We start from the raw sequence: 125,755 nt of genomic DNA, 5'->3' as shown, positions 1-125,755 counted from the left end.
GGAAATTTCACAGTAACTTCATTGCAATGTTAATGTAAGCCTTACTTGTGGCTAATAAATAAATAAACTTTACTGTAGTGCCACATGTATGCACATTATAGGATTGTGTTTGATAAGTAGATGAGTGGTTTGTGTATACTTCCCAATTTGTGGTATATTTATTGTGCTGACCAAGGACAAAGCGTGGGAGGGAGTTTGAAGGGATTACGGATATTATTGTATGGTTGTTTTGTTTGCTTACTACCCCTTCTGTATCGTCCCAGGGGCTTCTTTTCTGATCAGAAAAACAGAGCATCACCTGAGCAGCATCTCAACCCAGGAGATCACACCTGCTCCCAGTTCTGCTCCTGCAGTCAAGTGTGAAACGAGTCGAGTGCTGTATCTCTGCTACAGATCAAATTATATCTTGTCTTGTCTTTCATTTTTGGATGGCACGGTGGCATAGTGACTAGCACTGCGGCTTCACAGCTCCAGGGACCCGGGTTCGATTCAAGCCTTGGGTGTCTGTCTGTGTGGAGTTTGCACATTCTCCCTGCGTCTGCGTGGATTTCCTCGGGGTGCTCCAGTTTCCTCCCACACTCCAAAGATGTGCGGGTTAGGCTGACTGGCCATGCTAAATTGTCCCTTAGTATCCCAAGATGTATAGGTTAGGGGGATTAGCGGGGTGAATACGAAGGGTTATAGGAATAGGGCCTGGGTGGGATTGTTGTCAGAGAGTTGGTGCAAACTCGATGGACCGAATGGCCTCCTTCTGCAATGTAGGGATCTTATGTTCATATTTTCTTCTAATTTTCCCTCCAAGTTTACTTCAGGCAGTGGGGAGTTGGAATGTACCTTCATTTTGCCCAGTAATATTCTACTACACAACCCAAGTGACTATTAAAGGTGACTGAAGTGTGGGAGAGAGCTTACCAGACATCCATGCACCTGTACTCTCCACCAGCCTTTGCTGGATACCAGGAATGCTGACTGATTTTTAAACCTCCCTAACCAAGGGGTAGCATGACCCACGGAGCACTGAGTTCAATTAATTCACCACAGTCTGGGGATTGAACCAGTCACCATCCTGGGCTATCTGTCAGTGCCACACACTGGAAATGTATTTCCAGTTGAGCCAATGGGGCTGAATGCATTAATGAGTTTCATATCAGTTCAATATAGCCATAATTGATCAATGCAATATTCTATCTCCAACATACATCTGAGTCCTAGCATTTGGGAAAAAAATGTTCAGAATAATATTTGACGGTTGCTAAATGATAAAGGTTTTGTTGCAAGATTTTGCGACAGGACCAGCAATAGCGATGTTCCTACACCAGTGAGGTGTCTGATTCCGCTCCTGTGAATGGTGTATTCTCCTCTACCTGATAGCAATGCTTGGAAGGCCATAATATTGAGGATCCGGTGGCTTAGTGCGGAGAGTTGGTGGCGTTGTTGTATTGTCCCGAGACTAGTAATCTCCCCAAGGCAATGCTCTGGGGACATGGGTTCAAATCACACCACGGCAGGTGATGAAATTTGATTCAATAAAAATCGGGAATTAAAAATGATCTGCTTCACTGGTGTCCTTTAGTGAAGGAAATCTGCTGTCCTCTTGTTCACATGCCTTCTGGAATAGCCGAGCAACCCACTCGGTGAGGGCAATTAGGGATGGACAATAAATGCTGGCCCAGCCAGCAATGCCCACATCCAATGAATTAAAATAAAAATGATGGGGACAGTTAGCAGCGTGAGCACATGAGGCAACTTGTGGGCAATGATTTATATGTGTAATGAGCACGTCATCAAAACATTTAAGCAATAGTGCGCAGTACTCCACAATAACACAAAGGAATCATTAAGGCATTATCCAACTGCATTTTATTTATTTTTCATTTGCTCATGGGATGTGGGTGTCACTGGCAAGGCCAGCATTTATCGCCCATTCACAATTGTCTTTGAGAGGTGGTGTTGTTGAGCCAGTTTCTTAAACTGCTGCAGTCTGTTTGTTATAGGTACTCCCACAGTGCTGTTAGGAAGAAGCTCCAGGATTGTGACGCAGTGCTGAAGAGAAATGGCGATATCTTTCTGAGTTAGGATGGTAGATAATTTGGAGGAGTGCTTTCATGTGCCTGCTACCCTTGTTCAGTAGAGGTTGCGGATTTGGGACGTATTGTTGAAGAAGTCTTGGGGAGTTGCCACAGTGTACCTTGTGGATCAAAGGTGCCCAGACTTTAGTGATTTGAAATCTACTTTTTGGACATTCATCCTAAGACAATATACCAACTCAGTCTTCCCTCAGGGCCATTCACAATATAGGCCTTACACTGCCTGTCTAAGGATAGAAAGAAGAACATTGGACTAGGATCACTCTTCTACACCAATATGAAAAGGTTTCCTCCTGAAAGGGCATGAGTAAAGCACAAGAGTATTTACAACAGTCTGGTAGTTTTGTGGCCACTGTTTCTAGAATTCTAACCGAGGTTAATTCATTGAATTTAAACTCTCCAACTGCATGATGGGATTTAAACTCTTATCCTCCAAACCATTAATCCAGGCCTCTGGATTAAAAATCTTGTGATATTACATTGCTTCTGTACCCTTAACAGTCAAGGTTTAATGTTGGATAATATTGGCACTTATTCTATGGGTCCAGGATGTCTTCTATTTTTAACATGAATGCAAATATGTGAGAACAACTTTGTGCTGTAGATCCTTACCCATTAGGAATTGGGTTGAGACCCAAGGATCAAATCTTACAATAATGCAGTAACGGCTACTTGTATTGCTCAAAACATTTGCAGTCAACTAGGGTAGGTGGAGTCACATTTCATCAGCCTGGGCTAAATCTGAGCTCAGATCTGCAAGGCGAATGTCTAACCCACTGCTGACCCAGTTAACAGCTGGGAGTATTCTAAATCTGCACTAACTGCATTCTGTGTTCAACATACGGGAAGCAACTTATGCAGGATTTTTACAGCCGCCTTTACCAAATTCGCACAACAGTAAGTATAGAATTTAGTTTCAATTATATTGTCATATAAAGTTTATTCTTACTTTCTCCACAGAGAAAACGTGTGCAGAAAACGCCCATTGCATGTGTGCTGACTCCATGCATGCACAATGCACAGAAAGTGCACACCATTTATTCACCAAATGTGTGGTGTGCAGAAAGTGTGCGATCTACTGGAAACTATTTCCTGATTGACTGGTCGATCGCAATCAACGTTTTGTGTGCCTCTGTTGTAAATGGTACACATTGCTCTCATTGTGTACCAGCAGCAGGGAGAATAAATGATGGTGGTGAATGGGGTACAGATCAAGCAGGCTGCTTTGTCCTGGGTGGCGTCGAGCTTCTTAAGTGTTGTTGGAGCTGCACCCATTCAGGCAAGTGGAAAGTATTCCATTGCACTCCTGCTTTGGCTGGGGTGTATTATCGACCCCGATAATCACCTTTTGGTTTGACGTTTTAAGTTTCCTTTCGACTTTGTTTTTGGTTCGGGCTGTTCCCCCCTTCCTTTTGGGGAGCCGCCCCTTTTACTTTGTCCCTAAGTTAATTTGAGTTCGTTTACTTGATTGGTGCCGAAAGAGCTACCTGATGAGTCTTAATTGGTGGTTAAATCAGGGAGCCTCATGCTCCCTATTTAAAGCAGGTGTGTCAGACTCCCAGCCTGCATTCAGCAGGGAGCAACTGGAGAGCTGGCTGTGTACAGGTGTATGGTGTAAATAAAGTAACTTGGTGACGGGACTTTCGCCTCCGTGGAGTTATTACATTTGTGACGGAGCTAAATAGGGCAGAAGGTTTAATGCCATAATCTGTGTTGAGTTACCTCACCTCAGCCGGGCCATCAGCTGGGATGCTACGATTGGCCTCAGTGCCCCTCAGCTTCAGAGGGGGAAAAGGCTCAATTCTCCATGTCAGCTTTGATTCAATGATTGCACACTCACCTCTGTTAGAGCGTCGAGCACCACATCCCCAGCACATCATTATATTCCAGCAAAGTTCCTGCATTCAGCTGCAGTTTCCTGAGCCACTGCTGGAAATTAATATCATTCAAAATGTGGCAGAGTTCCAGCAATGGCTAATCTCTGCCGACCTTTCATCCCATTAACGTCCCAAGTGTTTACATTTATAGAGGACAAAGCAAGTAAAGTATTGGGCCCATGTGGCTGTTTTGCTCAGATGGGGATGTGCCTCTTTTTAAATTAGAAGATTTGTTCAAAGCTCAGATCACCCAGGATTAATGTAATGGGGGAACCGCAAGTTTAAAAGAGTATGTAAACTCTATAGAATATAGAGGCAGGCCAACTCCAGGCTGGTGTAGTTTTGTCTCTTTGGCCTAGAAATTCCTGTGCTATTTTTTGGGGGACTCACTGTGTGTCCATGTCAGTTCTGATTGAGGTTGTCAGCACCCAAACTTGATGCACCAATTTCGGCTGCAGCATGTGGCCTGTCTGCTTTCTACTTTGCATAGTTTAAGTTTAATTATTAGTGTCACAAGTAGGCTTACATTAACACAGCAATGAAGTTACTGTGAAAATCCCTTAGTCGCCACACTCCGGCGCCTGTTCAGGTACACAGAGGGAGAATTTAGCATGGCCAATTCACCTAACCAGCACATCTTTCAGACTGTGGGAGGAAATCGGAGCACCCGGAGAAAACCCATGCAGACATGGGGAGAACGTGCAGACTCCGCACAGACAGTGACCCGAGCTGGGAATTGAACCCTGGTCTCCGACGCTGTGAGGCAGCAGTACTAATCAATGTGACACCGGGCGCTCAGCATGGGGAAAGCTGCATCATGCCGATCCAGGTGGTGCCACCCTGCTGCTCTTCTTAAAGGCAGGATGTCCCTCTTAAAGAGAAGCCTCGCTGAATAATAGTGAAAAATAAATGGCGGGGAAAGTGAACACCAGTTCACAGAGTGCGCGGATTCCAGGGTGAAGTATGTGGCACTGGGAGCATTATTGCGAGAGCTGGGCAGGAGGCGAGATGGCATAGTTTCACAGGAGGTCAAGAGGCCTCAAACAGTGTACCATCCTCAATGGAAAAGAAGCAGGCGGATGCCAATGCCTAGTGTCTGGACCCAAGGACCTGGCATCTGTGTAACAAGCAGTGCAATGACCTCAGTGGGTTGTGGAGGTCTGTGAATGCATCTTCATTAGACATCTCCCAACTCCAGCATCAACAAGGTCTCACACTGCTCAATCCACCTTATACTCATTCCCTATACTACCCCTCAACTTCATACACCTACACATGTCCACAAGCTGCCACCTCACCCCCACCTTCTCGCTGTCTCCACATATTTATTTAACTAAGGCAGGCACATAATCCAAACGCCATGCTGTACAATCTCTGACATTCTGTCTTCTCTTCTACAGGACAAAGTTGCACACTATTGGTAGAATCAGAATGGAGTCAGCGGGAGATAAGGACTAGGGCATTTCCTGAACTCTGTGGCGGAAATGGTTGCCTACATCCTGGCGTTGACAACAGTAGAGCTGCTTGATTCAATGTGTTGGCACTTCTGAAGATGTTGGTAATTTTCTGCTTCTGCCCCTTTTCATCACCCAGATCCTGCTACTTAGCAAAATGTGCAAACCGCATATGGTGTAGTCATTGACATCTTGTTTTCCCCCCCCAACTCCTTCCTCATCAAACCCTCTGTGGGCGATTCTCCCATCCCGCTGTGCTAATTTTTTAGTGCAGCAGGCCGGGAGAATCGTGCGTCGGCCGATTTGCGGGATTCCCGTGAGCGTTTGCGCTGTGCTTGCGTCTTCCAGGCCCAGATACCCAGCAGCGTCTGCACAGTGCCAGAAATGGGCTGAGAGGCGGGGCTAGCATTTAAATAGTATTTCACATACTATTTAAATGCTATTCGCAGGCCCGGGACTGAAAACTCCAGGCCCGCTAGCATCTCCACCCCGCCAGGAGTATTTCACTCCAGCGGGGTTCGGACTAGCTCCCCACTTTCAGGGAACTAGCGGGACAACCACGCTGGAGTGAAGGGGGGGCAATTGGGGTCCCCAGGGGGTCAGGCAGTGGGGAAGGTGTTGCCCCCTGGCCACGGGCATCCTGGCAGTGCAAGCCTGTGCCCCCCGGCACTGCCTAAGGGGCAAAGTGCCCTTGCCTGAAGGCACCTTGGCACTGCCCATCAGGCATGGGGCTGTGCCAAGGGGTGGGGCCTCCTGGGGATGGGGCTAGGGGTTGTGGCCTGCTAGGGGTGGGACCTAGGGGGCAATCGGAGGGGATGGGGGTCCTGCTGCCACACTGCCATTGCAATTGCTGGGAAGGGAGGCCAGCGATTGGGACAGCCTGTGGGGGGGATGGTCGGCCAGGGGGATCTGCCTCCCGTAGGGGGTCTGCGGGGAGGTGGGGGTCTGCTTGGGGGTATGATCACTGCTGGGAAGCTGGAGATCGGGCGGTCCAGGACAGGGAGAATTTGGGGCTGGCCCGTGAATGGATGGGGGGCCGCAATCAGGCCATGGGGGGGTCCTTGGCTGGCCAGCAAACTGCAGGCTGACAGTTCGGGGCCACTGTGCATGTGCAGAGGCCCACTGATTTCAGCCCCTGCAGTGTGAATGGGCCCCGCCCCCTGAAATTTAATGATATTCATTGTGAATATCTGCATTGGCCGAGTGCGGGAGATCCTTGTGTGAACTCCCAATGAAAAAAAATTAGCGTGATTTACTCCAGTTTTCCTGCGAATTCGGCACTTAGAACTTTTTTGGGAGAATTCCACCCTCCACTTCTGATTTTCAGATACCCAACAACTGTCACCTACACAGGCACAGCAACCCAAGGAGGAAGAGAGAGCAATGGCCACAGCGCTGATGAAGAGTCAAGTCCAGTTGACCTGGCATTCAGATAGCTGAGCCTAATTTAGAGGCCAGTACAAATTTGAGATCAGTATGTAGTGAATTACCAGGCATGAGTGGGCTGCAAACAGGCCGTGAGTAAAGGATGGTTTGTTTGTTAGCTTACTGGTTAGCTGTTGCTGCAATTGTATTGGGTGTTGGTGAGACCACATCTGGAGTATTGTGTCCAGTTTTGGTCTCCTTATCTGAGGAAGGACGTGGTGGCATTGAAGACAGTTCAGAGGAGATTCACCGGATTGATTCCGTGGGTGAAAGGGTTGATGTATGAGGAGAGATTAAAAAGTTTGGACTTGTACTCGCTGGAGTTTAGAAGGATGAGAGGGGATCTGATCGAGGTATATAAAATTTTAAAAGGGATTGATAAAGTAAATGTAGACCAAATGTTTCTTCTTATGGGGCAATCTGGAACAGAGATCAGAGGTATAGGTTGAGAGGCGGTAAATTTAAAACTGAGATGAGGAAGGATTACTCCCTCAGTGGGTGGAGAATTTGTGGAACTCGTTGCCCGGTGGAGTCTGAATCGTTGAATGGTTTCAAGAAGGAGATAGATATATTTCTGATAATAAAATGGGTTAAAGGGAACGGGTGGGGAGGTGGATTTGAGACCAGGGAGCGATCAGCCATGATCTGATTGGATGGCGAAGCAAGCTTGAAGGGCTGAATTTGCCGACTTCTGTTCCTATGTCCCTGAGATTTGGGTGCTTGCGCCTTCAAGGAAAGCAAGACCCACCTTCTGCTTCTAATGTTTCCACAGTGATGTATGAATATGTTGCCTGGGGTTCAATGAACCAAATTTGATATACTAGTGTCATATCAGCAATTGGGTTGGATGACATTAGAATAGAGTTGATTTATAGCATCATATAGTTTGAAGTTTTGGTGTGTTATTTATTTGAAAGTTGCTCATTCCCTCCTTGTGCTGAGACACCACTTTGTGATTGTTTCCTCACAGACTCACAGTTTGTCCATTTCTAACTCTGCCCTCTCCGGCCTTGTTCAGGTCCTTTTCCCCTGCTCCACCCCATTCCAATCTCAGCCTTAACCTTTTTTTACACATTCCAATCTGGACCTCACCCTTCTTACAATCACAGGAGACCTGCCTCTCAAACCAACACTTCCTTGAGTGTAAAATCACTGCCGTTAAAATCCAGTGATGTATCTGACCACATCTTAGACCTCAGAATAGTTGATTTATAGCTTACACATACGGGATACCCCCGCGTGGGATCTTGTATGAACTGAACATCACACAGGAAGCAGCTGCAGCCAAGTGGCAAATAGCAATACTGAAATTGATCTGTGCCCTTTGTGTGTCTCTTGATTCGGTTCCTAGATATTGTTACTATTGTCTCAATGCACTGAGGCTAATCTCAACCCAGACCATAGTGAGTCCTCAGTGTATCAGTCAGTGTAGTTTCCTTTCAGCTCTGGGTTAGGAGAAATCATCTGAAAGTGGTTTGAACTTTGGATCTCTGATGTAAGATACACAGATTCACAGACAATGCCAATTTACAAATGTTCACCAGGCAAAAAAAACAAGAAGACAACATCTTGATTTAAGAAACAACTTTATTTTCAAGGAAGATTGCATATGATAACAAAATGAACAGTCCAAGCCATATATAATGTTATTGCAATGGACAAAGCACTCTGACTAAATCATTTCTATTTTGAACATAAACACATCTACTCACATGAAATGAGGCAAAAGCAATACTTGCAGGATATTTAACATCACTGAGAACTTAGAAAATCTTTATTAAACATTTTTCCATTCATTATATACAATAAATTTGGACCCATTTCTGTGCCCCACAACAAGAAGTATCCCATTTCTCATATTAACCATCTGTGGCATCAGCCTGAGTGAGAATTAGAACTGGAATCATGTTTATGCTGTGAGCACACATACATTAGGTTAACACTGACACTCACACAACCTGTTTCATGGAGGATTCCCACAGACAACAGACTTGAGTGAGTTTGGGCCAAAGCTGAATTCATATCCCAAAGGAAAAGGTTTTGCATCCTGCGTGCAGGCAGTAACCTGCTTGATAGACAGACACTAACATGTACACAAACATCCCCATGTTATAAATCAAACAAGCCAAGAGTGACAGTCACAGTATCAATTAAAGGCTCATAGATTGAAACATTGTGAAAAGTATTCCAGGCTTTATGGTAGTTTTGGTGTAAAATCTATCACTAATACCATATTGGTGCTGAAGCAGTTAACCACCTCGCAGACGTAGCAGGAGGAAGATGGTGCCCTGAGCCTGGATATTGTAGTCGGCGAGTGTGCGGCCATCCTCCAGCTGTTTCCCCTCGTACATCAGACGCTGCTGGCTGGCCGCCACACCCTCCTGTTGCTGTACGCGTGCTTTAAAATCCTGAACAGACTCCGAGGGAAGGACGTTATATGTAGATGTTTTCCCCTTGTCATTCTTCAGGAATATCTGCATGCGCTCCTCATTGGTGACAATCAGCATGACACCATTGCTGGGAGAGACACTGTAGTCAGACAGCCGCTTGTCATCTCTCAAAACCACCGTGTTTCCGTTTTGAACCATCAGGCGCTGACGGAAATGGGGCACCTTGGTTTTTTCATAGATCATCTTCTTGAGAGCCAAGATTTGGATGGAAGGGTCGACCTCAAGTTCAATAATGTCACCGGTTATAAACTTCACCTGGAGTCTCATCTTGTCAAATTTCTGTTGAGAAATGGACTAAATGTCAGTTTCAGTGACAGTGGAGATTTTGCGTATTGTGATCAGTCACATAATACTATTTTGAACATGCAATGTATTGCCCAGACAGTTACAGAATCTAGGGAAAGAATATATTGTGCAATTCGCACTGACTGTATTCCCAACTCAATCTGACTTCCTTTCAATGTTTTATTCCCAACTGGAGCAATACATCAAAGCCATGGACCGCTGAACATACTGAGCAGCAGGTGGCGATGTGGTACCAGGGCCATGAGGCCACACTTGGTCAAATACCACCTTGCTGTCAAGAGCAGTAACTCTCACCTCTCGATTTAATTCTTTTGTCCATGTTGGACCAAGTTGTACCGATGTGTGGAATTCAGTGGTGATCCGAGCAGAACCCAAACTGAGATGTTAAACATTTCAGGGGTGAAGAAATAACAATGATCCCACTCCTCACAAAACCCTTTCCCAGCCTTCCCACATTCTTAAAGCTGCGCCATTTCGATGTTTTGCCCGTTTCCACTTTGAATGAGGAAGAAACTGAATTAGAAATATTTGTGTAACTTGTATTCTGAATCAATGTTAACATATTGGGGCTATCGGGTACACAGCTGCAATACTCGCCTCATGCCACAAGAGTGACTCGAATAACTGTCTAACCTGATAAATTAAATAAACCCAACAGCAGAGGTCTCTAAACCTGGAGAATAAAAGTATTGTTATTTGTGAAGAATTCCTTCACAACTTAATTTGTTTTAAATGCCGCACTGAGATGAAAATGACTGCCCAAAATCTAAATCTCCCCGGGGAGACAGAAATTTTGATCTCACTCACATCTCTCTCGCTGTTTCAATTTGCAATGATATTCTCATGCACTGTCCCCACATTGAAATCAGATTGTATCTTTAATCATGAGTGAGATTCAATGTAACCCATTCTGAACCCGCCTCAGAAATTCACCCCAAACCTCTTACTATTTTAATTAAAAACAAGCCATGATCTTTGTAATTTTAGTGAATCAATGTTTAATGCACTGATTTCAAATATTGGAAAACCTCCCTTGGATAAAGTGACATCCGATTTCACATTTTTGTCTCCAACAGGATTTTAAATGTTTTGCTTTATTTTTTTCCCACCCGGTTTTTATAATAATTTATCATAAATCGCGACTGAGATTCAGAACAAACCAATTTACACACCAGAAATAGAATAATAAAATCCACCAAAAGCAGAATGAACTCACAGTATTTGCACAGGTGCAGGAAAGTTAAACTGCAGAATATTTTCTGATGCTCTGTTTCTGCGCAGTTAGTCTTCTCTGTTTATCTTCACACCGACTCTCAGATCTGGAGAATGTGTGAATAAAACTCTTTGCTTCTGCTGCTCTGGATGTTGCTCCGTCGCTTCTGTGTGAAACTATTCTGTCTGCGAGTGTCTCTGGCTCCCTTCCTCCCCCTTTTATTCTCAGAGCCTGTTTCCGAACGTCACAGCCTTGCTGCTCCCTGATTGCCCAACATTCTCCGGCTCTGTTATAAAAATATATATCTAAACTCGAGTTTCAATTTCCCAAAAATCCCCTCAGTGTCTGACAAATGATCGCACAGTAAGAGGTTTAGCAACACCAGGTTAAAGTCCAACAGGTTTATTTGGTAGCCGAAGCCACACAAGCTTTCAGAGCCCCAAGCCCCTTCTTCGCCTGAAGGTGGCTTTTGCTACCAAATAAACCTGTTGGACTTTAACCTGGTGTTGTTAAACTTCTTACTGTGTTTACCCCAGTCCAACGCCGGCATCTCCACATAATGATCGCACCCCCAGCCGGGGAGCTGTGTTGTTGCTGACAGCAAACAGCCTCTGATCAGTTTCACTTTCCATTTCCTGCAGACCATCTCCAGCCGAGCAATGATTGGGGCGGTGCGGATTGATGCCATCGCCCCCCCCCCCCCGCCCCCCCGCAAATCCCGGGGCCCTCAGAGCACTTATTACTCTGAGAAATTTCATCTCACCCCAATGTTTTCTTTTTAAAACAATCCTTGTTTAAAAAGAATTGTTTAAAATTGTTTAAAATTCCTTTTCTTGGGATCCACGACCGACCTGATTTCCCCAGTCCACCTGCATATTGAAGTCCCCCATGATTATTGTAATATTGCCTTTTTTAATATGCCTTTTCTATCTCCTGATTTATTTTCTGCCCCTCATCCTAACTACTGCTAGGGGGCCTGTACATAACTCCCATCAGGGTATTTTTACCTTTAGATTCCTCAACTCTACCCACAGAGATTCTATGCCTTCTGATCCGATATCACTTCTTGCTATTGGTTTAACTTCATACCTTACTAACAATGCAACTCTGCCCCCGTTGCCCATCTGCCTGTCCTTCCGATAGGAGTCATGATGTGGAGATGCCGGCATTGGACTGGGGTAAACATAGTAAGGAGTCTAACAACACCAGGTTAAAGTCCAACAGGTTTATTTGGTAGCAATTTGGAGCAGCAGTGGAGGGGTGGGTGGGGGGGGGTGGGGGTGGGTGGGGGGGGGTGGGGGTGGGTGGGGGGGGGTGGGGGTGGGTGGGGGGGGGTGGGGGTGGGTGGGGTGGGGGTGGGTGGGGGGGGGTGGGGGTGGGTGGGGGGGGGGTGGTGGGGGGTGGGGGTGGGGATATGGGGGGGTGGGTGGTGAGGAGAGGGTGGGTGCACCCACTCTTGGTGGCTGTCAAATTCACGGCTGCTCTTTTATGCGACTGGCTCCTTCCAGACCCCCAGCGGAGATGTCTGTGGCATTTACCAGTCAGTTGTGCACACCTGTTTCAAGCACCTACGTCACCCTCAAGGCCCCCCTACCGAATCCACAAAGACTCATCAACAGAAAGGGGTTCCACTCCCTGAATGTTCAACTAGTGTGTGACCATAATATGAACATGATGCATGTCTGCGTAAGACACCCAGGCAGCGTGCATGACAGCTTCATTGCCAGGAGCTCTGACCTCCCTGAGGCATTTGAGGAGGAGCCCAGGCTGCGGGGGTGGCTCGTGGGTGATATGGGTTACCCACTTCGGACCTGGCTGATGAAGCCTGTGTGGAGGCCTGTGACTGAGGTGGAGACCTGCTATAATGAGGCCCATGTAGCCACCCGCGCGATAGTGGAGAGGTACATTGGGCTCCTCAAAATGCAATTCTTGTGCCTGGACCGCTCTGGCAGGGCCCAACAATACAGCCCTGTGACCTCATCCTGCATTGTGGTCGTGTGCTGTGCCTTGCACAACCTGGCTCTGCAGAGAGGTGACCTATTGGAGGAGGACGAAGAGGACATGGAGGCTGACCAGCCGGGCGTCGCTGGGGAGGATGACCAGCAGGAGGAAGAGGAGGAAGAGCACGCCTTGGAACACCACCCAGGCGCTGGAGGGCTGGCAGCTCAAATGAGGCATGCGAGGGCAGCTAGGGAGGGGCCTCCTCAACTGACATCAACTTGAAGCATCCCTCAGTGATCTTCAATGGAAGAGGATTCCGATTCGAGACAAATCTGAGACAAGTTAGTCACAGGTAATGGTGAAAAAACATTTAATAATTGCAATAACAGTCTGTAAATAAAATGTTCTAACATAAAAACTTGTGAACAGTAAACGTTAAAGTGCTTAAATATCTTTCTAACTAGTGCAGCCTTTCACCTGTGCTATCTCAGTGCAACAACAACTTCCTAACCTTACGTGGCCTATCGCTACGTCTCAGTGACTCTCCAAAATGTACATTGGAGGTGGAGGGGGCCAACTGCCTTCCTCGCCTCGTTGTCTGTGATGCGCGTGGCGGGTGTTCTCTGGAGGCCCTGGACCTTGAGGGCCCTGGCTGGCTTCCAGGTGTCTGGGATCTTTCCATGACACCATCTTCATCCCGCTGGCCCTGAGATGCCCCGGTGTCAGGAAGGGGGGAGTCAGAAGGTGTAGCCACAGCCACAGTCTCCTGACTGGAAGGCCCCAGCATGGGCTTGAGCCCTTCCTCCTCCCTTGGGGTTCCTGTGGGCCTCTGGATCACTCCATGGGATGGCGGTACGTCTGCAGTGAGCTCCAAAAGCTCTGGCGTCACCGAGCACTGCCAGTCATGGAGGATCACCTGCGTTCTCCCCATGGTGGTCGAGCCCTCTGCGATGGCCACCTGAGTCGGGGGCACCTGTCAATGGCCACAGCAAGTGCCCTTTGTAGACTGGGCCACGCTTTGCACAACCTTCTTAAGGGCTGACCCTCTCAATGGGCCACGTTCTCAAGGGCTGCTGCTGTAGCCCGCTGTGTCTCAGCGCTGTCCCACTGGGTCTCCTGCAAACTCTTGAGTCTCTCAGCCATGGGCCGCAGAATCTCGAGATGCCTGTTCAGTCCCTCAACTGTGGCCTGCTGTGACTCAGCCATCGCTTGGAGCCTGCTTCTCATGTTGAGGATCCCGTGCCCCAGGCTTTCCATTGCAGACGCTACCCTTGCAGGGAACCTTGCAAGACAGGCAATAACTGGTCCGTCTGAAAGCTTTGGGACTCCTCCCAGTTGGTCCAACGTGGCCGTCAGCCCCTCCTGCATTCCCTGGCTCTGTTGCTGCATCTCCAGCAGCTGAGGGAGAAGTGATCTCAGAGGCCCAGCCTGTAGCCTGGAGCCAGCTGAGTCCTCGCCTCCGGCAGGCCCCCGTGTGCCAGAGGCCTCGGACGTTTCCTCCTCCACCCGATGTACATCAGCAGATGTGCCGTGCTCACCAGAGAGTGACCCAGAAGCCCCACAACTAACTGGACCCACCGACGTGTCAGTATCTGGGATTGTGAGTTGTGAGGTGGAAGCTGACGCCAAAACGGTGCCACTCGGAGGTCCCTTCACCCATATCGTCCGTGGACGCATCCGAGCTGTCCTGAACAGGATGGGCAGGAGCTGCAGCAGGGGCCTGTAGTCCAGAAGACCCTGGGGCACCCGGTTCTGTCCCTGCAACACAGGACACAAGGTTAAGTGCAAGGGAGGGAGAGGAATCCGGATGCAAAACACGTGAATCATATTTCTCCTCTGAACACAGAACCAGGCACAAAGAAATCTGTAAAGACGCCCCTTAATGGTCACTATTGAATCGGACTCCGTGGCCTCCCCCAGCAGCGAGTTCCAGGCACCCACTACCCTCCCTGTGCAAATAAACATGCCTCATGGATCTCTTTTAAACCTTGCCCTTCCCACCCAAAGCGCATGCCCCCGAGAAGTTGCCTCAAAGTGAGTGGAGGAATGACAGGTGCTGACATCTTGATGGCAGCCCGACCGTGCTGTTGCTGACAGCCCGCATCCCCCCTTCCCTTGAGAGCTCCAGTGCCCACTCTTCAGAGGGGGTGAGGATCCAGAGGTTGGCTCACCACCCCCTGTTTTTGCCTTCTCATGGGTGTTATGGTTGGTCTTCTTCTGTGGAGACAGAAGGAGCCATGAAAGAAATAATGGCGTGACTCTTGCAGAGTATCAGATTGTGGCCCTTCGAGGGCAAGCACAGTGGGGCTCTTGGGTGGGGGGAAAGGCAGGAGGGGCTTGGGGGTCAGGAGCTGGAAGCATGCAGGGTGCTGGGGATGGGAGGATCTGGGGGCGATCTGGGGGAAGATGTAAGATGGGGTTCCACACTCACCCTTGCTGCCCGGATGAGGTCACTACTTCCAGGTTCAGGGGGCCAGTGCCCTGGCACTGACCGAGGCGGTGACTGCCTCCCAGGCTGCATTTCCATCAGAGCCCCTGGGTCTGCGTCTTCCTGGGGGGAAGAGGGTATCCTGCCTTCCCTCTGCTGCATCCAGTACCCTGCCCAGATTGCCCTCAGAAAAAGAGGGGGGGGGGGTGCAGGTGGGGAGTTTCTGGTCATGCGCACATTGTCCTGTATTGCCTGCCTGTCCATTCTTGAGTTTTTATGGAGCTGCCCCTCGTTAGGGCAGATCAGCTGCAGGCTGTTTGGCAGAGCATTCCAGCAAGTTCCATACAGTTTTCTTGTTAGCATTGAGGGGAAGGCAAGTGAGAACTTGCAGGTGTGCTGATGAGGGGGTGGATCAGTGCCTCACTGATTGGGGACAGGGGAGAGAGATGGAGGTGTCACACAGCCATCGGAGTCCGGAGGAGATGGGGGCCTTGTGCGGGAAGGTCCCGAGTTTAGGTGAGGGGGATCACTCGGCCTGATATTTGGAGGGTGGAGTTGGGAGGGTGGATCCCCCGGCCTGAGATGAGTGAGGGGGAAGGGGTTCCTTTGCCATTCTGCCTGTGATCAGTGGAGGGGAAGGGGGGTCATAGAGTCATAGAGGTTTTCAGCATGGAAACAGGCCCTTCGGCCCAACTTGTCCATGCCGCCCTTTTTTTCAAACCCCTAAGCTAATCCCAATTGTCCGCATTTGGCCCATATCCCTCTGTACCCATCGTACCCATGTAACTATCTAAATGCTTTTTAAAAGGCAAAATTGTACCCGCCTCTACTACTACCTCTGGCAGCTTGTTCCAGACACTCACCATCCTCTGTGTGAACAAATTGTCCCTCTGGACACTTTTGTATCTCTCCCCTCTCACCTTAAACCTATGCCCTCTAGTTTTAGACTCCCCAACCTTTGGGAAAAGATATTGACTATCTAGCTGATCTGTGCCCCTCATTAGAATAAAGAACAAAGAACAAAGAACAATACAGCACAGGAACAGGCCCTTCGGCCCTCCAAGCCTGTGCCGCTCCCTGGTCCAAACTAGACCATTCTTTTGTATCCCTCCATTCCCACTCCGTTCATGTGGCTATCTAGATAAGTCTTAAACGTTCCCAGTGTGTCCTCCTCCACCACCTTGCCTGGCAGCGCATTCCAGGCCCCCACCACCCTCTGTGTGAAATATGTCCTTCTGATATCTGTGTTAAACCTCCCCCCCTTCACCTTGAACCTATGACCCCTCATGAACGTCACCACCGACCTGGGGAAAAGCTTCCCACCGTTCACCCTAGCTATGCCTTTCATAATTTTATACACCTCTATTAAGTCTCCCCTCATCCTCCGTCTTTCCAGGGAGAACAACCCTAGTTTACCCAATCTCTCCTCATAACTAAGCCCCTCCATACCAGGCAACATCCTGGTAAACCTCCTCTGTACTCTCTCCAAAGCCTCCACGTCCTTCTGGTAGTGTGGTGACCAGAACTGGACGCAGTATTCCAAATGTGGCCGAACCAACGTTCTATACATCTGCAACATCAGACCCCAACTTTTATACTCTATGCCCCGTCCTATAAAGGCAAGCATGCCATATGCTTTCTTCACCACCTTCTCCACCTGTGACGTCACCTTCAAGGATCTGTGGACTTGCACACCCAGGTCCCTCTGCGTATCTACACCCTTTATGGTTCTGACATTTATCGTATAGCTCCTCCCTACATTATTTCTACCAAAATGCATCACTTCACATTTATCAGGATTGAACTCCATCTGCCATTTCTTTGCCCAAATTTCCAGCCTATCTATATCCTTCTGTAGCCTCTGACAATGCTCCTCACTATCTGCAAGTCCTGCCAATTTTGTGTCATCTGCAAACTTACTGATCATCCCAGTTACACCTTCTTCCAGATCGTTTATATAAATCACAAACAGCAGAGGTCCCAATACAGAGCCCTGCGGAACACCACTAGTCACAGGCCTCCAGCCAGAAAAAGACCCTTCCACTATCACCCTCTGTCTTCTGTGACCAAGCCAGTTCTCTACCCATCTAGCCACCTCCCCCTTTATCCCATGAGATCCAATTATTTTATAGACCTCTATAAGATCACCCCTCAGCCTCCTGTGCTCCAGAGAAAAAAGTCCCAGTGTATCCGGCCTCTCCTTATAACGCAATCCATCAAGTCCCGATAGCATCCTAGTAAATCTTTTCTGCACTCTTTCTCGTTTAATAATATCCTTTCTATAATAGTGACCAGAATTGCACACAGTATTCCAAGTGTGGCCTTACCAATGTCTTGTACAACTTCAACAAGACATTCCAACTCCTGTATTCAATGTTCTGACCGATGAAACTAGGCATGCCGAATGTCTTCTTCACCACTCTGTCCACCTGTGACCCAACGTTCAAGGAGCTATGAACATGTACCCCTCGATCTCTTTGTTCTGTAATCCCCAATGCCCTACCATTAACTGAGCAGGTCCTGACCTGGTTCAACCTACCAAAATGCATCACCTCACATTTGTCTAAATTAAACTCCATCTGCCATTCGTCAGCGCACTGGCCCAATTGATCAAGATCTCGTTGCAATTGGAGATAACTTTCTTCACTATCCACTATACCACCAATCTTAGTGTCATCTGCAAACTTACTAACCATGCCTCCTATATTCTCATCCAAATCATTAATATAAAAGACAAATAACAGTGGACCCAGCACTGATCCCTGAGGCATACCACTGGTCACAGGCCTCCAGTTTGGAAAACAATTCTCTACAACCACCCTCAGGCTTCTGTCAAGAAGCCAATTTTGTATCCATTTAGATACCTCACCCCGGATCCCATGAGATTTAACCTTATGCTACAACCTACCATGCGGTGCCTTGTCAAAGGCCTTGCTAAAGTCCATGTAGACAACATCAACTGCACTGTCCTCATCTACCTGAGGGCTGCGCTGCCACTCTGCCTGAGACCAGTGAGGGGGAAGGGGGGGTCTGCTGCCACTCTGTTTGAGATCAGTGAGGGAGAAGGGGTGTCTGCTAGCACACTGCCTGAGATCAGTGGGGGGAAGGGAGAGGGGCCCTTGATTAGTCTGGGTGGTGGGGAGTGGGGGCATAAGACAGTCAGTAATGTTGTGGGGGGGTGGGGCAATATCTGTGGGGGCCAGTGGGAGGCATTATCCAGCCCAGGAGAGCATCATGCGCAGTTCGAGTCCCAAAGGCTGGGGAGTCTAAAACTAGAGGGCATAGGTTTAAGGTGAGGGGGGAGAGATACTCACACAGCCGATCGGAGCTGCAGGGTGTCGGGTGCGTTAAGCCCCATCCACAGGTTTGTGTAGTATGATTTGGACTCGCTGATATTTTTTCAGGCAGTGTGTGTATGGGGGCGCCTGAGAACAGGTCTAAAAGTCGGATCTGAAACACTCCCAGTTTCTAGTCCACCCAGAATTTAGAATCAAAATGGTAAAATAGGGCCGTTCCTGTGTGTGGTTGCCTGCAATTGCAATGCTGCCCACAAACTCCCACATGCTGTTGTTGTGACAAAGCACTTACACTGCCCTCTCTGCCTAACCCTGTTTTACTCACTTAATTCATTTAAGTTTCTTTCCTCTATTCAATTTAGCTTGTGTTTTTTGGTTTTTAATATAAGTGCACGATATAGTTTGAAGTTTTGGTGTGTTATTTATTTGAAAGTTGCTCATTCCCTCCTTGTGCTGAGACGCCACTTTGTGATTGTTTCCTCACAGACTCACAGTTTGTCCATTTCTAACTCTGCCCTCTCCGGCCTTGTTCAGGTCCTTTTCCCCTGCTCCACCCCATTCCAATCTCAGCCTTAACCTTTTTTTACGCATTCCACTCGAGACCTCAATCACAGGAGACCTGCCTCTCAAACCAACACTTCCTTGAGTGTAAAATCACTGCCGTTAAAATCCAGTGATGTATCTGACCACACCTTAGACCTCAGAATAGAGTTGATTTATAGCTTACACGTACGGGATACCCCTGCGTGGGATCTTGTACGAACTGAACATCACACAGGAAGCAGCTGCAGCCAAGTGGCAAATAGCAATACCGAAATTAATCTGTGCCCTTTGTGTGTCTCTTAATTTGGTTCCTAGATATTGTTACTATTGTCTCAATGCACTGAGGCTAATCTCAATCCAGACCATAGTGAGTCCTCAGTGTATCAGTCAGTGTAGTTTCCTTTCAACTCTGGGTTAGGAGAAATCATCTGAAAATGGTTTGAACTTTGGATCTCTGATGTAAGATACACAGGTTCACAGACAGTGCCAATTCACAAATGTTCACCAGGCAACAAAAAACAACTCAACTGCAATTTAATTTAAGAAACAGCTTTATTTTCAAGTAAGATTGCATATGATGACAAAATGAACAGTCCAAGCCATATATAATGTTATTGCAATGGACAAAGCACTCTGACGAAATCATTTCTATTTTGAACACAAACACATCTACTCACATGAAGTGAGACTAAAGGAATACTCGCAGGATATTTAACATCACTGTGAACTGAGAAAAGTTTTATTCAGCATTTTATCCATCCATTATATACAATAAATTTCAGTGCCCCACAAGAAATGTCCCATTTCTCATATTAACTATCTTGTGGCATCAGCCTGAGTGAGAATTAGAACTGGAATTATGTTTATGCTGTGAGCACACATACATTAGGTTAACACTGACACTCACACAACCTGTTTCATGGAGGATTCCCACAGCCAGCAGACTTGAGTTTGGACCTAAACTGAATTCATATCCCAAAGGAAAAGGTTTTGTGGTCTCATTTATAAAATAAAAATACTTTTCTGTTTTAAGGACGCCCTCCCCTGCTTTGTCTAACACATCTCCTGTAGACAATGAGTGCAGGCAGTGACCTGCTTGGTAGACAGGCACGGACATATACACAAACATCCCCATGTTATAAATCAAACAAGCCAAGAGTGATAGTCACAGTTTCAATTAATTACTGTCTGAGACCCAGAACCTCACAGATTGAAACATTGTGAAAAGTACAATAGGCTTTATGGTAGTTCTTGTGTAAAATCTATCACCAATTCCATATTGGTGCTGAAGCAGTTAACCACCTCGCAGACGTAGCATAAGGAAGATGGTGCTTTCAGACTGAATATTGTAGTCAGCGAGTGTGCGGCCATCCTCCAGCTGTTTCCCCTCGTACATCAGTCGCTGCTGATCGGTTGGGACACGCTCCTGCCGCTGTACGCGTGCTTTAAAATCCTGAACAGACTCCGTGGGAAGAACATCATATGTAGATGTTTTCCCCTTCTCATTCTTCAGGAATATCTGCATGCGCTCCTCATTGGTGACAATCAGCATGACAGCATTGCTGGGGGAGACACTGTAGTCAGACAGCCGCTTGTCATCTCTCAAAACCACCGTGTTTCCGTTTTGAACCATCAGGCGCTGACGGAAATGGGGCACCTTGGTTTTTTCATAGATCATCTTCTTGAGAGCCGAGATTTGGATGGAAGGGTCGACCTCAAGTTCAATAATCTCACCGGTCAAAAACTTCACCTGGAGTCTCATCTTGTCAAATGTCTGTTGAGAAATGGACTAAATGTCAGTGTCTGTCTAGCGCGCAAGAAACAATACTTTTCACTGGATACTAATACATGTGACAATAATAAATCAAATCAAAGATGTTGCGTATTGTGATCAGTCACATAATACTATTTTGAACATGCAATGTATTGTCCAGACAGTTACAGAATCTAGGGAAAGAATATATTGTGCAATTCACACTGACTGTATTCCCAACTCAATCTGACTTCCTTTCAATGTTTTATTCCCAACTGGAGCAATACATCAAAGCCATGGACCGCTGAACATACTGAGCAGCCGGTGGCGATGTGGTACCAGGGCCATGAGGCCACACTTGGTCAAATACTACCTTGCTGTCAAGAGCAGTAACTCTCACCTCTCGATTTAATTCTTTTGTCCATGTTGGACCAAGTTGTACCGAGGTGTGGAATTCAGTGGTGATCCGAGCAGAACCCAAACTGAGATGTTAAACATTTCAGGGGTGAAGAAATAACAATGATCCCACTCCTCACAAAACCCTTTCCCAGCCTTCCCACATTCTTAAAGCTGCGCCATTTCGATGTTTTGCCCGTTTCCACTTTGAATGAGGAAGAAACTGAATTAGAAATATTTGTGTAACTTGTATTCTGAATCAATGTTAACATATTGGGGCTATCGGGTACACAGCTGCAATACTCGCCTCATGCCACAAGAGTGACTCGAATAACTGTCTAACCTGATAAATTAAATAAACGCAACAGCAGAGGTCTCTAAACCTGGAACAATAAAAGTATTGTTATTTGTGAAGAATTCCTTCACAACTTAATTTGTTTTAAAGGCCGCACTGAGATGAAAATGACTGCCCAAAATCTAAATCTACCCGGGGAGACAGAAATTTTGATCTCACTCACATCTCTCTCGCTGTTTCAATTTGCAATGATATTCTCATGCACTGTCCCCACATTGAAATCAGATTGTATCTTTAATCATGAGTGAGATTCAATGTAACCCATTCTGAACCCCTCAGAAATTCACCCCAAACCTCTTACTATTTTAATTAAAAACAAGCCATGACCTTTGTAATTTTAGTGAATCAATGTTGAATGCATTGATTTCAAATGTTCGAAAACCTCCCTTGGAATAAATAACATCCGATTTCACATTTTTGTCTCCAACATGTTTGAGATTTTAAATGTTTTGCTTTATTTTTTTCCCACCCGGTTTTTATAATAATTTATCATAAATCGCGACTGAGATTCAGAACAAACCAATTTACACACCAGAAATAGAATAATAAAATCCACCAAAAGCAGAATGAACTCACAGTATTTGCACTGGTGCAGGAAAGTTAAACTGCAGAATATTTTCTGATGCTCTGTTCCTGCGCAGTTAGTCTTCTCTGTTTATCTTCACACCGACTCTCAGATCTGGAGAATATGTGAATAAAACTCTTTGCTTCTGCTGCTCTGGATGTTGCTCCGTCGCTTCTGTGTGAAACTATTCTCTCTGCGAGTGTCTCTGGCTCCCTTCCTTCCCCTTTTATTCTCAGAGCCTGTTTCCGAACGTCACAGCCTTGCTGCTCCCTGATTGCCCGACATTCTCCGGCTCTGTTATAAAAATATATATCTGAACTCGAGTTTCGATTTCCCAAAAATCCCCTCAGTGTCTGACAAATGATCGCACAGTAAGAAGTTTAGCAACACCAGGTTAAAGTCCAACAGGTTTATTTGGTAGCCGAAGCCACACAAGCTTTCAGAGCCCCAAGCCCCTTCTTCGACTGAAGGTGGCTTTTGCTACCAAATAAACCTGTTGGACTTTAACCTGGTGTTGTTAAACTTCTTACTGTATTTACCCCAGTCCAACGCAGGCATCTCCACATAATGATCGCACCCTCAGCCGGGGAGCTGTGTTGTTGCTGACAGCAAACAGCCTCTGATCAGTTTCACTTTCCATTTCCTGCAGACCATCTCCAGCCGAGCAATGATTGGGGCGGTGCGGCTTGATGCGATACTGCGCACCCCAACCAACCCCCCCCCCCCCCCCCCTCCCAAATGCCGGGGCCCTCAGAGCACTTATTACTCTGAGAAATTTCATCTCACCCCAATGTTTTCTTTTTAAAACAATCCTTGTTTAAAAAGAATTGTTTAAAATTGTTTAAGATTCCTTTTCTTGGGATCCACTACCGACCTGATTTCCCCAGTCCACCTGCATATTGAAGTCCCCCATGATTATTGTAATATTGCCTTTTTTTATATGCCTTTTCTATCTCCTGATTTATTTTCTGCCCCTCATCCTAACTACTGCTAGGGGGCCTGTACATAACTCCCATCAGGGTATTTTTACCTTTAGATTCCTCAACTCTACCCACAGAGATTCTATGCCTTCTGATCCGATATCACTTCTTGCTATTGGTTTAACTTCATTCCTTACTAACAATGCAACTCTGCCCCCGTTGCCCATCTGCCTGTCCTTCCGATAGGAGTCATGATGTGGAGATGCCGGCATTGGACTGGGGTAAACATAGTAAGGAGTCTAACAACACCAGGTTAAAGTCCAACAGGTTTATTTGGTAGCAATTTGGAGCAGCAGTGGAGGGGTGGGGGTGGTGGGGGGAGGGGGTGGGGGTGGGGATATGGGGGGGTGGGTGGTGGGGAGAGGGTGGGTGCACCCACTCTTGGTGGCTGTCAAATTCACGGCTGCTCTTTTATGCGACTGGCTCCTTCCAGACCCCCAGTGGAGATGTCTGTGGCATTTACCAGTCAGTTGTGCACACCTGTTTCAAGCACCTACGTCACCCTCAAGGCCCCCCTACCGAATCCACAAAGACTCATCAACAGAAAGGGGTTCCACTCCCTGAATGTTCAACTAGTGTGTGACCATAATATGAACATGATGTACGTCTGCCTAAGACACCCAGGCAGCGTGCATGACAGCTTCATTGTCAGGAGCTCTGACCTCCCTGAGGCATTTGAGGGGGAGCCCAGGCTGCGGGGGTGGCTCCTGGGTAATATGGGTTACCCACTTCGGACCTGGCTGATGAAGCCTGTGCGGAGGCCTGTGACTGAGGCTGAGACCTGCTATAATGAGGCCCATGTAGCCACCCGCGCGATAGTGGAGAGGTACATTGGGCTCCTCAAAATGCGATTCCGGTGCCTGGACCGCTCTGGCAGGGCCCAACAATACAGCCCTGTGATCTCATCCCGCATTGTGGTCGTGTGCTGTGCCTTGCACAACCTGGCTCTGCAGAGAGGTGACCTATTGGAGGAGGAGGAGGACATGGAGGCTGACCAGCCGGGCGTCGCTGGGGAGGATGACCAGCAGGAGGAGGAGGAAGAGGAGGAAGAGCACGCCTTGGAACACCACCCAGGCGCTGGAGGGCTGGCAGCTCAAATGAGGCATGCGAGGGCAGCTAGGGAGGTCCTGAACACCAGACGGTTCAGTCGCTTGGGGCTTGTGTCTGTGGGTTCCATCCCCCCCACCCCAAAATTCCTTCTATCTCCTGCAACATCGTCACAACAGAGTGGTGGGCCTGGGTACGCTGTGTTAGCGAGTTTCTTTGGCCGGCAGGAGGGTGATGATGACTCGTTAAGCACCATTGTGATGATGCCCTGGTGCAAACTAGTCTGACTTCAATCTGAGCTCCGCATGCGCGCTGGCATCTGGGCCCACATCTGTGTAGTGGGTAAGGGATCTGAAACCCACTTACAGGGCCCTGGGTGGGTGGGGTCGGGGACGGGAGGGGATCGCCCGTGGGTTCTGAGGAACCAATGACTTCCTTTTCTCAGTGACACAACATTGAGGAGCCTCCTCAGCTGACATCAACTTGAAGCATCCCTCAGCGATCTTCAATGGAAGAGGATTCCGATTCGAGACAAATCTGAGACAAGTTAGTCACAGGTAATGGTGAAAAAACATTTGATAATTGCAAGAACGGTCTTTAAATAATATGTTCTAACATAAAAACTTATGAACAGAAAGCGTTAAAGTGCTTAAATATCTTTCTAACTAGTGCAGCCCTTCACCTGTGCTATCTCAGTGCAACAACAACTTCCTAACCTTACGTGGCCTATCGCTACGTCTCAGTGACTCTCCAAAATGTACATTGGAGGTGGAGGGGGCCAACTGCCTTCCTCGCCTCGTTGTCTGTGATGCACGTGGCGGGTGTCCTCTGGAGACCCTGGACCTTGAGGGCCCTGGCTGGCTTCCAGGTGTCTGGGATCTTTCCATGACACCATCTTCATCCCGCTGGCCCTGAGATGCCCCGGTGTCAGGAAGGGGGGAGTCAGAAGGTGTAGCCACAGCCACAGTCTCCTGACTGGAAGGCCCCAGCATGGGCTTGAGCCCTTCCTCCTCCCTTGGGGTTCCTGTGGGCCTCTGGATCACTCCATGGGATGGCGGTACATCTGCAGTGAGCTCCAAAAGCTCTGGCGTCACCGAGCACTGCCAGTCATGGAGGATCACCTGCGTCCTACCCATGGTGGTCGAGCCCTCTGCGATGGCCATCTGAGTCGGGGGCACCTGTCAATGGCCACAGCAAGTGCCCTTTGTAGACTGGGCCACGCTTTGCACAACCTTCTTCAGGGCTGACCCTCTCAATGGGCCACGTTCTCAAGGGCTGCTGCTGTAGCCCGCTGTGTCTCAGCGCTGTCCCACTGGGTCTCCTGCAAACTCTTGAGTCTCTCAGCCATGGGCCGCAGAATCTCGAGATGCCTGTTCAGTCCCTCAACTGTGGCCTGCTGTGACTCAGCCATCGCTTGGAGCCTGCTTCTCATGTTGAGGATCCCGTGCCCCAGGCTTTCCATTGCAGACGCTACCCTTGCAGGGAACCTTGCAAGACAGGCAATAACTGGTCCGTCTGAAAGCTTTGGGACTCCTCCCAGTTGGTCCAACGTGGCCGTCAGCCCCTCCTGCATTCCCTGGCTCTGTTGCTGCATCTCCAGCAGCTGAGGGAGAAGTGATCTCAGAGGCCCAGCCTGTAGCCTGGAGCCAGCTGAGTCCTCGCCTCCGGCAGGCCCCCGTGTGCCAGAGGCCTCGGACGTTTCCTCCTCCACCCGATGTACATCAGCAGATGTGCCGTGCTCACCAGAGAGTGACCCAGAAGCCCCACAACTAACTGGACCCACCGACGTGTCAGTATCTGGGATTGTGAGTTGTGAGGTGGAAGCTGACGCCAAAACGGTGCCACTCGGAGGTCCCTTCACCCATATCGTCCGTGGACGCATCCGAGCTGTCCTGAACAGGATGGGCAGGAGCTGCAGCAGGGGCCTGTAGTCCAGAAGACCCTGGGGCACCCGGTTCTGTCCCTGCAACACAGGACACAAGGTTAAGTGCAAGGGAGGGAGAGGAATCCGGATGCAAAACACGTGAATCATATTTCTCCACTGAACACAGAACCAGGCACAAAGAAATCTGTAAAGACGCCCCTTAATGGTCACTATTGAATCGGACTCCGTGGCCTCCCCCAGCAGCGAGTTCCAGGCACCCACTACCCTCCCTGTGCAAATAAACATGCCTCATGGATCTCTTTTAAACCTTGCCCTTCGCACCCAAAGCGCATGCCCCCGAGAAGTTGCCTCAAAGTGAGTGGAGGAATGACAGGTGCTGACATCTTGATGGCAGCCCGACCGTGCTGTTGCTGACAGCCCGCATCCCCCCTTCCCTTGAGAGCTCCAGTGCCCACTCTTCAGAGGGGGTGAGGATCCAGAGGTTGGCTCACCACCCCCTGTTTTTGCCTTCTCATGGGTGTTATGGTTGGTCTTCTTCTGTGGAGACAGAAGGAGCCATGAAAGAAATAATGGCGTGACTCTTGCAGAGTATCAGATTGTGGCCCTTCGAGGGCAAGCACAGTGGGGCTCTTGGGTGGGGGGAAAGGCAGGAGGGGCTTGGGGGTCAGGAGCTGGAAGCATGCAGGGTGCTGGGGATGGGAGGATCTGGGGGCGATCTGGGGGAAGATGTAAGATGGGGTTCCACACTCACCCTTGCTGCCCGGATGAGGTCACTACTTCCAGGTTCAGGGGGCCAGTGCCCTGGCACTGACCGAGGCGGTGACTGCCTCCCAGGCTGCATTTCCATCAGAGCCCCTGGGTCTGCGTCTTCCTGGGGGGAAGAGGGTGTCCTGCCTTCCCTCTGCTGCATCCAGTACCCTGCCCAGATTGCCCTCAGAAAAAGAGGGGGGGGGGGTGCAGGTGGGGGGTTTCTGGTCATGCGCACATTGTCCTGTATTGCCTGCCTGTCCATTCTTGAGTTTTTATGGAGCTGCCCCTTGTTAGGGCAGATCAGCTGCAGGCTGTTTGGCAGAACATTCCAGCAAGTTCCATACAGTTTTCTTGTTAGCATTGAGGGGAAGGCAAGTGAGAACTTGCAGGTGTGCTGATGAGGGGGTGGATCAGTGCCTCACTGATTGGGGACAGGGGAGAGAGATGGAGGTGTCACACAGCCATCGGAGTCCGGAGGAGATGGGGGCCTTGTGCGGGAAGGTCCCGAGTTTAGGTGAGGGGGATCACTCGGCCTGATATTTGGAGGGTGGAGTTGGGAGGGTGGATCCCCCGGCCTGAGATGAGTGAGGGGGAAGGGGTTCCTTTGCCATTCTGCCTGTGATCAGTGGAGGGGAAGGGGGGTCATAGAGTCATAGAGGTTTTCAGCATGGAAACAGGCCCTTCGGCCCAACTTGTCCATGCCGCCCTTTTTTTCAAACCCCTAAGCTAATCCCAATTGTCCGCATTTGGCCCATATCCCTCTGTACCCATCGTACCCATGTAACTATCTAAATGCTTTTTAAAAGGCAAAATTGTACCCGCCTCTACTACTACCTCTGGCAGCTTGTTCCAGACACTCACCATCCTCTGTGTGAACAAATTGTCCCTCTGGACACTTTTGTATCTCTCCCCTCTCACCTTAAACCTATGCCCTCTAGTTTTAGACTCCCCAACCTTTGGGAAAAGATATTGACTATCTAGCTGATCTGTGCCCCTCATTAGAATAAAGAACAAAGAACAAAGAACAATACAGCACAGGAACAGGCCCTTCGGCCCTCCAAGCCTGTGCCGCTCCCTGGTCCAAACTAGACCATTCTTTTGTATCCCTCCATTCCCACTCCGTTCATGTGGCTATCTAGATAAGTCTTAAACGTTCCCAGTGTGTCCTCCTCCACCACCTTGCCTGGCAGCGCATTCCAGGCCCCCACCACCCTCTGTGTGAAATATGTCCTTCTGATATCTGTGTTAAACCTCCCCCCCTTCACCTTGAACCTATGACCCCTCATGAACGTCACCACCGACCTGGGGAAAAGCTTCCCACCGTTCACCCTAGCTATGCCTTTCATAATTTTATACACCTCTATTAAGTCTCCCCTCATCCTCCGTCTTTCCAGGGAGAACAACCCTAGTTTACCCAATCTCTCCTCATAACTAAGCCCCTCCATACCAGGCAACATCCTGGTAAACCTCCTCTGTACTCTCTCCAAAGCCTCCACGTCCTTCTGGTAGTGTGGTGACCAGAACTGGACGCAGTATTCCAAATGTGGCCGAACCAACGTTCTATACATCTGCAACATCAGACCCCAACTTTTATACTCTATGCCCCGTCCTATAAAGGCAAGCATGCCATATGCTTTCTTCACCACCTTCTCCACCTGTGACGTCACCTTCAAGGATCTGTGGACTTGCACACCCAGGTCCCTCTGCGTATCTACACCCTTTATGGTTCTGACATTTATCGTATAGCTCCTCCCTACATTATTTCTACCAAAATGCATCACTTCACATTTATCAGGATTGAACTCCATCTGCCATTTCTTTGCCCAAATTTCCAGCCTATCTATATCCTTCTGTAGCCTCTGACAATGCTCCTCACTATCTGCAAGTCCTGCCAATTTTGTGTCATCTGCAAACTTACTGATCATCCCAGTTACACCTTCTTCCAGATCGTTTATATAAATCACAAACAGCAGAGGTCCCAATACAGAGCCCTGCGGAACACCACTAGTCACAGGCCTCCAGCCAGAAAAAGACCCTTCCACTATCACCCTCTGTCTTCTGTGACCAAGCCAGTTCTCTACCCATCTAGCCACCTCCCCCTTTATCCCATGAGATCCAATTATTTTATAGACCTCTATAAGATCACCCCTCAGCCTCCTGTGCTCCAGAGAAAAAAGTCCCAGTGTATCCGGCCTCTCCTTATAACGCAATCCATCAAGTCCCGATAGCATCCTAGTAAATCTTTTCTGCACTCTTTCTCGTTTAATAATATCCTTTCTATAATAGTGACCAGAATTGCACACAGTATTCCAAGTGTGGCCTTACCAATGTCTTGTACAACTTCAACAAGACATTCCAACTCCTGTATTCAATGTTCTGACCGATGAAACTAGGCATGCCGAATGTCTTCTTCACCACTCTGTCCACCTGTGACCCAACTTTCAAGGAGCTATGAACATGTACCCCTCGATCTCTTTGTTCTGTAATCCCCAATGCCCTACCATTAACTGAGCAGGTCCTGACCTGGTTCAACCTACCAAAATGCATCACCTCACATTTGTCTAAATTAAACTCCATCTGCCATTCGTCAGCCCACTGGCCCAATTGATCAAGATCTCGTTGCAATTGGAGATAACTTTCTTCACTATCCACTATACCACCAATCTTAGTGTCATCTGCAAACTTACTAACCATGCCTCCTATATTCTCATCCAAATCATTAATATAAAAGACAAATAACAGTGGACCCAGCACTGATCCCTGAGGCATACCACTGGTCACAGGCCTCCAGTTTGGAAAACAATTCTCTACAACCACCCTCAGGCTTCTGTCAAGAAGCCAATTTTGTATCCATTTAGATACCTCACCCCGGATCCCATGAGATTTAACCTTATGCTACAACCTACCATGCGGTGCCTTGTCAAAGGCCTTGCTAAAGTCCATGTAGACAACATCAACTGCACTGTCCTCATCTACCTGAGGGCTGCGCTGCCACTCTGCCTGAGACCAGTGAGGGGGAAGGGGGGGTCTGCTGCCACTCTGTTTGAGATCAGTGAGGGAGAAGGGGTGTCTGCTAGCACACTGCCTGAGATCAGTGGGGGGAAGGGAGAGGGGCCCTTGATTAGTCTGGGTGGTGGGGAGTGGGGGCATAAGACAGTCAGTAATGTTGTGGGGGGGTGGGGCAATATCTGTGGGGGCCAGTGGGAGGCATTATCCAGCCCAGGAGAGCATCATGCGCAGTTCGAGTCCCAAAGGCTGGGGAGTCTAAAACTAGAGGGCATAGGTTTAAGGTGAGGGGGGAGAGATACTCACACAGCCGATCGGAGCTGCAGGGTGTCGGGTGCGTTAAGCCCCATCCACAGGTTTGTGTAGTATGATTTGGACTCGCTGATATTTTTTCAGGCAGTGTGTGTATGGGGGCGCCTGAGAACAGGTCTAAAAGTCGGATCTGAAACACTCCCAGTTTCTAGTCCACCCAGAATTTAGAATCAAAATGGTAAAATAGGGCCGTTCCTGTGTGTGGTTGCCTGCAATTGCAATGCTGCCCACAAACTCCCACATGCTGTTGTTGTGACAAAGCACTTACACTGCCCTCTCTGCCTAACCCTGTTTTACTCACTTAATTCATTTAAGTTTCTTTCCTCTATTCAATTTAGCTTGTGTTTTTTGGTTTTTAATATAAGTGCACGATATAGTTTGAAGTTTTGGTGTGTTATTTATTTGAAAGTTGCTCATTCCCTCCTTGTGCTGAGACGCCACTTTGTGATTGTTTCCTCACAGACTCACAGTTTGTCCATTTCTAACTCTGCCCTCTCCGGCCTTGTTCAGGTCCTTTTCCCCTGCTCCACCCCATTCCAATCTCAGCCTTAACCTTTTTTTACGCATTCCACTCGAGACCTCAATCACAGGAGACCTGCCTCTCAAACCAACACTTCCTTGAGTGTAAAATCACTGCCGTTAAAATCCAGTGATGTATCTGACCACACCTTAGACCTCAGAATAGAGTTGATTTATAGCTTACACGTACGGGATACCCCTGCGTGGGATCTTGTACGAACTGAACATCACACAGGAAGCAGCTGCAGCCAAGTGGCAAATAGCAATACCGAAATTAATCTGTGCCCTTTGTGTGTCTCTTAATTTGGTTCCTAGATATTGTTACTATTGTCTCAATGCACTGAGGCTAATCTCAATCCAGACCATAGTGAGTCCTCAGTGTATCAGTCAGTGTAGTTTCCTTTCAACTCTGGGTTAGGAGAAATCATCTGAAAATGGTTTGAACTTTGGATCTCTGATGTAAGATACACAGGTTCACAGACAGTGCCAATTCACAAATGTTCACCAGGCAAAAAAAAACAACTCAACTGCAATTTAATTTAAGAAACAGCTTTATTTTCAAGTAAGATTGCATATGATGACAAAATGAACAGTCCAAGCCATATATAATGTTATTGCAATGGACAAAGCACTCTGACGAAATCATTTCTATTTTGAACACAAACACATCTGGTCACATGAAGTGAGACTAAAGGAATACTCGCAGGATATTTAACATCACTGTGAACTGAGAAAAGTTTTATTCAGCATTTTATCCATCCATTATATACAATAAATTTCAGTGCCCCACAAGAAATGTCCCATTTCTCATATTAACTATCTTGTGGCATCAGCCTGAGTGAGAATTAGAACTGGAATTATGTTTATGCTGTGAGCACACATACATTAGGTTAACACTGACACTCACACAACCTGTTTCATGGAGGATTCCCACAGCCAGCAGACTTGAGTTTGGACCTAAACTGAATTCATATCCCAAAGGAAAAGGTTTTGTGGTCTCATTTATAAAATAAAAATACTTTTCTGTTTTAAGGACGCCCTCCCCTGCTTTGTCTAACACACCTCCTGTAGACAATGAGTGCAGGCAGTGACCTGCTTGGTAGACAGGCACGGACATATACACAAACATCCCCATGTTATAAATCAAACAAGCCAAGAGTGATAGTCACAGTTTCAATTAATTACTGTCTGAGACCCAGAACCTCACAGATTGAAACATTGTGAAAAGTACAATAGGCTTTATGGTAGTTCTTGTGTAAAATCTATCACCAATTCCATATTGGTGCTGAAGCAGTTAACCACCTCGCAGACGTAGCATAAGAAAGATGGTGCTTTCAGACTGAATATTGTAGTCAGCGAGTGTGCGGCCATCCTCCAGCTGTTTCCCCTCGTACATCAGACGCTGCTGATCGGTTGGGACACGCTCCTGTCGCTGTACGCGTGCTTTAAAATCCTGAACAGACTCCGTGGGAAGAACATCATATGTAGATGTTTTCCCCTTCTCATTCTTCAGGAATATCTGCATGCGCTCCTCATTGGTGACAATCAGCATGACAGCATTGCTGGGAGAGACACTGTAGTCAGACAGCCGCTTGTCATCTCTCAAAACCACTGTGTTTCCGTTTTGAACCATCAGGCGCTGACGGAAATGGGGCACCTTGGTTTTTTCATAGATCATCTTCTTGAGAGCCGAGATTTGGATGGAAGGGTCGACCTCAAGTTCAATAATCTCACCGGTCAAAAACTTCACCTGGAGTCTCATCTTGTCAAATTTCTGTTGAGAAATGGACTAAATGTCAGTGTCTGTCTAGCGCGCAAGAAACAATACTTTTCACTGGATACTAATACATGTGACAATAATAAATCAAATCAAAGATGTTGCGTATTGTGATCAGTCACATAATACTATTTTGAACATGCAATGTATTGTCCAGACAGTTACAGAATCTAGGGAAAGAATATATTGTGCAATTCACACTGACTGTATTCCCAACTCAATCTGACTTCCTTTCAATGTTTTATTCCCAACTGGAGCAATACATCAAAGCCATGGACCGCTGAACATACTGAGCAGCCGGTGGCGATGTGGTACCAGGGCCATGAGGCCACACTTGGTCAAATACTACCTTGCTGTCAAGAGCAGTAACTCTCACCTCTCGATTTAATTCTTTTGTCCATGTTGGACCAAGTTGTACCGAGGTGTGGAATTCAGTGGTGATCCGAGCAGAACCCAAACTGAGATGTTAAACATTTCAGGGGTGAAGAAATAACAATGATCCCACTCCTCACAAAACCCTTTCCCAGCCTTCCCACATTCTTAAAGCTGCGCCATTTCGATGTTTTGCCCGTTTCCACTTTGAATGAGGAAGAAACTGAATTAGAAATATTTGTGTAACTTGTATTCTGAATCAATGTTAACATATTGGGGCTATCGGGTACACAGCTGCAATACTCGCCTCATGCCACAAGAGTGACTCGAATAACTGTCTAACCTGATAAATTAAATAAACCCAACAGCAGAGGTCTCTAAACCTGGAATAATAAAAGTATTGTTATTTGTGAAGAATTCCTTCACAACTTAATTTGTTTTAAAGGCCGCACTGAGATGAAAATGACCGCCCAAAATCTAAATCTACCCGGGGAGACAGAAATTTTGATCTCACTCACATCTCTCTCGCTGTTTCAATTTGCAATGATATTCTCATGCACTGTCCCCACATTGAAATCAGATTGTATCTTTAATCATGAGTGAGATTCAATGTAACCCATTCTGAACCCCTCAGAAATTCACCCCAAACCTCTTACTATTTTAATTAAAAACAAGCCATGACCTTTGTAATTTGAGTGAATCAATGTTTAATGCATTGATTTCAAATGTTGAAAAACCCCCTTGGAATAAATAACATCCGATTTCACATTTTTGTCTCCAACATGTTTGAGATTTTAAATGTTTTGCTTTATTTTTTTCCCACCCGGTTTTTATAATAATTTATCATAAATCGCGACTGAGATTCAGAACAAACCAATTCACACACCAGAAATAGAATAATAAAATCCACCAAAAGCAGAATGAACTCACAGTATTTGCACAGGTGCAGGAAAGTTAAACTGCAGAATATTTTCTGATGCTCTGTTCCTGCGCAGTTAGTCTTCTCTGTTTATCTTCACACCGACTCTCAGATCTGGAGAATATGTGAATAAAACTCTTTGCTTCTGCTGCTCTGGATGTTGCTCCGTCCCTTCCGTGTGAAACTATTCTCTCTGCGAGTGTCTCTGGCTCCCTTCCTCCCCCTTTTATTCTCAGAGCCTGTTTCCGAACGTCACAGCCTTGCTGCTCCCTGATTGCCCGACATTCTCCGGCTCTGTTATAAAAATATATATCTGAACTCGAGTTTCAATTTCCGAAAAATCCCCTCAGTGTCTGACAAATGGTCACACCCTCAGCCGGGGAGCTGTGTTGTTGCTGACAGCAAACAGCCTCTGATCAGTTTCACTTTCCATTTCCTGCAGACCATCTCCAGCCGAGCAATGATTGGGGCGGTGCGGCTTGATGCCATGGCCCCTCCCGGCCCCGCCCACCGGGCCCTCAGAGCACTTATTACTCTGAGAAATCTCATCTCACCCCAATGTTTTCTTTTTATTGAATCATCATAGAAACCCTACAGTGCAGAAAGAGGCCATTTGGCCCATCGAGTCTGCACCGACCACAATCCCACCCAGGCCCTATCCCCATATCCCCACATATTTACCTGCTAATCCCTCTAACCTACGCATCTCAGGACACTAAGGGGCAATTTTAGCATGGCCAATCAACCTAACCCGCACATCTTTGGACTGTGGGAGGAAACCGGAGCACCCGGAGGAAACCCACACAGACACGAGGAGAATGTGCAAACTCCACACTAACAGTGACCCAAGGCGGGAATCGAACCCAGGTCCCTGGAGCCGTGAAGCAGCAGTGCTAACCACTGTGCTGCCGTGCCGCCCGTTTTTAAAACAATCCTTGTTTAAAAAAGACTTGCAACCAGACTGAATACACAGCTTTTATATATAGATAAAATCTGAATTGGAATTTGAATTTGGTGTTTGAAACCAGTAAGGAATGGATTTGGGTTTCCCCGGTCCATTCTGAGCATTGGCTTTGTAACTTTGAGAATGGAGTAACATATTTAAGGCATGATGCTACATAGATTGTAAACATGAAACTTACTGGGATGCAAATCAGCAAACATTTACCATGTAATGTTTCAGAGTCACTCAGCCATCCTGACTCAGGCCCTATGGTGAAAGGCATTGTTTTGATTTGATACTTGTTTTGATGTGTCAGCCTAATTATTAATTTAGTTGCCACAGTCACAGATGGCCATAGGCTGCACTCCACTTTGACGGGGAGAGTTAATGGATGCTGATTTAACCTGAGGATTACCACACCTCAGGCGAGGGGGGAGGTTGAGAAGGTGGAGCTTCATAAAGAACCTCAGCCGGTGTGGGAATTGAACCTGTCGCTCACACATCACAAACCAGCTATCCAACCAACTGAGTTTAACCGACCCCCGACAGGGCAGGGGTTACAGTGTTGTGGCTGGTAGCATCATGGCATCTCCACATTGCCAACACTGATGTGAATTCTATGATTTTCGTTTTTGTACCGATTCAGGGGAGGGTGGGAAAGCAGTTTTTGGCCACACAATTCCCTGTGTCCTGATCAGTGTGAATTTCCTGATTCCATGTTTGGAGTTGTTTCTTTATATACATTCGTGAGACATGCTCACCTGAAGAAGGGGCTTAGAGCTTCGAAAGCTTGTGTGGCTTTTGCTACCAAATAAACCTGTTGGACTTTAACCTGGTGTTGTTAAACTTCTTACTGTGTTTACCCCAGTCCAACGCCGGCATCTCCACATCGTCGCTGGCTGGCCAGCATTTATTGCCCAACCCTAGTTGCCCCTGAGAAGGTGGTGGTGAGCTGCCTCTTGAATCGCTGCAGTCCATGTGCTGTGGGTTTACCCACAATGCTGTTAGGGAGGGAATTCCAGGATTTTTACTCAGCAACTGAAGGAAGAGCAATATATTTCCAAGTCACGATGGTGAGTGGCTTGGAGAGCAACTTGCAGGTGGTAATGATCCCATCAATCTGCTGCCCTTGTCCTTCCAAGTGGAAGTGGTCGTGGGTTTGGAAGGTGCTGTCTAAGGATCTTTGGTGCCACACTGCTGCTACTGAGCATCGATGGTGAAGGGAGTGGGTGTTTGTAGATATGGTGCCAATCAAGTGGGCTGCTTTGTCCTAGATGGTGTCAAGCTTGTTGACTGTTGTTGAATCTGCACTATCCAGGCAAGTGGGGAATATTCCATTACATTCCTGTCCCTGATCATTCTCGAGATCTGTGCCAACTTCCTTGCAATTAGTGTGGTTGTTTGCGATTGCAATGCTGTCCACAAACTCCCACATAAGACATAGGAGCAGAATTAGGCCACTCGGCCCATCGAGTCTGCTCCGCCATTCAAGCATGGCTGATATTTTTCACATCCCCATTCTTCTACCTTTCCCAATAACCCCTGATCCCCTTATTGATCAAGAACCTACCGATCTCTGTCTTAAAGACACTCAATGACCTGGCCTCCACAGCCTTCTGTGGCAAAGAGTTCCACAGATTCACCACTCTCTGGCTGAAGAAATTCCTCCTCCATCTCTGTTTTAAAGGATCGTTCCTTTAGCCTGAGGTTGTGCCCTCTGGTTTTAGTTTTTCCTACTAGTGGAAACATCCTCTCCATGTCCACTCTATCCAGGCCTCACAATATCCTGTAAGTTTCAATAAGATCCCCCCTCATCCTTCTAACCTCCAACGAGTACAGACCAGAGTCCTCAACTGTTCCTCATACGACAAGCTCTTCATTCCAGGGATTATTCTTGTGAACCTCCCTTGGACCCATTCCAAGGCCAGCACATCCTTCCTTAGATATGGGGCCCAAAACTCCAATACTCACAATACTCCAAATGGGGTCTGACCAGAGCCTTATACAGCCTCAGAAGTACACCCCTGCTCTTGTATTCTAGCCCTCTTGACATGAATGCTAACATTGCATTTGCCTTCCTAACTGCTGACTGAACCTGCACGTTAACCTTAAGAGAATCTTGAACAAGGACTCCCAAGTCCCTTTGTGTTTCTGATTTCCTAATCATTTCCCCATTTAGAAAATAGTCTATGCCTCCATTCCTCCTTCCAAAGTGCATAACCTCACACTTTTCCACATTGTATTCCATCTGCCACTTCTTTGCCCACTCTCCCAACCTGTCCAAGTCCTTCTGCAGTCCCCCTGCTTCCTCGATACTACCTGTCCCTCTACATATCTTTGTATCATCTGCAAACGTAGCAACAGTGCCTTCAGTTCCTTCCTCCAAATCGTTAATGTATATTGTGAAAAGTTGTGATCCCAGCACTGACCCCCTGAGGCACACCACTATTCACTGGCTGCCATCCTGAAAAAGATCCCTTTATCCCCAATCTCTGTCTTCTGCCAGTCAGCCAATCCTCTATCCATGTCAGGCTCTTACCCTTAACACCATGGGCACTTAACTTATTTAACAGTCTCCTATGCGGCACCTCATCAAAGGCCTTCTGGAAATCTAAATAAATCACGTCCACTAATTCTCCTTTATCTAACTTCCTTGTTACCTCCTCAAAGAACTCTAACAGATTTGTCAGACATGACCTCCCCTTGACAAAGCCGTGCTGACTCAGTCCTCCTTTATCATGCACTTCCAAGTACCCTGTGATCTCATCTTTAATAATGGACTCTAAAATCTAGCCATTGACCGAAGTCAGGCTAACTGACCTATAATTTCCCGCTTACTGCCTCCCTCCCTTCTTAAACAGCGGTGTTACATTAGGTACTTGCCAGTCCTCTGGTATCCTCCCTGCCTCCAGTGATTCCTGAAGGATCACCACCAATGCCTACTCAATTTCCTCAGCTATCTCTTTTAGAACCCTGGGGTGTAGTCCATCCAGTCCAGGTGGTTTATCCACCTTCAGATCTATCAGTTTCCCCAGAACCTTCTCCTTAGTGATGGCCACTACACTCACCTGTGCCCCCTGACTCTCCTGGAGCTCTGGTATCCCATTGGTGTCTTCCACCGTGAAGACTGATGCAAAGTAACTATTCAGTTCCTCTGCCATTGCTTTGTTTCCTATTATTACTTCTCCAGCCTCATTTTCCAGTGGTCCAATGGCTATTTTTGCCTCTCTCTTACCTTTTATATATTGAAAAAAAACTCTTCCAACTTCTTTTATATTACTCGCTAGCTTACACTCATATTTCATGTTCTCCCCCCTTATTGCTTTTTTAGTTGACCTCTGCTCGCTTTTAGAGGCTTCCCAATCCTCTGAGTTCCCACTAATCCTTGCCACTCTATATGCTTTTTCTTTTGCTTTTATGCTGTCCTTCACTTCCCTCGTCAGCCATGGATGTCTCATCCTCCCCTTAGCATGTTTCCTCCTCCTTGGGATGAACTTCTGTTGTGCCTCCTGAATAACTCTCAAAAACCCGTGTCTGCATGGGTTTCCTCCGGGTGCTCCGGTTTCCTCCCACAGTCCAAAGATGTGCGGGTTAGGTTGATTGGCCAGGTTAAAAATTGTCCCTTAGTGTCCTGGGATGCGTAGATTAGAGGGATTAGCGGGTAAAATATGTAGGGATATGGGGGTAGGGCCTGGGTGGGATTGTGGTCGTTGCAGACTCGATGGGCCGAATGGCCTCTTTCTGTACTGTAGGGTTTCTGTGATTCTATGATAACACCTGCCATTGCTGTTCCACTGTCTTCCCTGCTAGGCTCCCTTTCCAATCAACTCTGGCCAGCTCCTCCCTCATGTCTTTGTAGATATCTTTATTTAATTGTAATACCGTTACATCTGATTCCAGCTTCTCCCTCCAGGGTAAATTCTGTCATATTGTGGTCACTACTTCCTAAGTGTTCCTTCACCTTAAGTTCCCTAATCAAGTCTGCCTCATTACACATCACCAAATCAAGAATAGCCTGTTCCCTAGTAGGCTCTGTCACAAGCTGCTCCAAAAAAACATCTTAGACATTCCACAAATTCCTTTTCTTGGGATCCACTACCTACCTGATTTTCCCAGTCCACCTGCATATTGAAGTCCCCCATGATTATTGTAATATTGCCTTTTTTAATATGCCTTTTCTATCTCCTGATTTATTTTCTGCCCCTCATCCTGACTACTGCTAGGGGACCTGTACATAACTCCCATCAGGGTATTTTTACCTTTAGATTCCTCAACTCTACCCACAGAGATTCTATGCCTTCTGATCCGATATCACTTCTTGCTATTGGTTCAACTTCATTCCTTACTAACAATGCAACCCCGCCCCCTTTGCCCATCTGCCTGTCCTTCCGATAGGACAATATCCTTGGATATTTAGATCCCAGCCCTGATCCCCTTGCAACCATGTCTCTGTGATGCCCACAACATCGTACCGGACTATTTCAATGTGCGCAACAAGCTTATTTACCTTGTTCCGTATCCTGCGCACATTTAGGTACAACACCCTCAATCCTGCATTGACCACCTCCCTTCTCATACTTGTCACCTTTTTTGCTCTGCCTGAGGTTAAATTCCTGCCACCTTCTATACTTTCTGTTCTAATACGTGGTGTGGAAACTTTACTAACCTCTCCTAAGCCCTCACTTCCATTAGCCTGCACTTCCACCCTCTCCTTTAACTTTGATTTTCTAGTTCTCCATTCCACTGAACCTTCCCCTCCACTATTTAGTTTAAAGGCCAATCTAAGCCCTAGTTATACGATTCGCCAGGACTCTGGTCCCAGCACGATTCAGATGAAGACTGTCCCATTGGAACAGGTCCCCTCTTCCCCAATACTGGTGCCAATGTCCCATGAATTCAAACCCATTTCTCCCACACTAATCACTGGCAGACCACTGGCACTGCCAGCAGCCCACAGGAATGACCATGGCCTGTTCACCATGTTGGGCAGGACTGTAACAGGACGAACAGGCCCTCTTCTTCCCTTGACGGGGTCCAGGAGAGGAATGTCTAGCACAGCCATTTGAACTGACGTGCAGATCCACAGGACTCTCACTGCTCTCTAGCCCTGACTGAATCAGCAGATCCGCTCCCCCCACGTTTCTCACAATTGAGTTTCTCCTCGCCCACCCCTTCCCCACGGCATCCCCTCCCCACCCCCCATGGTGCCCCCTCCCAGCACAATACCCACCACCAACAAGCAAGTGAGATCTGAGCTGAAGTTTCATTTCCTGTAAGTTCCCCGCAGAGTCTGGGAAATAACCTCACACAGTAAGAAGTCTCACAACACCAGGTTAAAGTCCAATAGGTTTATTTGGTAGCACAAGCCACTAACTTTCGGAGCGCTGCTCCTTCATCAGGTAAGTGACCAACCAGCATGTCTTTCGGACTGTGGGAGGAAATTGGAGCATCCGGAGGAAAGCCACGCAGACACCGGGAAAACGTGCAGATTCCGTACAGACAGTGACCCAAGCTGGGAATTGAACCCGGGACCCTGGAGCTGGGAAGCAGCAGTGCTAACCATTGTGCCACTGTGCCACCCATTGTTAATCCTGTCTTTGTAATGCTAAATTCTGTCCCTGTTTAACCTTCCGGCAGAGCTGTCTCCCAACTTGAACTCCTCCTGTAGCATCCCCTTGGAAGTGGCTCTTCCGGATCCCATACGATTGGGTGCAAGGGTCTGATACTGGCTGCTTTCCATTTCAGCAAATGTTAACCTTTAAACATGTTCCTCTTTATATAGTTTAATTTGATTAAGATGAAACCAGTTAACCCACTCATAAGTTAGACACCAAGTCTGCCAACACGGGTGCACTGGCAGGAATGTTCTTATTTAAGACCTGATGATGATCTACCGTCAACCTCCATGACCCATCTGGTTCATGGTCTTAATACTCTTTGCTCTGCTATGGCATCGACTGTATGTCATGGATGTGTCTTGAATTAAACTCTCCAGGACAAATGATAGGACAGAGTGATGGAAAGGGTTAGGAATCTAACTTCAGACACAGCAGATAAAGGGGTGACAATGAGAAGGGAGGCAGTTAATGTAAGACTGAGGGTGAAGTATTTGAATGCACACAGTATACAAAATAAGGTAAATGTTCTTGTCGGGCAGATTGAAATTGACGGGTACGATGTTGTGGGTGTCACAGCAACGTGGCTGCAAGGGGATCAGGGCTGGGAGCTAAACATCCAAGGATACACATCCTACCGAAAAGACAGGCAGGTGGGCAGAGTGGGCGGGGTTGCCTCGTTCGTAAGAAATCACATTAAATCGATAGCAAGAAACAATGTAAAGTCAGAGGATGTAGAATCTGTGTGGGCAGAGTTGAAGAATCATTAGGTAAAAAGACCGCGATGAAGGAGGAGTTGGCCAGAGTTGATTAGCAGAGTAGCCGAGCAGGACAGACAGTGGGAGAGACCGACTCCACTGGGTCGGTGAAGTTGTTCAACCGTTAACTTGCTATCTGTCCCTTCTGCAGATTTTACTGGGGGAATAACCAAAATGTATTTCCCTCTTCTGTTCCCCTCCACAATTAGAAATCATAGAAATCATAGAAACCCTACAGTACAGAAAGAGGCCATTCGGCCCATCGAATCTGCACCGACCCACAATCCCACCCAGGCCCTACCCCCTTATCCCTACATATTTTACCCACTAATCCCTCTAATCTACACATCCCAGGACTCTAAGGGGCAATTTTAGCATAGCCAATCAACCTAACCCGCACATCTTTGGACTGTGGGAGGAAACCGGAGCACCCAGAGGAAACCCACACAGACACAAGGAGAATGTGCAAACTTCACACAGACAGTGACCCAAGCCGGGAATCGAACCCATGAGTGATTGTAAATATTTACTGCAACATCGTGGGCCTTCATCCACCCAATGCCAATATTCCCACTCTGTGTCTGACTTTGATTAATAAACATGGTCATTTGTACATGGTGGTCCCAACTCAATCTCCAGAGAAACCAACACTGTTCCTATTGAACCATCCCCAGCAAATCCCTTTTGGAAATAATTGGAGCCTCAGAATAAATGACTGTGCGAGATGCTCCAACATTCAGTGAATCAATTCTACCCCGGCCCTCTACCTTTACATACATGCAAAATCGTCGATAAGAATCATACTTGAGTGGAAACAAGCACTCGGGCGGGGAGTGGTCCTGTCATTGATGAATGGGAGGCCCTGGAGTTGGGAAGGGAAGTAAGGCCTCTCCACTCACTGTCTCAAACAGCCCCTTCCTTCTCCCTAATGCAGCCTCATCCATGGTCATCGTTGGGTTCATGGCTGGCATGCCAAAAAACTGTCAGGGCGTGAGAGTCCCTTGTGGAGTCTCATTTAGGTTTAGAGTAATATTCTGTACGTAAGATTATTCTGTGCAGATTTCACTAACCATGTTTTGAGTAAAAGTGGAACTTTATAAAGATTGCCAGAACTGTCAGGTTTGTAACTATCAGGAAAGATTGAACAGGCTTGGGCTGTTTTCCTGGGGAAGGATTTGATAGGGTGGGCAAAGGTGTTTCCGCTTGTCGGGAGACCAAACCTAGGGGTCATCGATATAAGATAATCACAACTGAACCCAACAGGAAATTCTTGCCCTAAGGAGTAGTGAGAAAGTGGAACTTGCGACCACAGAGTGGTTGAGGTAATTAGAGTAGATAGGTTTAAGACCTATCACACCAGCCACGGGACGGCATGGTAGCACAGTGGTTAGCATTGCTGCTTCACAGCTCCAGGGTCCTGGGTTCGATTCCCGGCTCGGGTCACTGTCTGTGTGGAGGTTGCACATTCTCCTCGTGTCTGTGTGGGTTTTCTCCGGGTGCTCCGGTTTCCTCCCACAGTCCAAAGATGTGCGGGTTAGGTTGATTGGCCAGGTTAAAAATTGCCCCTTAGAGTCCTGAGATGCGTAGGTTAGAGGGATTAGCAGGTAAATATGTGGGGGTAGGGCCTGGGTGGGATTGTGGTCGGTGCAGACTCGATGGGCTGAATGGCCTCCTTCTGCACTGTAGGGTTTCTATGATTTCTATGTAACAGGAATGAGTGATGATGCCAAGGAATGTGTTAAAACAACAATTTTATTGAATAAAGAAATTGTAATAATCATAGTGAAGTAACCATTATTATTGATAATCTAAAAAGATGCAAAGGGAACGATAACTTTATTGAAAAGAGAAGGCATTTTATATTTATTCTTATATATATATATATATAAGAAAAGGAGACAGTTTTTTTTAAAGCACAAACAATAACCCCAAATTGTCCATTCTACAACAGGGCCTCAAGTTGGTAAATCCCCCCTTGATACATACATTCACAAAATCCTGAATAGCTTTTCATGGGGGTGGGTTCTTCGGCCAGTCACGTCAATGTCTCTTCCTCTGTATCTTCACTGGTTGAATAATCCACTCCAGCTGCAAATAAAAATCAAAAGTGCAATAGAAATAAAATTACAAACATTAGTGACAGCAGGCTGTGGGCCCACACATTCACCTCCGCTTCAATGGCCTCATGTCCAATGGAGCCATGGTCAGATTTCTCATCCACCAGGAAGATTCTGTCCTCACCCACAGGGGCAGCAGGAAGTACATTGCTGTTAGATAAGGACAATTGCTGAGCTTCCTCCAGCACTGCAATTGGGGCTTCCATGCTGACCCGACTCACAGTCACACCCGCCTGCTCCAGTAGATCTGAACCACCACCGAATCTACGGGCTGTGACTGCCCCCTGGGTAAACTGACCAGGTAACTCCCTCCCTCCCTGATACGTCACAATGTCAGAGTCTCAGACTACAGCTCAATAACTCCACAGTTCAACTTCCTTGAGATTCAGACACTTAAGGCCTGATTTTACCATCAAGTTGCGCCCGTTTTCGGGGGTGAAAATTTGGTAAAGTCAGGCGTGAGGCGAGTAGCGCGATCCGCACCCACCTCCACGCCGGTTCCCCCTTTACCAAGGCCCAAAAATGCACACGATTGGGACCATGCCTGAAACAGGCGCGACGGCCATTTAAATGCATTTAAATTGACTTAATGGGCAGACGTCACCAGCACTTCCCCCTTTACCGCTGCGTTCGACAATCCGGAAGCGGTGTGAAACAGACATGCTCCGTAAAAGTCTGATTCAGGCGCTCCATCAGTGAGGGTTAGTGAGGAGGTAAGTGTGTAGCGTCCGACAGCTCTCTGCTGCTCATGTGTGTCCTTTCGTTGCGGACATTTTCTTTCTCGGGCTGGTGGCGACTCTGCGAGTGTGGGGGGAGGGGGTGGGGGACTGTGGCTCAGCAAAGTCCAGCTTGCAACAGGAGAAGGAGGGAGCAGAGACCCTGGCAGTTCCATGGGCACGAGTGTCATTTGAACGGATGTCGGAAGCCATGTGTCACCGATATCCCTGACTCTGAATGGAGACAGTGCAACATCTGTGCAGCCTGTTGCAGGACCTGGCACCTTGTGGCAGGGAGTGTGGGGTGGGGGGGGGGGGGGGGGGGGCGTGGTGGGGGGGGGGGGGGAGCGTGGTGGTGGGGCGGGGGGGGGGGCACCTATTCTCAGTGGCTGTCAAATTGACGGCTGCTCTGAACCTTTATGCGACTGGCTCCTTCCAGACCCTCAGCGGAGATGTCTGTGGCATTTCCCAGTCAGTTGTGCACACCTTTGTCAAGCAGGTCACAGAAGCCCTGTGTGCCCGGACAGGGCAGCATATCAAATGTAACCTGGACCAGACCCATCAGGAAGCCCGGGGGCAAGGTTCGCCGCCATTGTGGAGATGCCTAACGTACGGGGGGCCAATGACTGCACACACGTCACCCTAAGGCCCAACTACAAAATCCACGAAGATTCATCAACGGAAAGGGGTTTCACTCCCTAAATGATCAGCTAGTGTGTGACCATAATATCAACATGATGCACGTCTGCGTAAGACACCCAGGCAGTGTGCATGACAGCTTCATTGTCAGGAGCTTTGACATCCCGGAGGCATTTGAGGAGGACCCCAGGCTGCGGGGGTAGTTCCTGGGTGATTTGGGTTACCCGCTTCAGACACGGCTGATGACGCCTGTGTGGAGGCCTGTGACTGAGGCTGAGACCTGCTATAATGAGGCCCATGTAGCTACCCGCGCGATAGTGGAGAGGTACATTGGGCTCCTCAAAATGAGTTTCTGGTGCCTGGACCGCTCTGGCAGGGCCCAACAATACAGCCCTGTGATCTCATCCCGCATTGTGGTCGTGTGCTGTGCCTTGCACAACCTGACTCTGCAGAGAGGTGACCTATTGGAGGAGGAGGAGGAGGATGTGGAGGCTAACCAGCCGGGCATCGCTTGGGAGGATGACCAGCAGGAGGAGGAAGAAGAGGAGGAGGAAGAAGAAGAGGAAGAGCACACCTGGGAACACCACCCAGGCGCTGGAGGGCTGGCAGTTCAAATGAGGCATGCGAGGGCAGCTGGGGAGGCCCCTGATCACCAGGCGGTTCAGTTGCTAGGGGCTTGTGTCATTTGGTTCCATCCCCCCCACCCCAAAATTCCTTCTATCTTCTACAACATCGTCACACCAGAGTGGTGGGCATGGGTACACTGTGTTCGTTAGTTTCTTTGGCAGGCAAGAGGGTGATGACGACCTGCGAAGCACCATTATGATGATGCCCTGGTGCAAACTAGTCTGACTTCAATCTGAGCTCCGCATGCACTCTGGCACCTGGGCCCATGAATGTATAGAGGGCAAGGGATCTGAAACCCTCATACAGGGCCCTGGGGAGGGTGGGGGTTCAGGAGCGAATCGCTCGTGGGTTCTGGGGAACCAATAGCTTCATTTTTTCAGTGACACAGCATTGAGGGACCTCCCCAACCAACATCAACATGAAGCATCACTCCGGCAATCATCAATGGAAGAGGATTCTGGGATGTTTCCATGACACCCTCTTCATCCCGCTGCCACTGAGATGCCCCAGTGTCAGGAAGGGGGGGGAGTCAGAAAATGTAGCCACAGCCACAGTCTCCTGGCTGGAAAGCCCTGGCATGGGCTCAAGCCCTTCCTCCTCCCTTGGGGTTCCTGTGGGCCCCTGGGTTACTACATGGGATGGCGTGAGCTCCAGAAGCTCCGGCGTTACCTGGCACTGTCAGTCCTGGAGGACCACTTGCTCCTCAAAGGGGGTGAGGACCCAGAGCTCTGGCTCACCAACCCCTGTCTTCACCCTCTCACGGGTGTTATGGTCGGTCTTCTCCTGTGGAGACAGAAGGAGCCATGAAAGAAATGATGGTGTGACTAGTGCAGAGTGTCATGTGGTGGCTCTTAGAGGGCAAGTGCAGTGGGGCTCTTGGAGGGGGGGGGGGGGATAGGAAGAAGGTGCTTGGGGGTCAGGAGCTGGGGATGGGAGGATCTAGGGGAGATTTGGGGGAAGATGCAAATTGGGTTCAACACTCACCCTTGCTGCCCAGATGAGGTCATTGACCTTTTTCTGGCACTGCTTCCCATGTTCGGAGGACCAGGGCCCTGGCACTGACCGAGGCAGCGACTGCCTCCCAGGCTGCATTCCCATCAGAACCCCTGGGTCTGTGTCCTCCTGGGGGGAAGAGGGTGTCCCGCCTCACCTCTGCTGCATCCAGTAGTCTGCCCAAATTACCCTCAGGAAAATGGGGCGCTGGTCGTGCATACATTGTCCTGCACTGCCTGCCTGCCCTTTCTTGAGTTTTTATGGAGCTGCCCCTTGTGAGGGCAGATCAGCTGCAGGCAGTTTGGCAGAGCATTCCAGCAAGTTACTTGCAGTTTGCTTGTTAGCATTGAGTGGAAGGCAAGTGAGCACTTGCAGATGTGCTGATGAGGGGGTGGATCAGTGCCTCAATGATTGGGGACAGGGGAGAGAGAGGGAGGTGTCACACAGCCATCGGAGTTTGGAGGAGATGGGGACCTCGTACGGGAGGGTCAGGGGTGGGGGTGAGGGGGATCGCTCTGCCTGATATTTGTAGGGTGGAGGGAGGAGGGTGGATCTGTTTGCCTGAGATGAGTGAGGGGGAAGGGGGGTCCGCTGCTACTCTGCCTGAGATCAGTGGAGGGGGAGGGGGGGTCCGCTGCCACACTGTCCGAGATCGGTGGGGGGAAGGTGGTGGGGCCCATGATCAGTCTGGGTGGTGGGGAGTGGGGGCATAAGGCAGTCAGTAATGTTGTGGGGGGTGGGACAATGTCTGCTGGCACCAGGGGGAGGCATTATCCAGCCCAGGAGGGATGTGGCAGGGGAGGTTATTCTATCATTTTTTTTCTGCGCATGCGCAGTTGGAGGCGCCGATCGGAGCTGCAGGGTGTCGGGTGCGTTAAGCCCCATCCACAGGTTTGTGTAGTATGATTTGGACTCGCTGATATTTTTTCAGGCAGTGTGTGTATGGGGGCGCCTGAGAACGGGTCTAAAAGTCGGATCTGAAACACTCCCAGTTTCAAGTCCACCCAGTATTTAGAATCAAAATGGTAAAATACGGCCGTTCCTGTGTGTGGTTGTCTGCAATTGCAATGCTGCCCACAAACTCCCACATGCTGTTGTTGTGACAAAGCACTTACACTGCCGTCTCTGCCTAACCCTGTTTTACTCACTTAATTCATTTAAGTTTCTTTCCTCTATTCAATTTAGCTTGTATTTTTTAGTTTTTAATATAAGTGCACGATATAGTTGGAAGTTTTGGTGTGTTATTTATTTGAAAGTTGCTCATTCCCTCCTTGTGCTGAGACACCACTTTGTGATTGTTTCCTCACAGACTCACAGTTTGTCCATTTCTAACTCTGCCCTCTCCGGCCTTGTTCAGGTCCTTTTCCCCTGCTCCACCCCATTCCAATCTCAGCCTTAACCTTTTTTTTTACGCATTCCACTCTGGACCTCACCCTTCTTACAATCACAGGAGACTTGCCTCTCAAATCAACACTTCCTTGAGTGTAAAATCACTGCTGTTAAAATCCAGTGATGTATCTGACGACACCTTAGACCTCAGAATAGAGTTGAGTTATAGCTTACACGTACGGGGTAACCCCGCGTGGGATCTTGTACGAACAAGACATCACACAGGAAGCAGCTGCAGCCAAGAGGCAAATAGCAATACCGAAATTAATCTGTGCCCTTTGTGTGTCTCTTAATTCGGTTCCTAGATATTGTTACTATTGTCTCAATGCACTGAGGCTAACCTCAATCCAGACCATAATGAGTCCTCAGTGTATCAGTCAGTGTAGTTTCCTTTCAACTCTTGGTTCGGAGAAATCATCTGAAAATGGTTTGAACTTTGGATCTCTGATGTAAGATACACAGATTCACAGACAGTGCCAATTCACAAATGTTCACCAGGCAAAAAACAACTCAACTGCAATTTAATTTAAGAAACAGCTTTATTTTCAAGTAAGATTGCACATGATAACAAAATGAACAGTCCAAGCCATATATAATGTTATTGCAATGGACAAAGCACTCTGACTAAATCATTTCTATTTTGAACACAAACACATCTACTCACATGAAGTGAGACTAAAGGAATACTCGCAGGATATTTAACATCACTGTGAACTGAGAAAAGTTTTATTCAGCATTTTATCCATCCATTATATACAGTAGGTTTCCATGCCCCACAACAAGAAGTGTCCCATTTCTCATATTAACCATCTTGTGGCACCAGCCTGAGTGAGAATTAGAACTGGAATCATGTTTATGCTGTGAGCACACATACATTAGGTTAACACTGACGCTCACACAACCTGTTTCACAGACGATTCCCACAAGCAGCAGACTTGAGTGAGTTTGGGCCTAAACTGAATTCATATCCCAAAGGAAAAGGTTTTGTCGCCTTTGGCCTCATTTATAAATTAAAAATATTTTTCTGTTTTAAAAATACCCTTCCCTGCTTTCATAGAATAGAAATCATAGAAACCCTACAGTACAGAAAGAGGCCATTCGGCCCATCGAGTCTGCACCGACCACAATCCCACCCCGGCCCTACCCCCATATCCCTACACATTTACCCACTAATCCCTCTAACCTACGCATCTCAGGACATTAAGGGCAATTTTTAACATGGCCAATCAACCTAACCCGCACATCTTTGGACTGTGGGAGGAAACCAGAGCACCTGGAGGAAAGCCACACAGACACAAGGAGAATGTGCAAACTCCACACAGTGACCCAAGCTGGGAATCAAACCCAGGTCCCTGGAGCTGTGAAGCAGCAGTGCTAACCGCTGTGCTACCATGCCACCCATGCTTTAACTAACACATCTCCTGGAGACGATGAGTGCAGGCGGTGATCTGCTTGGTAGACAGGCACGAACATATACACAAACATCCCCATGTTATAAATCAAACAAGCCAAGAGTGACAGTCACAGCTCCAATTAAAATTACTGTCTGAGACCCAGAACCTCACAGATTGAAACATTGTGAAAAGTACAATAGGCTTTATGGTAGTTCTTGTGTAACATCTATCACCAATTCCATATTGGTGCTGAAGCAGTTAACCACCTCGCAGACGTAGCACAAGGAAGATGGTGCTTTCAGACTGAATATTGTAGTCAGCGAGTGTGTAGCCATCCTCCAGCTGTTTCCCCTCGTATATCAGACGCTGCTGATTGGTTGGGACACGCTCCTGTCGCTGTACGCATGCTTTAAAATCCTGAACAGACTCCGAGAGAAGAACGTTATATGTAGATGTTTTCCCCTTCTCATTCTTCAGGAATATCTGCATGCGCTCCTCATTGGTGACAATCAGCATGACAGCATTGCTGGGAGAGACACTGTAGTCAGACAGCCGCTTGTCATCTCTCAAAACCACCGTGTTTCCGTTTTGAACCATCAGGCGCTGACGGAAATGGGGCACCTTGGTTTTTTCATAGATCATCTTCTTGAGAGCCGAGATTTGGATGGAAGGGTCGACCTCAAGTTCAATAATCTCACCGGTCAAAAACTTCACCTGGAGTCTCATCTTGTCAAATTTCTGTTGAGAAATGGACTAAATGTCAGTGTCTGTCTAGCGCGCAAGAAATAATACTTTTCACTGGATACTAATACATGTGACAATAATAAATCAAATCAAAGATGTTGCGTATTGTGATCAGTCACATAATACTATTTTGAACATGCAATGTATTGTCCAGACAGTTACAGAATCTAGGGAAAGAATATATTGTGCAATTCACACTGACTGTATTCCCAACTCAATCTGACTTCCTTTCAATGTTTTATTCCCAAGTGGAGCAATACATCAAAGCCATGGACCGCTGAACATACTGAGCAGCCGGTGGCGATGTGGTACCAGGGCCATGAGGCCACACTTGGTCAAATACTACCTTGCTGTCAAGAGCAGTAACTCTCACCTCTTGATTTAATTCTTAAGTCCATGTTTGGACCAAGTTGCACCGAGATGTGGAATTCAGTGGTGATCCTAGCAGAACCCAAACTGAGATGTGTCAACATTTCAGGGGTGAATACTTTGCGGGAACTGGAAGAACTGATAGTGATCCCACTCTTCACAAAACCCTTTCCCAGCCTTCCCACATTCTTAAATCTTGCTTTATGTCACAAGAGTGACTTAAATAAACCGTCTGGCATGAGCTGTGAATGAAGGCGTTTAATTCTCAGAAGTGCTCATCATCCTTAATAAACTAACAGCAGAGGTCTCTACACCTGGAACGATTAAAGTGTTGGATGTTCATAGAATCATAGAATCCCTCCAGTGCAGAAGGAGGCCATTTGGCCCATCGAGCCTGCATCAACAACTCTCTCACCCAGGCCATATCTGCCTAACCCCATGTATTTACCCTGCTAATTACCCCTTACACTAAGGGACAATTTATCATGGCCAATCAACCTAATCTGCACATCTTCGAAGTGTGGGAGGAAACCAGAGCATCCGGAGGAAGCCCTGCAGACACGAGGAGTCCGTTCAAACTCCACACAGACAGTGGCCCGAGGCCGGAATTGAACCCCGGTCCCTGGCACTGTGCCACCTTGCCGCCCCAATAACAAATGATGAAATTGTTGTGAAGAGTTCCTTCACAATTCAGTTTGTTTTAAATGCCGCACCGAGATGAAAGTGACCGCCCAAAATCTAAATCTACCCGGGGAGAGAAAAATGTTTGATCTCACTCACATCTCTCTCGCTGTTTCAATTTGCAATGATATTCTCTTGCACTGTCCCCACATTGAAATCAGATTGTATCTTTAATCATGAGTGAGATTCAATGTAACCCATTCCGAACCCGCCTCAGAAATTCACCCCAAACCTCTTACTATTTTAATTAAAAACAAGCCATGACCTTTGTAATTTTAGTGAATCAATGTTTAATGCATTGATTTCAAATATTGGAAAACCTCCCTTGGAATAAATAACATCCGATTTCACATTTTTGTCTCCAACATGTTTGAGATTTTAAATGTTTTGCTTTATTTTTTTCCCACCCGGTTTTTATAATAATTTATCATAAATCGCGACTGAGATTCAGAACAAACCAATTTACACACCAGAAATAGAATAATAAAATCCACCAAAAGCAGAATGAACTCACAGTATTTGCAGAGGTGCAGGAAAGTTAAACTGCAGAATATTTTCTGATGCTCTGTTCCTGCGCAGTTAGTCTTCTCTGTTTATCTTCACACCGACTCTCAGATCTGGAGAATGTGTGAATAAAACTCTTTGCTTCTGCTGCTCTGGATGTTGCTCCGTCGCTTCTGTGTGAAACTATTCTCTCTGCGAGTGTCTCTGGCTCCCTTCCTTCCCCTTTTATTCTCAGAGCCTGGTTCCGAACGTCACAGCCTTGCTGCTCCCTGATTGCCCGACATTCTCCGGCTCTGTTATAAAAAAATCACCTGAGCTAAAGAATCAATTTCCGAAAAATCCCCTCAGTGACTGACAAATGATCGCACCCTCAGCCGGGGAGCTGTGTTGTTGCTGACAGCAAACAGCCTCTGATCAGTTTCACTTTCCATTTCCTGCAGACCATCTCCAGCCTGTGCGGCTTGATGGAATACTATCGCCACCGGTCCCGCACTACCCCCCCTCCCCCCCCCCCCCCCTCCGCCCTCCATACCCCCACCGGGCCCTCAGAGCACTTATTACTCTGAGAAATCTCATCTCACCCCAATGTTTTCTTTTTTTAAAAAATCTTTATTTAAAAAAGACTTACAACAAGACTCAGTACACAGCATTTATATATAGATAAAAACTGACCTGCTTGATAAGCCATTATTAATAGGAATTTGACTTTGGTTTTTGAAACAAGTAAAGAATGGATTTGGGTTTGCCCGGTCCATTCTGAGCATTGGCTTTGTAACTTTAAGAATGGAGCAACATGTTTAAGGCATGATGCTACATAGATTGTAAACATGAAACTTACTGGGATGCAAATTAGCAAACATTTACCATGTAATGTTTCAGAGTCACTCAGCCATCCTGACTCAGGCCCTATGGTGAAAGGCATTGTTTTGATTTGATACTAACTGTGTTAGCCTAACTATAAATAAATTATATCCTGAGGAAGGAGTAGCGCTCCTAAAGTTCGTGATTCATTGGACTTTAACCTGGTGTTGTGAGACTTCTTCCTTAAGTAAAGTTGCCCTTGCCCCAGATGACCATAGGCTGCACTCCACTTTGAGGGGGAGAGTTAACAGGTGCTGATTTAACCTCAGGCGAGGGGGGAGGTTGAGAAGGTGGAGCTCCATAAATAACCTCAGCCGGTGTGGGAATTGAACCTGTCGCTCACACATCACAAACCAGCTATCCAACCAACTGAGTTGAACCGACCCCCGACAGGGAAGGAGTTACAGTGTTGTGGCTGGCAGCAACATGGCATCTCCACATTGCCAACACTGATGTGAATTCTATGATTTTAGTGTTTGGACCGATTAAGGAGAGGGTGGGAAAGCAGGTTTTGGCCACACAATTCCCTGTGTCATGATCAGTGTGAATTTCCTGATTCCGTGTGTCTGAGCTGAGTGTTTGGAGTGGGTTTTTGTGGGATCTCGGGAGTGTATGGGAAGGTGGAGCTCAGGTAGATCAGCAATGACCTCGCTGATTGGCAGAGCAGATTCAAAGGGCTAAATCTTGACTCTTTTTAATGTGAATTTGCCAGTTTCAATATTTCTGTGTGTTTCCACCCAGTTACCATCCCGGGAAATCAGCAGCAGGATATAGGTGGCTGCACTGAACAGATCAGAGAATGAGAAGGTGAGGAGGAGAAAGGTTCTGGAGACCAATCTGCTGCTCAGGATGAAGATGCCCCGATGGGAGCTGGGCCCACACAACCTTACTTGTAACAGTTATTTTAAAATGAAACTGGTAGATAATCCTTGTTGATATTTTTATGATGTTTATACGGGGAATGTTTGCCCCTTCTCCACAGCGAGACGTTTTTGGGATTGCTTTAACAGCTAACTCATTGACTCTGTGAGTGAGGAGGTGAATTGTGCTGAATGAGAGACCAGTTTGGAGCTGTGAACTCATTAGGGACTGGATCATTATTAGCCTCACCCTTCAGAAGAATCTCTAAGGGTAACAAACCATTCTTTAGACCAACGATCAGACAAGATTCATTTGAACTGAGGTTTCATTTCCTGAAATCTCCCCTCAGTCTGGGCAATAACCTGAGAGTCAGAGCAGAAAGTGAATCCTGCTGCAGGTCACAGGAATTCTTGTCAAACATTCACCATATAAAGATTTTAAAAATAATATTTCCCAGACTTGATCATCTGCCTTGCATTGTGTGGTAACTATAAGCTGATGGGTCTCGTACATTTATTTAATGTGGAAGTTCTTTGGGAATGGAAAGTCTTAAGGAGTTCAGGGATAACAGATGCATTTTGGAACAAGGAGTATGAACCGTGCGTGGGTTTAGTAATTCATATATTTAGTTGTCCTAGAATATTATAGTCCTATTTGTGTGTATTTGTCTTTTCTTTAATTTAGTAAATTGTATTTAGTAATTATTACACAATGACTAGACTGGTTATTCACACTGGGGCTTCACGTGACTCCTCACAACATTCCAAAAACAAAACTAGATACTGCCACAAACCAGTTGAGACATCCTTGCAGATAACATCCCCGGGGTTCATGACACATACTGGTAAGATCTGTGTCTGCCTCCTGTGGGAAATTGTACTGTCTATGAGGTGGTGGCATGGGGTTTCCATCAATTCTAACCTCCACCCCTTGAACTCAACCACAATCATTTTTGTGCGGGGCAAAGGTTTCTCCGTCGTGTTAATATCTCCTGAAACCTGGGAGAGACCGACTCCACTGGGCCGGTGAAGTTGTTCAACCGTTAACTTGCTGTCTGTCCCTTCTGTAGATTTTACTGGAGGAATAACCAAAATGTATTTCCCTCTTCTATTCCCCTCCACAATTAGTGATTGTAAATATTTACTGCAACATCGTGGGCCTTCATCCACCCAATCCCAATATTCCCACTCTGTGTCTGACTATTTGATTAATAAACATGGTCATTTGTACATGGTGGTCCCAACTCAATCTCCAGAGAAACCAACACTGTTCCTATTGAACCATCCCCAGCAAATCCCTCTGGGAAATAAATGGAGCCTCAGAATAAATGACCGTGCGAGATGCTCCAACATTCAGTGAATCAATTCTACCCCGGCCCTCTACCTTTACATACATGCAAAATCGTTGATAAGAATCATACATGAGTGGAAACAAGCACTCGGGCGGGGAGTGGTCCTGTCATTGATGAATGGGAGGCCCTGGAGTTGGGAAGGGAAGTAAGGCCTCTCCACTCACTGTCTCAAACAGCCCCTTCCTTCTCCCTAATGCAGCCTCATCCATGGTCATCTTTGGGTTCATAGCTGGAATGCCAAAAAACTGTAAAGGCGTGAGAGTCCCTTGTGGAGTCTCATTTAGGTTTAGAGTAATATTCTGTACGTAACAGGAATGAGTGACGATGCCAAGGAATGTGTTAAAACAACAATTTTATTGAATAAGGAAATTGTAATAATCATAGTGATGCAACAATTATAATTGATAATCTAAAAAGATGCAAAGGGAATGATAACTTTAGTGAAAAGGGGAGGCATTTTATATTTATTCTGATATATATAAGAAAAGGAAACTTTTTTTTAAACAAAAACAATAACCCCAAATTGTCCATTCCACAACAGGGCATTAAGTTGGTAAATCCCCCCCTTGATACATACATTCATAAAATCCTGAATAGCTTTTCATGGGGGTGGGTTCTTCGGCCAGTCACGTCAATGTCTCTTCCTCTGTATCTTCACTGGTTGAATAATCCACTCCAGCTGCAAATAAAAATCAAAAGTGCAATAGAAATAAAATTACAAACATTAGTGACAGCAGGCTGTGGGCCCACACATTCACCTCCGCTTCAATGGCCTCATGTCCAGTGGAGCCATGGTCAGGTTTCTCATCCACCAGGAAGATTTTGTCCTCACCCACAGGGGCAGCAGGAAGTACATTGCTGTTAGATAAGGACAATTGCTGAGCTTCCTCCAGCACTGCAATTGGGGCTTCCATGCTGACCCGACTCACAGTCACACCCGCCTTCTCCTGTAGATCTGAACCACCACCGAATCTACGGGCTGTGACTGCCCCCTGGGTAAAGTGTCCAGGTAACTCCCTCCCTGATACGTCACAATGTCAGAGTCTCAGACTACAGCTCAATAACTCCACAGTTCAACTTCCTTGAGATTCAGACACTTAGGGCCCGATTTTACCATCAGGTTGCGCCCGTTTTCGGGCGTGAAAATTTGGTAAAGTCAGGCGGGAGGCGAGTAGCGCGATCCGCACCCACCTCCGCGCCAGTTCCCCCTTTACCAAGGCCCAAAAATGCACGCGATTGGGACCATGCCTGAAACGGGCGCGACGGCAATTTAAATATGTGTATGTTTCTATTAATAGGATGTAGAGTTATAGGAGGCCTAAAAGGTAGGGATATGTTCGACACAACTTGTGGGGCCGAAGGGCCTGTTTTTCTATGTTTTCTATGTTTCTTCTAAATGCATTTGCTGCATTTAAATTGACTGACGCACACCCAACTTTACCGGCACTTGCCCCTTTACCGCTGCGTTCGACAATCCGGAAGCGGTGTGAAACAGACATGCTCCATAAAAGTCTGATTCAGGCGCTCCATCAGTGAGGGTTAGTGAGGAGGTAAGTGTGTAGCGTCCGACAGCTCTCTGCTGCTCATGTGTGTCCTTTTGTTGCGGCCATTTTCTTTCTCAGGCTGGTGGCGACTCTGCGAGTGTGGGGGGAGGGGTTGGGGGGGCTGTTGCTCAGCAGGTTCTCCGATGTCCAGCTTGCAGCACGGATCCGTGTCTCAGCACGGACCTCGGGTCTCGTGGTGCTGCTGGGTCCTAGTGCACTCAGCACTCTTCCAGTTGAAGGGTGGGCACAAAGCCCTTGTAAATTGCACTGCTGCAGCTTCTCAACTTTTCAAGGAGCTGTGATATTGGGGAGCATGAGGCTTGGGCAATTGAGGGGGCTGTGATTGTGGGGAGCATGTGGCTGGGGGAATTGAGGGGGCTGTGATTGTGGGGAGTGTGTGATGGGGGGAATTGGGGGGTGGGCTGTGATTTTGGGGAGTATGTGGCTGGGGGAATTGGGGGAGCTCTGATTGTGGGGAGCATGTGGCTGGGGGAATTGGGGGGTATGGACAGTAACTGTTGATAGGCTAGGGATAAGCAGCGTTCCTCAACCTCTACATGTGTTCCTCTCCATCTCCAACCACACCACCCCCGCCCCCCCCCCGCCCCACCCCCCGCCACCCTCACCCTTCAGAGTGACGAGATGGCTTTTGCGATGCAACCGGTCGATCTTGCTGTTCTTTTGGTTGCTGCTGGAGCTGAGGAGGAGGAGCTGGAGGAAGAATTGCAGCACCGGAGGCCTGGGCCTTGCCACTTGCAGTAGTAGAGGGAGACAACCCCAGAGGCAGGAGGTGGCCGCCATTGACTCAGAGGGGGGGTTGAAGGAGAAGGAGGGAGCAGAGACCCTGGCAGTTCCGTGCACAAGTGTCATTTGAATAGATGTCGGAAAGCGTGTGCCGTCGACATCTCCCACTCCGATAGGAGACAGTGCAACACCTGTGTCACCTGTTGCAGGACCTGCCACCTAGGGGCAGTGAGGGAGGGTGGGGAGTGGGAGGGGAGTTGGGGGGAGGTGGGGGTGGGGGGGTGTGGGGGAGGGTAGGGGTGGTCAGGGTGGGGGAGTTGGGGGGGTGGGGGGAGGGTGGGGGTGGTCAGGGTGTGGGGGTGGGATGGAGAGGTTGGGGGGGTGGAGGGGCGGGGGGGGTGCACCCACTCTTGGTGGCTGTCAAATTCTCGGCTGCTCTTTTATGCGACTGGCTCCTTCCTGACCCCCTGCGGAGATGTCTGTGACATTTCCCAGTCAGTTGTGCACACCTGTGTCAAGCAGGTCACAGAAGGCCTGTGTGCCCGGGCAGGGCAGCACATCAAATTCAACCTGGACCAGGCCATCAGGAAGCCCGGGGCAGGGTTTGCAGCCATTGCGGGGATGCCTAACGTTCAGGGGGCCATCGACTGCACCCACATCACCCTCAAGGCCCCCCCGGCCCCCCTATAGAAACCACAAAGATTCATCAACAGGAAGAGGTTCCACTCCCTGAATGTTCAACAAGTGTGTGACCATAATATGAACATGATGCACGTCTGCGTAAGGCACCCAGGCAGCGTGCATGACAGCTTCATTGTCAGGAGCTCTGACCTCCCTGAGGCATTTGAGGAGGAACCCAGGCTGCGGGGGTGGCTCGTGGGTGATATGGGTTACCCACTTTGGACATGGCTGATGAAGCCTGTGTGGAGGCCTGTGACTGAGGTGGAGACCCGCCATAATGAGGCCCATGTAGCCACCCACGCGATAGTGGAGAGGTACATTGGGCTCCTCAAAATGCGATTCCGGTGCCTGGGCCGCTCTGGCAGGGCCCAACAATACAGCCCTGTGATCTCATCCCGCATTGTGGTCGTGTGCTGTGCCTTGCACAACCTGGCTCTGCAGAGAGGTGACCTATTGGAGGAGGAGGATGAGGAGGATGTGAAGGCTGACCAGCTGGCTGTCGCTAGGGAGGATGACCAGCAGGAGGAGGAGGAAGAGGAGGAAGAGCACTCCTTGGAACACCACCCAGGCGCTGTAGGGTTGGCAGCTCAAATGAGGCATGCGAGGGCAGCAATGGAGTCCCTGAACACCAGGCGGTTCAGTCGCTAGGGGCTTGTGTCTGTGGGTTCCATCCCCCCCACCCCAAAATTCATTCTGTCTCCTGCAACACCGTCACACCAGAGTGGTGGGCCTGGGTACGCTGTGTTAGCGAGTTTCTTTGGCCGGCAGGAGGGTGATGATGACTCGTTCAGCACCATTGTGATGATGCCCTGGTGCAAACTAGTCTGACTTCAATCTGAGCTCCGCATACACGCTGGCATCTGGGCCCACGTCTGTGTAGTGGGTAAGGGATCTGAAACCCACTTACAGGGCCCTGGGTGGGTGGGGTCGGGGATGGGAGGGGATCGCCCGTGGGTTCTGGGGAACCAATGACTTCCTTTTCTCAGTGACACAACATTGAGGAGCCTCCTCAGCTGACATCAACTTGAAGCATCCCTCAGCGATCTTCAATGGAAGAGGATTCCTATTCGAGACAAATCTGAGACAAGTTAGTCACAGGTAATGGTGAAAAAACATTTAATAATTGCAATAACGGTCTTTAAATAATATGTTCTAACATAAAAACTTGTGAACAGAAAACGTTAAAGTGCTTAAATATCTTTCTAACTAGTGCAGCCCTTCACCTGTGCTATCTCAGTGCAACAACAACTTCCTAACCGTACGTGGCCTATCGCTACGTCTCAGTGACTCCCCGAAATGTACATTGAAGGTGGAGGGGGCCAACTGCCTTCCTCGCCCCGTTGTCTGTGATGCACGTGGTGGGTGTTCTCTGGAGGCCCTGGACCTTGAGGGCCCTGGCTGGCTTCCAGGTGTGTGGGATCTTTCCATGACACCATCTTCATCCTGCTGGCCCTGAGATGCCCCGGTGTCAGGAAGGGGGGAGTCAGAAGGTGTAGCCACAGCCACAGTCTCCTGGCTGGAAGGCCCCAGCATGGACTCAAGCCCTTCCTCCTCACTTGAGGTTCCGGTGGGTACCTAGATCACTCCATGGGATGGCGGTGCTTCCGCAGTGAGCTCCAAAAGCTCCAGCATCACCAGGCACTGCCAGTCATGGAGGATCACCTGCGTCCTACCCATGGTGGTCGAGCCCTCTGCGATGGCCACCGGGGTCCGGGGCACCTGTCAATGGCCGCAGCAAGTGCCCTTTGTAGACTGGGCCACGCTCTGCAGCCCCTCACCATGACCCTCTCTAGGGCTGACCCTCTCAATGGGCCATGTTCTCAAGGGCTGCTGCCGTAGCCCACTGTGTCTCAGCGCTGTCCCACTGGGTCTCCTGCAAGCTCTCGAGTCTCTCAGCCATGGGCCGCAGAATCTTGAGATGCCTGTTCAGTCCCTCAACTGTGGCCTGCTGTGACTCAGCCATCGCTTGGAGCCTGCTTCTCATGTTGAGGATCCCTTGCCCCAGGCTTTCCATTGCAGATGCTACGCTTGCAGGGAACCTCGCAGGACGGGCAACAGCTGATCCGCTGAAAGCTTTGGGACTCCTCCCAGCAGCCTCTCAGTTGGCCCAGTGTGGCCGTCAGCCCCTCCTGCATTCCCTGGCTCTGTTGCTGCATCTCCAGCAGCTGAGGGAGAAGTGATCTCAGAGGCCCAGCCTGTAGCCTGGAGCCAGCTGAGTCCTCGCCTCCAGCAGGCCCCCGTGTGCCAGAGGCCTCGGACATTCCCTCCTCCACCCGATGTACATCAGCAGATGTGCCGTGCTCACCAGAGAATGACCCAGAAGCCCCACAACTAACTGGACCAACCGACGTGTCAGTATCTGGGATTGTGAGTTGTGAGGTGGAAGCTGACGCCAAAACGGTGCCACACGGATGTCCCTTCACCCATATCGTCCGTGGACCCGTCCGAGCTGTCCTGAACAGGATGGGCAGGAGCTGCAGCAGGGGCCTGTAGTCCAGAAGATCCTGGGGCACCCGGTTCTGTCCCTGCAACACAGGACACAAGGTTAAATGCAAGGGAGGGAGAGGAATCCGGGATGCAAAACATGTGAATCACATTTCTCCATTGAACATAGAACCAGGCACAAAGAAAATTACATCACAGGAACAGGCACTTTGGCCCTCCAAACCTGCAGCGACCAGGCTCCCCATCTGATTTGTTACGCCCTAACCTTCCGGGGACCATATGTCTCTATTCCAATCTCATTCATGTATCTGTAAAGACGCCCCCTAATGGTCACTATTGTATTGGACTCCGTGAACTCCCCCAGCAGCGAGTTCCAGGCACCCACTACCCTCCCTGTGCAAATAAACATGCCTCATGGATCTCTTTTAAACCTTGCCCTTCGCACCCAAAGCGCATGCCCCTGAGACGTTGCCTCAAAGTGAGTGGAGGAATGACAGGTGCTGACATCTTGATGGCAGCCCGACCGTGCTGTTGCTGACAGCCCGCATCCCCCCTTCCCTTGAGAACTCCAGTGCCCACTCTTCAGAGGGGGTGAGGATCCAGAGGTTGGCTCACCACCCCCTGTTTTTGCCTTCTCATGGGTGTTATGGTCGGTCTTCTCCTGTGGAGACAGAAGGAGCCATGAAAGAAATAATGGCGTGACTCTTGCAGAGTATCAGATTGTGGCCCTTCGAGGGCAAGCACAGTGGGGCTCTTGGGGGGGGGAAAGGAAGGAGGTGCTTGGGGGACAGGAGCTGGAAGCATGCAGGGTGCTGGGGATGGGAGGATCTGGGGGAGATTTGGGGAAAGATGTAAGATGGGGTTCAGCACTCACCCTTGCTGCCCGGGTGAGGTCATTGACCTTTTTCCAGCACTGCTTCCTGTTTCGGGGGGTCAGTGCCCTGGCACTGACTGAGGTGGTGACAGCCTCCCAGGCCACATTTCCATCAGAATCCTGGGTCTGCGTCCTCCTGGGGGGAAGAGGGTGTCCTGCCTTCCCTCTGCTGCATCCAGTAGCCTGCCCAAATCGCCCTCAGAAAAACAGGGGGGGGGAGGAGGGTGCTGGTCATGCGCACATTGTCCTGTATTGCGTGCCTGTCCATTCTTGAGTTTTTTATGGAGCTGCCCCTCGTTAGGGCAGATCAGATGCAGGCAGTTTGGCAGAGCATTCCAGCAAGTAACTTACAGTTTGCTTGTTAGCATCGAGGGGAAGGCAAGTGAGAACTTGCAGGTGTGCTGATGAGGGGGTGGATCAGTGCCTCAATGATTGGGGACAGGGGAGAGAGAGGGAGGTGTCACACAGCCATCGGAGTCCGGAGGCGCCGATCGGAGCTGCAGGGTGTCGGGTGCGTTAAGCCCCATCCACAGGTTTGTGTAGTATGATTTGGACTCGCTGATATTTTTTCAGGCAGTGTGTGTATGGGGGCGCCTGAGAACGGGTCTAAAAGTCGGATCTGAAACACTCCCAGTTTCAAGTCCACCCAGTATTTAGAATCAAAATGGTAAAATAGGGCCGTTCCTGTGTGTGGTTGTCTGCAATTGCAATGCTGCCCACAAACTCCCACATGCTGCTGTTGTGACAAAGCACTTACACTGCCCTCTCTGCCTAACCCTGTTTTACTCACTTAATTCATTAAAGTTTCTTTCCTCTATTCAATTTAGCTTGTATTTTTTGGTTTTTAATATAAGTGCACGATATAGTTGGAAGTTTTGGTGTGTTATTTATTTGAAAGTTGCTCATTCCCTCCTTGTGCTGAGACACCACTTTGTGATTGTTTCCTCACAGACTCACAGTTTGTCCATTTCTAACTCTGCCCTCTCCGACCTTGTTCACGTCCTTTTCCCCTGCTCCACCCCATTCCAATCTCAGCCTTAACCTCTTTTTTTACGCATTCCACTCGAGACCTCACCCTTCTTACAATCACAGGAGACCTGCCTCTCAAACCAACACTTCCTTGAGTGTAAAATCACTGCCATTAAAATCCAGTGATGTATCTGACCACACCTTAGACCTCAGAATAGAGTTGATTTATAGCTTACACGTACGGGATACCCCCGTGTGGGATCTTGTACGAACTGAACATCACACAGGAAGCAGCTGCAGCCAAGTGGCAAATAGCAATACTGAAATTGATCTGTGCCCTTTGTGTGTCTCTTAATTCGGTTCCTAGATATTGTTACTATTGTCTCAATGCACTGAGGCTAATCTCAACCCAGACCATAGTGAGTCCTCAGTGTATCAGTCAGTGTAGTTTCCTTTCAACTCTTGGTTCGGAGAAATCATCTGAAAATGGTTTGAACTTTGGATCTCTGATGTAAGATACACAGGTTCACAGACAGTGCCAATTTACAAATGTTCACCAGGCAAAAAACAACTCAACTGCATTATAATTTAAGAAACAGCTTTATTTTCAAGTAAGATTGCACATGATAACAAAATGAACAGTCCAAGCCATATATAATGTTATTGCAATGGACAAAGCACTCTGACTAAATCATTTCTATTTTGAACACAAACACATCTACTCACATGAAGTGAGACTAAAGGAATACTCGCAGGATATTTAACATCACTGTGAACTGAGAAAAGTTTTATTCAGCATTTTATCCATCCATTATATACAGTAGGTTTCCATGCCCCACAACAAGAAGTGTCCCATTTCTCATATTAACCATCTTGTGGCACCAGCCTGAGTGAGAATTAGAACTGGAATCATGTTTATGCTGTGAGCACACATACATTAGGTTAACACTGACGCTCACACAACCTGTTTCACAGACGATTCCCACAAGCAGCAGACTTGAGTGAGTTTGGGCCTAAACTGAATTCATATCCCAAAGGAAAAGGTTTTGTCGCCTTTGGCCTCATTTATAAAATAAAAATATTTTTCTGTTTTAAAGATACCCTCCCCTGCTTTCATAGAATAGAAATCATAGAAACCCTACAGTACAGAAAGAGGCCATTCGGCCCATCGAGTCTGCACCGACCACAATCCCACCCCGGCCCTACCCCCATATCCCTACACATTTACCCACTAATCCCTCTACCCTACGCATCTCAGGACATTAAGGGCAATTTTTAGCATGGCCAATCAACCTAACCCGCACATCTTTGCACTGTGGGAGGAAACCGGAGCACCCAGAGGAAAGCCACACAGACACAAGGGGAATGTGCAAACTCCACACAGTGACCCAAGCTGGGAATCAAACCCAGGTCCCTGGAGCTGTGAAGCAGCAGTGCTAACCGCTGTGCTACCGTGCCACCCATGCTTTACCTAACACATCTCCTGTAGACGATGAGTGCAGGCAGTGACCTGCTTGGTAGACAGGCACCAACATATACACAAACATCCCCATGTTATAAATCAAACAAGCCAAGAGTGACAGTCACAGCTCCAATTAAAATTACTGTCTGAGACCCAGAACCTCACAGATTGAAACATTGTGAAAAGTACAACAGGCTTTATGCTAGTTCTTGTGTAACATTTTTCACTAATTCCATATTGGTGCTGAAGCAGTTAACCACCTCGCAGACGTAGCATAAGGAAGATGGTGCTTTCAGACTGAATATTGTAGTCAGCGAGTGTGCGGCCATCCTCCAGCTGTTTCCCCTCGTACATCAGACGCTGCTGATCGGTTGGGACACGCTCCTGTCGCTGTACGCGTGCTTTAAAATCCTGAACAGACTCCGAGGGAAGAACGTCATATGTAGATATTTTCCCCTTCTCATTCTTCAGGAATATCTGCATGCGCTCCTCATTGGTGACAATCAGCATGACAGCATTGCTGGGGGAGACACTGTAGTCAGACAGCCGCTTGTCATCTCTCAAAACCACCGTGTTTCCGTTTTGAACCATCAGGCGCTGACGGAAATGGGGCACCTTGGTTTTTTCATAGATCATCTTCTTGAGAGCCGAGACTTGGATGGAAGGGTTGACCTCAAGTTCAACAATCTCACCGGTCATAAACTTCACCTGGAGTCTCATCTTGTCAAATTTCTGTTGAGAAATGGACTAAATGTCAGTGTCTGTCTAGCGCGCAAGAAACAATACTTTTCACTGGATACTAATACATGTGACAATAATAAATCAAATCAAAGATGTTGCGTATTGTGATCAGTCACATAATACTATTTTGAACATGCAATGTATTGTCCAGACAGTTACAGAATCTAGGGAAAGAATATATTGTGCAATTCGCACTGACTGTATTCCCAACTCAATCTGACTTCCTTTCAATGTTTTATTCCCAAGTGGAGCAATACATCAAAGCCATGGACCGCTGAACATACTGAGCAGCCGGTGGCGATGTGGTACCAGGGCCATGAGGCCACACTTGGTCAAATACTACCTTGCTGTCAAGAGCAGTAACTCTCACCTCTCGATTTAATTCTTAAGTCCATGTTTGGACCAAGTTGCACCGAGATGTGGAATTCAGTGGTGATCCTAGCAGAACCCAAACTGAGATGTGTAAACATTTCAGGGGTGAATACTTTGCGGGAACTGGAAGAACTGATAATGATCCCACTCTTCACAAAACCCTTTCCCAGCCTTCCCACATTCTTAAATCTTGCTTTATGTCACAAGAGTGACTTAAATAAACCGTCTGGCATGAGCTGTGAATGAAGGCGTTTAATTCTCAGAAGTGCTCATCATCCTTAATAAACTAACAGCAGAGGTCTCTACACCTGGAACGATTAAAGTGTTGGATGTTCATAGAATCATAGAATCCCTCCAGTGCAGAAGGAGGCCATTTGGCCCATCGAGCCTGCATCAACAACTCTCTCACCCAGGCCATATCTGCCTAACCCCATGTATTTACCCTGCTAATTACCCCTTACACTAAGGGACAATTTATCATGGCCAATCAACCTAATCTGCACATCTTCGAAGTGTGGGAGGAAACCAGAGCATCCGGAGGAAGCCCTGCAGACACGAGGAGTACGTTCAAACTCCACACAGACAGTGACCCGAGGCCGGAATTGAACTCTGGTCCCTGGCACTGTGCCACCTTGCCGCCCCAATAACAAATGATGAAATTGTTGTGAAGAGTTCCATCAGAATTCAGTTTGTTTTAAATGCCGCACCGAGATGAAAATGACCGCCCAAAATCTAAATGTACCCGGGGAGAGAAAAATGTTTGATCTCACTCACATCTCTCTCGCTGTTTCAATTTGCAATGATATTCTCATGCACTGTCCCCACATTGAAATCAGATTGTATCTTTAATCATGAGTGAGATTCAATGTAACCCATTCCGAACCCGCCTCAGAAATTCACCCCAAACCTCTTACTATTTTAATTAAAAACAAGCCATGACCTTTGTAATTTGAGTGAATCAATGTTTAATGCATTGATTTCAAATATTGGAAAACCTCCCTTGGAATAAATAACATCCGATTTCACATTTTTGTCTCCAACATGTTTGAGATTTTAAATGTTTTGCTTTATTTTTTTCCCACCCGGTTTGTATAATAATTTATCATAAATCGCGACTGAGATTCAGAACAAACCAATTTACACACCAGAAATAAAATAATAAAATCCACCAAAAGCAGAATGAACTCACAGTATTTGCAGAGGTGCAGGAAAGTTAAACTGCAGAATATTTTCTGATGCTCTGTTTCTGCGCAGTTAGTCTTCTCTGTTTATCTTCACACCGACTCTCAGATCTGGAGAATATGTGAATAAAACTCTTTGCTTCTGCTGCTCTGGATGTTGCTCCGTCGCTTCTGTGTGAAACTATTCTGTCTGCGAGTGTCTCTGGCTCCCTTCCTCCCCCTTTTATTCTCAGAGCCTGTTTCCGAACGTCACAGCCTTGCTGCTCCCTGATTGCCCAACATTCTCCGGCTCTGTTATAAAAATATATATCTGAACTCGAGTTTCAATTTCCGAAAAATCCCCTCAGTGTCTGACAAATTATCGCACCCTCAGCCGGGGAGCTGTGTTGTTGCTGACAGCAAACAGCCTCTGATCAGTTTCACTTTCCATTTCCTGCAGACCATCTCCAGCCGAGCAATGATTGGGGCGGTGCGGATTGATGCGATACTGCGCACCCCCTCCCCCTCTCCCGGCCCCCACACCCCGACCCCCAATCCCCGGGTCCTCAGAGCACTTATTACTCTGAGAAATCTCATCTCACCCCAATGTTTTCTTTTTAAAACAATCTTTGTTTTAATACAAGACTCAGTACACAGCATTTATATATAGATAAAAACTGACCTGCTTGATAAGCCATTATTAATAGGAATTTGACTTTGGTTTTTGAAACAAGTAAGGAATGGATTTGGGTTTCCCCGGTCCATTCTGAGCATTGGCTTTGTAACTTTAAGAATGGAGTAACATATTTAAGGCGTGATGCTACATAAATTGTAAACATGAAACTTACTGGGATGCAAATTAGCAAACATTTACCATGTAATGTTTCAGAGTCACTCAGCCATCCTGACTCAGGCCCTATGGTGAAAGGCATTGTTTTGATTTGATACTAACTGTGTCAGCCTAACCATAAATAAAGTCACTGTAATTCCAGTTGACGATAGACTGTGCTCCCCTTTGAGTCTGTGGGGGACGGTGGGCGGGGGGAGGTGGAAGCTGACTTGTGATTTAACCTGAGGTTCACCACAGCGCAGATGAGAAGCAAAGCTGAGATAGTGGAGCTTCAAAAATAACCTCAGCCGGTGTGGGAATTGAACCTGTCGCTCACACATCACAAATCAGCTATCCAACCAACTGAGCTTAACCGACCCCCTGACAGGGAAGGTTTTACAGTGTTGTGGCTGGTAGCATCATGGCATCTCCACATTGCCAACACTGATGTGAATTCTATGATTTAAGTTTTGTACAGGTTGCGGAGAGGGAAAAACCTGTTTTGGCCACACCACCCCGCCCACCATGGGAATCAGATCGGGCGAGTGGCGGATCATGGGATGGGTCATTGATCTCAGGTGGGATTTTACGGTTTTGGGACGAGCGGGGCCGTAAAATCCCGCAGCGTGTGTCTGAGTTGAGTGTTGGAGTTGGTTTTTGTGGGCTATGGGGAGAGTATGGGAAGGTGGAGTCAGGTAGATCAGCAATGACCTCGCTGACTGGCAGAGCAGGTTCAAAGGGCTAAATCTCGACTCTTTCTGATAATAATTTGACGTTCCAACATTTTTCCAACCACGGTGCTGTGGTGTGTTTTCTCATCTGCCCGACTTTGCCCTCATGCACACAGGACAGCAGGAACCTCGTGTCTGTTGGTTAAGGGCAATGGCTGTGGTTCCCAGCACTGCAGCATCGCCCTATGGTGTATAAATCCCTATTTGTTACTTTGCGCCTGGGTTCTCCAGACCACCCTGACCCCCAGTCACACTGTCCTGTCCCTAATCACTCTCTAGATCTGAACCAGCACCTAACCCAAGGAGTGAGATTGTTTCCTGGATAAGGTGTCCAGGTAAGTTCCTCCCTTTGTGATTCCCCACAATGTCTGCATCTCAGACTGCAGCTCAACAACTCCAAAGTCGAACTTCCTTGAGATTCAGACACTTTGTGGATGTGGTTGTCTGCGATTGCAATGCTCTCCACAAGCTCCCACATGTTGCTGTTGTGGCAAACCACTGGCACTGCGAGCAGCCCACAGGAGGGACCACGGCCTGTGCATCAGGTTGGGCAGGACTGTCACAGGACTAACAGGCCCTCTGCTTCCTCTGACTGGGTCCTGGAGAGGTGTTCCTAGCACAGCCATTTAAACTGAGGCGCAGATCCACAGGACTGGCTCTGCTCTCGGGCCCTGACTGGATCAGCAGGTCCCCTCCCTCCACTACTCTCATGATTATCTCCTCCTGCCCTCACCACCTCAACTACAATCCCCTCCTCCCACCCACAGCACCTTCCCTTTCCTCTCCCTTGTCCCACACTCCAACCCAATCAACCCTTTGCCCTCCTGTACCTTCCAATCCGGCCACCTCCCCACTCGCTTCACATGGTAGGCCTAGACTCTGACTCCACTTTGAGTTGCCGCTGGTCTTACCTGAACAGCCGTGAACTCAATGCAATGACCATCTGGTGAATGTAATTATAGGCCAAGAGTGAAGTGATGTCGAGTGTGGGTGTGATTGTGACCAGCTGCTTTAAAGTTTATTTATTAGTGTCACAAGTAGGCTGACAACACTGCAATGATTTCCAAATTGCAGCCAACACTAAGCTGGGTGGCAGTGTGTGCTGTGAGGAGGATGCTAAGAGGCTGCAGGGTGATTTGGACAGGCTGGCTGAGTGGGTAACTACAATATAATGTGGATAAATGTGAGGTTATCCACTTTGGTGGCAAAAACTGGAAGGAAGATTATTATCTGAATGGTGGCAGTTTAGGAAAAGGGGAAGTGCAACATGGCCTGGGTGTCATGGTGGAATCGTCGCTGAAGGTTGGCATGCAGGTACAGCAGGTGGTGAGGAAAGCTAATGGCATGCTGGCCTTCATAGCAAGAGGATTTGAGTGCAGTAGTAAGGATGTCTTGCTGCAGTTACACAAGGCCTTGGAGAGGCCACACATTGAGTATTGTGTGCAGTTTTGGTCTTCTAGTCTGAGGAAGGACATTTTTGCTATTGAGGGAGTCTAGCGAAGGTTCACCAGACTGATTCCTAGAAAGGAAGGACTGACATATGAAGAAAGACTGCATTGACTGGGCTTGTACTCACTGGAATTTAGAAGAATGAAAGTGGAACTCAGAGAAACATTTAGAATCCTGATGGGACTGGATAGGCTAGATGCGGGAAGAATGTTCCCAATGTTGGGAAAGTCCAGAACTAGGAGCACAGTCTAAGAATAAGGGGTAAGCCATTCAGGACTGAGATGAGGAAGAACTTCTTCACTCAGAGAGTTGTGAACCTGTGGAATTCTCTACCACAGAAAGCTGTTGGGGCCAGTTCGTTAAATATGTTCAAGAGGGAGCTGGACGTGGCTCTTGTGGCTAAAGGGATCAAGGGGTAGAGGGACACTGGAAGTACATGATCAGCCATGATCATATTGAATGGTGGTGCAGGCTCACTCCTGCACCTATTTTCTATGTTTCGATGTGAAAATCCTCTAGTCGCCTCACTCCGGCGCCTGTTCGGGTACACTGAAGGAGAATTTAGCACGACCAATGCACCTAACCAGCACATCATCCGTACTGTGAGAGGAAACCGGAGCACCCGGAGGAAACGCACGCAGACACGGGAAGAACATGAAGACTCTGCACAGACAGTGACCCAAGTCGGGAATCAAATCCGGGTCCCTGGCTCTGTGAAGCAGCAGTGCTAACCACTGTGCCACCATGCCGCCAATTTATTAATGAGTCTTCATGATATTCAAATACAATTCCTAACATGGTGCAGTGGGCTACCCAATCCAACATGAACGTTGGGTTTGGAAAATTGCCAACTTGTGTCCCACCAGCGGGAAACTGACTTTTGGCCATTTTCCACATTTTCCCTTCAGGTCCAACCTGGCGCCTGCTGCTGTCGGGAATTCCAAATGCCGCCAGTCATGTGATGGGGATCAGAAGATCAACCGGTGCAATATAATTAATAAAATGAAAGTGAGGAAAATCTGGGCCGGTGCTGATTCTTGGACATTGTTCAGAGGTGTCCCATTCACAGCTGATTCTCCCCCGAACACTCAGTTGGGTAAATCATCAAAACCTGGGTTTGGATATGGATCCCGGATGTAACTCAGGAAAAACCACCGATGATTCAGACACATATAAACACACATCTTATTTTTATACAAATAAACAGTTTTATTTTCAAATCACATTGGATATTTTAGCAGGAGTAAATTGTAGTCCTGATATCCTTTGTTGTTGTAAAACATGAAGCAGCCAGATTAAATTATTCCAATGCTGAACACAAACATTTCTCTGAGATCACATTCAGGCTAAAGCAATTACCTGTAACAGTTATTTTAAAATGAAATAGGAAGATAATCCTTGTTGATATTTTTCTGATGTTTATACGGGGAATGTTTGCCCCTTCTCCACAGCGAGACGTTTTTGGGATTGCTTTAACAGCTAACTCATTGTCTCTTTAAGTGAGGAAGTGAATTGTCCTGAATGAGAGACCAGTTTGGAGCTGTGACCTCATTAGGGACTGGATCATTATTAGCCTCACCCTTCAGAAGAATCTCTAAGGGTAACAAACCACGTTTTAGACCAATGATCAGACAAGATTCATTTGAACTGAAGTAATACAAAGTCAATGATCAGAATCTGGAATGCACTGCCTGGGGCGGGTGGGCGGGGGGGGGGGGGGGGTCGTGGTGGAGGCGGGATGCCTCACATCCTTTAAAAAGTACCTGGATGAGTACTTGGCACGTCATAACATTCAAGGCTACGGGCCAAGTGCTGGCAAGTGGGATTAGGTGGGCAGGTCAGGGCATTTCATGCATTGGTGCAAACTCAATGGGCCGAAGGGCCTGTTCTGCACTGTAGTATTCTGTGATTCTGTGAGAATTGGACACATTACCTCGCTGGTTTCCTGATTGCTCCTATGTTGTTAATTAAGTTGCTGTAACTTGTAAAAATCATGTTCAGTGGCTTAAACCAGCATCTTTTCCTAGCTGAGAATGCAAGAAGGTTAGTAATAAGAGCCAAAAGCATCATTAAGTCAGTGACTGTGCAATCCAGGTCTCTTACAAACTGCACATGAGAGAACAGGAATGTATGAAAAAAAGATCAATTAATACACTATAAATGATTATTTATTTATTTATCCAATTCAATCAAATCAAGTCCAATTCAGAGTCTCAACAAGTTGAGACATTCCCGATCCAAGCTGACAAGACAGGGCTCTCACCTCCTGTCCTGGGCCTGATCTACATGATCCAAGCTGATTGGAGTAGGCATTGCACCTCCTCCAAGGCTTGATCTCATTTGCACCTTAGCCAAAAGGCCGAGATGCCGCTTTTAAAAATTGCTTCAAATGAAGCTAAAGTGTAACCTAATGACCTCAACCAAGCGCAGCCTGTCCATACTACACTTGATCTTAGCCAAAAGGCCAAGAAGCGATTCATTTCTGTAATATCTAGGGATCATCTTAACCGCTGCAAGTGCATGTTAACCACCTCGTAGACGTAGTGTAATGAAGATGGTTCCCTTTGGCTGAATATTGTAATCGGCGAGTGTGCAGCCATCCTCCAGCTCTTTCCCCTCATATACCAGGCTCTGCTGTCTGGTTGTAACACCTTCCTGCAGCTGTACGTGTGCTTTAAAATCCTGAACAGACTCCAAGGGAAGAACGTCATATGTAGATGTTTTCCCCTTCTCATTCTTCAGGAATATCTGCATGCGCTCCTCATTGGTGACAATCAGCATGACAGCATTGCTGGGGGAGACACTGTAGTCAGACAGCCTCTTGTCAGAATTTTTAAAAAATACTTTTCCAATTCAATCAAATCAAGTCCAATTCAGAGTCTCAACAAGTTGAGACATTCCCGATCCAAGCTGACAAGACAGGGCCTCCACTCCTGTCTTGGGCCTGATCTACATGAGCCAAGCTGATTGGAGTAGGCATTGCACCTCCTCCAAGGCTTAATCTCATTTGCATCTTAGCCAAAAGGCCGAGATGCCGCTTTACAAAATTGCTTCATATGAAAATGAAGCTTAAATGCAACCCAATGACCTCAACCAAGTGCAGCATCAGCAGACCACACTTGATCTTAGCCAAAAGGCCGAGAAGCGATGACAGCAGTGAGAACAGCCTCTTGTCAGAATTTAACACACACTACACATTATCCCAGGCACAGGCTGCAAAGTGTGAGGAGTAACTGTTGTGTAAATCTCATCGACAATAATCTTAAAGTCTGGCTTTCTACTCAACATCTGAATCCCAAAGAAACCAATCTGCACAAACTCCTTCCTCCCAGCCTGGAAAAATAAGCAGCAGATTCCCAATCTGTTCTTCCATTTGCATTTGGATGTGTCTTTGTTGATCTATCCTGTCTATTATTAACATATTCAGAAACTGGAGTGTCTGTCTTCTGAGCTTCAATACTGGCATCTGCCTGAAGTGGCTCTCAGCGAGCGGTGTAATGTGCTACCGTCTGTGGGTGTGGGTTTGGGTTACTGGGGAGGTTAAAAAAAACCTGGGCTCGGGAATTCTGTGGGGTTTCCCTTGATTTTCCATTATCATTTCAGCAGATCATCAATGGAGTCTAAGGGAATGAGTGTAATTGGAGAAAAATGGCCCTGGGGTGTTTGAAATGATACTGTCCCCGATCAGAGAATATTAAGAACTTATTTAAATTGTGAGTGGCATTGAGATTCAAAACAACCCATTTTAAAATCTAGAATTAGAATACTGAGATTCCTGAACTGAAAGGACAAATCCAATCAGGTCAGAAGAAATTGGATCTGCAGATTGTTGACAGATTCACTTTCCTGCACGATTTGTTTTCGCAGTTTTCCTCAACACAACTGTCTGACCTGGAAGAAGTGAATAAAATTCTGTCCGCTTCCACTGCTCTGAGTCTTGCTCTGTGTTTCCCTCCGTTAAATAAGTGAGTGAGTCTCTGGCTCCCTCCTCACTCCTTTAATTCTTTCTGACAGCCTGTGACAGAACGTCACAGCCCTGCTGCCCTTTGCTTGCTGCCACCCTCCTGCACTGTTAGAACAAACAAGTGAGATAGATCTGAGCTGAAGTTTCATTTCCTGAAAGTTCCCCGCAGAGTCCGGGAAATAACCTGACAGTGAGAGCAGGAAGTGAACCTTGCTGCAGGTGACAGGTACTGAATTCCAGGTAGATCAGTTTCAGATTCCTGCCTGGCGTCACAAACAAAATCAACAAGAGCAGAATCAGCTGAGTGGTGACTCAGAAAGATTGGCTGCCTGTTCAAAGCTGTAGTCAGGGGCTGGACGTGTAAACTTACAGAGCATCACAGCAGGCAATTTAATTATCAAATCAAATGCTTTGGCCTCAAATTGCCAGGTTCCAGCTCTACGAGGCGAGGTCACACAGAGAAAAAAAACCACTCCCTTTCTGAAGGCAAAATCTCACTTCCATGTCATGGTGTTTGTTCAGAATCTGCAAGAGTGTTTTCGTGGACAGATCTCTCTTAATCTTTGCCATGTTTCTAAAGCCTGAGTTTCCTCTGTGACTATTGTCACAAACTCATTTTAGCTGCCGCTCTGGTCTGCAGCTTATACCTGGCCCATGTCCCTCTGCTGCTCCAGGTTAGGAGGACATAGTTTGTGACATGTAAGCCAGATTCACCTATTAATACATTGAAAGAGTATTTAGTGATCTGAATGGTGGTAAGGGAAGAGGGGAAAGGCCATTTGTTAAATCCTTTGCGCTTGCATAGGAAGATATCTGTGGAAGGCAAATGGATTATTTTTTAAAATTCATTTACGGGATGGGAGTGTCGCTGGCTAAGCCAGCATTTGTTCTCCATCTCTTGTTGTTCTTGAGAAGGCGGTGGTGATCTGTCTTCTTCAAATGCTACACACAGTTCTATTAGGGAGGGAGTTCCAGGATTTTGACCCAGAGACAGTGAAGTAATGGTGATATATTTCCAATTTTGGACAGAGTGACTTAGACAAGAACCTCCATGTGGTGATGTTCCTAGGTATCTGTTGTTGTTGTCCTTCTAGATGGTAATGGTGGTGGGTTTGAAAAATGCTGTCGAAAGAAATTGGTGAATTACTGCAGTTCTTCTTGTAGATGGTACACACGGCTGCCGCTGTTTGCCAGCGGTGGAGGGAGTGAATGTTTGTGGAAGGGGTAGCAATCAAACAGGCTGCTTTGTCCTGGATGGTGTTGAGCTTCTTGAGTGTTGTTGGAGCTGCACCCGTCCAGGCAAGTGGAGAGTATTTCATTACACTCCTGACTTGTGCCTTGTAGATGGTGGACAGGTGATAGGGAAGATGGAAGAGTGAATCAGAATGTAATAGAGGGAACAATCCCTTTGTGGGACTGGGAGGGGAGGGGTTGGGAAGATATGTTTGGTGCTGGCATTGCTTAAAGGGAAGCAGAAATTGCGACTGGGGTCAGGCAAGGTTCAGTTTTGGTACCCACTAATTATTAGCATTAAGCCTCACCATGAGGACCTGGAGGACTGGTGGCACCCCAACTCAAATCAACACTTCGAAGAATGAATCATAGAATCCCTACAGTGCAGAAGGAGGCCATTTGGTCCTTCGAGTTTCCCCCAACTCTCCAACAGAGCATCTTACCCAGGCCCAACCCCCCTGCCCTATCCCTAGAACCTCTTGTATTTACCTCATGAATTCCCCTAACCTACACTTCTTGGCACACTAAGGGGCAAATTAGCATGGCCACTCCACCTAACCTACACATCTTTGGACTGTGGGAGGAAACCGGAGCACCCTGAGGAAAGCCACAGAGACATGGGAAGAATGTGCAAAGGCCGGAATCGAACCCTGGTCCCTGGCACTGTGAGGCAGCAGTGCTAACCACTGTGCCATCATGCCAAAGGAGGAATAGGGCAAAAAAATAAGAAAATAAAGGGCACATGGACGCTGCAGCTCCGATCGGAGCCTCCAACTGCGCATGCGTAGAAAAAAAATGATAGAATAACTCTTCTCTGCCACATCCCTTCTGGGCCGGATAATGCCTCCCCCTGCCCCCACATTGTCCCACCCCCCACAACATTACTGACTGCCTTATCCCCGCACCCTCTCCACCACCCAGACCGATTGCGAGCCCCTCTCCCTTCCCCCACACTGATCTCAGGCAGAGAGATCCACCCTCCCGCCTCCACTCTACAGATATCAGGCAGAGTGATCCCCCGCACCCCCACCCCAGAGCCTCCTGCACAAGGCCCCCATCTCCTCCGGACTCCGATGGCTGTGTGACACCTCCATCTCTCTCCCCTGTCCCCAATCATTGAGGCACTGAGGAATGACAGGTGCTGACGTCTTGACAGCAGCCCGACCAACGCTGTCGCTGACAGCCCTCATCTCCCCATCAGCACACCTGCAAGTTCTCACTTGCCTTCCCCTCAATGCTAAGAAGCAAACTGTATGGAACTTGCTGGAATGTTCTGCCAAACTGCCTGCAGCTGATCTGCCCGAACGAGGTGCAGCCCCATTAAAAACTCAAGAATGGACAGGCAGGCAGTGCAGGACACTGTGCGCATGACCAGCAACCCCCCACCCGCACCCCCCTCCCTGTTTTTCTGAGGGCGATCTGGGCAGGCTACTGGATGCAGCAGAGGGAAGGCAGGACACCCTCTTCCCCCCAGGAGGACGCAGACCCAGGGGCTCTGATGGAAATGCGGCCTGGGAGGCAGTCACCGCCTCGGTCAGTGCCAGGGCACTGGCCCCCCGAACCGGGAAGCAGTGCCAGAAAAAGGTCAATGACCTCATCTGTGCAGCAAGGGTGAGTGTTGAACCCCATCTTGCATCTTCCCCCAAATCTTCCCCAGATCCTCCCGTCCCCAGCACCGTGCATGCTTCCAGCTCCTGTCCCCCAAGCACAACCTTCCTTCCCCCCCCCCCCCCCCCCCCCCCAAGAACCCCACTGCGCTTGCTCTCTAAGGGCCACCACCTGATACTCTGCAGCAGTCACGCCATCATTTCTTTCATGGCTCCTTCTGGCTCCACAAGAGAAGACTGACCATAACACCCATGAGAGTGTGAAGACAGCTGCGGTGAGCCAGACCTCTGGGCCCTCACCCCCTTTGAGGAGCAGATGCTGGAGCTCTGAAGGGAAGGGGAGATGCGGGCTGTGAGTGACAGCACGGTCGGGCTGCTGTCAAGACGTCAGCACCTGTCATTTCTCCATTCACTTTGAAGCAACTTCTTGGGGGCTTGAATTTTGGGTACAAGGGCAAGTTTTAACGGGGATGTACAAGGCATGTTTATTTGCACAGAGAGGGTAGTGGGTGCCTGGAACTCGCTGCCGGGGAGGTCACGGAAGCAGAAAGGTCAGTGACGTGAATGGAGGCACATGGTCCCTGGAAAGTTAGGGGGTAACAAATCAGATGGGCAGCCTGGTCGCTACAGCTTTGGAGGGCCAAAGGGCCCGTTCCTGTGATGTAATTTTCTTTGTGCCTGGTTCTATGTTCAATGGAGAAATGTGATTCACGTGTTTTGCATCCCGGATTCCTCTCCCTCCCTTGCACTTAACCTTGTGTCCTGTGTTGCAGGGACAGAACCGGGTGCCCCAGGGTCTTCTGGACTACAGGCCCCTGCTGCAGCTCCTGCCCATCCTGCTCAGGACAGCTCCTCGGAGGATATGGGTGAAGGGACCTCCGAGTGGCACCGTTTTGGCGTCAGCTTCCACCTCACAACTCACAATCCCAGATACTGACACGTCGGTTGGTCCAGTTAGTTGTGGGGCTTCTGGGTCGCTCTCTGGTGAGCACGGCACATCTGCTGATGTACATTGGGTGGAGGAGGGAACGTCCGAGGCCTCTGACACACGGGGGTCTGCCGGAGGCGAGGACTCAGCTGGCTCCAGGCTACAGGCTGGGCCTCTGAGATCACTTCTCCCTCAGCTGCTGGAGATGCAGCAACAGAGCCAGGGAATGCAGGAGGGGCTGACGGCCACAACTGAGAGGCTGGTGGGTGGAATCCCAAAGTTTTCGGACGGACCAGCTATTGCCCGTCCTGCGAGGTTCCCTGCAAGAGTGGTGTCCGCAGTGGAAAGTCTGGGGCAGGAGATCCTCACCATGAGGCTCCAAGCAATGGCTGAATCACAGCAGGCCACAGCTAAGGGACTGAACAGGCTTCTCGTAATTCTGCGGCCCATGGCTGAGACAGTCGAGAGCCTGAAGGAAACCCACCGGGACAGCACTGAGACACAGCGGGCTACGGCAGCAGCCCTTGAGAACGTGGCCCAGTCGCAGAGGGTCATGGCTGAAGGGCTGCAGAGCATGGCCCGGTCCGAGGGCACTTGCTGCGGCCATTAACAGGTGTACTCCGACTCAGGTGGCCATCGCAGAGGGCTCGACCACCTTCCATAGGACTCAGGTAGTCCTCCAGGATTGGCAGGGCCAGGTGACGCTGGAGCTTCTGGAGCTCACTGCGGAAGCACCGCCATCCCATGGAGTGATCCAGGGGCCCACCGGAACCCCAAGGGAAGAGGAAGGGCTCGAGCCCATGCCGGGGCCTTCCAGCCAGGAGACTGTGGCTGCGGCTACATCTTCTGACTCCTCCCTTCCTGACACCGGGGCACCTCAGGGCCAGTGGGATTAAGGGGGTGTCATGGAAATGTCCCACATACCTGGAAGCTGGCCAGGGCCCTCAAGGTCCAGGGCCTTCAGAGGACGCCCGCCACACGCATCACAGACAACGGGGCGAGGTAGGCAGCTGGCCCCCTCCACCTCCGATGTACATTCTGGCGAGACACTGAGACTTAGTGGTAGGCCACGTAAGGTTAGGAAGTTGTAGTTGCACTGAGATGGCAGGATGAAGGACTGCACTAGTTAAATAGATCTTTAAGCACCTTAACATTTTCCGTTCACAAGTTTTTATGTTAGAATTTATTATTTAAACACCTTTATTGCAATTATTAAATGTTTTTTCACCACTCACCTGTGATTCATTCGTCTCAGATTTGTCTCGAACAGGAATCCTCTTTCATTGATGATTGCCGGAGTGATGCCTCATGTTGATGTCAGTTGGGGAGGCCCCTCAATGCTGTGTCACTGAGAAAAGGAAGCCATTGGTTCCCCAGAACCCACGAGCGATTCGCTCCCATCCCCCCACCCCACCCTCCCCAGGGGCCTGTAAGAGGGTTTCAGATCCCTTACCAACCACACAGATGAGGGCCCAGATGCCAGCGTGCATGTGGAGCTCAGGTAGGAATCAGACTAGTTTGCACCAGGGCATTTTCATCATGGAGTCGTCATTACGCTCCTGCCTGCCAAAGAAACTCACTAACACAGCGTACCCAGGCCCACCACTCTGTTGTGATGATGTTGCAGAAGATAGAAAGACTTTGTGGGGCGGATGGAGCCCACAGACACAAGCCCCTAGCGACTGAACCGCCTTGTGATCAGGGGCCTCCCTTGCCACCCTCACATGCCTCATCTGAGCTGCCAGCCCTCCAGCGCCAGGGCTGTGTTCCTCGGCGTACTCTTCCTCTGCCTCCTCTTCCTCCTCCTGCTGGTCATCCTCCCCAGCGATGCCCGGCTGGTTAGCCTCCACGTCCTCCTCCTCGAATAGTCACCTCTCTGCAGAGCCAGGTTGTGTAAGGCACAGCACACGACCACAATGCGGGATGAGGTCACAGGGCTGTATTGTTGGGCCCTGCCAGAGCGGTCCAGGCACCGCAATCGCATTTTGAGGAGCGCAATGTACCTCTCCACTATCGCGTGGGTGGCTACATGGGCCTCATTATAGCAGGTCTCCACCTCAGTCACAGGCCTCCACACAGGCTTCATCAGCCATGTCCGAAGCGGGTAACCCATATCACCCACGCGCCACCTCCCCTGCCCGGTCATACATGGCTTCTGTGACCTGCTTCTGTGCCCCCCCCACCCCCGCCCCCGCCCCTAGGTGCCAGGTCCTGCAACAGGCTGCACAGGTGTTGCACTGTCTCCTTTCGGACGGGAGATGTCGGCGGCACACGCTGTCCGACATCTGTTCAAATGACACTCGTGCACAGAACTGCCGTCCTTCTCCTGTGCCCCTCCCCTCTGTGTGAATGGCGTCCAGGTCCTGCCTCTGGTGATCATCTCCTTCTACATGTGGAAGTGGTAAGGCCCAGGTCTCCTGTGCTGCAATTCTTCCTCCTGCTCCTCAGCTCCAGCAGCAACCAAAGGAACAGCAAGATCGATTGGTTGCATCGCAAAAGACATCTCGTCACTCTGAAGGGGGGTGTTGGAGATGGAGAGGAACCCATGTAGAAGTTAAGGAATGCTGCTTACCCCTAGCCTATCAACAGTCACTGTCCATACCCCCCAATTTCCCCAGCCAAATACTCCCCAAAGTCACAGCTCCTTGAAACATTGAGAGGCTGCAGCAGTGCAATTTCCAAGGGCTTTGTGCACATCCTTCAGCTGGAAGAGTGCTGAGTGCACTAGGACCCAGCAGCACCACAAGACCTGAGGTCAGTGCTGAGACCCGGGTCTGTGCTGCAAGCTGGACATCAGAGACCCTGCTGAGCAATAGTTCCCCACGCCCCCCCCCCCCCCCCTCGCAGGGCCGCCACCGGCCCGAGAAAGAAAATGGCTGCAATAAAAGGACACCCATAAGCAGCAGAGAGCTGTCGGACTCTACACACTTACCTCCTCACTAACCCTCACTGATGGAGTGCCTGAATCAGACTTTAATGGAGCATATCTGTTCCACGCCGATTCTGGATTGGCAAACGCGGTGGTAAAGGGGAGGTGCCAGTAAAGTTGGGCGTGCAGCCCATTAAGTCAATTTGGGCGGCACGGTAGCACAGTGGTTAGCACTGCTGCTTCACAGCTCCAGGGACCTGGGTTCGATTCCCGGCTCGAGTCACTGTCTGTGTGGGGTTTGCACATTCTCCTCGTGTCTGCGTGGGTTTCCTCCCACAGTCCAAAGATGTGCGGGCTAGGTTGATTGACCATTCTCAATTGCCCCCTAGTGTCCCGGGATGCATAGGTTAGAGGGCTTAGTGGGTAAAATATGTAGGGATATGTGGATAGAGCCTGGGTGGGATTGTGGTTGGTGCAGACTCGATGGGCCGAATGGCCTCTTTCTACACTGTAGGATTCTATGATTCTATATACATGCAAATGGCTGTCACACCCTTTTCGGGCACAGTCCCAATCACGTCCATTTTCGGGCCTTGGTAAAGGGGGAACTGCCGTGGAGGCGGGCATGGATCGCGCTACTCACCTCACGCCCGACTTTACCAAGTTTTCGCGCCCAAAGATGGGCACAACCTAATGATAAAATCACGCCCGTAGATTCAGATAATCTAATACTGAGGTAGCTGTGCTCTTCTGAAGGTGAAAATGTTATCAACACAGTCGGAGGAATTCCAACTTTATAATTCGACTCTTTTCCATCAAATTCCCACTGGGATTATGGGGGAATTTCACACGTGTTTTCTTGGCAGCTCCCCACCACAGGATCGTGCTGATGTGAATTGGAAGGAGAACACAATTATATTTTCCATGACATTCCTACATTATAACAGTGACTGAACTTCAATAATGTGGAATTGGCTGTGAATGCTTTGGGACGCCCTGTGGTCATGCTGTGTAAACACGTCCTGTTTTTGTTATCAACTCACAATCAGCACGAGTGCTTACAGACTGCTCTGGCACTGGAGAAATGAAACCGAAACTCAACATGCCAAACAAGTCATGTTTCTGAGGAAATCAAAATCTATTTGCTGTTTGCTTAGAATTAACCACAACCACTGAAACGGGAACTTTTGAACAGGGTGGAGATCCGAAACTGTGACGTGTGGAACATCGATTTATTGGGTAGTCTTACTCAGGTAGATGTTTTAAATATTTGAGGGAGGTGTTAGCAGCTGCTTTATAAGGAGCTGTGCTTATACCAACCTCACTTTGAGTGAAAACTGGAAGGATGGAATTATACAACACAGAGCAGAGGAAGCTGGACGACTTCATTAAAAATAATCTGGAGCCAAATGATTTTAATAAGCATCTGAGGGATGCAGTGGACAGAATCTGTAGCTTTCTGAGGGATCGGTGTTTTCTGAATCAACCTGGGATCAAAGTAATCAGAGCTGTTAAAGTAAGTTATTTTGGTTTTAAAGGACTATATGGAATTCATTGTGTTTACTATAAATTGCTGCTTACAATATCAGGAATTTTGCCTTGCTTAAATATAGTAAGAAGTCTCACAACACCAGGTTAAAGTCCAACAGGTTTATTTGGAATCATGAGCTTTCGGAGCGCTGCTTTGAAAGCTTGTGATTCCAAATAAACCTGTTGGACTTTAACCTGGTGGAGACTTCTTACTGTGCCCACCCCAGTATCTCCACATCATTGCTTAAGTCTGGAGATGTTTTCTGATATGATTATGAAGTTTCTTGTGTTCTGTGCTGTGCTTCCTACTCTCCAGGAGACATGAGCTCACGATGGGACACAGTCCCACGGGCACCAGTTGCCTCGACTGAGTTAATGGGATTAGGTGGGATCATGATAATTTCATGGGATGATCTCAGGACAATGTAGATGTGCCCCCTCACAATGGCACAAATTTCCAGCAATATCCGGACCAAAAGGGGATTTACTTTGCTGACAGGGAGACAGAATGTTTTTGATCCGCTTGTTTCAGCTTTCAATGTATTTCTGTTAAAGACAACATTTACTTCAAATCTGTTTCTCTTAAAAAAGCTATCGTTAGATGTCAAAAGTATAGTGTGTGTTAAATTAGCTCATCAAAATCAATTCCGAAAGTGACAACACAATTGTAATTCTAACTGTGTGTCATTTAAAATAGGCACTTCATATTATTTATCAATAAAATACACCTCACAGTTTGGGAAAAGAGGGAATTCCCCTCCCACAATTTTGCCTCCATTTATATCCAATCTGTAATCGGCTGCAATAACATCACAGTGAGACCAATTTTCTCTTCGGGGCAGGGAAGCAGGAATGGGAATTGATTCTTTGTCCTGGGGCCAGAGGGAGACCTGTCGTCCTTTGGGATTGTGTCCAGAGTGATCCTTTCATTGACATGGATTCAGGTCCCTTGTGCAGTTAAGAGGCGTGGGTGGGCTCTGGGGCGGGGCGGGGCGGGGCGGGGCGGGGCGGGGCGGGGGTGGATTGAGAGGACCAGCTGGCTGTCGTAAAGGGTAAGTAACTAACAGGATGCTTCAATATGGAGGTGCTTGTCAGCAACCTTTGAAAAATGTCATGAAAAAGTTCAGAAGTCCCTCAGCCAGGCCACAAGAGTGTGGGTGTGGGGAGGAGGGATTTGCTCTTTGGCTGTAATCAGACCTTGACACACACACACTGTAACACACCCGGACACAGGGAGGGCTTGCTTGCCGAGAGCACTCCCCCAGCCTTTAAGGGTCCACCTCCAGGCAGTTGAATTGCCCCCAGTCACATCAGGAAAATGGAGGCTGACTGGAAAACCCCAGTCAGCCGACAATACCCACTGTGAACCCAGCATTTCCCAAACTTTACCAGCCACAGAACTCTTTTGACCTCCCAAGAGGACTGACGGAACCCCTAAGAAACATTCTTATTATGTTGAAGAATTAAACCACGAAAAAATTATTATTGTACAATAGGTACAAACACACAAACAAATATAAAATATTTTGCTACATGTATTTAGTTATTACAAATAAACAGTTCTCTTATTCAACAGATGCTTCAAGTATTACCTACTTTTTGTCATTTTTAATGTTGGAGTAATTCTGATCTTTTGTTGACAAATTCAGTGAATAGCAGCCAGAGAGCGGGGTTCACATTTCAGACATGCACGTCCAGACTGACTCGCCCGCCCGCGCGCGCGCACACACCCCTCGCCCGCGCGCGCACACACACACCCCTCGCCCGCGCGCGCACACACACCCCTCTCACCCGCGCGCGCACACACACACACCCCTCGCCCCCACACACACCCCTCGCCCCCACACACACACTCACACCCCCACACACACACTCACCCCTCACACACACACACTCACCCCCACACACACACACACACACTCACCCCTCACACACACACTCACCCACACACACACCCCTCGCCCCCACACACACCCCTCGCCCCCACACACACACTCACACCCCCACACACACACTCACCCCTCACACACCCCTCACACACACACACTCACCCCCACACACACACACACACTCACCCCTCACACACACACTCACCCCTCACACACACACTCACCCCTCACACACACACTCACCCCTCACACACACACTCACCCCTCACACACTCACCCCCCCACACACACACTCACCCCCCCACACACACACTCACCCCCCCACACACACACTCACCCCCCCACACACACACTCACCCTCCCACACACACACTCACCCCCCCACACACACACTCACCCCCCCACACACACACTCACCCCCCCACACACACACTCACCCCCCCACACACACACTCACCCCCCCACACACACACTCACTCCCCCACACACACACTCACTCCCCCACACACACACTCACCCCCCCCACACACACACTCACCCCCCCACACACACACTCACCCCCCCACACACACACTCACCCCCCCACACACACACTCACCCCCCCACACACACACTCACCCCCCCACACACACACTCACCCCCCCACACACACACTCACCCCCCCACACACACACTCACCCCCCCACACACACACTCACCCCCCCACACACACACTCACCCCCCCACACACTCACCCCCCCACACACACACTCACCCCCCCACACACACACTCACCCCCCCACACACACACTCACCCCCCCCACACACACACTCACCCCCCCACACACACACTCACCCCCCCACACACACACTCACCCCCCCACACACACACTCACCCCCCCACACACACACTCACCCCCCCACACACACACTCACCCCCCCACACACACACTCACCCCCCCACACACACATTCACCCCTCCACACACACACTCACCCCCCCACACACACACTCCCCCCCACACACACTCACCCCCCCACACACACACTCACCCCCCCCACACACACCCCCCCACACACACTCACCCCCACACACACACACTCACCCCCCCACACACACACTCACGCCTCACACACTCACGCCTCACACACACTCACCCCCACACACACACACTCTCGCCTCACACACACACACTCACGCCTCACACACACACACTCACGCCTCACACACACACACTCACGCCTCACACACACACACTCACGCCTCACACACACACTCACCCCTCACACACACACTCACCCCTCACACACACACTCACCCCTCACACACACACACTCACCCCTCACACACACACACTCACCCCTCACACACACACACTCACCCCTCACACACACACACACTCACCCCTCACACACACACACTCACCCCTCACACACACACACTCACCCCTCACACACACTCACCCCTCACACTCACACACACACTCACCCCTCACACACACACACACACTCACCCCTCACACACACACACACACACTCACCCCTCACTCTCTCTCTGTGTCACACTCACACACACGAATTCCGAAGCATGGTTAATGAGTGGGCTTGTGGATCTCGGACTCATCATAAGTCAGCACCTTCACAAAAAGGGGTCAAGAGGGTACAAAATGAGAAGGAAATGGCTGCAAGAAAGAGACAGAAGCCGGGATACAGAGATTTGGTTTCAATGACTCTTCAATATTTCTGAAATGGTCACCGGTCACTGGAATCATCACAACTGTTAGTTTCTTCTTCTTGCTCCTCAGGGAGGGTCATCAGGCAAAGGGACAGCTTTAAGAAACGGTTCCGATGCGGATCTGGTTGTCTTCCTCAACTGTTTCCTGAGTTTCCAGGAGCTGAGAAGCAACAGGTGTGAGATTCTGAAAGAAATTCAGAAAGTGTTGACAGAGTGTGCAAGAAGCATCGCTTTTGACATCAGTGATGTCACTATCAATATTCCACCGAACGACACCCCACCCAAATCCCTCAACTTTTCAATCCAATCAAGAAAGAAACGTTCGGACAGAGTGGATTTCGATATTTTGCCAAGCTTTGACGCAATAGGTAAGAACTAAATCACTAAAGCTCAAGTTCAATTTTAAATCTATGTGAGCCTCTGCTACTCATCAAGTGGGTGTTATTGTCTCTCCTTTGCCACGTATCCTATTCTTAGTTAAGATGATACAGTCATTGAGATCCATATTTAGTTATTAGAGTTATCGTTGTTGAGGGAGAGTATTTTCAAAGTGTTTTCTGAGTGGATCAGATCGCAACAGCCAGTCACAGACACTGAGGAGTTTATGATTGACAATATTTTAGCACTGGCATTAACACAGTTTGGTAATAAGATGATGTTGTCAGAAAGGTTAGTATACATAGAGGTTTACAGCATGGAAACAGACCCTTCGGCCCAACTTGTCCATGCTGCACAGTTTTTACCACTAAGCGAATCCCAATTGTCCAGAGATTATGATCTGAAATTGTTGAACTTGATGTTGAGTCCAGAAGGCTGTCTGGGGACTGATCGAAAGATGAGATGAGATGTTCCTCAAACACACATTGAGCTTCACTGGAACAATGGTCAAGGTCAGGGTAGAGGTCAGAGTGGGCGCATGGCGGGGAATGTCAGGTGAGGGCAAACTTGGAGCTATCTTGCAGACTGATGGGAGGTGATTTGGCCTCTCCAATGTGAAGGAGACCATAACATGAGCAGTGAATACAGTAAAGGACATAGTATTTCACCTGGAAGGAATCTTTGAGGCTTTCGACAGTGAGAAGGGAAGAAGTAAAAGGCCAGGAATTGTATCTCCTGTGCTTGCATGGAAAGGTGCTGTGGGAAAGGGAGGGAGCTGTTGAGGGAGTGGAATGGACCAGGGTGTCACAGATGAATCGGTCCTTTTCAAATGCTGTACAAAGAGAAGGGAAGATGCCTTTTGGTAATGGCATCACGCTGAAGGTGGTGAGAATGATGGAGGATAATCCATCGAATAGAAACGCTGGTGGGGTAGAAAGTGAAGACCGATGGAACCCTATTATAGCTCTGGAGGGGAGAGGAAGGGGTCGGAGCAGTCTGTGAAATGGAACAGATCTGACAGAACAGCCATAAAATGTAAGCAGGTGAATGGATTATTTAGCCAAAGAGTAGGCGAGCTCATACACTGCTCACTTGTGATAACCACAAATGGTGCATTTTCTGTTGCTCATTAATCATTTCATTCCTTGCAGAGGGACCAGGCAATGCACATGGAGCCCATCTCAAGCTAATCCAGTTAGTAAACGAAAATAAAGCTGAATGTGGAGAATTTTCTGCCTGTTTTACTGAGCTTCAGAGGAACTTTGTGAAGGAGTGTAAACCAAAACTGAAAGACTTGATTCGCCTGCTGAAATATTGGTACAAACAGGTGAGTGACTGGGGAGCATGGCAACTGTTAATGCTTGGAGGACATGGGAGGATTGTAATTGAAATAAATTTAAAAATAGCTTCCCTCCCTGTCTCAATGTCCACCCACTCCAATGACAAACACTCCGCAGATTAATCTGGGATTCCCCCTTATTAAAAACCAGTGTCTGGAATGGTACACTCTTTGGAGAAGTGTCAGTTTCTGCTGTTTCTCCGGGATCTCCACTTGTCTTTGCTGAGGTTACAACAGGAGGTTGTCAGAACCAATAGAAAGTCAGGGTCAATATTTAGAATAATTAGAGGTCTGTGCTGCCCTTCGGCCACCATCTGCCTTTGGTTGAAGTTGTTGGAATGAATTTGGAGGAAGGGGAGAGTTCCTGTACACCTTCTGGTTTAGGCCGAAAATATATAAAATCAGCTCTTAATTTTCAAAGGAATTAAAGAGCAAATTCCCAAAACCCATGCTCTGTGGAGGAGCTGAATTCAAAGGAAGAACAGATCAGACATGGATCCTCGAACCCTCAACCTGCAACTACTTCCAGTCAGGCCAAATATCAAGGATTTTACCCGGAAATCTTTTAGTCCTTCAACATTGTGCCTTGCAGTGGCAAGTTTGAACAGCCTTCTCCTATTCATGCAGTTTCTATCTAAATATTGTTTTAAATATTTTATGTGTAGAAAGGACCTCCTCTCGGTGGCGTTCCCAGCTTTCCTGCTGCTTCCAGCACACTCTCATTCACCCCCCCGCCCCCGCCCCCAGTCCTCTCCCTATCTGATAAGTTTAGTTTATTTATTAGTGCCACAAGTAGGCTTACATTAACACTGCAATGAAGTTATTGTGAAAACCCCCTAGTCGCCACTCTCCTGCACCTGTTCGAGTACATTGAGGGAGAATTTAGCATGGCCAGTGCACCCTTTTGTGGGAGGAAACCGGAGCACCCGGAGGAAACCCACGCAGACACAGGGCGAACGTGCAGACTCTGCGCAGACAGTGACTCAAGCTGGGAATCAAACCCGGGTCCCTGGTGCAGTGAGGCAGCAGTGCTAACCACTGTGCCACTGTGCTGCCCAATAGTCATAGCCCAAACGATGGTCATTCCTGGGGAGGAAGCTTGGTCCCCGTGGGATCTGTAACTGCAGTTTTATACCCAATAGGAGACCGTAACCTTCCAGCAATTTTCTAATAAGGGCCAGGGTCCAATTTCAGGTGAGTGTCTGGTTTCAGCACACTGTCAGTACACCATCCCAGGACAGCGCATGGACCAAAACAAATTTCTTCCCCCATAACTTTCAGGTCAGGTATTCAATCAAAGCCCTCTCAGGGTGAGCCTAAAATATCCCGTAAGATGATTCGAGGAAGAATAGGTTGTTCTGCTGGACAAGTTTTAACCTCAACCAACATGATGTAAAACAGAAAACCTAGCCATTGAACTCATTGTTGATTGTGGGATCTTGCTGTGTGGAAATTGGTTGCTGCATTGCAACTTTAAAATACCTCATCACTGGGAAGCACTTTCAGCAATGTTGAGGTTGTGAAAGATGCCCCGTATCTAAGCAGCAAGTCCTTGCTGCTTCCCTTTGAACCCTGACTCCAACACACCATCATGTAGGTTCATGTCTACAGGTTGCACATGGACAGTGTGTGTGCTCAGCTTCATGAAGGAATACTGAACAGAAATGAGGTGTCATCCAATGGACAGAGAAAAGGATGAAACAAGGCCACTCTGGGCAGATCCTCCAGATTTCCTGGTGGGCGCTAAGATGGCAGCTTTGGTCTGGGTCTAACTCCGGCCAATCCGATCAGGAAAGTTGTGTGGTCTTGGAAGAATAATAGAAATAAATGGAAGCAAAAATATAGGATGGGATGGAAGGAGGACTGAATACTTTTAATACTCAATGTCTATTTATATTTATCAACCATTTATTCTAGTATGTCAAGCCACGAAAATCTGAGCTGAGCCCTGGTGAACGCCTGCCTGCTAAGTATGCAGTGGAGTTGCTGACTATCTATGCCTGGGAGCAAGGCAATGGGCAGGAGAGATTCAACACAGCTGAAGGGTTCCGCACAGTCCTTGAATTGATCTGCAAATATCAGGAGCTGCGCATCTACTGGACCAAATACTATGATGTCAACAATAGAGTCATTGCAGACTTCCTAATGGAGAAACTCCGTGGCAACAGGTAAGCTTCAGCCACACTGCAACTAAACCAATTAGAGCAATTCCACTTCTTTGAACAGCAATGGTAAAGCATGGGGGTGGGGGGGGGGGGGGGGGGGGCGTTCAGAGTTTTTACAGTCCAGCTCACTTGGTCTTTAATATCGGTCCTTAACTTTGATACTATGGTGAAATGTTGGATGCATTATTTGAATGTGATGGATATGCAGCTGGATGTTAGGATTGAGAATTGACACTGGTTATTTGTGAAAAGATCAGCCATGATCTTATTGAATGGCGGAGCAGGCTCGAGGGGCCAGATGGGCTACTCCTGCTCATAGTTCTTATGTTTATGTTCTTAAAATGTGTCTATGAGGCAACAGTTCTGACAATGCTACATTCTCATCTGAGACTGTACTTAGCTACCATTAAAAATTCCACTCTGGCTCCTTCGCCAACTAATTATTAAGGTGTGAAATATTTACCCTCATTTACAAGCCTCATCATCATTTCATCTGGTTTCCCTATCCTGCCTCTGCACCTTTCTTCAGTCTCTGTTCCACTCATGCCCGCCACCTCCTATTGTAAGTTATTAGCCAATCAGTAGCAAGGCTTTACATCATCTTGCTGCCACATTATGGAAGTCTTCATAAACATCTTCAGCTCACGATGTCTTTTCCCATTTTCAAACTGCCTGAAAACCTTTGGTTAGCTGCTCCGATTCTACGACAGGTCAACATCTGTTTCTTCCCCATGCATCTTGAGATATTTACAATATTTAAAATTCTGTGTGTTAGAACCACAGATGGCTTAAGTAATTTATGTTTGCATTGTGGGTATTAGGAACAAGGTGTAAGTTTAAACCTAATTTGTGTTTCTGCATTTGTGCCCTAAGGGTCAAAATTCCAGTTTAGCCCCATGTTAAAATAGGTGGGTGCAAGCCTGTGAGCTTTAGTTTCACTTTAAACATTGCCTGCACTGTAATAAGGTGTAAAACAATTAAAGGGTTAAAAAAAAACTAAGCTGTTGCCTCACAGCCAGAGGCTCAGACTGAAAAGCAGAAGCACTTGAGTTGTCAGTTTGAACCAGGCAACCCAGAGGCAAGTAGCATTCCACAAACTGTCAGTGCAGGCAGGACAATGCAGAGGAACAGAAAACAAGTCCCAGAAACTAAAGGAGAAAGTCCCAGAAACCAGGGAATTTCCCAGGAAGACAATTGAGTCAGAGGAACAAAGAGTAGGAATCTGGACAAGTCCTGTTCGGTGAAGTTAAAGCAAAGAGCAGGGAAAGGGCTCGGAATTAAAAAGACAACTGCCTGAAGCAGACTTAAAGTTGGCTACCAAGAAACGAGGCACCTATGGTGATCCTAAGGTTGGTGATGTCTTAATCCAGCCTGTGAACATAAGAACATAAGAACAGGAGTAGGCCATCTAGCCCCTCGAGCCTGCCCCACCATTCAATAAGATAATGGCTGATCTGAAGTGGATCAGTTCCACTTACCCGCCTGATCCCTATAACCTCTAATTCCCTTACCGATCAGGAATCCATCTATCCGTGATTTAAACACATTCAGCGAGGTAGCCTCCACCACTTCAGTGGGCAGAGAATTCCAGAGATTCACCACCCTCTGAGAGAAGAAGTTCCTCCTCAACTCTGTCCTAAACCGACCCCCCTTTATTTTGAGGCTGTGCCCTCTAGTTCTAGCTTCCTTTCTAAGTAGAAAGTGAAGCAGTGGTGTTCTGTTGGCATGGCTGAGCACTGAGAGACTATGTGGAAGCTTGAATGCACAGGGTGTTCCAGGACAGAGGAATACTGAAATCAACGGTTGAAATCCGAGATGTGGATCCTTGGTGAAGGCAACAGAGAGAAAGCGTTGTTTGGGGAAAGATTTGAATGGTGATGAGGTTTAAAATATTTACCCTCATCACAAATATAGTATGTCAAGGTAAAGTCACCATAGTCTCAGATGGCCATAGGCTGCTCTTGCCTTTGAGGGGAAGAGCTGACTGGTGGTGATTTAACCTGAGGATCACCACACCTCAGGCGAGGGACAAGGTTGAGAAGGTTCATGAATCACTTCAGCAGGTACGGGAATTGAACCCGTGCAGTTGGCGACACTCCGCATCACAAGCGGCCATCCAGTCAACTGAGCTAAACCCACCCCTGTAAGTGAGTCCTGGCCTATGGTTAATTATTGTTTTTGGAACGGTTTTATTTTTCAGGCCAATAATTCTTGACCCAGCTGATCCAACAGGAAACGTGGCTATGCCTTCTGTGTGGCGTGTGATGGTGGATGAGGCCAGCAAGTGTCTGAGAATGCCATGTGTCTCTGGAGTTCAAGCATGGGCCGTCCAGGTAAAACTGTTTTAATAAACAATAAAGTTTTGATACAAGGAAACGCAGATTGTAGGATTTGTGAAGACTCTGTTGTTAAATCTGGGAGTTCCAGCTATCAAGAGTACACGGCAACTTCAGGTTCAGGAGCAGGATTTGAACTCAGCTCTCTGAGGTCAAAGACCAAGGGTAGGATATTCCAGTCCGTCCCACCCCAGGATCGGAAATCCCTGCCCGAGGGCAACAGACCTTTTGCCTGTCTGTCCAAGTCTCCTTCCCACCCATGAGGATTCCCACGGCAAGATATCTGGAGATTCGCTCCAATCAGAAACTCCCCAGGTTCCGTTCTCAGTCTGTTCTGAGTTAGCTGATGTCAGCTGAATGTGGGGAGTGCTATAATTGGCCTCAACACCCTTGCACTGGAGCTACAGAAAGAATCAGCTGGAATTTCCACTGATCATATATTGTACGTGTGCACACACCAGATATACAGGATCCCACTTAGTCGAATGGTTGAACAAATCTGACTGTCTGGGCTGGGCTTGTCCAAGTGCTGCGCCAGATTTCATGTGGTGGGGGGGCGGGGGGGGGGGGGGGGGGGGGGTGGTTGACTGAGCACAATTGTGGGGCAAAGCATGGCCGGGGAAGGGGGGGGGGGGAGGGAAGAGTGGGGCTGGGGGGTGCCAGGGGTTGGAGGAGAAGGGGGGGTCAGGAGAGAGTGGGGGCGTAAGAGGGGGTTGGGGCAGAGTGGGTGGCGAACAGGATCTGGGTACAGGAGGTGGGGGGAGGGGTGGGGGTTGGTGGCAGAGCAGGGCCCAGGAGTGAGCGCTGGGTCCAGGGGAGTTAGGAGAATGGGACCAGAAGCGAATGTGGAATCTGGAGCACGAGCACGAGCCAGATCCAGAGTTGCAGTGGTGTCCAGAGCGAGAGCAGAGCCCAGGAGAGTCAGAATAAGAGCGGCCTGTAGGGAAGACGTAGGGAGAAAGCAGGATCCAGAGCAAGAATGGGGTCCACTGGAATGTGAGAGAGTGAGTGGGAAAGCGAGTGAGTGCGTTTGTGTGTGAGAAAGAGAGTGTGTGCATGAGAGAGTCAGAGAGAAAGTATGCACGTGTGTGAGGGGGAGCGATGTGCATAGAGAGGGGGGAGGGTGTGCATTAGAGAGAGGGGGGGAGGGTGTGCATTAGAGAGGGGGAGGGTGTGCGTGCATTAGAGAGAGGGGGGGAGGTGCATTAGAGAGAAGGGGGGGAGGGTGTGCATTAGAGAGAGGGGGAGGGTGTGCGTGCATTAGAGGGGGGGGAGGTGCATTAGAGAGAGTGGGGGAGGTGCATTAGAGAGAGGGGGGGAGGGTGTGCATTAGAGAGAGGGGGAGGGTGTGCGTGCATTAGAGGGGGGGGAGGTGCATTAGAGAGAGGGGGGGAGGGTGTGCGTGCATTCGAGAGAGGGCGGGAGGGTGTGCATTAGAGAGGGGGGGGAGGGTGTCCATTAGAGGGGGGTGAGGGTGTGCATTAGAGAGGGGGGTGAGGGTGTGCATTAGAGAGAGGGGGGAGGGTGTGCGTGCATTAGAGAGGGGGGGGGAGGGGGTGCATTAGAGAGGGGGGGAGGGTGTGCATTAGAGAGGGGGGGAGGGTGTGCATTAGAGAGGCGGGGGAGGGTGTGCATTAGAGGGGGGGAGAGGGTGTGCGTGCATTAGAGAGAGGGGGGGAGGGTATGCATTAGAGAGAGGGGGGGCAGGGTGTGCATAGAGAGAGGTGGGGGAGGGTGTGCATTAGAGAGAGGGGGCAGGGTGTGCATTAGAGAGAGGGGGAAGGGTATGCATTAGAGAGAGGGGGGGAGGGTGTGCATTAGAGAGGGGGGAAGGGTATGCATTAGAGAGAGGGGGGAGGGTGTGCATTAGAGAGGGGGGGGGGAGGGTGTGCATTAGAGAGGGGGGAAGGGTGTGCATTAGAGAGAGAGAGGGGGAGGGTGTGCAGAGAGAGAGAGAGGAGGGGGAGTGTGTGCATAGAGAGAGGGGGGGAGGGTGTGCATAGAGACAGAAAGAGAGGGAAAGCGTGCATAGAGAGAGGGAAGTAGTGCATAGAGAGAGAGGGGGCGGAGGTGCATGGAGAGAGAGAAGGGGGAGGGTCTGCACAGAGAGAGAGAGAGGGGGAGGGTGTGCATAGAGAGAGAGGGGGAGGGTGAGCATAGGTCTGGCTCTCAATAGGCATTCTCAGCCACTATCACAATGGATGAGGGTGAGTGAATGAGCACCCTGAGAATTGGAGTAAGCTGGACTCAAACTCTTACCCTCCCACACTCGAATGGACAATCTTATTTATCACTAATTTTTAAATGATCAATTTATTGCTTTGACTTTTTTTTTCTGAGCAAGTTGGTTCTTTCACGCCTGAACTGTTTTTGTTTTGAAACTCATGTTCAATGTTGTGTCAAACATTATTTATCCAAAATTTGCTCATTAGCCCCCGAGTGAGAAAAAAATTGAATTGTAGTTTTGCACAAAAAGGTCAGATAAACCTGGTCAAAGCCCAGACAAGAAGAGTGGCCACTTGTGTAAGATACTGGAATATAGTCATCAACCCCGCCAGAATCAGTCAGGAGGGACAGGAAGAACCACAGGTAGATGTAGTTATTGGAGTACTGACTAAAAAAGAGACAACTGTCTCCATTTCCCAAAAAAAGCATAATGTTTCTATTTATTTTTTAAAAACTTGTCTTAGCCAATGAAAAATACTGAAATCACGGTGTTTCAATTGGATGGATCCTCGTTAAGCCTGAAACTTAACATCAGCGACAAGATCTCAATGATCAAGCAGCAAGTCCAGCAACAATGGAAGATTCCAGCTCCCCAGCAACGCCTGATCTTTAATGAAACCATTCTGGCTGACAACAAATCCTTGTTGGATTCCGGAATATTCTTTGATGCAAAGCTCCAGCTACTCACAACAAAATTAACGGAGATATTCGTCAGGAATACAGATGGACGTCTCAAGACAATTAACGTGACCCCAAATGAGACAGTTTCCAGCCTGAAAAATAAAATTGAATCTCTGCTGCGCATTTCATCACAACAGTATTACCTAAACTTTGAATCGAAGACACTAGAAGACGGCCGTACGTTGGAAAGCTACGGCATTAAGCAACATTCCACCATCAACATCAACTTGCGTCTCCGTGGGGGCAAAGAGATTTGAAAATCAGCAGCAATGACTATTGAATGAATTGTGCCGTGACATGGAACTGGATTGTTTAATTCTATACACTGCAAATTAATCCTTTCCAATGATCGGCCTGCACCTGAAAATATCTCAATTTAAATAAAAATTGTGTGCACTTTTGAAAAAAGTTAAAAACTGAAAGTGAATATGAGTTTCTTTTAACTATTAGTCATTGAAGAAAAGGCAATTAACTAAATAACAATTATTTAAATGTATTTTACACTATGTGTTGGCAGGAGTGAATAAATACAGCTTCTTTAAAGTAGGATAGATTATTTGACTGAATTTGTTCAGAGATCATTCATTAATTTGCTGTAATTAACTATTATGAATATTTTAAGATTGCTTAAATATTAAGAAGCAGTAGTAGATTGTTAAGTATTTTGTATGTATTGCAATAACCACAGCATCATTGGCTCATACAGCACAGAAGGAGGCCATTAGACCATCGTGTTTGTGTTGGGTATTTGAAAGAGAAATCCAATTATTCAAATTTCCACCTTTTCAAGCACATACCCTGTTTTCCTTTGACAATTACTATTTGTGGAAGGGAATTCTGAGTTCGCGAGCAGAGCCACAGGCAGTTGTTTATTTTTTAGTAACAGCTGGGAAGGAAAGAACTCAGATTACTTTCACCGAACGAGATAACGTTAACAGTTTGCTCGTATGTGAATGCTAAACACTATTAAAATGAATAAGAGATGATTTTAATGTTAAGAATCTATATTTCTAAATTTTATATAATATATTAAATTTAATTCAAATATATTTGTTCGCTTCAGTCAAAATGCGAGCACTGCAGAGACAATGGAAGTTTAAGAGTTCAACAGCGAAATTAATTTAGTCAGCAGAAATACAATGTAGTGTCAAGTTTGGGACAGATACTGAAACATTTAGTAGCTGAAGGTAAAAGGCCCTATTGTCCAAGACATAGAAAGTGTAATTTCTCGGGCCTAGAACTGACACTACCAGTTTGTTTTGGCAATATGCCAGTGGGAAGATATTTGGGTGGCTTAGAGACATAGCAATGAGAAAGTGAGCCATGCCAGGGGGAGGAAATCTGGTTTTTGGATTGGCAAATGAAAGATCTTTAAGTCAAGTAGTACATCGCAATTGGCTGAGGTAATCTCTCATGTCTTGGACTGACATGTTAACGTGAAATGAAATCAAGTCTAAGCAAATTAGAAGGAGTATCTTAAATATCAGAAGGTATAATTGTATTGAATTTTGGCTCAGTGCCTCAGATCTTTGGAGAGGTTTTTAGCACTGACTCAGAGCTATTTGACCATCTGCAGGCCTCCCACAGCCGGAGGTTAATGTCTTGTCTTGTTTATCTGGAAAATGATATTTCATGTTTTTAATAAATTTTAATTACATCTTGAGATAAGATCGTGTCTTGCAAATTTAATTATTTAGTTTTCTTAAGTGTTTAGGAGAAATGGGGGCGGCATGGTGGCACTGTGGTTAGCACTGCTGTCTCACAGCGCCAGGGGCCTGGCTTGGGTCACTGTCTGTGTGGAGTTTGCACGTTTTCCCTGTGTCTGCGTGGGCTTCCTCCGGGTGCTCCGGTTTCCTCCCACAATCTGAAAGACCTGCTGGTTAGGTGCATTGACCCGAACAGGTGCCAGAGTGTGGCGACTAGGGGAATTTCACAGTAACTTCATTGTGGTGTTAATGTAAGCCTTGTGACTAATAATAAATAAACTTTAAAACTTTTAACTTCAACTTTATCAGGCCACTGATAAGAAACCCCCACTACCCCGTTGAATCTGTTTCCACAATGTAACAGTAGATTAATTTTCTAACGCTGCACAATAAAGATAGGGAATCAATCAATCTGGGGCATAACTTGCTCATGGATAAAATTTACCTATAGATTTCCAGATAATATTTAGTGAACATTACACTCACATCTGTAAAGGCAGTTCTGATAGCTCTCTGCCATATCTTGTTGGATTTCATGTAAGGGGCTTCACCCACTGGCCAGACAATCACTCTCTCACCTTTAATCTTTAAACAAAAAGCAAAATACTGTACCTGCTGAAAAAGTGCAGAAAATGCTGGAAACACACGACCGGTCAGGTAACATCTGTGGAACTAAACGTTGATGGTTGTTTTTGACTGTTCTAAGAAGAATAACAGCTGTGACCAAAGAACAAAGAACAGTACAGCACAGGAAACAGGCCCTTCGGCCCTCCAAGCCTGTGCCGCTCCTTGGTCCAACTAGACCAATCGTTTGTATCCCTCCATTCCCAGGCTGCTCATGTGACTATCCAGGTAAGTCTTAAATGATGCCAGCGTGCCTGCCTCCACCACCCTACTTGGCAGCGCATTCCAGGCCCCCACCACCCTCTGCGTAAAAAACATCCCTCTAATATCTGAGTTATACTTCGCCCCTCTCACCTTGAGCCCGTGACCCCTCGTGAACGTCACTTCTGATCTGGGAAAAAGCTTCCCACCGTTCACCCTATCTATCCCCTTCATAATCCTGTACACCTCTATTAGATCTCCCCTCATTCTCCATCTTTCCAGGGAGAACAACCCCAGTTTACCCAATCTCTCCTCATAGCTAAGACCCTCCATACCAGGCAACATCCTGGTAAACCTTCTCTGCACTCTCTCTAACGCCTCCGCGTCCTTCTGGTAGTGCGGCGACCAGAACTGGACGCAGTACTCCAAATGTGGCCTAACCAGCGTTCTATACAGCTGCATCATCAGACTCCAGCTTTTATACTCTATACCCCGTCCTATAAAGGCAAGCATACCATATGCCTTCTTCACCACCTTCTCCACCTGTGTTGCCACCTTCAAGGATTTGTGGACTTGCACACCTAGGTCCCTCTGTGTTTCTATACTCCTGATGGCTCTGCCATTTATTGTATAACTCCTCCCTACATTATTTCTTCCAAAATGCATCACTTCGCACCTCGCAAGAGCAATCTTTACCAAGGACAGGGCACGGGGAAGGGAAAGAGAAAGAGTCACAGGAAAAGAAACAGAACAGTAAAAAAGGAGTTCGTCAAATGGCAGAATGGTATCAGGAAGAGATTACAGGTGGCGCAACAGAACATATAAAAGACAGGTGTGGAAAACGTTCTTTTTATTCATTGACAGGAAGTGGGGGTCAGTGACTAACTCGGTTTCTCTCTGCACAGATGCTGCCTGACCTGCTGGGCATTGTCAGCATTTTCTATTTTTAATGTCACATTTCCAGCATCTGCAGTATTTTGCTCTTGAGGAGAGGTGTGGACAGCGCGTTGAATAGTTCCAAAAAAAATGTGAGGACGGGCCAGGTAGAAAGGGAAGCACAAAACAATCATAAAGAACGGATTTTGGATTGTGTATATTGTATTGATCTAGCGTGGCCTGTTTCTGATCTTTTGGGCAAGAGATTCTGGGACAACTTTTTCACACTGATAGCTGGTGATGCACTGGAACTCGTTGAGCCGGATGGTGAAAGCAGACACGATCAGTGATTTTAAAAGCAAATTGGATCAGCAGTTGAGGGAAATACACTTGGAGCAATACAGGGATAACATGGGAACTGACTGGACTACTTTACAGAGAGCCAGCATTGACTAGATGGGCTGAGTGATCTCCTTGTTGGTAATGATCCTCAAATCTATATTTAATATTGCTGCCCAGTTACAAGAGTGGGATTTGTACTTGGCTATGATTTGGAAGGTGTGTATATATTGCTTGCATTAATTTGTCACCAGTTTCATTGTCTGTATAATCTTTTGTAGGAACTGATCTTGTTGAAATTTCATTAAAACCTGCAAATCTGCACAATGTCTTTGTGAGGTTTACATTTTCACAGAAAGCTGCCCTCACATGGGGAGGGGTAGCTCGGGCTGGACATGGGGTGGGGAGCCACGGAGGCCGGCAATTGGTGGGGGGAAGGGACAGCGGTTGAGAAGCTGGTGATTGGGCGGGGGGTGGGGGAGGCCTGGGTAGCAATGGAATCGCTGGTGATCGGGAGGCCGGTGTGGGGGGGGGGGGGTTGCCAGTGTGCACGTGCTGATCCTCCCATTGACAGATCAGAGCGTGCACAGTAGCCCGTTCAGTGCGCCGGTGCCAGCCTGTTGGGCAGGAATTTGTCCCATCCCCCCACCAGCGTGACTCCCCATGGCGCTGTGTGAAGCATAGGGTGCTGGAGATTCATTCGACTAAGTACGCCCAAAAAATGGGCGGGAAAATCTGCAGATCCACCGCATTCAAACCACACCTTCAGAGTTCACTTCCGAGAATCCACATGGTGTCAAAGAAGGTGAATTGACCTGGATCCCAAATACTTTCTGGACTTGCCCTTTTATAAGCTGATCAAAACAGTGGATGGCAAAGAGGATATCAATGCAAGCCCTCTGAAAGTATTCATTCCCTCAACACTAAACTGTGTTGTGAATCTAGAATAGTGCTTCCCAAACTATTTTCCACTTTGAGCTCATTTTAACACTTGAAACTTAATGTGATCCCAGGTATCAACATAAATGAAACAGCAATAATGAATGCATTGAAACATTTAATATTTAATTAGTAATGGGGCAGCATGGTGGCACAGTGGTTAGCACTGCTGCCTCACAGCGCCAGGGACCCAGGTTCGATTCCCGGCTTGGGTCACTGTCTGTGTGGGTTTTGCACGTTCTCCCCATGTCTGCGTGGGTTTCCTCTGGGTGCTCCGGTTTCCTCCCACAGTCCGAAAGACGTGCTAGTTAGCTACATTGGCCATGCTAATTTCTCCCTCAGTGTACCCAAACAGGCGCCTGAGTGTGGCGACTAAGGGATTTTCACAGTAACTTCATTACAGTGTTAACGTAATGCTACTTATGACACTAATAAATAAACTAATCTAGTTAAGTTTGCATCAAGCACTTTGTAAAAATGATATTATTTTATGTACTCACCAGTCCATTGCTTCACCTGTGCTGCTCCAGCTTATTGGCCCTGGCTGGGAAGCAGAGGAAGTGAAGGTTAAGGGTCCTGAGGTGGTTGATGTTGGAGCCCAGGTGGTTCCACAGCACCAGGATGATGGAGTTGGATTCAGCCAGGCTATGGCTCAGGCCATCAGGTTCTTGGGCTTGAGACTCAGGGAATCAGCCAGGGACAGGATTCCTTTGTCTGGAGGGACAGACTGGGAGTTGAACAGGGAAGAGCAGTGTCAGAGGCCAATTGGGTCTTGGTGTAGGCGCTGGCCGCAGTCTCTGAGCAGTTTAGTGTGGGCCTCACACCTGTGGTGTTTCGAGCAAAGTAGCATCACACCCGGCTTCAGGGCTTTATCTTTTGATCTTAATGAAAATGGTGCTCTCAACTTTAAATTTAGGCTCAGTACATGACAAAGTGAGCACAAAGTGAAAGGGAACACATTCACTCATGTTACAGAATCTCTCTTCATTTGACTGCTGTGTCCAGCATGAGGCCATTGCCTTAAAGAGGCAGCAAAACAACTTGAAGAGGAAGAAAAAGAAAAAGACAGACTCTCCAATTCATGATGGAAAGCAATGATGCTGAAATTCTGCTGGGGTTTTCCCAGTCTCTGCTGGGGGATCTGTGGACCGCTGAGTATAAACAATTACCTTCAGCCATTTTGCTGTGGGTGCCATTGGTCTCACCACCAACCTCAAAAATCAGCAAATTTAATCACATAAGGTCATCAGAAATAGGAACAGAAGTAGGCCATTCAGCCCATCAAGCCAGTTCCGTCACTCAGTGAGATAATGGCGAGTCTGATTGTGGTCTCAACACCCCACTTTCCTGCCTGCCCTCCATTACCCCCTTGACTCCCTTCTCAATCAGAGGTTTGTCTTGATGGGATTCTCAGGGAAGGATTTGTGTTAACGTTGGGATTTAGCTGGAAAACAAAAACGGAGTCTCCTTTCGGCCTGGCGGTCATCAATCTGAAACAAAAACAGAAACTGCGGGATAGACACAGCAGGTCTGGCAGCATCTGTGGAGAGAGTCATCCGTCACTTTGTATAGATGGACAGTAGACATCGCTGATGAACAATCAATTTGGTAAAAGGGCCATTATCTGGAGGTTTAATGAGGACTTAAACATAGAATCCCTACCTTCAGCCTATCGAGTCTGTACGACCACAGTCCCACCCAGGCGCTATTCCCATAACAATGCACATTTACCCCACACACTAGGTCAATTCATCATGGCCGATCAACCTAACCCACACATCTTTGGAGTGTGGGAGGAAACCGGAGCACCTGGAGGAAACCCACGCAGACACGGGGAGAACGTGCAACCTCCACACAGACAGTGACCCGAGGCCAGAATTGAGCCCCGGTCCCTGGCGCTGTGAGGCAGCGGTGCCAACCACTGTGACCTCGCTTCAATTTACATCCCCTCGCTAGTTTGCCAGCTGCTGATCTAGAACTTGCTGAGGCTGTTGCACAAATTCCTGACAAGATGCTTCCATGGCACATCTAGTCCTGAAATACATCCTGAACACATTCATCTCAGATTAGCCTGAGCAACGCCAATATCATTCATATAGAAAAAATATCTTCCAGTTCACTGGAACAATTCTCTGTTATCCTTCAACCAATTTTATAACTTTGCTGTCGCAAGCTTCCTTCTATTTTATTTATTGGCCAGTTTCCATGTGACACCCGTCTGTTAGCCCTGAACTGAATTTCTTTAAAATGTCCTCTCTGCTGAGTTCCGAAGCTTCATCCATCTCAATCGCGGGTAACTGCTTTCAGGCAGAAAATATGGACATTATTCGATCTGCCCAATGCAAAATATGAGGCGGCACAGATCCACTGCTGCCTCCGCTTGCAAACAAGATTGGCACTGCTGGGTGTGGGCCGCCCTCTGGCCTTCACAGCAGGGACTGCAGCAGCAACAGACGAGGAAATGTCTGGAAGGAGAGCGGAAACGAAAGTGAAACAGCCAGACGCAATCGCGGGGAATAGAAACTTACTGCATCATCCGCAGGTTGTGTGAACCTTGGTTGTCAGATCCGTCTGAGCAGCGTGAAAGGTGAGTTACTTGCGCTTTGTTTGGGTTCAGTTTGCACCAGTCTGTGAAAGTGTTGTAGGTAAAACTGGTGAACATGTCAAATAATTCCTTCGGCAATACCCTGGACATTGGTGAGTTGTTCACTTTTGTTAAACTAATATATCTGCTGAGGTTTAGTGGCAGTTGCTGGAGTCAGAATGCGCTTCCTCTCCAGGGAGTTGAGTACAGAAATTGAGGCTGACATTCTAATCCAATACTCCCGTGTGGCTCTTTTATTTCATTTATGGGACGTTTTTAAGTCAATTTATGGGGTGCAGTTTGTTTGCAATAAATCCCCAATTATAGATTAAGTCAGGTTCCACAAGACTTAACCACCCAGCAAGAATGAATTCTTTAACTGGTAAATTGTAAAGATTCATTAACCATTGAAAGCTGGACTGGTAACAAGTCAGGAAGATAAAAAGCAAAGGGGGTGATTGTACTGGCTTGTGACACCAATCGATCGGTGTGGTGAACCAATAAGATCAGGCGAGGGGTGAAAATCCAGTTCCGCGCCTGGTTTCTCGCCTCTCACGATGATCGCGGTCCCGTTCTGCCGGCGTAATCAGCCTGGCACCCCTCTGGGAAGGCGCAAGGCTGATTTAAATATTTAGTCGCAAATTTGAATATGATTGCGTCCGAGCTCACTTGCCTTAATGGCCTCACTAGCAACGCTCATGGGTATGGTCCGCACCAACAGGCACCTGACATGATGGTCTTGCTGGTGGCAATTGAAACCCCCCAGGTGTCGGGAGCAGCAGCAGGAAGTGCCCCTTGGGCAGTGCCAGCCTGGAACCCTGGCAATGCCCACCAGGCACTGGGCAGTGCCAAGGGGGGGGGAGGCTAAGGGGTGGGGGTGTGGCCTGAAGGGGGTAGCACCTGAATGTTGCAGACCCATGATGGAGAGAGTGGGGCCATGATAGGGAGCCAGAGGGCAGGGGTGTATTCTGCCCTGGGGTTGGTGATAAGCTGGAGGAGGGGATCGGGGTCAGATATCAGCCGGGAGAGGAGAATCAGGGCAAGCAATCAACCGGGGAGGGGGAAAATCAGGGCCAGCGATCGGCCAGGGCAGCGATCAGCGGGAGGGGAGGGTCAGTGTTCAGCCGGGGTGGCGAAGTGTAGCAATGAAAAAGGGGGGGGGGGCAGCGAGGTCTGGGGGAAGGAGTGGGGGAGTGACATGCCTGCATACAGTGCCCTGGGAGATCACTATCTACAAGATGCACTGCACCAATTCACCAAAGATCCTTCGGAAGCAGCTTCCAAACCCATGACCACTTCCATCTAGAAGGACAGATAAATGGGAACACCACCACCTGCAAGTTCCCCTCCAAGCCACTCACCATCCTGACTTGGAATACTTTGCCATTCCTTAGCAGTCGCTGGGTCAAAATCCTGGAATCCCTCCCTAATGGCATTGTGAGTCAACCCACAGTATGTGGACTGCAGCGATTCAAGATAGCTCACCACCACCTTCTAAAGGGCGACTTGGGATGGGCAATAAATGCTGGCCAACCAGCGACGCCCATGTCTCATGAATGAATTTTTAAAAATTGTCAATAATGAGATGTGAGTTTGTTGTGGCCAATTTACGCACAATCCCTTGACCTTCAGTGCCTTCCTTTAAGCTGTATCTTGTGTTAGCCTAAGTGTCAAACAATAATTAGTTAACTTAACTGTCTGTCAATTTATAATTGACTCCTGACACCTGCGAACATTTCCTGATATCTCAGTGCAAAGACCTGCTGAAGAATGAGACAGCCTGAATATTCACAACCGAACTTCCAGCTGGCCAAGGACACAATAGTGTCGGCCTTTTGGCTAAGATCAAGTGTAGCATGGAGAGAATGCTGCACTTGGTTGAGGTCATTAGGTTACGCTGAGGCTTCATATGTTTCATATGAAGCAATTTTTAAAAGCGGCATCTCGGCCTTTTGGCTAAGATGCAAATGAGCCCAAGTCTTGGAGGAGGAACCTCCCCTTTCTCCAATCAGCTTGGCTCATGTAGATCAGGCCCAGGACAGGGTGGTTTTGGTCTCCCGTCCTGTCTTGTCAGCCTGGATCGGAAATGTCTCAACTTGTTGAGACTCTGAATTGGATTTGATTTGATTGAATTGGAAAAGTATAAAAAAAAACAACAGTGCCGAGAGCCACACCTTATCTTCACAGGCTTTCGAGGAAGGCACCATTTTACTATTCTTATTATTTGTGGTTAGCGTACTTTAAATCCAGTTTTAATTATGTGTAATTACAAAACATTACAAACGGTTTGTGTTACTAGCCTTTCTAATACATCAATTGATTAATTACTTTAATTATCTCAATTATGTTCCTTTATTGGCTGATTTCCAATGACGCAGTAATTGGTTTATGTCTTTAAAATGTCTTCTAGATTAGTTAAAAAATCATGTTAAGTAATATATTGATTCAGACTCCAACAATGGTCATCACACTAAAGTATTGATTTTGAAACTATCAACAACATGGGCAATGTTGGCAAAGGCAGCATTTGTTCTTGAATGTTATTCCTTTTTCAGACTTACAAAACTATCGCTCAGAATGGACAGCATGAGCCCTTCATCCATCTCCTTCCTTGCTCCAAAACCAATTCAAATTGAATCCAATTCATGGTCTCCACAGAAGAAGTTTAACAACACCAGGTTAAAGTCCAACAGGTTTATTTGGTAGCAAAAGCCACACAAGCTTTCGGAGCTCTTAGCCCCTTCTTCAGGTGAGTGGGAATTCTGTTCACAAACAGAGCTTATAAAGACACAGACTCAATTTACATGAATAATGGTTGGAATGCAAATACTTACAACTAATCAAGTCTTTAAGAGACGAAACAATGTGAGTGGAGAGAGCATCAAGACAGGCTAAAAAGATGTGTATTGTCTCCAGACAAGACAGCCAGTGAAACTCTGCAGGTCCACGCAACTGTGGGAGTTACAAATAGTGTGACATGAACCCAATATCCCGGTTGAGGCCGTCCTCGTGTGTGCGGAACTTGGCTATCAGTTTCTGCTCAGCGACTCTGCGCTGTCGTGTGTCGCGAAGGCCGCCTTGGAGAACGCTTACCCGAATATCAGAGGCCGAATGCCCGTGACCGCTGAAGTGCTCCCCAACAGGAAGAGAACAGTCTTGCCTGGTGATTGTCGAGCGGTGTTCATTCATCCGTTGTCGCAGCGTCTGCATAGTTTCCCCAATGTACCATGCCTTGGGACATCCTTTCTTGCAGCGTATCAGGTAGACAACGTTGGCCGAATTGCAAGAGTATGTACCGTGTACCTGGTGGATGGTGTTCTCACGTGAGATGATGGCATCTGTGTCGATGTTCATGTCACACTATTTGTAACTCCCACAGTTGCGTGGACCTGCAGAGTTTCACTGGCTGTCTTGTCTGGAGACAATACACATCTTTTTAGCCTGTCTTGATGCTCTCTCCACTCACATTGTTTCGTCTCTTAAAGACTTGATTAGTTGTAAGTATTTGCATTCCAACCATTATTCATGTAAATTGAGTCTGTGTCTTTATAAGCTCTGTTTGTGAACAGAATTCCCACTCACCTGAAGAAGGGGCTAAGAGCTCCGAAAGCTTGTGTGGCTTTTGCTACCAAATAAACCTGTTGGACTTTAACCTGGTGTTGTTAAACTTCTTACTGTGTTTACCCCAGTCCAACGCCGGCATCTCCACAGAAGAGACATACTAGATCCAAGCTGACAAGAACCGACATTATTATCTGATCTTGGACCATAAGACATAGGAACAGAAGTAGGCCATTTGGCCCATTGAGTCTGCTACATTATTCAATGAGACCATGACTGATCTCATATGACCCTCAACTCTACCTTCCCATCTTATCCCCATAATCACTGATTCCCTCACTGATTAAACATCTGTCTATCTCAGCCTTGAACATCCTGAATGACCCAGCTCCTACTGCCCTCTTGTGGTAATGAATTCCACAGATTCACTGCCTTCCTAGAGAAGAAATCCTCCTCATCTCTCTTAAATGGGTCACCCCCAAGTCTGATCTTGCGCTTGATCCAACTCTGATCCTACGCTTGGTCTTAGCCAAAAGACAAACACAGCATTTGTTACCCATCCTTAATTGCCCTGAGTGGTTTGTCAGAGTTAACCACATTGCTGTGGGTCTGGAGTCACATGTTGGTGAGACCAGGTAAGGACGGCAGATTTTCTTCCCTGATGGACACAAGTGAACCAGATGGGTTTTTATGACAATTGATAATCAGTCACCATTACTGAGACTAGCTTTCAATTCCAGATTTTATGAATGACTGTGGGCCTCTGGATTACTAGTCTTGTGACATTATCATTGTGCCACTATATTCCCCTGTGTGGGTAGATTAACATTTATCCTTGGGGTCCATGCTCAGTCTGAAGGAGGGTAGACATTTATTCAAAGTCACCTGTGTCTACGTCAGATCTTATGATGCCTCACACTTTATAAACCTTTATTCCCAGCTATGTCTGGGAGGAAGCATTCACCCACTTGGTGATACCCTCTCACTTGGTGATGCCCACCTATACAGCAAGCGTCTTTGGTGCTCTTTCGTCAAACAGGACCACTGTCTTTTGTCCTGTTCTGTGCTTGACTCTGGACTGATGAAGGATCATCAACCTGAAACATTAACTCATGTTTCTCTCCACAGAGGCTGCCTGACCTGCTGAGTATTTCCTGAACGTTTTGTTTTTATTATCACTGATCTTTGTTTTGTTTCTGCAACAAAGTCTCCAAAGTCACCAATGTAAGTTTTGGTGCCTCCTTCACTGCACATGTGATCAGTCTGTTGCCACATTGCAGCCCAGTTGCAGCAACATTCACTTTAGGAGCTCTCTGCTCAGTCCATTTAACAACTTGCAGCCAACTAGATTGTAGACCTGATTTCCCCCCCGTTTAATGTAAATGCACAGGAAGCCCTTTGAATGGAGAAGGGTGTTTCAGCCCTAAATATGGACATGGCAATCCTTTTACATTGCTGCTTTGAGTGTACATGTATCACAGACAATAAATAATAGAACTTTCCTGCTCACAAACATTGCGGACATTTGTCTATGTCGACTGAGTAGACATTTCCACTGAGGCCAAATATAAATCTGCTCATTGTTGGGACCGACCTGGCAACTTAGATCAGGAAGAGAGTTAAAGTGGGTTCACCAAATGTTCTTAGAGTCATGTGTGACTAGGACAGGATACTGTGTCCCATCTCCGTGTTCCTTTGCAATCTGTTGCCATATCCAATCAGCATTGGTGTCAATGAGTTCTTACTAGTTAAGGCCTCTTGGTGATTGGTCAGTGCATTGCTCGATTTGTTTCTGAAGTATACAAACTAGAAAAGAGCCAGGTTCAGTTTCCTGAGTTAGTCCTGGAATAGAGGGGGGAATGTCCACCAGGGTACCAATGATCACTGCAGGAAAATACCCGAGTATGTAGACCAGGATCACACCCTGCAGAGGGACTAACACTTGTGAAACCATAGCCTGTGGAGCACACTAATCCCAGGAGAGCCGTAGCTCAATAATCTGTGCAGATCCAGAGTCGTACTACCCAAGTTGAGGTAAAATTACTCAATTCTAATTTTATTCTTTTTCTTCCAGAAGATGGATCTGTATCAGACAACTCCAAAATATTTGGATACGCTTATATGTAATGATCTCCAACCTGACCAGAGGTTCCAGACTCAAGTGGGTGAGACTATCGACAGGATCTGCTCATTTTTAAAGCAACAATGTTTCTCAGATCACAAAGGTGTTAAAATCATTAAAGCAGTGAAGGTGAGTCCAACTCTTCAGAAATAGACTCGTAAAAGAATATTCTCAGGGGGAAACCATCAAAGCAACTTTGACGACTCATTGAGTAATTGCATTGACATGATGTTGAAGTATTCAGATCAGAAACGTTCCAGTCCATACTCGCACTTGGCTTGATTATGTAGATTAGAGACCGGCAGAGCATCCTGTAAATTAGCGGATTTATATTTGGCCTCAGTGGAAATGTCTACTCAGTCGACATAGACAAATGTCCGCAATGTTTGTGAGCAGGAAAGTTCTATTATTTATTATCTTTGGTACATGTACACTCAAAGCAGCAATGTAAAAGAATTGCCATGTCCATATTGAGGACTGAAACACCCTTCTCCATTCGAATGGGTTTCCTGTGCATTTACATTAAATGGGGGGAAATCAGGTCCACTATCTAGTTGGCTGCAACTTGTTAAATGGAATGAGCAGAGAGCTCCGAAACTCCAGTGACCACTGACTAGGAAGAGGACGAATCGTGAATATTTAGTGTTCCTGATCAATATCCTCAGTGCAGAGTGTTCCTGATCAATATCCTCAGTGCAGAGTGTTCCTGATCAATATCCTCAGTGCAGAGTGTTCCTGATCAATATCCTCAGTGCAGAGTGTTCCTGATCAATATCCTCAGTGCAGAATGTTCCTGATCAATATCCTCAGTACAGAGTGTTCCTGATCAATATCCTCAGTGCAGAGTGTTCCTGATCAATATCCTCAGTGCAGAGTGTTCCTGATCAATATCCTCAGTGCAGAGCACATCTGTTGATCTCACAGGGACCAACCTCAGTTATGACATTCCTCTATTCCAGCCTGAACTGGTAGGGGATCCAGTTTCTAGTTTCATGGATGTAGGTCAGCCCTCAGAGAGATTCCAGAATGTTGCAGAGCGTGAATCAATATCTTCGAGAGAGCAGGAGAGAAAGATTGAGGGAGCAAATTAAAGTGAAAATAAAACAAATCAGTGTTGGAGATAATAGTGCCAGAAAGTCCACAGTGAAATCTTATATTAGGCTGAGGATGTGTAAGGAAACATTGACCATCACTTTAAGCTGCAGACTTTAACTTACAAGTTTGTCTTTCAGCATCCACTTGCCATGATGGCCCAAAAGTCTTTTGATATGTTCAGTAACATCCTTTCCTCCACTTTCAACACGTTTATCTCCAGAAAATCCTTCACTGATTCCCATTTCACTTGTTGCACCTGCTATGAACCCTACATTTCTCTCTCATCCAGGGGATGCTAATATCCAACCAGGATTAATGGATCTGTTGTCCATGTAACATCAGATCTGCTTGGGTTATGTGAAGCTCACCACTATTCTAGTAATATACTGGATGGTAAAGATAACCCCAGGTTTCTTTTCTCTGGTACCAACTGTCTCTTTACTGTCAGCTGGCACCGTGTCAGGCGGCACGGTGGCACAGTGGTTAGCACTACTGCCTCACAGCGCCAGGGACCCCGGGTTGATTCTCGGCTGGGTCTGTTGTCTGTGCAGAGTTTGCACGTTCTCCCCGTGTCTGCGTGGGTTTCCTCCGGCTGCTCCTGTTTATTCCCATTGGTTGAAAGATGTGCTGATTCGGCGCATTGACCCGAACAGGCGCCGGATTGTGGCGACTTGGGAAATTTCACAGTAACTTCATTGCCATGTTAATGTAAGCCTACTTGTGACTAATAAAATAAACTTTTAACTTTAACTTTAAATGCCTTTCCCAACCACATCTATCCTTATCAACAAGTGGGATGAGATGGATTTTGTTGTCACAACCTCAGTTGCTTCATCTCTTGCCACCATTCCAAACATTTCCCCCAGCTCAGCTCCTCTCTCGCCCCTTTTATATGAGCCCATGCTTTTCCCTCATTTTACTTCTTCTCCCACTGTACATATTCTCTGATCATTTTGTCCATGCTTGCTTGCAAATCCATTCCTCCTGGTCTCTTCTCCAAGGTACCAATACTCAATGGTAAATGGTTCTGTCTCCTCAGGCACTGTTACCCCTCCCTTTTCAAAATTGTTGTATTCACTCTCTCATTAAACAAACACGTTTCATCCTCCTGTCCTTAAACCCAGCTGGCTGTGAGGGCCCCAGAAATGCCTTATTTCCATATGCAGAGGTTTTAATAGCCGTTCCCAGCATGGACAGTTCATTAAAAACTCTTTTTGAGTTTTTTCCAATGTGATAGGCGACACACTTCTGACTCGTAATAAACACGCGCTTCTCAAGAACTACATTTGGAAACCATTTGGTGCAAAACAGAACAGATGCTGCACAGTCTACATTTTAGGCCATTGTTTCAGGCTGCCACTTGGGGTCCTTGCAACCAACTTCATCCTTCTCCCTGGCAACCTTCTTAACCTGAACCCAGACTCTTTCCACTCCAAGATGAATTTCTGACTCGAGAGTAGGCCCTTCAGCAACCCCCCCAAGAAGGCCTGTTCTGTCATTCAGTTGAAGCATGACTGATCTGTATCTCAATCACTTTGTCCCAAATCCCTTAATACCATTAATCTATCAATCTCAGTCATGAAAATTACAATTCAGTTACCGTGTGCAGCCTATCGACCGAGTGAATTCCAGATTTCTGCTGTTGTTTATGAAGAAGTGCAGCCTGGTTTCATTTCAAAGTGTCTCATCACTAATTTTAAGATTACAACCCCCCCCCCCCCCCCCCTCCCCCCTTTCTGGATTCTCCCCACCAGAGGATCTACCCTATCAAATCCCAATAACATTTGAAGCATCTTGATTAGATCACACCTTCCAAACTCAAAGGAATACAAGGCAAATATCAGAATTCAAGCCACAGGGGGCGATCTTACTGGCCGGCGGGGTGAGCTGGCAAGATCGCGCAAGAGCTGAGATATCAGGTTCGCACCCGATTTCTCTCCTCTCGTGATCTTACCGGCACCAGATATCCGGCGAGGTCAGCCTCGTGCCCATTTCCAGCGCCTGGCTGAATAAATTATTTAAATTGAATTTAACTCTTATTTATATGGAAGTAGTGAACTCGGGACGTTACCGTCTCTCGCTCAGACCTGTCTGGCCTCTGCTGGTTGCCATTGCATATGTACAGCCACAGAGGTCTGCACGTGCACAATGGCGCCCTCTGCTGCTACAGCAGACTTGCCAGCGATTTAAGCCCCCCTCCCTTCCCCTGCAGGCGAGGAATGGTTTTGCCCATTTTTTCCTGCACCTTTTGGATAAGATACTGGATTTGAACTCACCCAAAAAACGGGTGAGAAACTCTCCCGTTGTGCCGCCCGTCCTGGATGTAGAATTTTTTGATAAGATTCCCCCCACAATCTCACCTTCCCATGGCCAGTATTGGATTTGACAAATGATGGCAAACCTGGGTAGATAGCCGGCAAGGTTAACATTGAATTAAGGCGCTCCTTGCTGATTTGAGATTCAGTGCTGATTTGAGAGGTAATGCATTTTCCCAATCATTTCTTTAAGACGTAATGCTGCTATCACACATTTTTTTTCAGGGTGGTTCCGCTGGGAAAGGAACAGCTTTAAAAAACCGCTCGGATGCCGATCTGGTCATCTTCATCAGCCAGTTCAAAAGTTTCCAAGACCAGAAGCGAAATCGGGGTGAAATCCTGACGATAATTCAACAGATGCTGAAGAAAATCCAGCAATCTATTGCCTTTGAAATCACCATGACGGAGCCCAAAACCTCTCCGACTGGCTTCTTTACTTCCCCGCGTTCCCTGAACTTCTCCTTTCAATCCAGAAAGAAGTTTGAGTCTATAGAGGTTGATGTCCTGCCAGCATTCGATGCTTTAGGTATGAGACAGTGAATGGGGTGGAAACTAATCACGTTCAAAGGAGTTCTTGCATTCAGCTGCTTCTGCTGTTCGCCAACCCCAACACCTTGCTCACCAAGCCAAACCCTCCCCAGTCTGTCCCATCATGATCTTGATCACACCGCCACCACCCCTCCGCACCCCGCAGCCCCCTCAACCCCCACGCACCCCTCCGCACCCCGCAGCCCCCTCAACCCCCACGCACCCCGCAGCCCCCTCAACCCCCACGCACCCCTCAGCCCCCTCAACCCCCACGCCCCCCATCACTTCTCTTCGATTGGTGAGACCGCTTTCATTTGCAGAAATGGGATCCATTGTTGGCCTTTGATTTTCCTTAGCATGTGGCTAGACGGCTAATAGAGCTGCATCATAGGTCACCATCTGACCAAGATCTGGTTTCCAGCTTCAAACTGCAGGGGAGGGGTTTTCAAGCCAACCCAGAACTACTCAATAGCAGCTCCCTTCATAAGTGAAACCCATTCAGCGAAGAAATATATTCCTACTGGACGCCTTTTCAAGGATAGAAGTAGGGACAACGACTGGGGTCCAGGTCAGGAACATAGCTCACATTCTCCATGATTCCCCTCTTCTCATTCAGTCTACCAGCCAACAGGGCTGGATTAGACAACTGGGGTGGGGGGCGCTGCTCAGGGCCCCTGCGTCTAGGGCTTGTACTGATCTCCTGTCATACTTTTGTTTGAGTTTCCAAAGAAACAACATGAACAGCTTCCCCCACCATTTCTCTCATCTTTCTGCCAGGTTCTCATGGGACATCTGGCGAACTCTCTGGATATACCAGCGAATGTGTATTTTCAGCACTTTTTGCGTTTAGCTCAGGTTTTCAGTATTTTGAAGTTTATTTTTCTTCTATCCCTCACAAAATGGTCTTCCGTCACTCAGTAACAATTTATATATCATTAAACTGTCCAGTATCTGAAAAATAAGATTTGACTTTTTGATTGTTCGAAAGGTCAGCAAACATGGAGCCGCCCGAATGCCCAGGTGTATGTAGACCTGATTCATGCCAGAGGGGATCCTGGAGAATTCTCAACGTGCTTCACTGAACTTCAGAAGAACTTTATCAAGCGGCGTCCAGCTAAACTCAAGTGTCTTATCCGTCTTGTGAAGCACTGGTACAAAGAGGTAGGTGTAGGGACTGCTGTTGAAGTTGATTTATGGACTTGGAACAAATAATTGTGGAAGTGTTTCTCTGTTACTTTTAACAAATGCACCAACCATAAAGAGGTTAAAATAGCAGAAGACACATTGTTCCTGTTTTGGTACAAGTTGGTTCTTGAAGACTAACCAGTTGGTGCTGTCGCTGTTCCTTGTTTTTGAGCCCATGGTTTCCCACCCATTGGCCTGAATTCCACATGTCCCCAGTGGGCGTCTTTTCCTGCAGGCCGGCACACTAAGTGGTGTGGGCATCCACCCCACCATCTTCCTGCTCATCCTGGAGTTCACCCCCATAATACAGGAGTGGGGGGCATGTGGGGCACCGAAATCAGCATCCTTCCTGCCATATTTAAATGAACAGTTAAGGGTCAATTAGGCTTGTTGTCAAATCAGCCGACCTGGATAAAATGCTGCCCACACCAAAAACAATTTGCCTGGGTAGAAGGGCAGGAGCAGGAAGCCTGATTTTTTAAATCTTAAGTTGTCAAAGGGGAATGGCGAGTGGGGGGACATACTTCAAGGGGCAGCCATTGCCAATCACGCGACCCTCCTCCTTCCTTCCTACCCACTCCCTCCCTTAAACCCACCCAATCCACTGCCCCTCTACCTGACCTACCCTGTCAGAAGATCCCGGACTTACCTGCTGTGGGGATCCAAGGCACTGGGATCCTCTCTTCAGCAGCTACAGCAGCAGTCCTGGTTCCAGCTATTGACATCACCCTGGTGAATGATTGAGCTGCTGACCAACTCAATTGACCAGCAGCTCCAAAGGGCAGGACTTCTTCCCCTATGAGGGGCAGGAGTCTCACTCAGCCCTTGTCAATCAGCCCAGCAGAGCTTTGTGGCTGCGCAGTGGGTCGGTGCTCAGTGGGTAGGCTCCACGCCAATGTGATTACTCCTCTGGATTCCTCACTGCAGTTTCTGCCATCAGCAGCCTAACTGTTAAAAAGAATGTTATGGATCCAAGAGCCCTGGCGTGTTTGCAGGCCAATCCGGGACTCTAGATTTGCAATGTTATTTTATGCACGGTATTCAGTTTTGGCATCATCATATGTGGCCCAGTCTGCGGTTTTGAGATGTGTTCCAGCCCAGTTGGGCCATCCTTTTAATTGGAAATGTTTTAAAAATGGAAATGTTTTAAGGTTAGGGCAGAGAGGAGGAAGCTTTGCCTTTCATCCAACCGACATGATACCTGAACTGGATGTGATCAGGTTGTTCAGATGGAGTGTCATTCCACATCTGCCCTGAGGAATGCTGAGAGTTAACACTTCATGCCAAAAGTGGAAATGGTTCCATCTCCACCCTCACCTTGATAAGTACCAAGATTTATACATTAAAGATGACATTTTGTAGGGCTGCACACACTGGGGGGGGGGGGGGGGGGGGGAGAGAAGGTTGCTCCTATAGTGCCACTTGCTACACAGACTTATGTTGTCTCCCCAGGACAGGAAGCACCATGGACCTCTGCGACCCATGCATGTTCTTCAATGCCACACGAGTTACACTGGTAACGGCCCATAGCACTGTCTTCTCTGAGGGAATCAATGTAAGACACACTACATGAATGGTTTTCTCTCCCAGGGTCTCTGAACAGACATGTGGATCAAAGAATGAGGAGCAAAGTCATGTGGCCAATTCTTAATTTTCCTGCCATGGCCTCCATACACGAGGCAGAAAATGACAGCATTGTAAAAAATGCGACATGCCGGTGCCTTTTAAAGATCTGACTGATTAGTCGCACTTCATTGCTGTATCTCCATGTCCCTGCACATTTTTCCTTTTTGAGTGTATAATAGGTTTATTTTGAAACATATTCATGAGTCTGTTTTCACTTCCCCTTTACAGGCAGTGCATTCCTGATCATCATAACCCCCTGCGTAAAAAATCTCTCATCTCCTCATTGGTTCTTTTGCCGATCCTGCTGTCAATGGGAACAGTTTCTTCCTATTTACTTTTTAAAAACAAACTCTTACTTTAATTTATAGTTATAGAACAGTACAGCACAGAACGAGGCCATTTGGCTCATTGATTTCTCATGGACAATCCAGTTCGTTCCACTCCCTGGCTCTTTCTGCAATTGTTTTCCTGTTAAATATTTGTCCAATTTTTTTCCTGAATGTTACTATTGAAGCTGTATCCAGCACCCTATCAGGCAGTGCATTCGAAACACTCAATGTGTGAAAGTGCCTTTCCTCACGTTGCCTCTTTTTTGCGAGTCACTTTGAATCATTGCCCTCTCATTATTACCTTTTCACTTTGGAAACAGTTTCTCTTTATTGACTCTATCTAATCCCGTCATCATTTTGAATCTGACTATTAAACTTCCTCTTAGTGTGCCCTACTGCTGGCAAAACAGCCCAAACATTCTCCAATCTATCCAGGGGACTGGAGACCTTCAGCTCTGGTACACAGGATGAGACATAATATTCCAGCTGTGGCCTAACTAGTGTTTCCTGAAGGTTTAGCATCACTGCTTTGTTGTTGTACTCCATGGCCAGGATTCTCCAGCACCTGCCGCTCCCCCCCCCCCCCCCCCCCCCTACCCCCCCCAACCTCAGTGTCTGGAAAAGATTAAGAAAAATTGATGGGTTTTAGAATCGAATCATGGAATGTTTCCATGCAGAATGAGGCCATGCAGCCCATCATGTTGGTGCTGGCTCTCAGCAGGTACAACCCAGACAGTCCCATGCCTCGTTGTACCCATACAAACACTTCAGGTGGGATTCTCCCACAAAAATTCGAAGTGTCGAATTCGCCTAAAGCCTGGAGTAATTCCCGCTGTTTTTTTCAGTGGGAGTTTCAAAATGAATCTCCCACACTGTGCACTGCAGAGTGCACAAGCGTAAATCAGTCCAAAAATGCAAAGTGGCTCCTGTCTGCCGGGCACCTGATTACTGGCCAGCTCGATCACTGCATCACTGCCCTACTGACTCCCCCATGGCCCGATCACTAGCCCCCCCCAAACATGTCCGGGTCCAGCCCCGAACCCCCCCCCCCCACCGGCCCACCGCGATCTCCCCCCCCCCCCCCTCCACAGATCTATCCCCTCCCCCCACTGATCCCGGATCAGAGTGGCAGCGGCCCCACCCCCACCAATTGCCCCCATCAGGCCTCGGCCCCTTGGCACTGCCCCATGCCCAATGGGCAGTGCCAAGATGCTCCCTGGGCATTGGCACTTTGCCTCGTGCAGTGCCAGGTGGCCCAGGCTGGCAATGCCAACGTGGCAATGCCTGGGAGCACCACCCCAGAACCTAACCCTCTGAGGAGGCCTCGATTGCCCTCCCCTTCACTCCAGCAGGGTTGGGCCGCCAGCTCCCCGCAAGTGGGGAGCTACTGCAAACCCCGCTCGAATTAAACTTCAGTCCCGGGCCCGCGAATGGGATTTAAATTATATTAAAATTACCTGCTGCATATATTACGTAGCTCTGTGTCGATATCTGGTCAGAACTGACAGTGCCGGAAATCCGACAGTGGGAGACGCGCGGGGGCCTGAACACCCAGAGCGCATCGCGTGAATGGGCTGCCGCTAGACTCTCCCAGCCCGTTGTGCTAAAAAAGCAGCACAGCAGGATGGGAGAATCGCCCCCCTCATTTCCAGATAGTCATCCAATTCCCTTCTCAAAGTCACAATTAAATCTGCCTCCACCACACTGTCAGACAGTGCATTCCAGACCCTAACCACTCGCTGTGTGAACCTGCCTCCACCACACTGTCAGACAGTGCATTCCAGACCCTAACCACTCGCTGTGTGAACCTGCCTCCACCACACTGTCAGACAGTGCATTCCAGACCCTAACCCACTCGCTGTGTGAACCTGCCTCCACCACACTGTCAGACAGTGCATTCCAGACCCTAACCCACTCGCTGTGTGAACCTGCCTCCACCACACTGTCAGACAGTGCATTCCAGACCCTAACCACTCGCTGTGTGAACCTGCCTCCACCACACTGTCAGACAGTGCATTCCAGACCCTAACCCACTCGCTGTGTGAACCTGCCTCCACCACACTGTCAGACAGTGCATTCCAGACCCTAACCCACTCGCTGTGTGAACCTGCCTCCACCACACTGTCAGACAGTGCATTCCTGACCCTAACCACTCGCTGGTCAAAAAATATTATTCCACATGTCACCATTGCTTCAGTTGCCAATCATTTTGCACTTGAATCAAGTGGGACTTTGTACTAGGAGTACTGCCTGGCAACATTTATGATGCTCTCAGCAACCAAATAATTGTGCAAGTGTATTAAACAAAGGAGGCTACAAAGGGATGAGGGAGGCATTGGCTAAGGTAGACTGGGAGCAAAAACTTTATGCTGGGACAATTGAGGAACAGTGGTGGACTTTCAAAGCAATCTTTCACAGTGCTCAGCAAAAATATATATCAGTGATAGAGAAGAACTGTAGAAAAAGAGATAATCAGCCATGGATATCTAATGAAGTAAAGGAAGGAATTAAATTGAAAGATAATGCATACAAAGTGGCAAAGATTAGTGGGAACCTAGAGGATTGGGAAATCTTTAAAGGTCAACAGAAAGCCACGAAAAAAGCTATAAAGAGAAGTAAGATGGATTATGAGAGTAAACTAGCTCAGAATATACAAACGGATAGCAAAAGTTTCTACAAATATATAAAACGAAAAAGAGTGGCTAAATGGCTGAGGCATTGAACAGGTATTTTGTGTCGGTCTTCACAGTGGAAGACACAAATAACATGCCAAAAATTGATGACAGGAAGGCTATTGCAGGTGAGAACCTAGAAACTATCATTATCAGGAAAGACGTGGTGTTGGGCAAGTAAATGGGGCTAAAGGTAAACAAGTCTCCTGGTCCTGATGGAATGTATCCCAGGGTACTAAAAGAGGTGGCGGGAGAAATAGCAAATGCACTAGTGGTAATTTACCAAAATTCGCTGGACTCTGGGGTGGTTCCCGCAGATTGGAAAACAACAAATGCGACGCCACTGTTTAAAAAAGGAGGTAGACAAAAGGCAGGTAACTATAGGCAGGTTAGCTTAACTTCTATAGTAGGGAAGATGCTTGAATCTATCATCAAGGAAGAAATAGCGAGACATCTGGATATAAATTGTCCCATTGGTAAGACGCAGCATGGGTTCATGAAGGGAAGGTCATGTTTGACTAATCTGGTGGAAATCTGAGAACATTACATGTGCAGTAGACAATGGAGAACCTGTGGATGTGGTGTATCTGGATTTCCAGAAGGCATTTGACAAGGTGCCGCACTAAAGACTGCTACATAAGATAAACGTGCACAGTGTTATGGGTAATGTATTAGCATAGATAGAAGATTGGCTAACTAACAGAAAGCAAAGAGTGGGGGTAAATGGGTGTTTTTCTGGTTGGCGATCAGCGATGCATGGTGTGCCTCAGGGATCAGTGTTGGGACCGCAATTGTTTACGATTTACATAGGTGATTTGGAGTTGGGAACCAAGTGTAGTGTGTCAAAAAGGGAAGTTGTTTCCACTGGCAGATGAAACTAGAACTAGGGGGCATGGCCTCAAAATAAGGGGGAGCAGATTTAGGACTGAGTTGAGGAGGAAGTTCTTCACACAAAGGGTTGTGAATCTGTGGAATTCCCTGCCCAGTGAAGCAGTTGAGGCTACCTCAATGAATGTTTTTAAGGCAAGGATAGATAAATTTTTTGAACAGTAAAGGAATTAAGGGTTATGGTGAGCGGGCGGGTAAGTGGAGCTGAGTCCATGAAAAGATCATTGAATGGTGGAGCTGGCTCGAGGGGCCAGATGGCCTACTCCTGCTTCTAGTTCTTATGTTCTTATGTATGCATTGACTTATTTTTTAACCCAACAGTATGTACGACCTTACAAAAAAAACCTTCGATCTGGAGAGTTCCTCCCACCAAAGTACGCCCTGGAGCTTTTGATCATCCACGCGTGGGAGAGTGTGGGTGGGGGAGAGAATTTCAACACTGCTGAAGGATTCTGCACAATCATGAACTTGATTGTTAGATACAGAGAACTATGGATGTTCTGGACCGACAACTATGACTTTGACAATCCCCAGGTGTGCGATTTCCTGAGAAATAAACTCAAGGCAAGGCAAGTTGGACTTTTTGTTAATAATATTTTTCCAGATAGAAATTCATAGTGCAGAAGAAGGCCACTCAGCCTATCATGTCTGTTCTGGCCCTTTGAAAATGCTGGTCTCATTCCCTTGCTCTTATCCCCAGCCCTGTAAATTCTTCCCCTTCTGCCATTTATCCAAAGCATTTTTGTAAATTATTATGTGATGTATTCCAGATCATTATAACTTTCTGTATGAAATAAATCTCTCCTATTGTCCCTTCTGGTTTTCTAATGGGGATACAGACATAAATCATATAAATTAGCTAATAAAGGGATCTGTAAGCTTCCATGATAGTTCATTCGGTAAATTCACTTACTGGTGCTATTTTGGAAGTTTCCTTATTCAAAGTTTTTTTTAGTAAAGGAAATGAGGAGGTCTCATATTAACTTAGAAAATAAGAATCTACATGGAGTCATAGAGGAACAAAAGGATCTGGGAATACAAATACATGTTCCTCCTTTAAGAAACCACACATCCTAAAACTTATAGAAGCTGTGCCACAGGGTTCTGGCAGGAATTAGTTATAAAAATAGACAGATATGACTTTGATACAATTGATTGTAATCTAATTTTATTATTAAATAAAAGTTCCCTAAGTGAATGGAATCTGACTTTAGGGGCAAAAATGTGCAATGCAAGCATTTGATGAGAAAATTTATCAGAGTTGGTTTATAATCTCTCTTCTACTGTGAATCTTCACTTTCACTTAACCACCTACTCCAAATCAGGGTCTCAGGGATTTGGAGCCTATCCTCACAGACACTGGCACTAGGCAGGTCACACCCAAGAGAGGATGGCAGTCCATCACAGGGCACACATTCACTCTCACACACAAGGGGCAATTTACCGTGGCCAATCCACCTAGCCTGCACGTCTTTGGATTGTGGGAGGAAACTGGAGCACCCGAAGGAAACCCCCGCAGACACGGGGAGAACGTGCAAACTCCACACAGTCACCCAAGGCTGGAATCAACCCAGGTCCCTGAAGCTGTGAGGCAGCAGCACCAACCATTGTGCCACCATGCTGCCCCTTCTACTGTGAATGCCTCACATAAATAATAATTAGAACATAGAACATAGAAAAAATACAGCACAAACAGGCCCTTCGGCCCACAAGTTGTGCCGGTCATGTTCCTACCTACCTAGGCTTATATATAGGCTTACCTATAACCCTCAATCCTATTAAGTCCCATGTACTCATCCAGAAGTCTCTTAAAAGATCCTATCGAGTTTGCCTCCACCACCACTGACAGCAGCCGATTCCACTCACCCACCACCCTCTGAGTGAAAAACTTACCCCTGACATCTCCTTGTACCTACTCCCAGCACCTTAAACCTGTGTCCTCTCGTAGCAGCCATTTCAGCCCTGGGAAAAAGCCTCCGAGAATCCACCCGATCTATACCTCTCAACATCTTGTACACCTCTATTATGTCACCTCTCATCCTTCGTCTCTCCAAGGAGAAAAGACCGAGCTCCCTCAACACACAAGGGGCAATTTGTCGTGGCATGCCAACCAATCCAGGCAACATCCTTGTAAATCTTCTCTGCACCCTTTCAATCATTTCCACATGTTGTTTACTGTAGTGTTAAAAATATGCCTGAAAGATAAAAATTCAAAGTTCTGTGCAGTCTGGTGGATGAACATCTGAAAATATATCTTTTGACTGGTGATTATTGTGTTGTTTGAATATTTAGGCCGATGATTCTCGATCCTGCCGACCCAACAGGAAACGTTGCCGGAAATGCTAGATGGGACATTCTTGCAAAAGAAGCTAAAACTTGCTTACAGCAGAACTGCTCGCGGAACGTCACACCCTGGGATGTTGAGGTAAAGTATCACATGTTAGGTGTATTAAAAAGCATTAAGGTAGACAAACCCCCAGGGCCAAATTACTGAGGGAGACAAGCGATGAAATTGCTGGGCCTCTAACAAAAATCTTTGTTTCCTCGTTGGCCACAGCTGAGGTCCCAGAGGATTGGAGGAGAGCCAATGTTGTCCCATTATTTACGAAGAGTAGCGATAATAATCCAGATAATTATAGGCCAGTGAGCTTGACGTCAATGATAGTGAAAATTGTTGGAGAAGATTCTCAGGGATAGGATCTATACACATTTGGAACTGAATGGTCTTATTAGCGACAGACAGCATGGTTTTGTACGAGGGAGGTCATGTCTCACTAATTTAATTGAGTTTTTTGAGGAAATGACAGAAATGATTGACGAGGGAAGGGCTGTGGATGTTGTCTACATGGACTTTAGTAAAGCATTTGACAAGGTCCCTCATGGTAGGTTGGTACAAAAGGTTAACTCATACAGGATCAAGGGTGGACTAGCTAGATGGATTCAGAACTGGCTTGGCCATAGAAGACAGAGGGTAGCGGTGGAAGGGTGATTTTCTGAATGGAGGTCTGTAACTAGTGGTGTTCCGCAGGGATCAGTGCTGGGACCACTGCTGTTTGTAATATATATAAATGACTTGTAAGAAAACGTAGCTGGTCTGATTAGCAAGTTTGCAGATGATACTAAGCTTGGCGGAGTTACGGATAGTGATGAAGATTGTCAGAGAATACAGCAGGATATAGATAGGCTGGAAAATTGGGTGGGAAAATGACAAATGAAATTTAATCCAGACAAATGCGAGGTGATGCATTTTGGTAGATCCAATTCAGGTGGGAGCTATAAAATAAATGGCAGAACCATCAAGAGCTTAGACACACAGAGAGATCTGGGAGTACAGGTCCACAGATCCTTAAAAGTGGCAGCACAGGTGGAAAAGGTGGTGAAGAAAGCATATGGCATGTTTGCCTTCATCGGACGGGGCATCGAGTATAAAAGTTAGCAAATTATGTTACGGTTATATAAAACGTTGGTTAGGCCACATTTGGAATACTGTGTCCAATTCTGGTCACCACACTACCAGAAGGGTGTGGTGGCTTTGGAGAGAGTACAGGAAAGGTTTACCAGGATGTTGCCTGGTATGGAGGGTATTAGCTATGAGGAGAGTTTGAATAAACTGGGATTGTTCTCCCTGGAAAAACGGAGGCTGAGAGGCGACCTGATAGAAGTTTATAAAATTATGAGGGGCATAGATAAAGTCAACATAGAATCGAGGGGCATAGATAAAGTCAACATAGAATCCATAGAATCCCTACAGTGCAGAAGGAGGCCATTTGGCCCATCGAGTCTGCACCGACCACAATCCCACCCACCTATTCCCCAAACTCCACTTATTTACCCTACTAATCCCCCTGACACTAGGCTCAATTTAGCATCGCCAATCAATCTAATCTGCACATCTTTGGGCTGTGGGAGGAAACCGGAGCACCCGGAGGAAACCCACGCAAACACGGGGAGAATGTGCAAACTCCACACAGACAGTGACCTGAGGCCGGAATTGAACCCGGGTCGCTGGCGCTGTGAGGCAGCAGTGCTAATCACTGTGCCACTGTGCCGCCCCCAAAAGTTAGTATCATAGAATCTCTACAGTGCAGAAAGAGGCCATTTGGCCCATCGAGTCTGCATCAATCACAATCCCACCCAGGCCCTACTCCCGCAACCCCACATATTTACCCCGCTAATCCCCTGACACTAGGGTCAATTTAGCATGGCCAAATAACCTAACCCACACGTCTTTGGAGTGTGGGAGGAAACCCTTGCAGACACGGAGAATGTGCAAACTCCACATAGACAGTGACCCGAGGGCGGAATTGAATCCGGGTCCCTGGCGCTATGAGGCAGCAGTGCTAACCACTGTTCCACCGTGCCGCCCATTGGAAGCTTTTTCCCAGAGCAGAAATGACAATCACAAGGGGGGCACAAGTTCAGGGTAAGGGGGGGGGAAGGTTCAGTCGAAATGTGTGGGGAAGTTTTTTTACACAGAGAGTGGTGGTGGTATAGCTCCAAAGAACAGGAATTTTCTAAAAATATAATGGGTTGTTCAATTTATATCAAACAGCGATCGTATTCAATGGCCACTTGATGGGGAAGGGATAGTAGAAGATAACTATCCTACTGAGGGGTCCACAAAGCAAAGGAGTTTTGTTAGATCACCTGAACCCCAACTTTAGCTGCTTAGACCCTAAGTTCTGGAAAGCTCTCCTTAAACCTCTCCGTACCTCTAACTTTCCCTTATAAAAAGCCATTTAAAATCTTCCACTTTGACAAATCTTTGTCATTATTGCTAATGATTTCTTAAGTTGCTCAATGCCATATTTTGTTTGCTAAGTGCTCCTGTGAAGCACCTTGAAATATTGAGCTACACTAAAGGCATTCTATAAATGCAAGTTGTGATGATTTCCTGATTAAATCTATTGGGTTACGGAGGTCGTAACTAAACATTTCATGCTTCAACACTTTATCGAGTAGAGGGAGAAAGGGGAGAACAGATTTACAGTGCTGGCCATTGTGCCAAATGCAACAGCTCAGCAGAACCATTAAGCTGTCGCCAGTCCATATTTATTAACCATCTGAGTTCCAGTGTGATCATTTATGTAACATGGATGTGTGCACATTCTAATTATTTTTCAAACTTTTCATTAGTATCGATTGAGATCTCCAAAGCTTTCCAGAACTGGGTCTGTCCACACATACAGGCACACACACGTGTAATATCCCTGAACTCCAGAGAGTCACCAAGTAACTATAACTGTATTGAGCTGGCATTTGGTAATCACCACCATCATAAAAATCCAGAATGAAACTTCACTTACAAGGCTGTACTATTAGTTTGATCCCAGCTGCAAACATTAACTTGTTTTATGTACTCACACATCATGACACGCCAATGTGACAACTCTTTACCTGATACCTAGCCTATAGACTATCTTCGATAACAACTTTGTTATACACAAGCATTTTCCATATTCTACATTACAATATTAATACGTGCTTAATCTCACATTATTCCCAGCCTGTTACTCTTACTCGCACAGGGATGCACACATATGCACACACAATACTCTACACACACACAAAGTGACACACACTGACACTCACACACACAGACACACACACAAAACCATATTCTATACACACACACACACGCACATACACACACACACACACACACACACATATATTTGGACAAAATAGATGCTTGCAGTAACTAACATACTGAATAGTATATCGAATATGTTCTTCAGTCATCAGATTGTTCTCCCAGATCTTTCAAATGACCTTCAATGATATTGTCCAAAAATTCACACTACCATAAAACATTGTTTTTTGCCGCACATTCGTCGTAATTCTTCTAAACTCCGGGCCAGCGTGGTTGCACAGTGGGGGCAGCACGATGGCACAGTGGCAAGCACTGCTGCCTCACAGCACCAGAGACCTGGGTTTAAATCCCGGCTTGGGTCACTGGCTGTGTGGCATTTGCACATTCTCCCCGTGTCTGCATGGGTTTCCTCTGGGTGCTCTGGTTTCCTCCCACAGTCCAAAGACGTGTGGGTTAGGTGGATTGGCCATGCCATATTGCCCCTTAGTGTCAGGGGGACTAGCTAGGGTAAATGCATGGGGTTATGGGGAAAGGGTCTGGGTCGGATTGTGGTCGGTGCAGACTCGATGGGCCTTTTCTATACAATCTCTCTATAGTCTGTCCTGTTATCCAGGACAGGAGGTTTCTATAACTCAACAGTTTTTTGCAGTCGATGTTCTAACTTTTCAGAGCCTCGCTCACTGCCTTGTAAGAGATTTACAAAGGTGCGAGTGCCCTTCTGAATAGTGAGACAAATTGTGCACTGTTCTGGACTCCTGAGAAATGCAAATTCCCATCTTGTGTTGGGACTGTCTGGGTAAACCTCTTTAGGCAATATTTTCCTAAAAACGAATTCCTAATTTAACCCACGTCCATACTCTTCTTGTGGAAAAGCAGCCAAATTGTCCACTACAGTTTGGGATTCAATGTCTCTGTCAAGAGCAGAAAACATTAATGGTCTAGAGCAGTGATGTTTAATATATGGTGGGCCTCCTGTGGCATTGCTCTTGTTATTCGGAAAACTGATTTACAATACCTGTGTAGGACACTGCTGGCATGTAGGAAAAAACCCAGTGAAAGACAACATTCTTAAAAAGTATTTTGAGAACTTTGCTTGCTTTAGTTTGAGTTACTTTTAATTGGTGATGTTTTCTCAGTTTGTATTCCTGCTCATTTGTGGCCAAAAGGTTTTAGATCTTTTAGATTTGATTTGATAGATTGAAGTTCTGCTAGATGAGTTGTGAGTTCTTAAAAATTAAATTTGACCAAATAGAACAAAATGGTGAGATTTTGGGAACCGACCTAAAAAGTACAAGGCCAACAATTTGATACAGGAAGTATGACATGTCAAATGGGAAGTTTGTGGTAATACATTAAAAAAAAAACTTTGGGTAGATCGAAGGATAGATTTGGTGATCTGACACTCCTAGTGACCACAATAGAGCAGAGTTACAAAGCAACATCCCTCCTGCAGGAAGCATTGAATTTACCACAGAATGCTTTAAGATGTACCTTGTATGTATGTGTGTGTGATGTATGTAATATATGTAGAGATAAAACTTGATATGCTTGCATTCCCTCGTTTAACTTACAGTATTCTCTGTTTGTCCTTTCCAGCCAGTGAAAGATGTTCTGCTTTCAGTCGAATCTGTGGATATTCCATGGTCCAGAAAACGTGTTTCCATAAACCCTTTCTTACCCATTACACATATTAAAGAAACATTTGGGGAATTGTCTGGACTCCCAATGTCCAATTATTATCTGGAATGGAATGGCCAGGTGCTGAAGGAAAATTGGACGTTGTCTGATTATAAAATTTTCCATGATGTTACTCTCCTTCTGAAAGAATCCAGCTGGTGCATCTTAATGTAACCACAAAAATGGACTCTTCGCAAGTACTGGGTGGTGGTGTGTAAAAACGCCAGAGCTAACAAGCCACTGCGCCAGAACAGTAACAAACCTGAGTTGTACCAACCGACTCAGAAACAGCTTCTTCCCTGCTGCCATTAGACTTTTAAATGGACCTACTGTATGCTAAATTGATCTTTCTCTACACCCTAGCTATGACTATATCCTGCTCTCTCTCCTTTCCTTCTCCCCTATGAACTCTATGAACAGTGTGATTTGTCTGTAAAGTGCGCTAGAAACACTACTCTTCACTCTATCCCAATACATGTGACAATAATAAATCAAATCAAACCAAACCTGTTGGCGGGAAGCACAATCCTAATCTATGCTTTGCCCGAATAAATCTTTCGACAAACTGAGCTTCTGATTTTAAACTGTAAGGTTGATTATTGGTGTTTCTTTTGGACAACTTTAATTGGTGGGGATATTGGAGAAACTGGGATTATTCTCTTTAGAGCAGAGACGATTAAGAGGAGATTGAATGGGAATATTCAAAATTAGGAAGAGGTTTGAAGCGCATGTTTCTGTGTTTCACTGGCAGCTGGGTTGGTAGCCACAAAACAGAGATTTAAAGTAACCAAAATTAATTAATGGGAAAATAATCAGTGAGTGGCATTAATTGGACAGATCTGTCAAGGAATTATCACAGGTACGATGGGCCAAATGGCCTCTTATCTGTGCTTTATGCATATTCTCAGACATCTACCTTAATCAAAGAATGAAATGTTTATTAATTTGTTGGAGCTGATTTTAAACTGTTTGTACACCTGATGTGATCATTCAGATTTACATTAATAAACTCAATTCTGATAATGTACAGCATTTTGGGGATTTGTGTGTTATTGTTATTAGTATTTGCGCAGGGTGCTGAGGCACACTGTTTGCAGTTGTCACTAATTGTCTATTACTTGTTATCATCTGATGTGGCTGTTGCTAAAACATCTTGTCCTTCTATGTGAAACTCTGTGGTGCACATTGACCCTTAGTCAGAGATACCTGTTCCAGATTTTCATTTTTTGCTCAGTATTGGACTAATCCCTCTGCTCTTTTTTCTCCTTTTGACACTGACAAAGTATAGACAAAAAAGTTAAGATCTGCAATGGCCTTTAAGTAAGTCTCATTGTTGTATTTTCTTTTATATGTGAAAAATGAATTTACAATTAACAATTTGGGGTGACACGGTGGCACAGTGATTAGTACTGCTGCCTCACCATAAGACATAGGAGCAGAATTAGGCCACTCGGCCCATCGAGTCTGCTCTGCCATTCAATCATGGCTGATATTTTCCTCATCCCCATTCTCCTGCCTTTTCCCCATAACCCCTGATCCCCTTATTAATCAAGAACCTATCGATCTCTGTCTTAAAGACACTCAATGACCTGGCCTCCACAGCCTTCTGCGGCAAAGAGTTCCATAGATTCACCACTCTCTGGTTGAAGAAATTCCTCCTCATCTCTGATTTTAAGGATCGTCCCTTTAGCCTGAGGTTGTGCTCTCTGGTTCTAGTTTTCCTATTAGTGGAAACATTCTTTCCACGTCCACTCTATCCAGGCTTCGCAGTATCCTGTAAGTTTCAATAAGATCCCCCCTCATCCTTCTAAATTCCAA

The 125,755-nt window shown here is 47.4% G+C and overlaps 5 protein-coding genes and 1 non-coding gene across 7 annotated transcripts; 1 reads left to right on the top strand and 5 right to left on the bottom strand.

Annotated features, from left to right (window-relative positions):
- Window positions 1-8,942: 8,942 nt before the first annotated feature.
- Window positions 8,943-22,238, bottom strand: LOC144502930 (polyubiquitin-B-like). The gene is made up of 3 exons (XM_078227356.1): window positions 22,101-22,238; window positions 20,320-20,794; window positions 8,943-9,325 (listed from the first exon to the last, which is right to left on the bottom strand). Exons 2-3 carry the CDS (start codon window positions 20,780-20,782, stop codon window positions 9,093-9,095), a joined length of 696 nt encoding a protein of 231 aa, XP_078083482.1. The 5' UTR covers window positions 20,783-20,794; window positions 22,101-22,238; the 3' UTR covers window positions 8,943-9,092.
- Window positions 22,239-31,130: 8,892 nt separating this feature from the next.
- Window positions 31,131-51,287, bottom strand: LOC144502929 (polyubiquitin-B-like). Its single transcript, XM_078227355.1, has 4 exons — window positions 51,156-51,287; window positions 49,111-49,585; window positions 47,591-47,592; window positions 31,131-32,350 (listed from the first exon to the last, which is right to left on the bottom strand). The coding sequence occupies exons 2-4, from the start codon at window positions 49,571-49,573 to the stop codon at window positions 31,883-31,885; spliced, it is 933 nt and encodes a 310-aa protein (XP_078083481.1). The 5' UTR covers window positions 49,574-49,585; window positions 51,156-51,287; the 3' UTR covers window positions 31,131-31,882.
- A 10,773-nt stretch (window positions 51,288-62,060) lies between these two features.
- Window positions 62,061-82,051, bottom strand: LOC144502928 (polyubiquitin-like). Of its 2 annotated transcripts, XM_078227354.1 has the most exons (3): window positions 81,947-82,051; window positions 65,240-65,522; window positions 62,061-63,669 (listed from the first exon to the last, which is right to left on the bottom strand). In XM_078227354.1, the coding sequence occupies exon 3, from the start codon at window positions 63,655-63,657 to the stop codon at window positions 63,190-63,192; it is 468 nt and encodes a 155-aa protein (XP_078083480.1). In that variant the 5' UTR covers window positions 63,658-63,669; window positions 65,240-65,522; window positions 81,947-82,051; the 3' UTR covers window positions 62,061-63,189. The 2 variants fall into 2 exon arrangements, with proteins under 2 accessions (XP_078083480.1, XP_078083479.1); XM_078227353.1 differs by lacking the exon at window positions 81,947-82,051 and having other exon boundaries at window positions 65,240-65,542.
- On the bottom strand, window positions 70,506-70,695 carry LOC144503246 (U2 spliceosomal RNA). Its single transcript, XR_013499462.1, has one exon. It is a non-coding gene; the product is annotated as a U2 spliceosomal RNA (small nuclear RNA).
- Window positions 70,743-72,753, bottom strand: LOC144502305 (polyubiquitin-like). Its single transcript, XM_078226116.1, has 2 exons — window positions 72,682-72,753; window positions 70,743-71,039 (listed from the first exon to the last, which is right to left on the bottom strand). The coding sequence occupies exons 1-2, from the start codon at window positions 72,751-72,753 to the stop codon at window positions 70,743-70,745; spliced, it is 369 nt and encodes a 122-aa protein (XP_078082242.1).
- On the top strand, window positions 80,092-124,968 carry LOC144502304 (2'-5'-oligoadenylate synthase 2-like). Its single transcript, XM_078226115.1, has 14 exons — window positions 80,092-80,336; window positions 84,023-84,320; window positions 85,482-85,657; window positions 87,587-87,837; window positions 90,035-90,167; window positions 92,861-93,331; window positions 93,909-94,022; window positions 98,266-98,418; window positions 105,982-106,158; window positions 109,665-109,965; window positions 110,956-111,128; window positions 116,989-117,236; window positions 118,960-119,092; window positions 123,857-124,968. The coding sequence occupies exons 1-14, from the start codon at window positions 80,166-80,168 to the stop codon at window positions 124,109-124,111; spliced, it is 3,054 nt and encodes a 1,017-aa protein (XP_078082241.1). The 5' UTR covers window positions 80,092-80,165; the 3' UTR covers window positions 124,112-124,968.
- Window positions 124,969-125,755: the final 787 nt, after the last annotated feature.

This window comes from Mustelus asterias, chromosome 13 (assembly GCF_964213995.1).
Source record: "Mustelus asterias chromosome 13, sMusAst1.hap1.1, whole genome shotgun sequence".
Lineage (NCBI taxonomy): Eukaryota > Metazoa > Chordata > Chondrichthyes > Carcharhiniformes > Triakidae > Mustelus > Mustelus asterias.
This window is presented reverse-complemented; position numbering and strand designations above follow the sequence as displayed.

Excerpts from the sequence above, each read along its gene's own strand:
- LOC144502928 (XM_078227354.1), bottom strand. The coding sequence starts at position 63,657 with ATGAGACTCCAGGTGAAGTTTATGACCGGTGAGATTGTTGAACTTGAG.
- LOC144502929 (XM_078227355.1), bottom strand. The coding sequence starts at position 49,573 with ATGAGACTCCAGGTGAAGTTTTTGACCGGTGAGATTATTGAACTTGAG.
- LOC144502930 (XM_078227356.1), bottom strand. The coding sequence starts at position 20,782 with ATGAGACTCCAGGTGAAGTTTTTGACCGGTGAGATTATTGAACTTGAG. Across the intron at positions 9,326-20,319 it reads TATGCTACGTCTGCGAGGTG|GCATGCAGATATTCCTGAAG; the intron begins GTTAACTGCTTC and ends CCAATGAGGAGC.
- LOC144502304 (XM_078226115.1), top strand. The coding sequence starts at position 80,166 with ATGGAATTATACAACACAGAGCAGAGGAAGCTGGACGACTTCATTAAA. Across the intron at positions 84,321-85,481 it reads GCCAAGCTTTGACGCAATAG|AGGGACCAGGCAATGCACAT; the intron begins GTAAGAACTAAA and ends CATTCCTTGCAG. Across the intron at positions 85,658-87,586 it reads TGAAATATTGGTACAAACAG|TATGTCAAGCCACGAAAATC; the intron begins GTGAGTGACTGG and ends CATTTATTCTAG.
- LOC144502305 (XM_078226116.1), bottom strand. The coding sequence starts at position 72,753 with ATGGCAAAGATTAAGAGAGATCTGTCCACGAAAACACTCTTGCAGATT. Across the intron at positions 71,040-72,681 it reads ACAAACACCATGACATGGAA|AGGCTGTCTGACTACAGTGT; the intron begins GTGAGATTTTGC and ends AATTCTGACAAG.